This window comes from Aphidius gifuensis, linkage group LG6, assembly GCF_014905175.1.
Source record: "Aphidius gifuensis isolate YNYX2018 linkage group LG6, ASM1490517v1, whole genome shotgun sequence".
Classification (NCBI taxonomy): Eukaryota; Metazoa; Arthropoda; class Insecta; order Hymenoptera; family Braconidae; genus Aphidius; species Aphidius gifuensis.
In genome coordinates, this window is record NC_057793.1 from 12,849,656 (window position 1) to 12,993,834 (window position 144,179).

At 30.1% G+C, this 144,179-nt stretch overlaps 5 protein-coding genes across 11 annotated transcripts; 3 read left to right on the top strand and 2 right to left on the bottom strand.

Moving 5' to 3' along the window:
• The first annotated feature begins 3,460 nt into the window (after window positions 1–3,460).
• LOC122859525 (ras-related protein Rab-11A) lies at window positions 3,461–6,931 on the top strand. Its single transcript, XM_044163159.1, has 5 exons — window positions 3,461–4,044; window positions 5,327–5,522; window positions 5,870–6,144; window positions 6,224–6,380; window positions 6,477–6,931. The coding sequence occupies exons 1-4, from the start codon at window positions 4,005–4,007 to the stop codon at window positions 6,355–6,357; spliced, it is 645 nt and encodes a 214-aa protein (XP_044019094.1). The 5' UTR covers window positions 3,461–4,004; the 3' UTR covers window positions 6,358–6,380; window positions 6,477–6,931.
• Window positions 6,689–10,166, bottom strand: LOC122859505 (vacuolar protein sorting-associated protein 72 homolog). Its single transcript, XM_044163128.1, has 6 exons — window positions 9,952–10,166; window positions 9,636–9,862; window positions 9,360–9,542; window positions 9,084–9,267; window positions 8,736–8,972; window positions 6,689–8,669 (listed from the first exon to the last, which is right to left on the bottom strand). Exons 1-6 carry the CDS (start codon window positions 10,083–10,085, stop codon window positions 8,441–8,443), a joined length of 1,194 nt encoding a protein of 397 aa, XP_044019063.1. The 5' UTR covers window positions 10,086–10,166; the 3' UTR covers window positions 6,689–8,440.
• A 13,454-nt stretch (window positions 10,167–23,620) lies between these two features.
• Window positions 23,621–26,578, top strand: LOC122859520 (post-GPI attachment to proteins factor 2-like). 4 transcript variants are annotated; one of them, XM_044163151.1, is made up of 5 exons: window positions 23,621–24,001; window positions 24,295–24,614; window positions 24,732–24,999; window positions 25,089–25,286; window positions 25,368–26,578. In XM_044163151.1, the coding sequence occupies exons 2-5, from the start codon at window positions 24,411–24,413 to the stop codon at window positions 25,499–25,501; spliced, it is 804 nt and encodes a 267-aa protein (XP_044019086.1). In that variant the 5' UTR covers window positions 23,621–24,001; window positions 24,295–24,410; the 3' UTR covers window positions 25,502–26,578. The 4 variants fall into 4 exon arrangements, with proteins under 4 accessions (XP_044019086.1, XP_044019085.1, XP_044019087.1 ...); XM_044163150.1 differs by having other exon boundaries at window positions 23,621–23,764; window positions 25,368–26,572; XM_044163152.1 differs by having other exon boundaries at window positions 23,621–24,007; window positions 25,368–26,571.
• Window positions 26,579–48,406: 21,828 nt separating this feature from the next.
• LOC122859504 (protein scalloped) lies at window positions 48,407–112,889 on the top strand. Of its 4 annotated transcripts, none has more exons than XM_044163123.1 (9): window positions 48,407–48,623; window positions 79,925–80,004; window positions 86,828–86,952; window positions 90,032–90,170; window positions 95,367–95,497; window positions 110,054–110,269; window positions 110,438–110,667; window positions 110,762–110,996; window positions 111,096–112,889. In XM_044163123.1, the coding sequence occupies exons 2-9, from the start codon at window positions 79,968–79,970 to the stop codon at window positions 111,207–111,209; spliced, it is 1,227 nt and encodes a 408-aa protein (XP_044019058.1). In that variant the 5' UTR covers window positions 48,407–48,623; window positions 79,925–79,967; the 3' UTR covers window positions 111,210–112,889. The 4 variants fall into 4 exon arrangements, with proteins under 4 accessions (XP_044019058.1, XP_044019060.1, XP_044019061.1 ...); XM_044163125.1 differs by lacking the exon at window positions 48,407–48,623 and adding an exon at window positions 49,528–50,025; XM_044163126.1 differs by lacking the exon at window positions 48,407–48,623 and adding an exon at window positions 50,041–50,735.
• A 15,328-nt stretch (window positions 112,890–128,217) lies between these two features.
• LOC122859507 lies at window positions 128,218–132,942 on the bottom strand. Its single transcript, XM_044163130.1, has 2 exons — window positions 132,084–132,942; window positions 128,218–131,569 (listed from the first exon to the last, which is right to left on the bottom strand). The coding sequence occupies exons 1-2, from the start codon at window positions 132,667–132,669 to the stop codon at window positions 131,079–131,081; spliced, it is 1,077 nt and encodes a 358-aa protein (XP_044019065.1). The 5' UTR covers window positions 132,670–132,942; the 3' UTR covers window positions 128,218–131,078.
• Window positions 132,943–144,179: the final 11,237 nt, after the last annotated feature.

Consider the following 144,179-nt stretch of genomic DNA (forward strand, 5'->3'; position numbering starts at 1 on the left):
TTGAAATTTTTTCAGCTGTACCAACTTGCTTACAAACACATAAAAGATAAATAAAAATATAACCTTTCTTATTTGTTGACAATTTGATATTTTGACAGTCAATCATTATATATATGTACTATACATGTGTAAATATAAACAAATAAATTTATTAACAACGCTAACCATTGTTGTTGTATTTTTTTAATGTTGGCTGTATCCAAAAAAACTAGTGTGAAGTTAGCAGTTCTATGCTGAAAATGCTGCGTGCAGCATTTTTTCAACATAGTCTTCGGCGGCCATTTTCTAGTAAATTTCTAGTGAGATATAGTGACACAAGTGCTATGGCATAGAACTTGGTCGAAAAACTATGCTAGTGGCCACATGCCTTAAAATCTATATAAAACAAAATTTATAAGCGTCATCAGTGGCAAAAAAAGCCCTAAATTGTATAAAATTTGCCCTGTGAGTACGGGTGCGGTTGAGAAGAGGTACCTTTTTTATTGGCTCAAAAGGCTGCGCAAACCGTGACGAAAACTTGATGGACTACTGCTATACCAGCACCCGTATTCAGAGGATGTTCTCATTAGGGCGTTTTTTTTCCGATGGTGGCGTTTGTGAAGCCTTTCTATATGAAATCAATATAAAAAAAATTTTGTCAAGCGCCATCAGCGGAAAAAAAAGCCCTAATGAGAACAATTTTGCCCCGTGAATACGGGTGCTGTAGTTCTTCTGCCATGAGGTATCAGGCGCTTTCTTTTGGATGTTTATTTTTACGCATGCGCAGTTGAATGCGCAGTTAGCAAAAAGTCAGTTTGCAACAGCGTAGGACATGAGGGGCTGGATCAGCCATGTTTCAATTTTTGCTTTTTAAGAATTATTTGTTCGACGCCACCGTTCTTTTCTCATGTTTGTATAATATGCGCATGTGCATGATCATGCGCATTGAAGTAAAAAAATATAAATACACAAAAGAAAGCACCTAATAGGTTGACGTTTTTTTTTTTTTTTTTTCAAAAAATGAATTGACGCATAGAAGGACGTCGGAGTTAACTTGATGAAACTTAGAAAAAATAAGAAGCCCTGTGGTCTAGTGGTCAAGGCGATTGCCCGGTAGTCCAATTCACAGGTCAAATTTTTTACAATTTAGGGCTTTTTTTACCGCTGATGGCGCTTGTAAAAATTTTTTTTATATAGATTTTACATACAAAAGCTTCACAAACGCCGTGAGTGGTGAAAAAAAGCCCTAAATTGTAATGCCCTGTGAATTGGACTGCGAAAAGCAAGAGACCCGGGTTCGATTCCCGGCGGGGGAACTTCGTTATTTTTTCTAAGTTTCTGGTTTTTTTCAATGTATTCATTTTTTTTCCTGTTTATTTTCGCGCATGCGCAATGAAATGCGCAGTTAGCAAAAAGTCAGTTCGCAACAGCGTAGGACATGAGGGACTGGATCAGCCATGTTTTAATTTTTATTTTAGAAAAATTATTTGCTCGACGCCACTGTTCTCTCAACAAGTTTGCATGACAGGCGCATGTGCATGATCATGCACATGCGCATATTATACAAACATGAGGAAAAAACAGTGGGGTCAAACAAATAATTCTTACAAAATAAGAATTAAAGCGGTGTCTCCACGCTATAGAAATGCTTGCAAGATCTTGCACCATCACTAGATAATTACTAGAATTTTGGTGGAAATCAGCCTTAAAAAGCCTTGCAAGACAAGACTATAGGCGTGTGGCCACTATCATAGTTTTTCGAACAAGTTCTATGCCATAGTCCATTTATTACCAGAAACATCTAGATTATTTCCAGTTATCACTGAAAAAGTCAGTTGTTTCTGGTAATGTCTATAACTGTTCAAAACTATCAGAAAATATGGGACATGTTCCATTTTTTCGTGCAAGATCTTGCTGCAAGAACTTGCATGAGATTTCTATAGCTTGGAGACACCGCTATAAAAGAAAGCACCTATGGTCTCTAGTCTTCACTTTTGGAACGCACCCTTCAGTCCAATTCACAGGGCATTACAATTTAGGGCTTTTTTCCTCTACAGCACCCGTATTCAGAGGATGTTCTCATTAGGGCTTTTTTTTTCCGATGGTGGCGCTTGTGAAGCTTTTCTATGTAAAATCTATATAAAAAGTTCACAAGCGCCGCCATCAAAAATTCCCTAATACCTAACTGGCTTTGTAGAGCTTTTGTATGTGAAATCTATATAAAAAAAATTTGACAAGCGCCATCACCGGCAAAAAAAAGCCCTAAATTGTAAAAAATTTGCCTTGTGAATTGGACTGCTGCACCCGTATTCAGAGGATGTTCTCATTAGGGCGTTTTTTTTCCGATGGTGGCGCTTGTGAAGCTTTTCTATGTAAAATCTAAATAAAAAGTTCACAAGCGCCGCCATCGGAAAAAAAAGCCCTAATGAGAACATCCTCTGAATACGGGTGCAGGCAGTGATGGGTAAATGGTCGATTTTTGAGGTTTCATACACTTACAGTAAGATATTGTAAGATACTGTAAGAAACTGTAAGATACCTCTGACGCCATTTTGAACATTCTTATTGACTGTCGACTGCTGTCGACTCGACAATTAGTTCTTATTGCTCGATATATATTGGTACATGTAATTTATTTGTTATATAAATATTTATAATATCAAGGAAAACCAGTTTGAAGGAATCAATGTTGCTTGAAACATAATTTTTTGGCAACATTAATTTCTTAGCTCCATCCTTTCCTTAGCTACTGCTTTTCCTCGGACATTTTCTATTTATTAAATAAATAATATACATGTCATTTTATTTTTAAAAGCTGGAAATGTCCAAGAAAAAGCAGTAGCTAAGGGAAAGATGTAGCTAAGGAATTAATGTTGATTAAAAAAGAATTTCTTTGGCAACTGTAATTCCTTAGCTCCATCTTTTCCTTAGCTACTATTTTTCCTTGGGATTTTTATTTATTTAAAAAATAAAATGCATGTAAATTTTATTTATTAAATAAATTAAAATGTCCAAGGAAAAGCAGTAGTAATGTAGCTAAGAAATTAATGTTGCCAAAAATAAATTAATGTTGATTTAATTTTAAATAACTAATTTTTTAAATAAATAAAAATCCCAAGGAAAAGCAGTAGCTAAGGAAAAGATGGAGCTAACGAATTACAGTTGCCAAAAATTCTTTTAAGCAACATTAATTAGCTACATCTTTCCTATGCTATTTTGGAATTTTTATTTATTTAATAAATAAATTACATGTATTTATCGAATAAAAAAAAAATTGTAGCACGAAGGTTCCACGTTTATTCGTAGAAGGCGCTGGGAACGCAATGTAAGATACCTCGATGTATGAAACCGATGATGTAAGATACGGTATCTTACATGGTATCTTACACATGTAAGATACCGAGGTATCTTACCTACCCAACACTGGGTGCAGGTATATAAATTAAATGGAGCTTTGGCACATGCGCATTTTCTTTGTTTGGAGGGGCGTAGAAAAGAGGCCATATTGTACAGTTCAGTACAGTTAAATTGTACAAGAAAAAAACGCAAATAAAAAAAAAAAGGAATATAGGTATTGCGAGCAGTGAAACATCAGTTCCATATATGTTCGTCAATTAATTTGTCTGTAATAATAATATATTATTTTAGACTACTGATAGATATTAATAAAATTTATAAACTTGAAGTAATAATAATAATAATGATAATAGATGGTTGGGTTGGCTGTTTTTTATAGAGAATCAGACAGAGAAAAAGATCGAAAAATAAAAAGGAAAAAAGAGTGAATTGACATACGTTAAAAAAAGAAAGAAAAAAAAAAAAAAACAATACTATAAAAAAAAGTTGAAGCAAAAGACAGAAGAGACCAAAGTTCTTGTATTCTGTGTGTCTTGACGAGTGAGACCATTAAACTATTTCTCGATTATTCAACATATTCACATCGAGCTTAAAGTTACAGTAGATAAATACAATCTTAGATTTTTTCTTTACATTTTCTACAAGAGCGGAGCAAGTGACAGGACGAGATGGGCACTAGAGACGATGAATACGATTATTTATTTAAAGGTACATATATACATGCAAATCCATCTGTTCTACATAGCGTCTAACACAAAGATATAATATACCTATATACATATATTTTTAATTAACATACTATTCATTAGTTTCAATTTTATTAACGTGGCATTTCTTTCCTTTCTCTTGGAACTCACAGTGCAGTCAACATATTCATACAAGATATTAATTTTTATCTCAGCTGTTGATTGCCTGTTTTTCTCGTTTATTTTTGACTCGTGTACATATTGGAGACTGAGTCATCGACATCGTAGATAATTCGGCAAGTCACGATAACTGACGTGACAAGTCAGAGCTTGGTTTTTTTTTTCATTTTATCAAGCCTCGAATCATTCTTTTAAGTCATTTGTGACGGCTACTTTTGTGTCTCATCAAAACCATGGTCGATTCATGTTTCCTCTCATTTCCCTTCTTTCCACCTTATTCTCTTGCACTAACTGATGGACGATGCGTAATTACCAATCCGACAAGCTCTATAATGTTTTTTTTATTAATAGGTATACTTACACATTTATTTTTTATAAATTAACCTTCTGTAATTTTTTTTTTTTTTTTTCCGTTTTATATAGGTCTATTAATTAAATTTTATAACTTAATTTTTGTATTGAAATACAAAAACTATTTAGCTAACATCAATCATTTTAGTTGGGTTTGATGATATGTCATTTGACTCGTATGAAATTTCTCGAATAATGATACACCGTGTCCTTGAGTTAGCTCAAAAAATTAATTGTTTTTTTTTTCTTTGTCTTTTAAAAATGATTCGAACAGTTATTAGATTATGTTTTCATTTACAATCTCCAGCTATTTATTTGTTAAGGTTTTTTTAATTTTGTTTTTACAGAAAAAAGCATATTTTTTTTATTGATAGTCGATGGATAAAAAATAATCAATAGGCAATTTTTAATATAATACCACTATTATTTTTTTTTCTATTTCCTCTAATTAAAACTCGTATAAAATAATTATTTTAATTTAAATAAAAATATAATCTTTTATCATACTGTCTCTTTACAGTACATTTATTACTTTTTATAAACAAGATAAAATATTAAACTGTTCTCAAGTATTGATACAATCGTCGTACTTCGAAAAAAGATATAATAGATTCATTTAAAAGTCCCAGATGTGAAGTGAACATTGCTTATAAATTTGAAATAAAAAATTATGTTAGATTCATAAACGTCATTTTAATTATGTATAAATAAAACTTTTGAGTGTCGACTTTTATATATTTATTCTTCTATTTTTTATTGTAATGTATTTTTAGTTGTTCTCATTGGAGATTCTGGAGTTGGAAAGAGTAATTTACTATCACGATTTACTCGTAATGAATTCAATCTTGAATCCAAGTCAACAATTGGTGTTGAATTTGCAACGCGAAGCATACAGGTTGATGGAAAAACAATAAAAGCTCAAATTTGGGACACTGCTGGTCAAGAACGCTATCGTGCAATTACATCTGCGTAAGTTTCATGATATTTATTTGCTTTATATTTATTCATAAGTAACAAAATTATGAAACATTCTCTACACATTTTAAAAATGTTTCAGAGTCATGTTTGAAGCTCAGGTATAATTAATTTTGTTTTTTTTTTCTCTTTCCATGAGGCTTTTATTATTAGATAATTGTCTTTTACATTTTATCAACTAATTATTTCCACAAATCATTTAATTTAATTGTAGATATATCATGATATACTTGAGCTTCATTTAAAGTTTTGGAAAAATTATTTTTGAAAAAAAAAAAAAATATTGTTCTATCAAGTTACTGTTGTTGTTAATTAATTAATTAATTTTATTAATTTTGAAGATATTATCGTGGAGCGGTTGGTGCACTGTTGGTCTATGACATAGCAAAACACTTGACCTATGAGAATGTTGAGAGATGGTTGAGAGAATTACGAGATCATGCAGATCAAAATATTGTCATTATGTTGGTGGGTAATAAATCAGACTTGAGGCATCTTCGTGCTGTGCCTACTGATGAGGCCAAAGCATTTGCTGAAAAAAATGGTCTATCTTTTATTGAAACATCAGCACTTGATTCAACTAACGTCGAAACTGCTTTTCAAAATATCTTGACAGGTAAAAAAAAAAAATATCCAAATATACTTATTTAAATTTGTACGTTATTTTTTAATTTTAATTTTTTTTTTCTCTTCAGAGATTTACAGAATTGTTTCACAGAAACAGATAAGAGATCCACCTGAAGGTGATACAATCAAAGCTCAAAATGTTGAAACCATTGATGTTAAGCCAACAGTAAATTCTGATGGCATGCGAAAACAATGCTGCTAGTAACTGGCTGCATTTCTTTCAACGTAAGTTTCTTTTTCTACACATTAAATATGAGTTAATAAATATTTATTTATATATATATCTATATAGATATAAATTTATTTTATTTTTTCCAATAGTAAATTGAAAGACAACCAGACGAAATTGGTAACTGGTGATAGAAATTGCAGGTGCGTAATGGTACGAGAACTAAGACTGTGTGCGGGCCTGTGCTCTCGTATACTAAATGGATTTCGTCTTTTTTTTTTTTTTTTTTTTTTTTTTTAGTTTCTCTCTTTTTTTGCTTTATCGATATTATGATATGATGCCTATGATGCCGTGAACCTATTAACACATAACAAAAAAAAAAAAAAAATACACACAAGCACACATTTGCATCACCCAGAAAAATAAACCAATATGGAAGATTAATAGTTCAAGTCATTTAAAAAAAAAACAATAAACTGAAAATCCTCAAGATTTAGGGTGATCTAAAGTATAATAATAATAATTTTAACAAATGTTTTTAAAATAAATAGTGCTTGTTGAATTCATTGTACCATATAAATTTCATTAAAAATTAAATTTTTGTTAATGGTTTTTTGATAAAAAAAAAAAAAAAAATTCACACCGAAAAATATTCGTACACAAAAATAAAAAATAAATAATATTAATAAATAAATAAATAAAAATATTAAAATCTACACGATACATAAAATATATTATGTTATTACTATAGTTAAATGTTGTATTACTGCTTCTTTGTAATACATATATACATTAGTCTCTACGCATAGTGTGACCGTGACTTATGTAAGCAAATTTGTAATTGAAATATAATAATCAAGAAAATAAAATAAATTAAAAAAAAATTATATCGGTGCAGATTTTAAAAACTTAAATAAACATAGAAAAAAAATTTAACTGGATCTTTGATGTTACGAAAACGCATGACACTGCAAGCTGCAAATAATGAAAAAATATATACAGTGAAGGAGAATTATATCAAAAAAATAATTAATAATTACTCACAGGTAAATAATTTTTAGTAAATTTGAAATAATTCATCAAAATAGAATATAACGGCTACTGATTTAAAAAAAATTAAAAGTAAATAATTAGAGAAAATTTACAAAAAAAAAAATGTCGCGTACTCATGCAAGTTTGTTATATGATGAAAATTCCTATATGTTACAAGCATTGATTCTATTATGATTTTGAATTACATTGTTTTTATTACAAGAAGCTTTTCATGTAAAAGCTCTGCAAATAAAAAATATATAAATAAGATAGATATATTTTAAAAAAATATATATTATAATCTATATTGAATAATTCTTTAACATTTTATTCGACGCAAAAAGAAAAAAAAACAAAGAAAACTGCAGTTCCTTTCAGAAGTTTTCAAATAAAGAAAAAAAAAACTCAAAAAGTGAATATTTAATTCACTTTTGGCAGTGCACGTAAGATAACTAACTTATAATACTTGAAAAATTGTTTTTTACCTCGAAGTAAAAAATAATACATTTGAAAATAAATTGCATTATCTTGGTTCAATCATTGAAAAGAATATTATGAAAATAGAAGGTAAAAAAATAAAACATTATGCGTAAGTTTAATAGTTCAGCTTAATGGAATAACTTTAGTTTTTAATTTATTTTTTGATGAGTATAAGTACACCAATATGACAATGGAAAAATCATAGAATTTCTACGTCTTTAAAACAAGTGAAAGTAAATATAAATATAAAAAACGATATTAGGAAAAGAAGATGATATTAAGAAATTGACTAAGTCAATTATCAGCTCTTTAAACCATTTTATTTCTTGATTTTGTTTTAAAAAAATATAATATTATTAACAAAAAAAAATAAAAATATGAATGGTTATTGAAATTTTATTGATACGAGGAAAACATCATTAAAAAAATTATCCAAATTCAACTTCTTGTTTCTATTCCTCTATATTATTGTAAAGCATTGGCGTATCAATAATATATAATAATTTATTAATTTTTAATTAAGTAGAACAAGGTAGCACGATAATGGATGATCAGATGGTTTTTGTGGTTCTGATGAGCCTGATTTTTTCAAAATATCCTCAAGCTAGGAGATCGAATATGCTGATGCTGGTTCAAGACGAATAGTATTTCTCAACGTAGTACTTTGTTGATTTTTTAATCTCCATTCGATCCATCTTGTCAACTCTGGGTTATTATCAGTATTTTCAGCACGTGACTCAAGCTGACGATAATATGCTTCACGAAGTAATCGGAAAGTTTGTATATTTCGGTATGGCAAATTAGTCACGGGATCAAGATACTTTGCCGGCAGTCTAAAAAACATTAACCAGTAAAAATCAGTTTATTTATACAAAATTATAAATATATAATATATTCACCTTGTGATTGCACAAAGAGCCATTAATGTTGGCCTTGGTTGAGGCTTTGTTTTGAATGCTCTTGAAAATAATTTAGCATTTTCGAATGTTATAAAAGTTCTTTCATAAAATTCACCAGTTTTTTCACCAGTAATTGTTTTTTTTTTTGTTTTTTTGTGCTCAGAATTTGTATTTTGTACAGATAACGCATCAATATCCTCTGGTGTAGAACACATTCTATATGTGTCATTTGAATTACTTTGAAAGTTTAAAAAAAAAAATAGTACATGTTAAGAAAATTTTATTTAAAAATAATAATAATAATAATAATGATAATGATAAAAACGTATATTTAATAAATTGTCTTACTGTGTTGATTCTTCAGTAACATTATTTAATTTTTCATCAATATTTGATTCTTCATCAATGCGTTTTTCTTCTGATAAAATCATGACAGGCATAGCCAAAGACTGATAACGAATCATTGGTTGTAAGTTTGTTTTTCTCACAGCTCTTGTATTTTTCTTTTCACTTTCCAACTTTTGATATTTTTCTAAAAATAATTACAATAATTAATTTACATGTCAAATATAAAAACTAATAAATTATTCCTTATAGTATAGAAATATAATAAAATAATTTTACCCAATGATTTCAGATTAATTTTTTCAGTTTCTAATGCTTCTTCTAACAGTTCTTCTTGTGTTGGTTTCCAATCATTGGTTCTAATAATTTTCGGTTTTTTTCTTTGATCTTCATTTCGCTCCTGCATTCGTTTTAAAGTTTCCGCTGATTTAGCTGCTGTTGATCTTCGAATTGACTTTCGTTCTGCAATAAATGAATTTAATCAATGACTTAAAAAAATTATTCAAGTTTTCTTTTCTTTAATGCACACAATAAGGAAGATTTTTTTTTTTATACCTGTACTATCATTGAAAATTCTATTTTGCCTTGGTAAATTGTGTTTGGGCTTTCTTTCTTTAGGCGTTAATACTAGTTTAGCAGTTATTTGTTTTGGTTCTTTGTACGCCTTTGTCATGACTTGTCGTTTTTTTTTTGGACCATCTTGTTCTTGATCCGAAACTGGTTCGTCATTCTCATCAATACTGAAGTCAGAATCTACTTCATCTTCACCTTCATCTTCTTCCCTGAAAATAGAAATTGATTGAATCAACATTTTCAAACAAGTATAAAGAAATTGATATATGTTTTTGAATATCCTTTTTAATTTAATTACATGTAATCATTGTCTTGTTCAGTTTCTTCGAAACCACCGTATGTTGTTTTATAAAAGTCATCCTCTTCTTCTTCATTTAATAGTTTTGCCATTTTATTGCCAGCATTGGCACGTCTTTCTCTCATTGCTGACATTTTTTACTTATTTTATTTCGGATCTGCTTGATTTTAAAACTAAAATGTAATAAAATAAAATTGAGTAAGATTTATGTTTTTTCCTTAGAACTTTGTCCAATAGTTTTAATATATTCAATAAATTTATTACTACTGACAAAAGTCTGAGAAAAGGATGAAGATTATTACTATTATGCTATAATTAAAGGAATGATATTCTTAAATTTAAATTATGAGCAATTCAAAATGGTGTGTGACGTAATATACGAAAAATTCCTACAGATGGCGCTACTAACGTGGTATGAAAGTATGAAAGTATGAAACCTCCGCGGTATAATACCGGTATTATACCGAGGTTTACGACCGGTATGATACCGCGGTATTATACAAACCCAACACTGGGTTTCATACACTTACAGTAAGATACTGTAAGATACTGTAAGAAACTGTAAGATACCTCTGACGCCATTTTGAACATTCTTATTGACTGTCGACTCGACAATTAGTTCTTATTGCTCGATATATATTGGTACATGTAATTTATTTGTTATATAAATATATATAATATCAAGGAAAACCAGTTTTAAGGAATTAATGTTGCTTGAAACATAATTTTTTGGCAACGTTAATTCCTTAGCTCCATCTTTTCCTTAGCCACTGCTTTTCCTCGGACATTTTCTATTTATATTGAATAAATAATATACATGTCATTTTATTTTTTGAAAATAAAAATGTCCAAAAAATACATGTAAATTTATTTTTAAATAATACAAATGTCCAAGAAAAAGCAGTAGCTAAGAAAAGGATGTAGCTAAGGAATTAAGGTTGCCGAAAAATTATGTTTCAAGGAAATAATGTTGCTTAAAATATAAATCTTTGGCAACCTTAATTCCTTAGCTACATCTTTTCCTTAGCTACTGCTTTTCCTTGGACTTTTTTAATTTTTTTCATAAATAAAATACATGTAAATTTATTTTTCAATAATACAAATATCAAAGGAAAAGCAGTAGCTAAGAAAAGGATGTAGCTAAGGAATTGAGGTTGCCAAAAAATTATGTTTCAAGGAAATAATGTTGCTTAAAATATAAATCTTTGGCAACATTAATTCCTTAGCTACATCTTTTTCTTATCTACATCTTTTTCTTAGCTACTGCTTGTTTTTGGAATTTTTATTTATTTAATATTTATCGGATAAAAAAAAATTGTAGCACGAAGGTTCCACTTTTATTCGTAGGAGGCGCTGGGAACGCAATGTAAGATACCTCGATGTATGAAACCAATGATGTAAGATACGGTATCTTACATGGTATCTTACACATGTAAGATACCAAGGTATCTTACCTACCTAACACTGCTTGCAAGATCTACCATCACTAAATAGATAATTACTAAAATTTTGGTGGAAATCAGCCTTTAAAAGCCTTGCAAGACGATCGCAGCCAGTGTTGGGTAGGTATGATACCGGTGTATCATACAGCAGTATCATACACTGTATCATACAGTATGATACATCTCTATTATCATACGCCGTCAAGAAGACTAAAAATACAGCACCCGCACCCGTATTCAGAGGATGTTCTCATTAGGGCTTTTTTTTTCCGATGGCGGCGCTTGTGAAGCTTTTCTATGTAAAATCTATATAAAAAGTTCACAAGCGCCGCCATCGGAAAAACCTATCTCTAGGCTCTGAATACCGATCACAGGGCATTACAATTTAGGGCTTTTTTCCTCCACTGATGGCGCCTGTGAAGCTTTTGTATATAAAATCTATATAAAAAAAATTTGACAAGCGCCATCAGCGACAAAAAATAGCCTTGAATTGTAAAAAATTTGCCCTGTGAATTGGACTGCCGTATTCACGAGGCAAAATTGTTCTCATTAGGGCTTTTTTTTTCCGCTGATGGCGCTTGACGAAATTTTTTTTATATAGATTTCACATAGAAAAGCTCCACAAACGTCACCATTGAAAAAAAACGCCCTAATGAGAACATCCTCTGAATACGGCAGTGTTGGGTAGGTAAGATCACTGAAATATAATAAAACTGGAAGCCGAACTTCGTGTCGCCGAGAGAGAAACTCAATGGTTGGCCTGTTGCCCTTGTCGGTACAGTCACGTCAACTATAATTGGTTGAGACTACTGAAATATAATGTAACCTTTATACCGTGTAGTACTTGTTTGTTTTGACGTTGTACAAGATTTAATGTGCGCATGCGTGAGTGAGAGGGAAAGCCAACCAATATATTGCTATCTCTGGCGACACTCCGTGCATTGGCTAAGCATAGGAGTTCACCTTCCAGTTTTATTATATTTCAGTGGGTAAGATACCTTGGTATCTTACATCATTGGTTTCATACATTGAGGTATCTTACACTGCGTTCCCAGCGCCTCCTATGATTTTTTAGTGGAACCTTTATGCCACAATTTTTTTTTTATTCTATAAATACATGTCATTTATTTATTAAATAAATAAAAATCCCAAGAACAAGCAGTAGCTAAGGAAAAGATGGAGTTAAGGAATTACAGTTGCTGCAGTGAGTATAAGGAATTATTTTTTGAGCAACTGTAATTCCTTAGCCACGCATCTTTTCCTTAGCTACTGCTTTTCCTTGGACATTTTTATTTATTTTATGAATAAAATACATGTAAATTTATTTTTTAAAAATGCAAATGTCCAAGGAAAAGCAGTAGCTAAGGAAAAGATGTAGCTAAGGAATTAAGGTTGCCAAAGAATTATATTTTAAACCACATAATTTTTTTTTAACATAATTCTTTGGCAACCTCAATTTCTTAGCTACATCTTTTCCTTAGCTACTGCTTTTCCTTGGACATTTTTATTTATTTTATGAATAAAATACATGTAAATTTATTTCTTAAAAATACAAATGTCCAAGGAAAGCAGTAGCTAAGGAAAAGATGTAGCTAAGGAATTAAGGTTGCCAAAGAATTATATTTTAAACCACATTATTTTTTTTTAAAATAATTCTTTGGCAACTTCAATTCCTTAGCTACATTTTTTCCTTAGCTACTGCTTTTCCTTGGACATTTTTATTTATTTTATGAATAAAATACATGTAAATTTATTTTTTAAAAATACAAATGTCGAAGGAAAAGCAGTAGCTAAGGAAAAGATGTAGCTAAGGAATTAAGGTTGCCAAAGAATTATGTTTCAAGGAAATAATGTTGCTTAAAATATAATTCTTTGGCAACCTTAATTCCTTAGCTACTGCTTTTCCTTGAACATTTTCATTTATTTCAAATAAAATTACATGTATATTATTCATTTGAGAAATAAAACTGTCTAAGGAAAAAGCAGTAGCTAAGGAAAAGATGTAGCTAAGGAATTACAGTTGCCAAAAAAATTCTGTTTCAAGCAACATTAATTCCTTAAAACATAATTGTTTAGCAACATTAATTTCTGAGCTACATCTTTTCTTAGCCACTGCTTCTCCTTGGTATCTTATATATTTATTTAACAAATAAAATACATGTACCAACATATATCGAGCAATGACAGCTAATTGTCGAGTCGACAGTCGGTAAGAATGTTCAAAAATGGCGTCTCAGGTATCTTACAGTATCTTACTGTAAGTGTATGAAACCTCAAAAATCGACCATTTACCCATCACTGGAATACGGGTGCTGGAGGACGAACTTGCCTCAAAAAACCGTTCCGCTATGTGATCGCCGCATAATTGAGGGGCGCTAGTAGTACCACGGTAACGTGCGCGACTTGTATCGCTTTTTCTTCACAATGCGCACAATACAAACATACTCTGACAAACATCATGTGTATAATGCTCTATTAGTGTTTGTCAGAGTATGTTTGTATTACGCATTGTAAAGCGATACAAGTCGCACTGCACAAACACTAGCGCCCTTCACGGCGATCAAATTTACAGAGATAGGGAGTAAGTCCTCCTGTATTTCTAGTCTTCTTGTATTAACCAAAAAAAAACAATGAAATTTTTAATTGGAGAAAAAATTAATTTATAAATAATATTTGACGATGCCTAATAGAATGCTTGAGCCCAGCCCGCGGATACGAAATCCATTAAGAGCCTTATTTGATTTGTACTAATTTTTAATAATGTCAACAATTATTTTATTTACACGTTGATGATAGGTGGAGGACAGGTTAATTTTTTTTCAAATTGACTCGGAATCATAAAAAAGTTGCTAAATGATCAGAATTATTTTGTATTAATTTGTGCTATTAACATCGGAATTATTCATCTGAAGAATAACGATAAAAAAAAAAAAAAAAAGTTACTCCAAAAAATGTTTACACAATATACAGAGGCATGGTGCTTTAAATGATGTATCCTTTCTTTATTTATTTCCTATCTATTTCAAAGAAAAGAGCAATTCTGGTGGAAATATTTCTCCGGCATTACTCCGTTTTTGGTCCATTTTTTGAGAAATTACTCTGGCCTGAGATCAATGCTGGATTTTCATCTCCATCATTGATCTCATGCCGAAATAATTTTGCCGGTACTAATTTCATGCCGACGAAATAACTCCAGCATCAATCTCATGTCGGAGTAATGCAGGAGTAATATTTCCATCAGGGAAAAGCTACAACTTGTATCAATAAAAAAAAAAGTTACACCTCAATAACAATAACATAGATTGTAAATTAAAATTTTTTAGCTCACGTCTTTCTCATCAAAAATAATAAAAAATTATTTAAAATTTTAAAAATATTTTTTATTGACGGCACTATGCAACTGTTAATAAATAATTGTCGTTCAACAATTTTTTTTTCATCTATCGTCGAGTAAACTATTTTTTTTTTAATATTATTAAAGTACGAATCCTGCTTTCATTGATTCAAATAAGCTCATGACTTTTTTTTCGAGAATAAAGAAAAAAATTATCTATCATTATTTATTATCCGAGGAACAATTTTTTTCTATTCTTTTCCATTGAAGGACAAATTCTGTTATTATTAATACAAATTAACCCATGACTTTTCCTTTAAGCGTAAAACAAATCATTTAATAACATTTATTTTTTGAGGCACCATAGAATTGTTAATAAAAAATTACATGACACTTAAAATAATAGAATAATCCTTTAGAATAATTCCGTTTTTATCTTTGGAGAAAAAAACGTTGGCTGATAATAGCAGAAATCGTACTTCAGTGGAAAATGATATGAAAAATTGTTAATTAACGATTGCATGTCACCTCGAACAATATTGTTAACATTTATTTACAAATATTGTTGAATAATTTTTTTTTTCTTCTTGAAGAGAATATCGTGAGTTTATTGAAACCAATGAATGCACGTTTCGTACTTCAATAATGATTGAATAAAAAAATCTGATTACTCCAAAATTTTAATTAACAATACTTTGTTATTGTTAATTATGTACAAATCTTGATTTCATTCTTACAGGTTCGCGTGTCCTATTTAAAAATGAATCTATCTTTTTTTTTTTGTGTTTGGATGTAGTTTCTTCGTTATTTTTTTATTTATAACACATTAACTATTCTTTTATATATAACAATTCAATTAAATATTGGTAAATCATTTGAAGGTTATGGGCATTAATATTTTTTGACAGATATAAAATGTTGTTAGAGTGAAACAGTCAGAAGAAGTTCACGAGGTGACGTACACAGAGACAAATTGTATGTCTGTGTGTACAAGAATCGTGAGTGGGGGGATGAAGCTGTTCACACAGATATACAATTTGCCTTTGTGTGCTTCCATATTCGCGCATGTGCATATGGTTTCTCATGATCTTCTTCTGCCGGTTTCACTCTATAATCACATATGTCAACACACACATACATATATGTATATGCAATTAGCGCCACCTATATCAATTTATACGACATGCACGTGACCTTCTAATACCCCAATCAGATTCCAGTAAATTCAAAAATAGGTGCTTTCTTTTGGGTGTTTATTTTTTTTCCTGTTTATTTTCGCGCATGCGCAATTGAATGCGCAGTCAGTAAAAAGTCAGTTTGCAACAGCGTAGGACATGAGGGGCTAGATCAGCCATATTTTAATTCTTATTTTTGAAAAATTATTTGTTCGACGCCACTGTTCTCTCAACAAGTTTGCATGACAGGCGCATGTGCATGATCATGCGCATGAAAGTAAAAAAAAATAAATACACAAAAGAAAGCACCTAATGAGGCGCTAAGTTAGAAAAATGAAGCGTTAAGTTCAAATTTGGATGCGCACGCAAAATGCGACGCCATGACATGACTGCTTTTTTTTATTAAGGATTGGGTGCATTTCTTTAATAAAAAATTTTTTTTCGTTTTGCAATTTCGCCCTGTAATACCGACTAAAAACTAGAAAAAGAAACAACGACAAAAGTGATAAATTTCTCTATGCAATATTCAACAGTAAAAAATAAACTATGCAATATATGCATATGCTAGATTCAGTGCTATTACGATAATAATGTGTGGTACGGCCTATGTGACAATAACAAACAATCACAACAAGTCAATTTTCTATTTATTTCAGTTTGATATAAACATTGAACAGCACCCGTATTCAGAGGATGTTCTCATTAGGGCGTTTTTTTTTCGATGGTGGCGTTTGTGAAGCTTTTCTATACGAAATCTATATAAAAAAAATTTTGTCAAACGCCATCAGCGGAAAAAAACAGCCCTAATGAGAACAATTTTGCCCCGTGAATACGGGTGCAGTTATCCATCTAATAATTGGAAGCCAAAAAAAATAATGTCATGTGCCAGTACTGCCACTACACGAAACAGCTTTTTCCTATAAAATTTTGGCCGGTATTACAGGGCGAAATTGCAAAACGAAAAAAAATTTTTTATTAAAGGAATGCATCCATTGATTTTTTTGAATTCATACAACTGATTAAGAGACATCAAGTCGTCATCGAATTATTAGTATGTTATAATTCATTCTTTTATAGCTCATTTATCATTATTTTACGTTAGTTGTTATTCAACGATTCTCACATGTGCTCACGTCAGAGTTAATTCACATATATATAGAAACTGAGATTATGATACTTATAAAAATTTAAAAAACATATTCAAGTTTAAAAAAAAAAATGCAACGCTTCGAGATTCAAGTTTCTTGATACCTCACCTGGATGTTTATAATAACTACAATAATTCGTCCAGAGATTTTTTTTTTTTTTTAGAATTTTTTGGTAAAAATAGTCTGGCAGATTCTTACCGCTATTTGTTTATTTATAATTAAGACTAAGGAAAAGATGTAGCTAAGTAAAAAATATAGCTAAGTGAAAAATATAGCTAAGTAAAAAATATAGCTAAGTAAAATATTTAGCTAAGTAAAAAATATAGCTAAGTAAAATATTTAGCTAAGTAAAAAATATAGCTAAGTAAAATTATGTAGATATTGTGTGTTTGGCTATAATTGTGACTAAGGAAAAGATGTAGCTAAGGAAAAGATGTAGCTAGTGAAAAGATGTAGCTTTGAAATTTGGACTTTTTTTTCGTAAAAAAAAAATAGTATACATGTTTCGAAAAATATCGATGGCTCGAAAACTTTTCGAGATATCGAAGTTTGTATATAGGCTTTTTTTTTCTCCTCGACGAGTTCTATCGAATTCCATTATTGAAATTTAAAAAAATCATAAAAATCGATATATCGAAGTTTTTAAATTATTGCGGCTCGAAAACTTTCCGCGATATCGAAATTTTTTTATTTGGACTTTTTTCTTTAACTCGACGAGTTTTATTAAATGCCGTTACTAGATTCTAGAAATAATAATTATTTTACAAAGTATATTTACATAATCGATAAATAGCCGTATTTTTCATATTAATCTCAATTTTTAACCACTTTGCGCATTCGTAGGAATTTTTTCCGTATTTTTCCCGTAATCCTGAGAAAATTTCCAATAAGAAACCAACAAAAAAAAGGGGTGTCTCGGATATCGTAATATCCCCGGTTTGTGCACTGATCTCATACAAAAACGACACAAAACGACATATTTAGCATAAGCAGTAGCTAAGAAAGAAATCTAGCTAAGAGAAGGATATAGCTAAGGAATTGATGTTGCTCAAAACATAATTTTTCTGGCCACATTAATTCCTCAACTCCATCTTTATCTTAGCTAGTTCTTGTCCTTAGTCATTTATTTATTTAATAAATAAAATACATGTTATTTTACTTTTAAAAAATAAAAATGTCCAAGGAAAAGCAGTAGCTAAAGAAAGGATGTAGCTAAGGAATTAATGTTGCTTAAAGCATAATTTTTTCGGCAACCGTAATTCCTTAGCTATATCTTTTTCTTAGCCACTGCTTGTCTTTGGGATTTTTATTGATTCACTAAATAAAATTCATGTTATTTTATTTTCAAAAAAATAAAAATGTCCAAGGAAAAGGAGTAGCTAAGGAAAAGATGTGGCTAAGGAATTAATGTTGTTCAAAACATAATTTTTCTGGCCACATTAATTCCTTAGCTACATCTTTTCTTTGGCTACTCTTTTTCCTTGGACATTTTTATGTAATTTACATGTAATTTATGTAATTTAGTCCGCCGCCATTTTTAAAGCCTCTTCTTTACCGGCCGTCAACAAAAAGCAAGCTGTCAATTGATATTTACATGTTATATTAATAAACAATAAACAATAAAATTATTAAACAACAATCATTTAACAATTATAACGTTTGAAAAAAATATTTTTGCATAACGACATAACAAAATGACATCCAAGAACATTAAAAATACATCTGTGAGTATAGCAAATAAGTAATTAAATTATATTTTTACTTATGGAGTATGTACAGTTTTATTTTGATAATTATATAGGTATAATTTTTTTCACACACGTTTATTAAGTTCATATTCGGCATATTTTTCTTTAATTCCAGTTGGGTTCTCAACGAAGAAAATTAAATTCAAGTTCAAAGATGCCTAATTTATCTCAGAAATCGCAAAATTTAACATATCGTTGTAAAATAAGAATTAGATGTGAACAATAAATTATAAACATTAATGATTAACCTGCATTAATTTAACATATACAATTTAATTTAACATATACAAATTTAACACATACCGAGAAAGCAAAAAATTTCAAATTACCAACTGTAGACTCAAGGTTTCGAGGTTGCTGTAAGATGGTGCAATGAAATTTATGTAAATTACCCCATGTATGAAAGTCAGCCATGTAAATTACTGTAATTTACATAGTAAATTACACGTGTAAATTACAATGTAAATTACAAGCCCATCACTGCCCACTCTAGTCCAAGCTCTGAAGCAGAGCAATCTACCAGCCGAAATAAAACTAATTTACCTTCTTTGTTTTTGTAGCGTTTTTGGCTCGATACCACTAGAGTGGGTATAATCAGAGTGACGCCAATAGCAAAAAGGTGCCCAGAAGTGACGTATATTATACGGAAACATTTAGTGCCCTCTGTACCAAACATGGCGACTGGCGGTTTGTTTATGAATATTATTAATGTTTGTGGATAATGAACAAAGTGACACAGAGAAAAAAAAAGTACAAAATAATGAATAAACTGTTTTAATTGAAAAAAAGTGATAGATTACAGTAAGTATATGATAAATTTTATGAATAGATACCCTGGTGGAAATTGGGTACATAATATGATTATGCAGACAACATAACTAGGTTTTTTTTTTTTTTTTCAATTCAAATAATTTTAGCAAAATTTGACAAAATTAGATTGTCCATAAATTGAGGAGTCCCAATTTCCTCTCAAAATTTGACAAAATTATTTTCACCAGGGTATATTTCAAACAAATTACGAGACGTGTAGTAAAATTGTATCTGTTGTTATTTTTTAATTATAATTATACAATTGGAATTGAGTTTTTTTTATATTCCAAAATGTGTCAATATTCGTTATTTATTGATAAGTTTATTATTAAGTTAGAACTAATTGATTCATTTTTAATATATGTAACAGGTATTTAGTAAGATGGGATCCCTGGTGAAAATATTTCTCCGAATTTTTCCGAATTTCTCCGTGATTACTCCGAATTTCTCCGCGGTTACTCCGAATTTCTCCGCGATTACTCCGAATTTCTCCCAAATTGACCCATGCGGAGAAATGAGTGGAAAAATTTTCTCCTCGTCGTTGATTTCGGAAGAATTTCTCCACGGTAAAATTGTTTTTTTCACATGTTTCTCCGCGTGTTTTTTTTGATTCGGAGAAACGACGAAAAATTTTTCCTCGTCATTGATTTTAGAAAAAATTTCTCAGCAGTCAAATTATTTTTTCACACGGTTGGAGAAATGGCGGACAAATCTCTCCAACCTTTCTCCACCGTTAGTTCAATTTTTCAATTTTTAATTTTTCCAAAAAAAAAAATGACTAATTATTAATTGTTACATAACGCAAAGCACAATGATGTTTAGTTTTTTTTGAAAAAAATGAAAATTCGAAAAGACTTTTTTTTAAAAAAGTTGATATTATACCTGGGGTACTTGGTCTACAAAACTCCTGTGATCGTTTCGTCAAATTGATGAATGTGTCATGAGGGGAAACGAGTGGAAAAATTTCCCCTCGTCGTTGATTGCGGAAGAATTTCTCTTCGGTAAAATTTTTTTTTTACACGTTTCTCCGCGTATTTCTATCGCGGAGAAATATTTCCGAACGTTTCTCCGCACCCAAGTCAATTCGGAGAAAATTCGTAAAAAATTTCTCCGCGGTAAATTTTCTTTTTCACATGTTTCTCCGCGTATTCTCATCGTGGAAAAATATTTCCGAACGTTTCTCTACCCAAATCGATTCGGAGAAAATTCGGAAAAAAATTTTGATACCTTTCTCCACTCATTTCTCCGCATGGGTCAATTCGGGAGAAATTCGGAGTAATCACGGACAAATTCGGAGTAACTGAGGAGAAATTCGGAGTAATCGCGGAGAAATTCAGGAGAAATCGCGGAGAAATATTTTCACCAGGGATATTGTGATGTACCAGGATGTAAAAATAGCACAAGGTATCATGTAAAAATGAACGTGGTTCCAAAGGATAAAAGCGTAGACAAGCACAATGGGTAAAAAATGCTGGTCTGGATATTACACAGGTCAATAAAAAATGCTTGTTTGTGAGGTAAGAACATTAACATTAATTATTTGAGTGAATAATTTTTCTAAGCTAATTATATTTGATATTAATTACTGTCTAATACCAAGAACCACCTTCAGAACTTAATGTATTATTGTTGGATTAAAGTATGACATATTTGAAGAGTAATAAACAAAAAGGACAGCAAAAAAAACTTCTAGCTTCAAGTAAATTTGCTGGAATAAAACAATTGTATATTATTGCACAACTTTCAATTGTACATATATAAATTTTGAGTATTAAATACCAACGCTTAATTTTTTGAATTATGTAAAATGGTTGGAATTGACAATAATAAAATCTTTTAATAAAAATAAAAATATTATTTGTCACTTTGTCTGTGCCTTTTTAATAATCTATATTTCTATCATATTTATAAATATAATTTTAATATGAATAAATCAAAGTTATTAATATAGCTGTGTTTATTTAAATTATTTATTGAAGTATTAAATAAATAATTCAATAATTAATTTAATAATTAAAAATAAAAATTATTATTTATTTAAAATATATATTTACTCAATTTATATATTAAATTAATTTCTTTTCTTTTAAACTGTTCAAAACTCCCTCTTCTCTCCACTCCATACAAAAAGCACGATATGGCGGACCAATCAAAAACTAGACGGCTATTGGCGTCACTCTGATTATACCCACTCTAGATACCACTCGATACCCCCTTTTAAGTTCGTCCTCAAGAAGACTAGAGACCAGGAGAGTCAACTCCCTGTAGTGGGGGATAGGCTGGATGGGACCAAAAATGTCGTAAATTTTTACACAGGGGCAGGCTTTATAAAAACGCCGTTTCAGCGCTGTTGTCGACCCACGAACCACGCACACATGTATTGAATATAATACATATAATACATATACTTAATAAATTAACAGTCTATTTAAATTAATTCCTTAATCACTTGCCACCAATATTTTTATTTATCATAAAAAATATGATATAGACTACAAATTAAATTATTTGGCTAAATCAATTATTATATATGATAAATCAAAATATTGGTTCAAATAATTGAAGAATTAATTTAGACTGTTAATTTATTTATTTGGTTCCATCCTTTTCTTAGAAAATATTTTCCATAATTAATCGATTAAATAGCTATTAGAAAATGTATCTAAGGGAAAGATGTGGCCAAATAAATTTATATGTTGTCTAGAATCATTTCTTGGCAACATTTTCTATAATAAATTAAAATATTTGTGGCGAATAGTTGAGCAATTTTTTTAGACTACGAAATAATTTATTTAGCTACATCCTTCTTTTAGCAAAAATTATTACATACAATCAATTAATTGTATAAATTTAGATAACAAACTTGTGGCGTATTTTGATATCAAATTGATATACGTATAATAGTACAAATCAGCATTAAAATATCAACAACAATTGTGAACAATTTTGGTTCGAGAGACGCCGAAAGCGCCTCTCTGTGGCCAAATGTACAAGCCTTATTTCACGACATATTTTGTCCCATTCCCAATGTACATAGTTGACTCTCCTGGTTTCTAGTCTTCTTGTTCGTCCTCCAGCACCCGTATTCAGAGAATGTGTTCATTAGGGCGTTTTTTTTCCGATGGTGGCGTTTGTGAAGCTTTTCTATATGAAATCTATATAAAAAAAATTTTGTCAAGCGCCATCAGCGGAAAAAAAAAGCCCTAATGAGAACAATTTTGCCCCGAGAATACGGGGTGCATTCCTTTAATAAAAAATTTTTTTTCGTTTTGCAATTTCGCCCTGTAATACCGGCCAAAATTTTATAGGAAAAAGCTGTTTCTTGTAGTGGCAGTACTGGCACATGACATTATTTTTTTGGCTTCCAATTATTAAATGGATAACTGATGTTTATATCAAACTGAAATAAATAGAAAATTGACTTGTTGTGATTGTTTGTTATTGTCACATAGCTCGTACCACACATTATCGTAAACTGTAAAGCCTGGAATATTGCATAGAGAAATTTATCACTTTTGTCGTTGTTTCTGTTTCTAGTTTTTAGTCGGTATTACAGGGCGAAATTGCAAAACGAAAAAAAATTTTTTATTAAAGGAATGCACCCATGGATAACTGTTCAATGTTTATATCAAACTGAAATAAATAAAAAACTGACTTGTTGTGATTGTTTGTTATTGTCACATAGGTCGTACTACACACTATCGTAAACTGTAAAGCCTGGAATATTGCATAGAGAATTTTATCACTTTTGTCGTTGTTTCTGTTTCTAGTTTTCAGTCGGTATTAGAGAGCGAAATTGCAAAACGAAAAAAAATTTTTTATTAAAGGAATGCACCCATTGGTGCTGTTCTCTATTCTGCATGATCGTAATATTGCCACTCCGCAGTCCAATTCACAGGGCAAATTTTTTACAATTTAGGGCTTTTTTTTGCCGGTGATGGCACTTGTCAAATTTTTTTTATATAGATTTCACATACAAAAGCTCTACAAGCGCCGCCAGTAGAGGAAAAAAGCCCTAAATTGTAATGCCCTGTGAATTGGACTGTTGCCTTGCTCTGCCTCACGATATCGAAGTATCGAACTTGGGTCTTGGCACATCAGTGCCTATGTTTGAGTTGCAGCTAATTTAGTAATTTAATTTAATCTTGTAGTTACGGTACGTTTTTCAGGTACTCAGTGGTTGAAAAAATCAATTGTACAACTTTCTTAATTTTTACGAAGTCGCTAAATTCTAGTTCTTAATTAATTTTTGTTTCAATATACCTAAAGCGATTATTGTTGAGTGCATGTTATATTCAACTTGTTCGTGGTTCCATTCAAACCGTGGACAGTGTTATCGTTGAAGCCTTTTTTGTGAAAAAAAATTTTAGAGCAGTCATTTTGCTGTGCCTGTGTAATGGTTCCACGATTAAACTAATTTTTTTTTATATTTAAAATAAAAAAGAAATATGAATTTTTTATTTATCAATTTTATCGCTAAAATTTTCTTTTTTGCATTGGTATTTTGCCACATGAAAATTCTTATTTTTCTATTCATAGAAAAAAAATTATACCTACTGTGAAATGAATATAATTTGAATAAACTGAATTTTATGATTTTTTTAAAAACATTTGAATATAAAAGACTCATATCTTACATTTGAAATTAATTATTCTCTAATTAAGTATAAAAATAACTATTTTTAGATACTATGTGCCTGGAATCAACATGATGAGTAAAAACTTTTTAGAATATAAAAAAAAAACTAGATGATTATTCTGATTTAAAAGCTAGAGATGTTGGATCAATATAAACTTGCTTAATGTCAAACGTTGATGAATCTGAAAACATTAAAAAGATGGAGAGTATTAATAATGGTCATACCGAGAAAAGTTCTGTTCATTTGGCTATATCATTCAGAAAATTGTGCATTGCCACAGCCACATTGCCACTAATCACTTTATTGATTTGTTTCGTAACTGCATATATCTTCCAACAAGATGAAATTCATGAAACTCATTGTCGAGTAAGTTGACTTATAAATCGACAAAAAAATCTAAATGAAGTAGAAATTAATAAGTAGTATATATATATATATATGTTAAGTAATACTACTTACGCTTTATATTGTAATTTTTCGAAGGTTTACAATGTTCTTCCATCGATATCAGCCATAACTGGTGTATCACCGCAAAGATATTTATGGCGTGTGAGTATTGCTTTACATATTGGGCCACGACTGATCATAACAACAGTTTACTACTCCTATTATCGTAAAATTTTACACACACTTGAGCATCTTCAAACAAAAATTATTGGTTCGAGATTATTAAATCTTTGTCTTTGGCTAAATATTACTGAAATAACAGCATTGTGTGGTGTAACATACATTTCCAACAAAGAAAATTACTGTAAGTTATTATCTCGTAGTGGAATATACAATGTTCTTGATAAAAAAACTACTTGACTCGGTTAATGATAATGTTATTTTTATTTTTAGATGCACATGAGAAGATTTTTATTATGTTTATGGTCAGTTCATTGACATATATGCTTGCAGCAGTTAAATTGAGTCGATTATTAACTCCAAGCGCACAAAGTCTTCATTACAAAGAAAAACTTTTCGCAACAAGTTTAGTTAGTACAATTGGTCTAATTATTTTCTTTTTAAAGCATAGATTGCTTTGCCATGATTTAGGTAAAATGATTGTATCTATTTAATGTTTTCTCAATTACTTTTTAATATTATACTTAAAATTTTTTTATTTTATATTTACAGCATTTAGTTGGTTTTCATTATGTGAATATGTAATTGCATCAGCAAACATGGGATTCCATGTGACAGTTATACTCGATTTTCCAAAAGAACTACTTGTTGTCGGACATGGTATACCTGCAGTAAAAGTAGATTAATATTTATTGATAATAGCTAAAAAAAAAAATATTTATTTCGTTATCTTCTTGAAGTGCCTATGATTTTGTGTCGTTTGTCAATGATATATTGATTTAAATTGTAAAATTCAAATTTAGATTCTTTTAAATTCGTAAAAAAAAAACAGTTCATAAAAATTACAGAAAAATTTTTATGTAACCGGTTTATGCATTTGTCAAATAATGTAAAACATAATAAAATATTTTAGTGATTGCATTTATTATTATACTGTAACAAATGGGAACTTTGTTTTTTATCATCAGTTTAAGAATCAAGAAATATATGTATAGCTTGCTTCTAGCCAGTTTTCTTTTCGTATAGTGGTAAAGATCTAGTCGAATCACTTATTCAGTCTAGTCAAAAATTACTAAAGTTCCAGTAAATTTGTCTTCTTGTTACATGATGTTGATACAATATTATCATATCTTAAAATTATTAGGCAAAAGTAATAATAATAACCATAATAAGATACAATTAGTTATAAAATAGAAAGGTTAAATAATGTAAGTTTTTGTGAAAAAAAATTGAATAGCGTACTCTTGTTTATATTCTAATGAAGATTGATTCGAGCGATAATCATGGATTAAGCAAAAGTGTTATTTCATGCCAACAACAGTTTTTCTGAGAAAATAGATATGCAATCAAAGTTTTTTCAAAATTATTCAGAAAACATTTGACTTAAAAAATGGCTCAAAAAGTTTACGTATAGGTCTGTGTTTTCTTATGAAATGAATTTGAACTTTATTAAAATATAAATCGTAATTTCACAGTGTTTGATTTCTCTTGAAGAGAATTTGAATTCTATCTTTTTCAAACTCACATATTTGAGAAAGTAAGACAGCATTGGTTAATTTATCGCACTTCACTCATTTTTACCGACAGAACCGGAAATTTCTTCGGATTTTTCTCATAAAAAGGAAAAACTTTGCAATATTTTTTTCTTGGTTAATAAAAAAAAATTATAACCAATTATAAAACATAAAAAAATGTAATCCATGAAAAATTATAAATGTATTGACCTTGCCAAAAAATAAAAAAAATAAAAATATAGCTCTCTTGTGCTTTTTTCTTTATCTTTAAGGTTGATTCTGGAAAACTGAAATCGCAACAGATTTTTTTTTTTTATATCTTATGTTTAAATGAAATAATTATCTACATTGTCAATGTTTTTCAATTTTTTTTTGTGTGGTTTTTTTGAGATATTTACTGTCAAAGTTGACAACTTTAACACGCAAGGTATAGGCGGTACCTCATATTTTTATTAATAACTTTTTCAAAACGCAACAGAAAACGTTAAATTTCTATTATATAGTTTGTAGTGCTAGCAAAGACAAATTTTTTGATATAAATTTTTAGTTTATCGTCTGTTGCGTTTAAAAAATAAATAACTGTGTTTCCCCTCCAAATGAGTTGTGAGCGGGCTCTCTGATTGGGCACATGTATCGACCTATATTTTTCGTTAGTTAGTAACTATATTCTATGTTGCTAGGGACAGTAGGAATAATGTGTGAGTTTCTAAAGCGTAGTAGGGGTAGTGCGTTTTTTAGTTCCCCTCCAAATTCGTTGTGAGCACACTCTCTGCCTGGGCACTTGTAACGAAATATACTATTTTAATATTACTATTGCCATCGCTAGCCTATGATAAATGTACATACTATTATATGAATAATAATTTTTAAGGGATTACCTCGGCCAGTCACTAAATATTAGAATGCTTTGAAATTTTTACAGTAGATTCTTGAAATACTGATACATTTTATGCAATTTTTTGGTAACTGTATGGAAGCTCGTTATTTTTTTATTAATTTTCAAAGTTGACAACTTTTAACATGGGCTCTTATGGAGAATACGATTTTTGTCAAAAAAAAAGTCCATTAAAATACCGATATATATACCTTTATTCGACAATGTTACACTGTCAGTAGACGTCATATATACTGCTCGATTAGATGAATTTTTTCATACTTTAATTATTAATTATAAAAAAACTAAGCTCCAAACCTCTTTAATTTTTTTTCCATACGTTTTGTTTTGTCTCATTTTATAACCCAATACTTTTTTTTTCTCAGTGTAACATTGTCGAATAGATGGCAGTAAATGATATTTTTGTTATGAAAAATTAAAATTGTGACTTTAATCAATCAAAACGTTAATTATAATCAATATTATCTAATTATTACAATTATTTTTTTTTATTTGATGAACACTAGGGACAAAGCCCTATAATGGTTCATTATCTAATTAATATACATCAAGAAATTTTGTTGCCATCTATTGGTAGGGCTATTGATAAAACAGGCTGGTGTACAACTTTGCGTTTATTTAAAGCTGTGTAGAAATAAGTGTGTATAATTATTCGCGTCAAACTTAGACATTTATAATTATTTGTGTAGAAATTAAATGTGTATAGAACTTTGCGTTCTTAAATTAAAATGTGGATAAAGACCGGCTCCGATTCGGATCAAGAAAAAGTAAAAAAAAACGGATCCAGCTTATCTTAGTCAAACCTGACTGAACCCGGAGATAACTTTGAAAAAAAAAATAAACTTCAATCAAAGTCCGGCGTCCCGGATCAGGTTCAGATTAGGACAGAGTGAAGAAAGCCGGATCTGATTCAAGTCTGGTTACCCATTCAGATCCGAAAAGAGTCAAGGAACCCGGATCCGGCTTACCTTAGCCAAACCTGACTGAATATGACTGAATCCGGTTAGCTTTAGCCATATCGGATCCGAAAAGAGTCAGGAAACCCAGATCCGGAGTACCTTAGTCATACTGGATCCGATTCGGATCTGGTTGCCCGGATCTCATTTTCCACTCGGGTATATATATGAATATTACTTACGGATTCTCTCGGGATTTTTTCAGAAAAAATTTCTTTTTTATTCTTCGTATGTCTCTTATTTCTACTTTTTCTTATTAATTTTTCCATTTTTTTGTGTTTGTTTTTTTAAGTCAAAATTCCGGAAAAAATCCGGAGATATTATAGAAATAGTCTGGAGATTACTCCGTAAATATCTCCGGAAGTCTCAATTACGTAGAAAATCCGGAGAAATCCGGAGTAAGTCCCGAGAAATCCGGAGTAAGCCCGGAGAGATTATTTCTACCAGGGGTATCATGAGAAGAATAAAATCATTTCCATATATTTACAATCACCAATAGGTAAATATAGATAGCGTTTAATATGAACCCTGGTGGAAATATTTTTGCCAAATAGTCCATAGTAGAAATATTTCTACGAGATTCAACAAACTTTCTACGAATTTCAACGTAGTTCAACGAACTTGCTACGAATTTCAACGACTTTTCTAATAACTTCAACGAACTTTTTACGAATTTCTGAGAATAGTTCTTCTAAAGCCCGCAAACAATCGAAGAAGTTTCTTTGAAGAGCTAAATGAATTCAGAAAAATGTTCAAAGAAAACCGATAAATTATTTTTACTAATAGTACAACTTCTCTGAAGCTCAAAAAAACTCGAAGAAACATTCAGAGAAAATTTTGGAACTATTCTTACTCACAGTCAACTTTCATAGAAGTTCCCGAGCAATCAGAAAAGTTTCTCCAAAGGCCAAAAACCTCGAAAAAAAATGAAGAGATTACTCCGAAACTATTTTCTCGAATGGGTCAATTTCATGATAATTCGTAGAGATTCGTAGGAATTCGTAATAATTCGTCAAAATTCGTAGGAAATTCGGAGAAATATTTCCACCAGGGAAGGGTTCAAGTCTTTTTTTGGGTAAAAGTTTTCTGACAAAAAAAAAAAAAAAAAAACAGAATATATAATTAATTGAGTGTCTGGATGCAATAAAGGCACGAGCATTCGAAGATCCATGAAACGCGACGTTGTTCATGTTGAATTTACGAAAACTTTAAAATGATTGAATTCAACTTTGAGATTGAATTTTTTTTTTTTTTTTCCTAAAACTAAACTACCTAAATGGGGATCGAACCGAGATCCTTTGGGGCAGGAGGCGAGCGCGTTATCCGATTGATAAAGTTAATAAAAATATAAATAATTCAATATAAACACATTTTCACATTTCCAACAGAATATTTAGTTTGATTAAAAGAAAAAACCGTTTGTATCAAACCAATCCCTTCAAAAACCTTTTTCTTTATAACAAAATTTAATATTTCTGAATTCTCATTACTATAATTGTTTTTATTGAGTCATCTGTCATTTGAAACAAACTGTATATCGTTTTAAACAAATGACAATTGTCTTTTTACAAACAGCCAACGTTTACATCAAACGTACGTCATGTGGCATAACTTTAGAAGTTTTCTTCTTGAAAAAATCCCCCAGCTGTTTGAAACGAGAAACTTATGGAATATAATAATCATAATAGTGCTTCTGTCAAGAAGTAATGGGGATTACGTTTAGAAGTTTTCCTTCTTGACGCGAACCACTTATCGTTTTTAACAAGACTCTATCTGAATAAACAATTCATTAGTTAAAACAAGAATTTTTTGTATCTCTAAACAAACCATTTTTTATTTAAAATGAATAATTTTTTTTTTATTTTAAACCATTTTTTGCCAAGAAGTTTTCTTCTAAAGTTAAGAACAATTCCATTTATTTTTAACCAAAAATTTTCACAGTGAATATATAGGATACACTTATAAAAATGATATGGAATACTGTTTTCTATATATCTCAAGATATTATGTTACAAATTCATTTGCATGGTTTTTTATTCATTTTATATAATTTCAAAAATTTAAACCTCTTTAGAATTAAAAATAAAAACAAAAATATAACTATACAGATAGAATTCATGAAGTGTAGATAAAAGACTTAAAAAAAATTCCGGGAATTGTTTCAGACAAAGATTTACCTCGCGTGCTAGATATATTAAAATATCGTCTCATCGCCTTCGCAAATATAAAGGGGTATACTCAAAAATTCCATTTGTATCTACATAGAACATGAATAATGCGAGGTGAAACCTGGGATAGAGGTTTCAAGATAAGGGTGAATCGAGTGGAATCGTGGGAGTATTTTACCTGGAATATATCGTCAGGATTGTAGGATATGCATTCCCATCAAATTCTTTACCATTTGGAATTTTGGTATATATATACATACAAGAAAGGCGGTATATCACCGATAGTCTGATTATATTGGATTATATAACACTGTTAAAAATTTTATCATGAAAAAATAGCATGAATTAATATACTCATAGGGCATATATCTTTGCTGTAACTATAGTAAATTGATATTTTGAAAAATTCTTATGAGTATACTCATATAATGATCGATAAAATATAAAAAGTATATTGAATTTGATAAATATGCTCCATAAGAATTATGATAATTTGAAGAGAATTTTTTATAAAAATTTTACGTATAACGAAACAAATGTTGTCCGGGAACCACATACTACTTTAGAAAAAAAGAACTCACCCCTCGACAAGGAGAAAAATAATTAGTAGTTTTTACATTTTTGCTGTGCGACTGAGGGACACCTAAGGATGAAAGGTAAATTTTACCTATAATAAAAAGTGTTAAACAAAAAATACTATCTGATAGGGTAAAATTTACAGTATTAACACTTTTTTGAAGTAAAATTTACTCGTTGACCAGAAGAAAAAATCAAGCACATTACAAATTAATTAGGTAAAGTTTACACACAGAAAATGTAAACCAAGTACTCCACGTGGAGCACTTTTATCGAGTTAAATCTACATTTTTGAGGGTAAACTTTACCTGAATAATGTGTTATAAATTATTGGAATTTTTTTTAAACAAAAGAGAGGTAATTACAAAAGAAGGTAAAAATTACTCACAGAAAATGTGAATTTAACCTGCTGATGTAGTTTATATTCGGTTCACATTTTTTGTTAGTAAAATTTACCACACAAGCTCGTAACGAAAATTGATAAAGATAAATGAATTGCATGTATTTTATTTGTTGAATAAATAAAAGTCTGAGGACCTTGGACTTTAACTTGGACATTTATTTATTTAACAAATAAAATTAATGCGATTAATTTTAATAAATAAAAATACCAAGGAAAAGCAGTAGCTAAGGAAAAGATGAAGCTAAGGAATTAATGTAACAAATAATTTCTTTGCGGCTACATTAATTCCTCAGCTCCATCTTTTCCTAAGCTACTGCTTTTCCTCGGTAATCTATTCATTCAACAAATAGAGTACCTGTTATTTATTTGTTAAACAAATAAATGTCCGAATAAATCAGCTAGTGATTTCAATTTATTTTATAGATCTATTCGCCAAAATAAATTAACATAATTGTGGTAAGTGACTGAGGAATCAATTTAGTTAACAACACAATAATTGATTTGGTTTTATCTTTTCTTTACTTACACTTGCCATAATAAATTAAAATACTATTGGCAAATGTGTAAAAAAATTAAAAATAATTATACTAAATAAATTGTATTGTCATTTCATTAACTAGTAACTATATACTAAGCCATTTGACACAATTATTTTTTGTTTATGACAATAAAAATTTTATACGTAAGCTTTTAGCATAGAGTCAATTCAAGTTGAATAAAAATCTTCTTCTGTTTACTCGTGTTCGTGGTTAAGTCGGTTAGAGCATGGTTTTCGAATTAGGTAGCGTTTAGGGTATAGGGGATCAAGTCCTGGTCGTTACGATACATCGAATGTAACAAGAAATAAACTCTTAAACGGGAACACTATTATATATGATTAAAACAAACGAATAAGTCCTTGTTTTAACTGACACACTGAGAAAACAAACTAACATTTTTTACTGTACTAGCAGGGTAAACGTCGGGCAAAAATTGATTTTTAGGTTTTTAATGTTCTGATAAATAAAAAATATTGTGTCGATAATATGAATTACTGTACACTGAAAAAAAAAATTCCTATTGCCAAAAAAAAAAAGCTTCTTGAAAATAGGAATTTTGTTCTTGCCCGAGATGAAAAAATTTTGTATTCGAGACGTAATTTTACTCTTTCTCTTATTTGAAAAAAAGGCGAGGGCTAAATTGTACCACTAAAATCAGAATTTGATCCTAAATAACAATAATAAATTGTAAATTTTAATTCTGGAGTAAACTATTTTCTTTTAAATAATCTTAAAGTACGAATCCTGCTTTTATTGATTCAAATGAGCTCACGACTTTCTTTTCGAGAATAAATAAAAAAACTATTCACCATTATTTATTATCCAAGGTGCTAAGCAATTGTTAATAAACATTTTCGTCAAACAAATTTTTTTATTATTTTCCATTGAAGGACAAAATCTGTTATTATTAATACAAATTAACCTACGACTTTTCTTCTAAGAATAAAAACAAATCGTTTAATAATATTTTTTTTCGAGGTGCCATGTAATTATTAATAAACAATTGCATGACACCTCCAAAAAATAATCCTTTACAAATAATTATTTTTTTATATTTGAAGAAAAAAACGTGCGCTGATAATAGCAGAGTTCGTTCTTCAGTTGGAAAAAAATATAAAAAATTGTTTATTAATGATTGCATGTCACCTCGAACAGCTGTTAATATTTATTAATAAATATTGTTGAATAATTTTATTTTTCATTTTTGAAAAGAAAGTCGTGAGCTTAATCTAAACCAATAAATGCAGATTGCAAGATTCATACTTCAATAATAATTTGAAAAAAAAAATTGGTTACTTCAAAATTTTAGTTGACAAATAAACAAATTAACAAAACTTTGTTATTGTTAATTATGTACAAATTTCGATTTTATTAATACAGTAAAAATATAAAAATAAAAAAATAAATAATTGAAACTGATTTTCTTTTTTTTTTTTATTTAGAATAAATTTATTACTTTTTATTACAAAGAAAAAAAAAATATAATAAAAGATAATTCAGTGACGTCAGGCCACGTCAGGCGAGAATGCATAGTGAGCGCTGTTTTTTTTTTTAAGAAAGAGAAAGAGTGAGTTGTGTGAGTGTGTGAGTATGTAAATGACGACCAATCAAATGACTGAGAGCAGCGTTATTCATCAACTTTTTATAAAGGGATGGTTATATATGAATAACATTATTATAAATAATAATTCTAATAATATTATGATTAACAATAATATCAATATAATATTATTAATGATAACAATGGGACCAATTACATCGTCGCATTAAAGGATGAAGGGCGTAAGTGCCAAAAACGACAATGTTAAAGGAAAAAGGGCGTAAGTGCAAATTTATAAATTTTCGGGTTTTTCATCTAATTTTAATATACTTCAAAAAAAAAAAAGAAAAAAGGGCGTAACAACCTTTGATAAAGGATAAAAGGCGTATGTCCAAGGATTTACGCATTTTTTCCGTTATCAAAATAATTTTTGATAAAAGATGAAGGGCGTATTTCAAATTTTATTTGAATTTCATTTAGTGGCAGGATTTTTTAAATTATTGATTGTTTACTGATAATTATAAATAATTTATTATTAATAAGAAAAACATAAAAATAATTACAACTCTTCATCTTTTATTAAAAATCATTTTGATAAAGGAAAAAAAAGCTTAAGTCCTTAAACATACGCCCTTTATCCTTTATCAAAGGTTGTTACGCCCTTCTTCCTTTTTTTTTTAAGCCTTGAAATTAGATGCAAAGTCCGAAAATTTATAAATTTGCACTTACGCCCTTTTTCTTTTAGAAAAAAAAAAAAAATTCCTAAAAATAGTGGTGCCGCGATAGACGAGAGAACTCGAGACGAAACGAGAGAGAGAGGTGACGAGAGACGATAAAATTCGAGACGAGAGACGAATTTTCTCTCGTCGCGAAAGACGAGACGAGACGAGACACCGATGTCGATATGTGAGAGAAAAGTCGAGAGATAAATATTTTAGTTTATGTTTTTATCTTTTTTAATTTTTATATATTTTCAATCTACTTATAATACATTTTTGACCCGTTTTATATTACTTGTTTTCAATAAATTTTTTTTTGGTTCAGTGATTATACTTTAGACGCTTTCATAATTTTTTAAAATCTATTATAATAAATTTTCGATTTTTTTTCATCAATGTTGATTATAAGATTATTTATATTGCTTCTTGTTTTATGTATAGAACAATAGATAACATATATCTATTCTACATATTATATTTGTTTTTCGCAGAAAAATTACCGGAATAATCAAATAATATCTAAGCATAAATAATTCGTACCAAAAAATTAAAAAAAAAATTATAATAAAATCAAAGTAATGAATCTATTATTTATATTGTAAATAAAACTACTAAAGCTAAATTATTGACCGAGAAAAGTCGAGAGGAGAGATAGCTGACGGGAGACGAGACGAGAGAGACTTGCCTCTCGTCTCGTCTCGTCTCGCGGCATCACTACCCAAAAATGACACTTACGCCCTTTTTCCATTAATGTGACGATATTAATAATAAAATTTATAATAATAATATTCGAAATATAAATACTAATAATTATTATTAACTAATAATATTTATATTTGAATATTATTGTCAGTATTATTATTATTATTATTATTATTATTCAGCGAGATATTCAGCGTGACATGCAACTACTTCGAAAGAAGTTTCACTTCCCCCATGCGTACTCGCAACACGCTAATTTTTTTTTTTTTTTTATTGTATGCCTAACCAAGTTTTCGAACTCATGCCCCTAAACTCTAACCGATTCTAAACCTATGCCTTAACCCACGTAGATCTATATTTTTCTAAAATAAAAGACCTCGTTTCTTCAAGTAGATTAGAAAACTTAGCTGATTCATATCGTGTTCGTGGCTATTTTTCGTCTGAAATTCATCCAAATACAGTCCGAGGTTTCCATCTGCGAAGACTTGATCAAGTTAAAAATATAAAATTTGCTTGGTCATGATAGCATCAGGTTAACCTTATCACATCCTAAATAAGGTTAGCTTGATACGATCCTGAACAAGATTTGATCAATATTAACAACAATAAAGATGGAAATATTTTAAAATTGAGTAGATTTGATATTTCTATTTTGATTAAGTCTTGATCCAGATTGGATCAGGCTACTCGTATTAAGGTGTTACCCGCGCATATCTAGAGACCTCTTGCGGATGGCATTTAGAAACATAATATTTCTATGAGTGCTAACGAGATAAAAAAAAAAAGATAGTCAAGTTCCCCAAGGTGCACCCTGAGTGTTCCGTAGGATTTTTTATTTTTTTTCTTGCTGTTTACAAAAATATTGTAAAAAAACAGTTTGTGACACTACATATCGTTAAATAAAAAAAAAAATAAACGACCGAAAAATTTGAAAAAAATATCGTAGAGTCTACAGACGAAGCGTCGTCGATTAAAACATTGCCGGAATTGATCGGTCAATATTTGGAATTGGGCCATGTCCAAAAATGGGCATATTAAATCTAATAAGGCCCAAAAAGTAAAAAAAAATATCATGTCTGTTTTTGGAAAAAAAAAAAAACTTAAATTTGTTTTAACATTAACTAATTCGGTTCAGCGGTTCAAAAAATATTGTAAAAAAACAGTTTGTGACACTACATATCGTTGAATAAAAAAAAAAATAAACTACCGAAAAATTTGAAAAAAATATCGTAGAGTCTACAGATGAAGCGTCGTCGATTAAAACATTGCCGGAATTAATCGGTCAATATTTGGAATTGGGCAATGTCCAAAAATGGGCATATTAAATCTAATGAGGCCCCGAAATTGGAAATAAATATGATGTCTGTTTTTGGAAAAAAAAAAAAACCTAAATTTGTTTTAACATGGACTAATTCGGTTCAGCGGTTCAAAAAATATCGCGAAAAAACAATTTGTGACACTACATATCGTTGAATAAAAAAAAAAATAAACGACCGAAAAATTAAAAAAAATTTCGTAGAGTCTACAGATGAAGCGTCGTCGATTAAAACATCACCGGAATTGATCCGTCAATATTTGGAATTGGGCCATGTCCAAAAATAGGCATATTAAATCCAATAAGGCCCCGAAATTGGAAATAAATATGACCATTGCTTTTGGCCAAAAAAAATAAAGAAAATGAGCACCTCACAAGCCAATTCGATTCAGGACTTCTCGTTTTATCTCAAAATAACAAAAAGTCACAGAAAAGCGAAAACATAAGTGTCCTACGGAACACTAAAAAGGAGAAAATCTTGTTTCTCACTTCCACTTAAGTATTTAGACAAAGACAAAAATTTATTTTTATTTCTTGTAAAATAAAAAGGTCTCAAAGCCCTATTAATTTTTATATCAAAAGTTTCCTTATTGTTTCCTCTATCTATACTTAGTTTTTGATAAAGCTAGCCGTATTTCTCGTGAAATGGCTAACCAGGTTTCTTATAAAAAGTTAAAGTGAAAAAAACCAGAAACTTAGAAAAAATAACGAAGTTCCCCCGCCGGGAATCGAACCCGGGTCTTTTGCTTTCCGGGCAAACGCCTTGACCACTAGACCACAGGGCTTCTTACTTTTTCTAAGTTTCATCAAATTAACTCCGACGTCCTTCTATGCGTCAATTCCTTTTTTGAAAAAAACCAGAAACTTAGAAAAAATAACGAAGTTCCCCCACCGGGAATCGAACCCGGGTCTTTTGCTTTCCGGGCAAACGCCTTGACCACTAGACCACAGGGCTTCTTACTTTTTCTAAGTTTCATCAAATTAACTCCGACGTCCTTCTATGTGTCAATTCATTTTTCTAACTTTTAACTATTACTAAGTATTTAGCTACAAGAAAATTATCATAAAATTTAAGCGTGTGTATTACTATTTCATTAAGCTACTTGAAAAATTTCAAGACTCTATCCGTATTTTTTATTTGTGCTGGATATCCCTTAAACGCGTGATAGGGCAATTCTGATGCTACATACAATTATATTCATTGCATCGATCGTCCGGTAGCTGAGCGGGCTAAAGCGTGCATTTAGAATAGTAATCCATTGTTTGTAGGCTCGATCCCGTCTAGTTTCGCAAATTTACTTAATTATATTCTTTGTCTTTCATTCCAGCACATCTATCTCTAACTCTATCCCAAAAATAATAAGCTGATTTAAAAAAAAAAAAAGAAAAAAAAAGTGATTTGTTAAATATTTTTTTTTGATCATTTTTTGATAATGTTTCTAGATCCATTTTTGCGTTACGTTTTGATCAATTCTTGAACAGGTAGCTTGATCAAGACTTGACCAGGTACCTTGATCAAGTCTTGATCCATTTTTGCGTTACGTTTTGATCAATTCTTGAACAGGTAGCTTGATCAAGACTTGATCAGGTACCTTGATCAAGTCTTGATCTATTTTTGCGTTACGTTTTAATCAATTCTTGATCAACCCGAGTGGAAATTTCAGTCCGATTCGGATCCAGGACGGATCCGGTTTACCTGATTACATATCCGAATCGGATCAGGCTGGCCGGATCCGATTTGGACTGAAAATGTAACGCCGGCTAGGCTCCGAATCGGATCCGGTTACAATAAGGACACCGTGGCTAAATCGGATACTAAATTATGTATCCGAAATTACATTTAAATCGGATCCGATTTTACATCCAGAACGGATCCGATTTTACATCCAAAACGGATCCGATTTTACATTCAAATCGGATTCGATTTTACATCCAAATCGGATCCGATTTTATGCTTAAACTGGATCCGAATTTTGTTTTAAAAAAATTTTGATTTAAAAAAAAAAAAATATTTGCTTTTTTCAATTATTTCTTTTAACAATCATTATCAACACTATTTTGATCTTAGAAAATTCAACCTAAACTAAACTAAAATTCCGGATTTTGCGGGGATCGTTCTCTGGGCTATTCTGTTCAAAGTCGGCAACTCTATCCTATTGACCACGGCGGCGTACGTGGAATCGATAAAATCAAAAGTCCTTTACAAGTGTAGAAAGTTATTTCAAAATTACAATAGAAAAACTTGATATGATTAATACTATATATATGCAACAATGTATTTATTATTATCAAAAAATAAAATGACATTCTGAAATTAATTTTTTTTTTTTTTTTTCTCAAATACAAAGTTGGATCCGTTTCGAATCAGGGAAACCGGATCCGGCTTACCTTAGCTAAGCCTTACCGAATCCGGAAGTTAACTTTGACAAAAAAAACAAACTTCAATTAAAGTCCCGCATTCCAGATCCGATTCGGATCAGGATAGAGTAAGGAAAACCGGATCCGGTTAGCCATAGCCAAACCTGACTAAACCCGGAGATAACTTTAAAAAATATGGTCCTTAGCCAAGCCTTACCGAATCCGGAAGTTAACTTTGACAAAAAAAACAAACTTCAATTAAAGTCCGGCATTCCAGATCCGATTTGGATCAGGATAGAGTAAGGAAAACCGGATCCGGTTAGCCATAGCCAAACCTGACTAAACCCGGAGATAACTTTAAAAAAAAAAATAAGGTCCGATTAAAGTCCGGCATTCCGGATCTGATTCGGATCAGGATAGAGTAAGGAAAACCAGATCCGGTTAGCCTTAGCCAAACCTGACCGAACCCGGAGATAACTTTGAAAAAAAAAATAAAGTCCGATTAAAGTCCGGCAATCTAGATCCGATTCGGATCAGGAAAGAGTAAGGAAAGCCGGATCCGGTTAGCCTTAGCCAAACCTGACTGAACCCGAAGATAACTTTGAAAAAAAAAATAAAGTCCGATTAAAGTCCGGCAATCTGGATCCGATTCGGATCAGGAAAGAGTGAGGAAAGCCGGATCCGGTTAGCCTTAGCCAAACCTGACTGAACCCGGAGATAACTTTGAAAAAAAAAATAAGGTCCGATTAAAGTCCGGCAATCTGGATCCGATTCGGATCCGAAAAGGGTCAGGAAACCCGGATCCGGATTACCTTAACCATACTGGATCCGATTCGGATCAGGATCCGGCCAAGTCTGATTCAATTTCCACTCGGGAAGTTGTCTGATCAAAACTTGATCTGAATTCAAGTTGCCTGATCAAGTTTTGATCATATCATGAACTGAATTTCTACTCGGGGTAGTACTAGTTAACATCATCATACATATTCTCATCAACACATATACATTTCTTCCTCATACTTGACTCGAGACACTACCGTGCCTCTTGATACATATATAAAATAATTAATTTTTTTTTGTTTTTAAGGTGATTTCCATTGTATTTTTAGTGACAATCATAAAAGCCAACATATAATAATATTTTTGATAATAAATTATAAAAAATTCAACCAATGAACATGGAACACAAAATTGGAACCATTGTATTCAGGTTTAAAAGACCTTACTGTGTATAGACGCCATGATAATCGACATTCCCAGTTAAAAAAATCTCATAGAAACCGCGAAAAAGGGTCAAATACACATCAAATGCTCATAGATATTATTATTATTCTATGAGCATTTCATGTGTATTTGACGCTTTTTCGTGGTTTCTATGAGATTTTTTAAACTGGGTTATCGTGACAACATGATACGATAATGACGACAACGTTACGATGCAATATATTTAACTGACGATAATATTTCAATTTTTTGTGTAAAAGTCATGATATATTGTGTCATAATTAAAAAATAAATAAATTATCGTTGATAATATCTATAATACACGATACGATACGATACGATACGACAACGCCTATGACAGTACGATAGTCAGACGACGTAATAATCTACCCGAGTAGAAATTCAGTTCAGGATATGATCAAAACTTGATCAGGCAACTTTATCTCAGATCAAGTTTTGATCAGACAACTTGATCAAGAATTGATCAAAACGTAACGCAAAAATAGATCAAGACTTGATCAAGGTACCTGGTCAAGTCTTGATCAAGCTACCTGGTCAAGTCTTGATCAAGCTACCTGTTCAAGAGTTGATCAAAACGTAACGCAAAAATGGATCAAGGCTTGATCAAGATTTTTGATCGAAAAGTGATCAAGAAACATTATCAAAAAATGATAAAAAAAAATTATTTAACAAATCACTTTTTTTTTCTTTTTTTTTTTTTGAATCAGCTAATTACTTATTATTCCTGGGATATAGCCAGAGATAGATGTGCTGAAATGAAAAACAAAGAACATAATTAAGTAAATTTGCGAAACTAGACGGGATCGAACCTATAAACAACGGATTACTATTTTAAACACACGCTTTAGCCCGCTCGGCTACCGGACGATCCTTGCAATGAATAGTTTTATAATCCTCATATTTTACATTCACTCACAAGAGGCAAAAAGAAAATGATAGATTCAGAGGAAGATTAATAATTGGAAAAAAAATAATTGTGCAATATAATAATTATTCCTAAATAATTATTTTTGAATATACATTTTAATTAATAAAATACGAAATAATTTTTTTGTATTTATTTGTTAATTCGTAAAATAAAATTATGGATAGATATTGGAATAAATTATTTAATAGAAGAAATATTATACAGAGCTGTCATCAGCTATCTACATTTTAAATATGATAAAACTAAGAAAATGTTGATCATAATTTGACCAGGTTTACTTGTTCAAAATGTGATCAGGATATTTGATGTTGTCTTGAACAGGAAAAATTGTTGTAAAAAAATATTTATCTTAAATCATCCAACTTGATGTTTTCATGATCAAGATTTGACCAGGTTCACTTGATCAGGATGTGATCAAGATACTTGATGCTATCTTGAAATTGAACGCAAAAAAATATCTTGTTCAAATCCTGATCAGGATTCAATCAAGCTTCCTGAAGGTAACTTGATCAATTTTTGATCAGGATCGAATATCAAATCCGTCGAGCCTGACCAGATTTCCACTCGGGTAATTTTTTATCGAATTTTCAGTCGACTCGATACGATAACGACAATCATGTTTCACGACCCAATACAATAATCGCCCAATTATCGTATATCGTATAAGCAGTTTCAGAACATTCTTATCATATTTTGAAATAACATAGGACTGGTACACAACTTCCTTAAAACGCGCTTCGATAGTTTTTCGTAATCTTCTGACTTGATTTGGAAGGCTTTAGAAGCTTTCAGGTTTTTTAAAAATGGGAAACGGTGAATTTAGTTCCACCATATGTGACCAGGTACACATTCGAATGTATATAAACGGTTGGAAAACAATGGCCCAGGGGGGTAACCATGGGGTACCACGAAACTGAATTCACCTGGGTCCTTAAAAATTTTTAGCACTACACCCAGGTTCATTTTTGACTCTATACCTCGTATTCGTATATTGATAGATAATTTTTACACTAAAGTTATGTAAAAAATCTGGCCATTGACTATATACAATACTAAGCCATAAAATTTACACAATTTTATTGTAATTTCTGTTTAAAAAAATGACTAAATTCACGACACTCACAAGTAAATTTTAGCAGGCTGAGAATTTACCCACTACCGGTTTTAGAATTTACTAAATTTTATCAAGAGACTCGGTAGAGTCTCGCCTCAGTTTTTAAAAAGCGAGACTCTTTACCGGGTATAAGTATTTTAAGTCAGTGGTCCGTGACGTCGTCGTTTTTAATTTATCAAATGGCGTTCTAATTATTTGTTAAAAAAAAAAAATAAAAATAGTTTCATTATGTATATCGATGCCTCTCTTTCCAATAAGCCTACTCTCGATTTTTTCCAACAAATAATAAAAAAGATTTAAGAGTCTGTAAAAGCCAAGTATTAAATCTTACTAAAAAATAAATTTTCAAGCTGAAATGTCTAATTTCTTCGGATACGTTGCGCATACCCCGCGCCTATCCCTACTCCTAAATTTTTTTTATATATGTGTGTATGCAGCCGCATGTGTTAGTTATTTATCATTGATGGTATAGCAGAATTTGTTTCTTTTTCCTTTTATTCAAAGCGTACATATACATACGTTTTATCCAGCAAATTATTCAACTTTATACTTCAAAATTTTGACATTCTTTTAGATATTTTACGTCTTTTGATTATTAAAGGTATGATGAATAGACAGATATTTAAAAATTGAGGCTTTTTGGCGACATTAAAAATGTAAATTTATGTTTTGTTTTTATTATAAATTTTATTTAAAAGTTGGACATTTTTTGTGTTAAGTTGGGCAGTTTGTGCTAGAGTCACGGAGAATAGCAACCCTAGGGGATGCGTCGACACCTATTCGATCGGGATTTGACTCTCAAATGTAGCACTCAGTCGACAGCGATTTGACAGCCATTCGACAGCATATATAAAAAGTAATTCACGAGCACCGGATACTCAAAATGAGTTGGATAAATATGAAATAAATATAAAATTATAATGAGAATAACTTGAACTGACTGAAACCTTGACTATAGTACATGTATTTAATATTAAATAAGAGTGTGAATTATACAAGGTAGAAAGGTTAGATTGACATGATTCGCATATCTACTGATAAGTCGGAAAGCTTTCGAGCCTCAGACCATTCATCGGTAATCGACTCGGTCATTATTACCGAGATATTTTGTCACTAAATCGACAGGCTTTCGACACCGAATTGAGAGCTGTCTAATTTATTCATTTTTCATTGTTTTAAATTGTTTAAACATTATAATGGACTTTATTAATGATAGATTAGTATTTTTCTATAAAAAAAAAATTAATAAAAAATATAAAAAAACTTGTAAAAATTTAAAAAAAAAAATTTTTTTTTTGTTTATAATTTTTAAATTAATTGTTAATAACAATTGCATGTAAAAAACATAATAAAACAGTATAATTAAGCATTTAAGGTGTAAACAATCGCCAAAATAATTTTTTTTCAATTTTATATCACTATATGCCATTTGACTCTGTCTCGACACCGTTTCGATAGCGTTTCGACAGCATTTCGACCGCCTTCGAAGTTATAACCTAGCAATTTTTTGACATTTTAGACATTTTAAATAATTTTATTGTAGAATTCCGACTCTCGCGGCCAGTCTCAGAAATAAAACAAAAATTACAAAGTACTATAGTTATTTCTATTTATTCATGATTTTAATTTTTAGTTAAAATTTCTCTCAGTGTACATTTGATCTCGCGGTCAATCGGATAACGCGCTCGCCTCCCGCCCCATAGGATCTTGGTTCGATCCTCGTTTAGGTAGTTTAGTTTGGGAGAAAAAAAAAAAAATTCAATCTTAAAGTTGGATAAAGTTAATAACAATATAAATAATTCAATTTAAAAAAAATTAAATTTTTAATTTTTTTTATTTCACATTTCCAACAGAATATTAGTTTGATTAAAAGAAAAAACCGTTTGTATCAAACCAAACATTGATTCCTTCAAAACCCTTTTTGTTTATAACAAAATTTAATTTTTCTTAATTCATTACTTTTATTGTTTTTATTGAGTCATCTGTCATTTGAAACAAACCGTATATCGTTCTCAACAAATGACAATTGGCTTTTTACAAACAGCCAACGTTTACGTCAAACGTCATTGTCTTCGATTTTAATGTAGTCTACTGGAAACCGAGAAGTTGCGTGGGGAGGCCACCAGGATCGACTAGAATTTCACTGTAAAAAATTTCAGTCCCGAATTTAGAATACATGTACAAGCACCTAAAGTACTCATACAAATATTTTAAATGTAATTTATAAACACGGTATTCTAAACCGTATTAGAATACTGTATTATAATTTTGAAAACTAATTTTCGAAAATTATATTACGGATGTTCTAAACTTGAGGCCACCGATGTTGTAATTTTAGAATACGGTATACGAAATTTAAAATATGGTATGAAAAAATGAATTGTTTAACGTGCTATATTTCTTATTAGGAAGTTTCTTGCACGGTGCCTCTCCTTCTTTAAACATTTTCCAACCGTCAATTCCTACAACTCATTTTTGCGACAGACATGGATGTCGACTTTGTAATGCGTTCAAACTGTACCCGATTCCTATTATAGCCCAGGGAAACCATGAAAAACCTGGGCAGTACAGCCGGCTTGCGCCTACCACTCGATACATGGCGTCGGTGGTCGGGATCGAACTCGAGACCTCCTGTCTCAAAGCCCGAACCGTTACCGCAGTGCCATATCGTTGGTCAATTTAAAATATGGTATTTTAAACGATTTTAGAATTCCGTATTGTAATTTTAAAAACCGATGTTCTAAAATTCTATAATACACATATTCTAAACTTGAGGGTGTTACAGTTAGGGCTTCATGCGGTACGAGACGAGACGAGATTCGACGAGTCTCGGTATCGGTCTCGCTCGTTCGCACCAGGTCTCGGTCTCGGTCTCGGTCTCGCAATTTTAAGATTTTAGGTCTCGGTCTCGGTCTCGGTCTCGGTCTCGGTCTCGTCTCGCAAGTATCGCCGGGTCTCGCTTTTATACTAATATTTATTCGTCCAAGTAAAGTAAAAAAAGTGATTGAATAATACCATGTATATCAAATTCGTGTAAAATAAAAACAATTAATATTTTATATTTTTTTAAAATTATAAAATATAAAATAATGCAATAAATATTGAATTATTTTAATTAATAAATTGATTATTAATTTTAATATTAATAAAATTGATTAATCATACCAAATTATGACGAGAATTATTTTTATATACGACGTTTGTTTTTTATCGAGTATCCTATTTTTTCCATCTCATTTTCTAGTTCTTCAACAAATGTCATATTTGAAGAGGCGTTATCAGTTGTAATACCTTGAACTTCTGATTCTAAACCGAAGTTTTTTAAATTAGTCTGAGAAAAGTCTTTAGAAATGCCATAAACAAATAGTATATTTTCTTTTTTTTTTTTTTCTTTTACTTCATCGATATGTATTTTTTTTCCAAGAAGTAAATCATTGCTTTTGAAACATCAAATACAAAAAATATCAGTTGAGGAAAATATAATTGGCGTAACTTAAGTCTTTACAATTTTCATTGATACATAAGGCTTGTAAATATCTTGTGACTCTGGCGTCAGTGCCCTACTGTGCAGTGTCTTACTGTGCAGGAATATAACAGTTCTTTTTTTTCAATATGATTCGATACGGTAAGAGGGAAAAAAAAAAAAAAAAAAAAATATTATTTAAAATTTTCAGAGTCTCGCGAGACTAGCGAGACTTTCAGACGATAGTCTCGGTCTCGGTCTCGGTATCGTTTTATTGATTCAAGGCGGTCTCGGTCTCGGTCTCGGTCTCGCGTCTCGCGAGACGACGCATGCGAGACCGAGACTAGTCTCGGTACCGCATGAAGCCCTAGTTACAGTAAAAATATCTGGAAAAAAAAAAAGATTCAATAAGTATTCATGATTTGAAAAACCTCATTGAACCAACTTAGATATAAAATATTTTATACGTATTGCGAAGAGTTACTGCTCTAATTTTTCCTAATACCTATCGCGGGAATCGAACCTATCGCACTCGGAGATTGGGATGCGGACACGGTATCCACTGCACCACGATGCGCTCGTGAAATACGGCCTTTTTTTTGCCAACATAAAGAACTTTCGTATCCAGTATAGTGTTAGAAAATTAGAATACGGTATACGAATTTTATAATACAGATCTACCAAATTTAAAACATTGGTATTGTAATTTTAAAACTTGTATTCTAAAACTCCAACTTTTTTAAAAATTTAGTGTGGATATTATAAATTTACAATACGGTATATGATTTTTATAATACTATCTCTTAATATTAGAAATGTGTATACGAATATTAGAAACGAGTATACTGAATTGGAATTACAATACGAGAGTTTGTAATTTCAGTATACCCGATTGTAATTTTATAAGTCGACACTTCTACAAAATTTAGAACATCGGTATTGTAATTTTAAATACGGTATTCTGAAACTCCGATTTTTTTGTTAATTTAATGTAGATATTATAAATTTACTATACCGTATACCTATTTTATGATACTTTTTTGTAATATTAGAAATTCTCAGAGAATATTATAAAACAAGTATACTGAATTGGAATTACAATACACAAATTTTTGATTTTAGAACAAAATGTATTCTAAAAATGTTCTAAACTTAGTATTTTTTTTTACAGTGTTCCTACTACACTACAGTGATTTCAATCAAAACAAAACAAAAAAACAACACAAAAAATTAAATAAAACCTTATTGTTTAAAGATCAAAATAAAAATGTAACGTGTTTATTAATTTTAAAAAAATAAACCATTTTATAATTTTCATGTGTTTCACCGCATTTTTATTTAGATTCATGAATAAAATAAAAACAATAAACTTTTTTAGAAGAGGTTAGGAAAACACTTGATTTCCAATAAATATTCGTGTCATCTGGCGGAAAACTTGCTGTACACCTCAGTAATTTCTGGCATGAAGTATACCATTAACTCGAGATTTCCGAAAATTCCGGTAGACTACAGTAAAAAATTTAGATGAAATATAATAATAATCATTATAATAGGTGGGAATTAGTCGCTTTAATGACGTCGGCTATGATTTTTACGACACCACTACAATAATATATGCTGCGGATTTCTCTCCCTGTAATAATTATTCTTAAATATATATTTTAATTAATAAAATACGAAATAATTTTTGTGTATTTATTTGTTAATTCGTAATAAAAAATTATGGATAGATATTGGAATGAATTATTTAATAATAGAAATATTATATAGAGCTGCCATCAGCTCTACATTTTAAGTATGATAAGACTTAGAAAATGTTGATGATAATTTGACCAGGTTTACTTGTTCAGGATGTAATCAAGATACTTGATGCTATCTTGAACAGGAAAAATTGTTTAAAAAAATATTTATTTTAGAATATTTAACTTGATAATTTTTTGATCAAGATTTGATCAGGTTGTTTTTCTTCAGGATGTGTTAAGGTTACTTGATGCTATATTGATCAAGCTAGCTTGAAAATGAATGTAAAAAAGTAACTTGATCAAATCCTGATCAGGATTCAATCAAGTTTCCTGAAATCAGGTAACTTGATCAATTTTTGATCAGGATCGAATATCAAATCCGTCGAGCCTGACTAGATTTCCACTCGGGATATTTCACACTTTTAAAATAAAAAAAAAGGCTTCAGGAGACAGGTCATTTATAGAAAAGCTAGCTGTTTTCTATCGGAAGTCCTCTGAAGACTTCCTAGTTAGAAAACCCGTGTAGAAATCGCCAAGATTTAATTTAAAATTTGAATTGCAAAATTTGTTAAATTATAGATAGGTATTTTAATTACGAATCATATTTTTTTTTCTCCATCTGTTACTTTACAAATTATAATTTAACCATATGTATTAATAAAAAGTAAAATATAGAATTGACGGAAACCAAAATTTTACATCCAATAATATGAAAGATATAATATTTAAGTACATTCATATATATATATATCTACCGAACAAATGAAAATCAACAAGTGCTTTCGTACCATTAAAAATCCGATACATAAATGAGACGAAAAACGACGCTCTATTGAATGTCTACATGCATATGTTGGCAAGAAAATACAACTGAACTAGAACTGAGTTTTCATAAACAATTTTAAATACAGACACATAAGTATACAACTGACTCATATTATCAAATGTATTCACGTTCGGCCGTCTGCTGACCGTTGAAATGTTAAATAAGAGGGGACCACTGAAATATAATAAAACTGGAAGGTGATCTCCTATGCTTAGCCAATGCACGGAGTGTCGCCAGAGATAGCAATATATTTGTTGGCTTTCCCTCTCACTCACGCATGCGCACATTAAATCTTGTACAGTCAACGTCAAAACAAACAAGTACTACACGGTATAAAAGTTACATTATATTTCAGTAGTCTCAACCAATTATAGTTGACGTGACTGTACCGACAAGGACAACAGGCCAACCATTGAGTTTCTCTCTCGGCGACACGAAGTTATTATATTTCAGTGGAGGGGACAAAGTTGATCACATGGTACAAGTGTAAGCACTGGTTTAACGTAATAAAAAATGACGAGAATCGGGTTGTTTCGTTGGTACTCGGTAAAATTCGCCAGTTTCTGGTTTCTCCCGCGGCCGCTCGGTGTCAGCGTGTGCGCAGACCAGCTGCGCACCAGGCATGTGCGTTGTCTAGATTCTTTGTGCCATTCCTCGCATACCAAAAACAGAGAGTAACTCTTCATATTTACAGCCAACTGTATAACGTTCACTTTATTATTGTGATAATGTTGTTTTTTTTTGTTTATTAACGTTTAAACAATTGTTGTATCAGTGATTAACATTATTTATTTATCAGTTTGTGGTAAGTACAAACCTATTATTGTTATTATTATTATTATTATTATTATTATTAGTGTAAACATACATATATAAATTAGGTTTCAAGTAAATAGCCTTTTCGTTGAATAATCCAATCTATGCGTTTTGAGAAATATTTCAAGAAACAAAATGCCTTGTGCACTTGTTTTCTATTAAAAAGTGCTATACTGTCGTAATATATATATAAAGCCTTTGTATGTATATATGGAAATATATAATAGTGTGTGATTGCGCGTGTGCGTGTGTGTGTGTGTGTGTGTCAAGTTGTGTAAAAAATATAATCCGTGCAATATGATCGTTGATATCACCAACAGTGAGCATACATGTCAACTTTTATTTTGAATTTATTCTTTATCCACAAGTACACCCTCAATGTCTTGATTTTTTATTAGAAAAAAAATTTTGTTTGGTTGTTTGTTGGCATCCTGCATAATTTTATACCTACCTATAAAAAAAAATAAAATAAATAGCAATGTAAAGAAAAAAAAATACTATGAATTTTTTTTTTAATTTCTGTTGAATGATTGTTTTTAATGAATTGTCAATTTTTTTCCGATCAAAATAATAAAAAGGCTTAAATAAAATAAAAGTAACTAAAGAAAAAATACTGGGTATTATTGTTTTTTTTCGCGTATGAAAAAAACAAAAAAAATTAAAAAAAAGAATAACATAATAATTATTCATATAAAAAACAACTTAAAAATTTTCTTTTTTTTCTACACAATTTTGTTTTAAATAATAAATTTATATTGTGTATTACGAATTGATAATTCAATGAAAAAATAAGTGTATTATGTGACACACAAGACTCGTGGGTCTGGATCGCTGCGGTATAGATTAGTTTGGTTGGTGATAATATATTATATGGTGAATTATTGATCCAAGCGGCGTGGTTGAAAACGACAGCGGCAGCAACGGTGGCAGGAAGCCCAATGCCCGCGAGGCAACGTGAGACAGAGAACGAATGTTGCTTTTGGCAGCGACTCGCTGCGAGCGAGTAATGGTGGCAGTAAGGTAGAGAGAAAGAGCGATTCGCAGCACACGGTGGGTTACATAGGTAAAAGGAACAAGCGAATGACGTAGGGATGATGGAGCAGAGAAAGAAAAGGACTTGGTCGGAGAGATAAAGGAGCGTATTACGCATACACCTATAGTTTGTGCTCGTGTTTGCCTGTGTAGCTAAAGTGAGAGAATCAGAAATAATCGGCTAAATAGAATAGGAGAGAAATGCAATTGGTGCAAATAGCAGCGATGAACGTTACATTGGGTGTTAAGGATGAAGCGTGCACTCTTATATACCTACTTGACTCGGCCAACAAAGAAAGAGCATGTGTGGACATATGCACATATCATAATACCTGTAGTATAGTCATAAACATGCATTGGTGAGTTTCAAACGTGAAACAAAGATATTAAGAAAAACTATAGATAATTTGTGAATTAAAAGATGACTGACGTTTGAATTGTTTTATCTTTTTTTTTCTTTATATATGTTATTAATATACCAATCATTTTTTTTATTGAGTTTGGGAGTAAATAGAAATAGAGAGGCGGAAAGATTAAAGTGACTATGCTGGAGTACGATCTCTAAACTGTACTGACTGACGATTAATTGACTTGATTTTACTTGTGTTGAGTCAGTCAAGTTTTAACATTTAGGTATATTCAAGTACCGGTTGATGGTGTTCTATGCTTTGATAACCGTTGGGGTACCAGCACTCGGATGTTGACTTTTTTTTTCTTAATATCTTGTCACATAAAAATGTGCGTGATTTTTTTTATTTTTATTATGTTTGTTTGTTTGTATGTTACCTATTGTTGTACTTTGATTCATTTTGTAGATTTTGTGATTTCTCGTGACAAAATCCGTGTCCGTTTTTATTCAATTCTAATAGGCATAAAACCTATATTCAAAATAAAGAGATTGAAAGAATAGAGAAATGTAAACTTTACAATTTATTGCCGAAGGATAAAGATTTTGATTTACCAATCTCTTCGTTGGAGTTACTGTTTTAATCGCAACATACTACCGTGAGATTCACCGAAAAGCCCGCCTTGCTCGCGATTTGGATGGATACTGTGCATTATTTTTCGAGTGAGTTTCCTTTAATTATCAATTTTGTTGGTGTTATTGAATGTTTCAGCCATTAGTTGCTTGACTCAAATTACCATTATCAAAATAATGATTGTCATTTTTCTTTGTTTTTTTTCGGGGGACTTGACTGATACCCGAAATCTACTTTCGCAATCGATACTATGATCATATCAACCTATTTTTCATGGAATTATATATAGGTATAATAAATTTGAATTAAAAAAGTACCAAACAGAACGACTAATTAGAGAAAAATTATTAATATTTTAATTGTAATAAAACTCCGATTTTATTTCTTTTATATTGACTTGGGTGGATTTCCCGAGTAAAAAAATGTTTAGTTTTCCCTATTTGACGTCTAATCTTGATCCAAAACGAATCAGATTGCCCTATTTCAGGAATGAACTTATCTTTAACTCATCCTGAATAGAGTTGCCTGATCCAATCCCGACCAGAATCCTATCAAGATAAATTATTTGAAAACTTATATTACGTAGGCGTAAGCCTACTAGTATTGTTTTTTGTACGACCAAATGAAAAAACGTTCATATCTCCTAAAGTAAAGTAGATAGAAAGTTCGTACTAGGACCAAATTAAACCTTAGAAAAAATACTATAATCAAGGATTAAAGTTCGACGTCCCGGATCCGATTCAGATTTCAGATCAGGACAGAGTAAGGAAAGCCGAATCCGATTCAAGTCCTGTTACCCGGATCCGAAAAAATTTTTTTGTATTTATATGTTAGAGTTATTGTATTAAAAAATTATGGATAGATATTGGAATTAATTATTTAATAAAAGAAATATTATATAGAGCTGTCATCAGCTGTATATTTTAAATATGAGATCCGGGCGGAAAATCGGATCCGATATGCCTAAGGTAATCCAGATCCGGGTTTCCAGACCTCTTTCGAATCCGTTATAGCTCAGGCTAACCGGATCCGGCTTTCCTTACTCTTTCCTGATCCAAATCGGATCCGGATCGCCAGACTTGAATTGAAGTGTGATTTTTTTTCAAAGTCAACATCCGGGTTCAGTCAGGTTGGGCTAAGGTAAGCCAGATCCGGGTTTCTTAACTCTTCGGATCCGAATCGGATCTGGGTAACCGGACTTGAATTGGATCTGATTCAGATCCGAAAAGAGTCAGGAAACCCGGATCCGGTTTACCTTAGCCAAACCTGACTGAACCCGGAGATAACTTTGAAAAAAAAATAAACTCTGATTAAAGTCCGGCGTCCCGGATCCGGATCTGAATTCAAGTTGCATGATCAAGTTTTGATCATATCCTGAACTGAATTTCTGCTCGGGTTTGTCTGCACTTGTATATCTAAACGCTGTTTCAAATCGTTTTGGGCATATCTTTTTCAATGAATTTACCAACTCCATGAAATGTGGCTCAAATTGTTGCTAATTACATATACTGAATATACAAACTAAAAACATACTCGGGAAGGGAGGGTAAGTAATTTAAAACAAGTCGAGCTAGTCAGATGATACAAAAAATTAGAAATATATAAACTAAAATAAAGTAAATAAAAATGGTGCGTTTGCTCCCACTAGAAATAACTTCGTATGTATACTTAGAACTTAACTTTATTCACATACAAACGATCTGCTGTACTGGTCTTTCTTGCTTTTTTTTTGTCACTTTTTTCGTTTTCTTCTCATTCTTCTTCTCGCTCTATAAAAAAATATATACGAAGGCAAGAGATGTATCTCTATGTAATACAACTCAGGGACGAACCTAGTTTCCAGTCAAAAATAAAAACAAATCTAGTGAAGTAATAATGAAGTTTTTATTCAGAAATTATTAGTGCAGTAACAAAATTTAAAAACACTGAAGTAATTTCTTTTAAATAATTGGAAGTAATTAAAGTTAGGTTGAATTGCTTGTATGCGTTCATGGACGGAGAAAATAATTGAATTCGATAATAAAATCAATTCGATCATTCGTGATACTTGTTATAACTATATTTTTCAAAGCTTTGAACAACCAACTTCATCAAATGAGTAATTTATTATGAGTAGCTATACAGAAATTCGATGTGTCCGAAAAATTTGATACTTGATACATTGCTTTTTTCCGTCGTGATTCTATAGTATGGTATTTACATAAAAATATCATATATACATAAATATATATGTAATATTAAGTTTGGTCTGCATAGCATTGGTGACAAAGTCTAAAAATATTGTTACGGCACTGTACGAAATTGCGGCATAACCAGCTATCGTGCTCATGGAACAAAATGAATGAGAAGACAAGAAAAAAAGCAAAAAAGATAGTCATAATTTGTATGTTCAGTATTAAATAGTAATGGAACAAAAAGCAAGTATGTAATAAAGAAGAAAGTGAAGGAGGGATATGCTTATAGTAAATCTCAAAATAATAGAAATGAAATTATGATAAATGAGAATAATATTAATTCCGTGGCGGCAATGATATTATTACACGACTGTATTATAATTGTAATGATAGTACACTACTGGGTTTATCTAATCTATTTGACTGGAGTACTAACCGAAAAACTTTTATTGTAAATTTAACATCAATTATAGAAAAATTTACCATGTTTTTTGTAATCTGAGACAAAGAGTAATTTGGTAGAAATAGATATATGAACGACGTAAAATTTACGATATAATATAGTTCATTCAACTGATTTTATGTTATTAATTTTTTTTCGTTGAACATGGTTTTTATTAAGTATATGTGGCGTTCTTAGCCAAACCACGGGGTTTGCGGCCTGACCGTCTGCGATTTCGCTCATTTTTTGATATGATGTAGATTTTGGCCCAAAAAAAAACCCATATATTTTTTTTTTCTTTAATTTTTGGGGGCGCCACCGTCGAATTTCATGATATCTCAAAAAGCGCCATTTTTTTTTGCTGAATTTTTTATCACAGATTCGAGGACGCAAAACAAGTATTTTAAGCCCTTCAATAGAGTGGGCACCAGTGTTGGGTAGGTATGATACATCTCCATTATCATACGCCATGTATCATACATTAAGAGCGCCTCTACATTTCACTTTTTAAACTATTTTACTGACGCCATTCTGCTGATGCGCCATTATACACATATTTGGCGCCCAAAAACAATATGTCAACATCCAACATAATATGTAATCTCAAGAATTTATTAATATTCATTAATAAATCAACTAACAAAAAATGATTGTGTGTATTTTATTTGAATAATCTCAAAAATTACAATAAAAAAATGAGATAATAGACATGATATGTGGGCAAGGAGGGTTTTGACAAGTTCTAAGGAACATCATGAAATGCCAGGAAAGATAGTTTCATTAGCTTGCAAAAAAAAAAAATAAATAAATACAGTAATTATCAGATGATAATCACACAGATAATTTATCATCACTCAATATCACAAATATATTTTTCCTGTCGTTCTTATGAGGAACGTATTATATTAATCTGGGAGACCTATTTGCCAAGTTGACCTCTTTCATCGTATTAGCATACTTGAATATATTCCAGGCGAACTCATGAGCCAATTTTTTAAAGAAGTCATAATATTAACTGATAAATTATTTTCTCGTATAATGTTTTAATTCTAATAAAATTTTTTATACACGTTGATGAATTTATTTATTATTTATCGTGTAATAAAAAAAGAACAGTTTGACAGCTGTGTACAGTGGTGTGAGTGAGAGTTTAATAAATCATTTAGTTCATTTTATAAAAAAAGAGGGCACTTTCAACTATCATACACTTTATTTAGTATGATACGTATGATTGTATGATACCCCGAAAATCGTCGAATTACCCATTACTGGTGGGCACTTAATGAGAACTACTTTTTTTCGATTTTTGAAATTTTTATTTTCGAAAAAAAAAAATTTTTTTTTTCCAAAATTTTTTTTATTTTGAACATTATTTTGGTTATAAAAAAAAAAAAAAAAACGAAACTTACTCTTATGAAATTTTCAATTTCTCTTTAGTTTTTCAGAAAAACCGTATAAGAGATCAATAGTAAAAACAAAAAATCAAAAATACTCATTTAAGGGATTTCGTCGATTTTTTTCCGAATATGAGAATGCTTTGAAATTTATACAGTAGATTCTTGAAATACTAATACATTTTATGTAATTTTTTGGTAATTGTTTGGAAGCTCGTTATTTTTTTATTAATTTTCAAAGTTGACAACTTTTAACATGGGCTCTTATGAAGAATGCGATTTTTGTCAAAAAACAGTCCTTTAAAATACCAATATCTCTAATCGACAATATGACATCGTGAAAAAAAAACTATCGGGTTATAAAATGAGACAAAACAAAACGTATAGAAAAAAAATAAAAGAGGTTTGGAGCTTAGTTTTTTTACAATTAATAATTAAAGTATGAAAAAATTGATTTTTATGAGGAATTATTGAAAATTTACTAGAGACCTCTTGCGGATGACTTTGAGAAACACAATATTTCTATGAGTGCGAAAAAGACAAAAATCAGAGGAAAAATGTTGTCTCACTCTTCGTTTTAAAAAATCGACGAAATCCCTTAAAGTCACCTTTAACTTAGACAGTCAATATTTTTCAATGTAATATTTATTTATAATCGAGAAAAATATATGTTCGCTGTAATGGAATTGATTATTTGTAGTGGTCAGTAGGATAGAGTTGCCGACTTTAAACAGAATAGCCCAGAGATCGATCCCGCAAATCCGGATTTTTAGTTTACTTTAGGTTGAATTGTCTAAGATAGAATTATATTTACTAAAACTAAACGTTTTCTGTTGCGTTTTGAAAAAGTTATTAATAAAAATATGAGGTACCGCCTATACTTTGCGTGTTAAAGTTGTCAACTTTGACAGTAAATATCTCAAAAAAACCACACAAAAAAAAATTGAAAAAAATTAACAATGTAGATAATTATTTCATTTAAACATAAGATAAAAAAAAAAAATCTATTGCGATTTCAGATTTCCAGAATCAACCTTAAATATAAATTCGGATCCAGTTTAAGTATCCATTCGGATTTAGTTTATGCATAAAATCGGATCCGGTTTGGGTGGAAAATCGGATCCGATTTAAAGGTAATTTCAGATACATAATTTGGTATTCGATTTAGCCACGGTGTCCTTATTGTAACCGGTAAACCGGATCCGATCCGGAGCCTAGCTGGCGTTACATTTTCAGTCCGAATCGGATCCGGCCAGCCTGATTCGATTCGGATATGTAATCAGGTAAACCGGATCTGACTTATATCCGAATCGGACTGAAATTTCCACTCGGGCTATTCTCATGTTCTCAGGCTGTGTTACAAGGCTCGTGTGAGGCCGGGGAAATCAAAAAGCATAGGCTTGAAACAGGCTTGAAATTTTTACCCTTGTGCAGTATTAAATATTTAAATTTATCACGAGAAAAGTAGAACATGTACACTGAGAGAAATTTTAACCAAAAATTAAAATCATGGTTGAATAGAAATTACTATACTGCTTTGTAATTTTTGTTTTATTTCTAGGACTGGCCGCGAGAGATGATATTCTACAATAAAATTATGTGAAATGTCAAAAAATTGTTATGTTACTTTAAACCTCTCTGCATCGTTATCTATTGCAGATAGACATGGGGTTGAGTGAAGTTTATTATTGAAAATTCAATTTTAAATAATTTATAAAAAATTACTTTTTTTGATTAATCTTTTAGATTATGAGTAATGAGTTAATTAAAATAAAGAACATAAATGTTTTGTGGAAACAATGAAAAATATTATATGTTCAAATGAAAAATACTGCACAATTTAATAAAAATTCTAATATATATAATAAAAATTATCATGTATACATATAAAAGTTATCATAGACTTAAGTAATTTTTACTATATATAGCTTTATAAAAATTCTGGTTGTTGGGCGAAATAACACAAAGATGGCCGACTGATTGAACAAATGATTGAATTGTCATGTGATTTCAAGCATTTCTACAGCCTTATCTGTTGAAGCTAGGTATGGGGTTGAGCGAGGTTTATTATTAGCAATTTATTTCTAAACAATTTATCAAGGATGAATTTTTTCTATTTATCGATTGGTTTTCGAGTTTTAAGCGTGTAAACAGAAAAGAAAAAATGTTGCCGGAAATTGATTGCTATTCTCCGTGAATCTAGCACAAACTGCCGAACTTAGCACAAAAAAATAATTATAATCATTTTGAAAATTTGTTGTAACAAATTCGTTCTATTGAAAATTGAAAATTTTCAAAACTCCGGTGAAAGCCCGTGTGGTTTATCTCGATTATTCCAAATTCATTGCAGTTTAATTTTTTTTACAATCTTAAATTATATGATTGAATTTTTTTTTTTTTTTTATTTACCCTGACGTGCGCTGTCAAATTATGTACACAAATCAAAATACAGATATATAAAACAAATTTAAGGTTATACTTCATGTAGGTATTGATATCAATGAGTCTATTAGATTTGTTCAAGAAATAAATCAATACAAATATTAAAAAAAATAAATCGTTCAATTTACTTTTTTTTTAACTGAATAATTTTTTTTTTTCAAATCATTTTGTTTAATACTTTTATTTATAAAAATTTTTCCGTGGTAATTTTTTCTAGACCACAGGGCTTCTTACTTTTTTTAAGTTTCATCAAGTAAACACCGACGTCCATCTATTCGTCATTCTTTTTTTTGAAAAAAACCAGAAACTTAGGAAAAATAAAAAGTTTAAAGTAAATTACATGTATTTTCTTTATAAAATAAATAAATATACCAAAGACAAGCAGTAGCTATAAGAAAAAGATCGAGCTAAGGAATTAATTTTGCTCACCACATAATTTTTTTGGCTACATTAATTCCTTAGCTTTATCTTTCCTTCAGCTACTGATTTTCCTTGGTATTTTAATTTATTTAAATAAATTGTATTAATCTTATTTGTCAGATTAATAATTAAAAGGAATGTGACCAAAGAAATGATGTGGTTAGCAACATTAATTCCTTAGCTTCATCTTTTTCTTAGCAACTGCTTTTCCTTAGTATTTATTGTGTTTAAAAAAAAAAAAAATTACATGTATTTTATTTTTTTTAAATAAATAAAAATGTCCATGGACAAGCAATAGCTGAGGGAAAGATGAAGCTAAGGAATTAATGTTGGTTACCACATAATTTTTTAAAAAAAATATACAACAAAAAATTCAACAGCATAGAATAAAAACTCAAAAAAATGAGCCCAACTTTTATTAGTTTGAACAAAAATTGACAAAGTTGTGCTAGCTTTAGCTTAGGGTAGCACAACAATAGACTTAAAAAAACATATAATATTAAAAAAAAATTTCACTAGCCTAGAATAAAAACCCACAAAAAGCCCAAAAAAATGAGCGTATCTTTTTTTAGTTCAAACAAATATCGATGAAGTTGTGCTAGCTTTGGCTTAAGGCACAACAATAGACTAAAAAAAAAATATGATATTAAAAAAAAAAATTCACTAGCATAGAATGAAAACCCAAAAAAATGACCCTTTTTTTTTTGGTTAAATCAAAAATTGACAAAGTTGTGCTAGCTTAAACTTTAGAGCTTAATTCAACAACCCGAGTGGAAATTGAGATTAAGTCTTGATCAAGACTTGATCAGGCAACATTGATTTCAAATCCATTCTTGATCAAGAGGCTTGATCGAGACTTGATGAAGAGGCTTGACCAAGCCTTAATCAAGATATTTCATCAAAGCTTGATCGAAAAAATTAAAAAAAAAAATTATTTACAAATTATTAATTTTTTTATTATTGTATTATGAAGTGTGATGTCATAGAGAAGAGTTAGATAATTATCGAGCGCGGAAGTTTTTTTTTTTTTTTTCTAATACACGGTAACCGGGAATCGAACCGACGAAGTATAGATTGACGTAGTATAACGGGTACGCTTTAAACCGCTCGACCACGGAGGGAAACGATGTATCGTGTGATTTTTTGAAGCTTATATATTTAGACCAGTCTTGAGACATTATTAGGCCACGTTTGGCGTTTTTTTTCTCAGTAAAAAAACTTTTATCAATATTTAAAAAAAAAACTGTAATAATGAACATAATATATAATAAATTAAAAAGTTAATGTTTTCTTGATCCTATCTTGATCAAGATATATTTAACAAAAGAATAAGTAACAAGATAAATATTTATTGATCAATTCGTGATCAAATTTGGATCAAGACGGCCTTATTACAGACAAGTTAAAATTTTCATGATCCTATCTTGATCAAGAAATATTTAAAAAAAGAACAAGTAACGAGATAAATATTTATTGATCAATTCTTGATCAAGTTTGGATCAAGACGGCCGTATCACGGACGTGTTAAAGTTTTCTTGATCCTATCTTGATCAAGACGGCCTTAGTCAAGAAGAGTTAAAGTTTTCTTGATCAAGTTTGGATCAAGACGGCCGTATCACGGACGTGTTAAAGTTTTCTTGATCCTATCTTGATCAAGCCGGCCTTAGTCAAGAAGAGTTAAAGTTTTCTTGATCAAGTTTGGATCAAGACGGCCGTATCACGGACAAGTTAAAGTTTTCTTGATCCTATCTTGATCAAGATGGCCTTAGTCAAGAAGAGTTAAAGTTTTCTTGATCAAGTTTGGATCAAGACGGCCTTATCACAGACGAGTTTTCTTGATCCTATCTTGAGCAGGTTATCCTTAATCAAGCATCTTGATCAAATCTTGATCAAAACTTGATCAGGTTTCCTGAGTTAAGGCAACCTTGATCAAGTATTGATCAAGATTGGGAGCAAATCAAGCTAGCCTGAACAGATTTCCACTCGGGAATGCATATAGAAAAAAACCTATGACAGCCCAAAAATTGATAATACCACCCAAAAAAAAGTCCAAAAAGAGCCCAAAATTCCCAATATAGCCTTTTTCATTTGTGTCCATGTTAGGATAGGATGTAGCTAAGAAAAAGATGTAGCTAAGGAAAAAATCTAGCTAAGTAATAACGAAGGAACGAACATAGGTCTCCTGGGCGAAAGTCAGATAGGCTAACCACTCAGCCATTTGTTCAATTAATATTAGTAGAAATTATTTACGTTATAAACTTTTGACTTTTAATTTTACGTAGACGGAAGCCTACTAGTATTGTTTTCACTATATAAATTTAGAAAAAAGTTCATATCTTCTGAAATAATATAGATAGGATGTTCGTATTAGAACGAAATTAAAGCCTAGAAGAAATACTACAACCGAGAATAGAAAAAAAAATATTCTCATTGTTAATAAATTAGTTATCAACAACAAATGTTTTTGCAAAAATTTTAAAATCAAAATATAAAGAAAACTAAAAACAAATCGTGGATGCAATTTTTTGCCTAGACATTTAAAATTGCAAAATCTATATAATTAAGAGGTCGTTTTTTTTTTTTTGCTATTGTTAGAAATTTGTTAATTAACAAAAAAAAAAAATTTGCGTTTTTTTATACCTCGCATAACTTTTTAAAAAATTAACTCATATACTTCCATTTGGTCTCAAATTGTTGGCCTTTTAAATACCGAGAGCTACACTGTCTTGATAAAAAACGCTCCAAACTCGCGTTAATTAGTTATCAACAATTGTTTATAATAATAAGTAGTGTCTGGTATGTTCTAATAAAAAAATAGACATGAAGGATTGCTTTTAACGATTTTTTAGAAGAGAGTGTGGCTCTCAAAAATTTAATCAGGAATTTTTTGGGCTTTACAAATTTTTTTTATGTTTATTTGTTCAAAAGTTATTGAAGGTATAAACAACTAACAATTTAAATTTTAACACTGTTTTTTGACAAAAAAGGGATGCGCGCATGCGTAAAAGTTTCTTTGCTGTGGTTAGGTTATTGAACGGTTTACTTTTTAATATTTGTATTGATTTATTTCTTGAACAAATCTAATAGAATCATTGATATCAATACCTACATGAAGTATAACCTTAAATTTGTTTTATATATCTGTATTTTGATTTGTGTACATACTTTGACAACGCACGTCAGGGTAAAAAAAAAAAAAAAAAAAAAATTCAATCATATAATTTAAAATTGTAAAAAAAATTAAACTGTAATGAATTTGGAATAATCGAGATAAACCACACGGGCTTTCACCGGAGTTTTGAAAATTTTCAATTTTTAATAGAACGAATTCGTTACTAAAAATTTTTTTTTTTTCAACTTGTATCTTAATCATTATATTTTTGTTATTTGAATCAATTTCATATTATAAATAATTGAATAAATATTTAAAGTAGAATTTAATATGGAAGACCTCGCACTGTAAAAATTTTTAGTTGAAATTAAGACAAAAATTTCTGCAAAATAGAAATTTTTGTCTAGGAAAAAAAAACGTTTGAAAGAAATAAAAAGCGGTTTGATTAAAGAAAAAAATATGTCTTCTTGAAAACAAAAAAAATCTTCGACTATATATTTTTTAGGTTCAATTCGAGTATTAGAAACCTCAAATACAGTAAAAATAAATTTATTTCAAACGACTAATACCCTCCATTTGAAACAATTGCAGGAATTAAATTAATTTTTTTTTTTCTTATTTAATAAATATATTTGTCTTGAAAAGAAACAAAAGTGTCTAAATTTTAGGCAATGTCGTCTTGCTTTATAACATACTTGGTTTTATTAAAAACAGTATTGTCTAAATTTTAGACAATGTCGTCTTGCTTTATAACAGATTTAGTTTGTAGTATAACAAAATTGTCTAAATTTTAGACAATATTACGTCTTGCCTTGTTTAAGAGTAATTAACAATAAAAAAATTAATTTTTTTTTTTTTTTTATTATTATACTTTTAAAATATCTTTTTACGTCTTGAGTTATTCTATTATTGCTTTTAATTTAGAAAATGAAGTCTTGAAAAAAAAAAATTAAGTATTGATTCAAGGCAATATGTGTCCATGAAAAAAGAATGTTATTATTTTTATTCAAAGAATATTATTGCATGTAAGAAGACAAATTGAATATAAAATTGAGGGACTTTATTCATGAATCAAGGCGTACAAGTATTTACATCAAGACAAAAAGTGTCTAAAATTTACACAATTTTGTTTTGAATTAAACCAAATCATTTATGAAGCAAGACGACATTGTCTAAAATTCAGACAATTTTGTCGACAATGAAACCAAACATGTTATAAAGCAAGACGCAATAGTGTCTAAAATTTAGACAATTTCGTTTTAATAAAAATCAAATTTGTTATAAAGCAAGACGTAATATTGTCTAAAGTTGAGACACTTTTGTTGAAAACGAAGTCTATTATGGTATGAAGCAAGACGCAATATTGTCTAAAATTTAGACAATTTTGTTTTGAATAGAACCAAATCATTTATGGAGCAAGACGACATTGTCTAAAATTTAGACAATTTTGTCGACAATGAAACCAAACATGTTATAAAGCAAGACGCAATAGTGTCTAAAATTTAGACGATTTCGTTTTAATAAAAATCAAATTTGTTATAAAGCAAGACGTAATATTGTCTAAAATTTAGACAATTTCGTTTTAATAAAAATCAAATTTGTTATAAAGCAAGACGTAATATTGTCTAAAATTTAGACAATATTTTGTTCTACTACAAACTAAATCTGTTATAAAGCAAGACGACATTGTCTAAAATTTAGACAATACTGTTTTTAATAAAACCAAGTATGTTATAAAGCAAGACGACATTGCCTAAAATTTAGACACTTTTGTTTCTTTTCAAGACAAATATATTTATTAAATAAGAAAAAAGATCTGGTAACGTTTGTTGGGGCATGTGGCCCGCGTTACCCGTTGAAAATTAAAAATTTTCAATACTCCGGCTAGGGCCATGGGTGTCTTAATTCCTCAGATATAATGAAATTATGGTTTTTTACGAAATTTTACGGTTTATTAATAATAACATTATTCAAAAGAAAATTTTCATGTTTATTGTTTTTTTTTCTCAAAAAATATTGGAGATAGCAAAAAAAAACCGATTATGCCGGCGATAGAGTTTTTTGCGACGCAAAATAAGATCCCGTTACGAATTCTTGGTTACATGTCAAAAAAAATTTTCCAAAAAAAACAAAAAAAACCACGACAAGAAAAATCATGACAGAACAAATTTAAAAAAAAAATTACGTCATAATAAATTTTTTTTTTTCTAAATAATAAATTTAATATTTCATATAAATTATTTTTCTCATATGTGTAGCCGTTAGATTTTTTACTCAGCTAGTAGATTTTTACTTAAGGCGAAGCAATACCTTTGGTTTCAAGTGAACCCTAACCTATATTTATCGATAGAGCGAATTCTCGCCCCATCTATGAGTCCCAAAGTACATTGGGCCCATACTTCGGCATAGCCGGGATACTTTTTACCCTAAATCTATATAACCATGCTTTACAACAAATGAGGTTTCGTATACTTTAACTTGTTAAACAATATAATATTGTCATATTGAAACCTTGTCCTAAAATAATTATTAATATATTATAATTATCTTTTACGTATATTGAAATAAGTATTCATAATTTTCTCAATACATAAATACAAAAATATATTACTAATATTGACAAGACGGCATGCAAAAAAAAATAATGATCTCAATATTATAAAATGTACTTTACATATTTATTTTGAATCCAATCAAAACATTATTTTTTCAATCATGCAATAAAGCGTAGTTCTATTTCAAAAACAAAAGAGATTATACGTGCATACAATAATGAATTCTGGTGACGTCTAAAACTTGAAAAATATTGAGACTTATTACGTGTCAAAATTATATTATAATAATTATTCAGTACCATGCACTTTGATTTGACATATATATTAAATCATATATCAATCATGAAATAACTGGTCACCAGAATTTTACATTATTTATAATCTTTGCTTTAAGATTTTAGGTTCATGCTAAATATAAAAAACCATGCAAAATTCATAACATATCTGTTTTTGATAATACGGTTCTGGCATTGCTGGTATTATTATAATATTGTCATTATTATAATTACAGCAATGTTGAAGAATACTTGCAAGCAAATCTATTATGAACTACTAGAATATAAAAAACCTTGCTAAATATAAAACACCATGCAAAATTCATAACAAATATGTAATTGTTGTAATTTTTTTTTTTTGACAACTTGATGTTACAAAATGTAAACAAACTAGTATTTTCTTCAAACTACTTACATACAAAGCAAAACCAAAATCCGATTTTTTACTGTTTGGCACAACACAGACTCTTAAAATTGTTTTTTAAAACTTTTTTCTTAATAATAATCGATTCTTTACTGTAATTGATTTTTATAATTATAATCTCTACAATTAACATCATGGGCATTGGGCCCCCAACCTAAATTTCATCCCCCAAGTTGCAGAAGCGTTCTCAGTGCCATCTAGTTTTTACAAATTTTGAAGAATGACGTAGTGATTGATGATAAAAAAGGTCATAATTATTAAAAAAAACAATAAAAATTTTTTTTATAATTTACAATTTTTAAGATAATCAGCCCATCGGCCATATTATTCTAAGTTCTCCTGCAAATTTTGGAAACTGAGAATGCATTTTTGAATGAAAACGGGTCAATCGCGTTTTTATAGAAAACTGTAATTTATTAATAATTTTTTTTTGTTATTAACAATTTTTGAGACAATCAGCCCATCGGCCATGCAATTTTATATTGACCTTTAAAATTTCATGCCTCTAAGTTCAATATTAAAAGAGTTTGGGCGATTCTTGTGAAACGCTTTTTTCAAAGGTATTGCTTCGCCTTAACCTTAATAATAGCCAAACAATCAATATCTACATCATTTTACTTAGCTAGATTTTGCACTTAGCTATATTTTTATAAAGCTAGATTTTCAACTTAGCTGTGATTGTAGCCAAACAATCAATATCTCCATTATTTTCCTTAGCTAGATTTTTTACTCAGCTGTAATTGTAGCCAAACAATTACTATCAATTTTATTCAACCATTCAAATCTTTGACTCAGTCACTAGATATTTTTTGTCTAAATTTTTTCTTTTTAACTTTTTGTTGTGATTTTTTTTATCGTGATTTTTTTTGTCGAAATTTGTTTTGTCGTGATTTTTTCTGTCAATTTTTTTTTTTTAAATTTTTTTTGTCGGGGAATCTAATTCTCTATTTCAATTTTACGTTGAGTTATTCATTGCCTAATTTTTCTGAATTGTTGAAAAATTGATTAAAAATAATATAACTCTCAGGATACTGAAGATAGAAACATTGTATTAGGCTCAAGTGAAAGTTCTTAAAAAGCTCTGTTGTAGGAAATGTGGGTTATTTTTTGGCCTGAAATGGTTTTTGAGAAAAGAAATCAAATATTTGATTTTTTTCAATTATTTTGAAGTTTTTTTTTTTTTCTTCAAAAACTATTGGAGATGTAAGGAAAAACCTACAATGCAGGCGATAGAGTTTTTTGAGACGAAAATATGAGCCTAATACGAAGTCTTTACTCTAATTTTTGGTCAAGTTATTTAATATCTAATTTTTTTTAATTTGTTGAAATCCGTTATAACTTTCGGGATAATGAAGATGGATACATCATACTAGGCTTAAATGAAAGGCCTCACGAAGCTTCATTATGGGATAGTTGGCTTTTTTTCCGGCCTTAAATAGTTTCTGAGAAAAAAAATTAAATATGTGATTATTTTTTTTTTTGTTCAAAAACTATTGAAGATAGAGGAAAAAACCGAAAATGCGGGCGATAGTTTGAATAGTTTCTGAGAAAAAAAATTAAATATATGATTATTTTTTTTTTTATTTCATAGTTTTTTTTTTTTTTGTTCAAAAACTATCGAAGATAGAGGAAAAAACCGACAATGCGGGCGATAGAGTTTTTTGAGACGCAAAAAATAAGCCTAATACGAAGTCTTTATTTTCTTTTTTGGTCAAGTTATTCGATTTCTAATTTTTTTAAATTTGTTTAAAACCGTTATAACTTTCGGGATAATGAAGATAGAGACATCAAACTAAGCCTAAATGAAAGGCCTCATGAAGCTTTATTATGAAATATTTGGCTTTTTTTTAGGCCTTGAATAGTTTCTGAGAAATAAAATTAAATATGTGATTATTTTTTTTTTTTTTTCATAGTTTTTTTTTTTTTGTTCAAAAACTATTGAAGATGGATGAAAAAACCTATTATGCGGGCGATAGAGTTTTCGAAGACGCATCATTTAAGCCTAATACGATGATTTTCCTTCAATTAGTTCGTAAGTTATGAACGTTTTTTTTTTTTCGTTATAAAATACAATACTCCGGCTGAGCCTATGGCTCCTAGCCTCCGTAAAAAAAAAATTAATTCAATTCCTGCAATTGTTTCAAATGAAGGATATTAGTCGTTTGAAATAAATTTATTTTTACTGTATTTGAGGTTTCTAATACTCGAATTGAACCTAAAAAATATATAGTCGAGGATTTTTTTTGTTTTCAAGAAGACATATTTTTTTCTTCAATCAAACCGCTTTTTAGTGTTCCGTAGGACACTTATGTTTTCACTTTTCGTGTGACTTTTTGTTATTTCGCGATAAAAATAAAAGTTATGAATCGAATTGGCTTCTATGAAGCCCATTTGGTTCCATTTTTTTTCCCAAAAGCAGTCATCGTATTCATTTTCAATTTTTGGCCCTTATCAGTTGTGATAGTGCCATTTTTCTACAGGGCCCAATTCCAAATATTGACGGATCGATTCCGGCAATGTTTCAATCGACGACGCTTCATCTGTAGACTCTCCGATATTTTTTTGAAATTTTTTGGTCGTTTATTTTTTTTTTTATTAAACAAAATGTAGTGTCAGAATTTGTTTTTGCAAGATATTTTTTGAACAGCCGAACCGAATTAGTTGATGTTAAATGAAATTTATGTTTTTTTTTTTCCCAAAAGCAATCATCGTATTTATTTTCAATTTTTGGCCCTTATCAGTTGTGATAGTGCCATTTTTCTACAGGGCCCAATTTCAACTATTGACGGATCGGATTCGGCAATGATTCAATCGACGACGCTTCATCTGTAGACTCTCGGATATTTTTTTGAAATTTTTTGGTCGTTTATTTTTTTTTTTTATTAAACAAAAAGTAGTGTCAGAATTTGTTTTTGCAAGATATTTTTTGAACCGCCGAACCGAATTAGTTGATGTTAAATGAAATTTATGTTTTTTTTTTTTCCCAAAAGCAATTATCATATTTATTTTGAATTTTTGGGCCTCATTAAAATTAATATCCGCATTTTTCGATAGGGCCTAATTCCAAATATTGACGGATCGATTCCGACAATGTTTCAATCGACGACGCTTCATCTGTAGACTTTACGATATTTTTTTGAAATTCTTCGGTCGTTTATTTTTTTTTTTATTAAACAAAATGTAGTGTCAGAATTTGTTTTTGCAAGATATTTTTTGAACCGCCGAACCGAATTAGTTGATGTTAAATGAAATTTATGTTTTTTTTTTTTCCCAAAAGCAATTATCATATTTTTTTTAATTTTTGGGCCTTATTAGATTTAATATTTCTATTTTTCGATAGGGCCCAATTTCAAATATTGACAGATCGATTCCGGCAATGTTCCAATCGATGACGCTTCCTCTGTAGACTTTACGTTATTTTTTTGAAATTTTTCGGTCGTTTATTTTTTTTTTTATTAAACAACAGAAATAAACAGCATTAGAAAATAAAACAAAACAAAAAAAATAGTCATTTATTTTACAACAAAATGAAAAAACAAATCAAACAACAAAAAAAAAAAATAAAAAATCCTACGGAACACTTAGGGTGCACCTTGGGGGACTTGACTAAATTTTTATTTCTTTCAAACGTTTTTTTTTCCTAGACAAAAATTTCTATTTTGCAGAAATTTTTTTTTACAGTGCGCGGAAGACTGAGATTTTTTAGTTCAGGTTATCATTAGTTAATATCAAATAAAAAGTCAAAATTATTCTAAATTTCTCGTTTTACTTTTATTTGACTTGGCAAAACTAGTCAAATCTATTTTAATTTTACCATGATGAAATAATATAATTATTAATTATATATAAGAAGTTGCAAATCTTCTTGCATATAAACGAATCGAAAATTAAAACATATATATATATTTATTTGTATAACTAAGGGCAAATTTTGCCATTTTTTTTATATTTCACTTCTTTTGATTATTAAAGTTACGATAAAAAAATAAACAGCTCATGTAAAATTGAGGGGACATCAATTGTAAATTTATGTTTTGTTTTTATTTCACTCATTTTGTTTAACTAATAATAATTTATGAAAATTATATTTGTACAATTCTTCTATTTTAATTTAACCGTGATTACCATGATGAAATAATATAACTATTAATTATATAAAAGAAATAATAAATCTTCTTGCATATAAATGAATCGAAAATTAAAGCACATATATATATATTATATGTATAGCTATAAGAAAAAATAAAAAAAAAACAAATTCTGCTGTACCATCAATGGTAAAATAACCAATACATGCCTCTGCATAAACACACGTATATGCATGAAGAGAAAAATTCAGGAAAAGGGATAGGCGCGGGGTATGACGTGACGTATCCGAAGAAATGTGGACATTTCAACTTGAAAATTTATTTTTTAGTAAGATTCGTTACCTGGCTTTTATTGAGTTGTATATCTTTTTTATTAATTGGTAGAAAAAATCGAGAGTAGGCTTATTGGAAAGAGAGGCATCGATATATATGATGAAACTATTTTTAGGTTTTTTTTTCTAACAATAATTAAGGAGATAAAACAGAAATTAAAAATCGTGACGTCACAGACCGCTGACTTAAAACTATTATATACGGTAAACTCTCGCGCTGGGGTAAAATTGAGGCGAGACTTTACCGAGTCTCCTGATAAATTTTTTAAAATTGCGAATAAAAAGAAGAAATTTTTATAAATTTCGAATAAACTTTTTAAAATTAAAAAACAAAATTCTTTTTTTTACTGAAGTTTTGTAAAGTTTTGTACAAATTTTCATATAATTTTTATACATATTTTTAAAATCAATTGTTCATGTTTATAATATCAATTTTTTGTAATTCGCATGAGTTATTATGAAAAAGCTCAGTAAAAAAGTATGACTACAGAAAAAATAAAAACATGAAAAAATTTCTTTATTATAACACCTTTTAAATTAAAAAAAAATTGATAGCTAGGTGAATCAAATAAGAAGAAAAGTTTTTTTTTTGTCAAAAGAATGAACGTTACAAGCATCTTCCGTAAGCCATTGCTTCACCTTAAGCATTCAAGTTGGTATTTTTCTTTGTGCTTCACGAATAGCTGGGATTGTTTTACGAGAAAGAGGAGCGTTGATATATCGTTACGTGGGTTCTTTGAGAACCTTCGATTTATTGTTTGCCCTGAGACACACGCTTACTTTTTGTACTGGTCAATTTACTCAAGAGAATCAGAACTTCTTCCATACTGACCTCCGTCTTTCTTTTGTCCGTCCATGGTAGAAATATACAGGTAGGTCCATGCGCATACGTTTTTTTAAGCCAATAAGAAGTGCTGACCACCGGTTGCCATATTGGCTAAAGTGGCGCGATTTTATTTAAATCATAAATTAAAATACATATTAAAGATGATTTCAATAGAAGATTAAAATAATAAAAATACATAAACACATGATTAATTATATAAAAAATAAAAAATAAAATACATATTAAGTTTTGTTACATATTTTTTTTAACTTATTTTGCTTTTTTTTTTTTTTTTTTATCTTCTATAATTTGCTTATTAAAAACTCTGAGTCAAATGTACGTACAAGTATGTACCAAACATTGTATTGTATCCAGTGCAATATTTATATTGTTCTTTTTATCCAAACTTCTAGTTTGTTAACTAAATATGTAAAAATTTCTTTTATTTTTTCAAATTGTTTTTTTGTGAAAAGGTAAAAGTTCAATTTCTAATTGTTTTGCAACATCTATAAATACGTAGAATTATCAAATAATATTTTTAAAGTTTTTATTTATGATTAATGTAAATTTTAAGCATGCCATACATAAATAATTAATAGTACAACAATAATAATATGACGGACACACAGATTTACACACATGCAAACAAGATGGCCGCCAATGGTCTGCGCAGTAGATTTTTATTTTCGTCCGAGGCATGGACATACCTGTATATTTCTACCATGTGTCCGTCTTATTTTTTTAACTCTTATCTTAAAATTAGTATCTGTAGTTTTAGTAGGATATAAAGTTTTGATAAAACTCTAATTGCATCGTTACAGTAATAATTTTTTAAGGTTGTTTTTAAATGAAATTCCCGTAATTTTATTTTCGATTCTTTTTTTTAATGTTTCAATGAAATAATTATTTATTTGGTGGAATTTTTTCGTAATTTTCCTCTGCGTCAAAATCCAGATGGATAGTGTCAAAGTTGACAACTTTAACACGCAAGCATAGGGAGTATAGGTACGTTTACGCTTGTATTTTTAAAACTGTTAATTTAGATTTTGATTTTTTTTCAAAGATTTGTATCCTTTACAAATACGAAATTAATGAAAAAAAATCATCCATTCGGCCATTCCCTCAGTGCCGTTTAAAAGATATTGGCTAATTACTTTTGAAATTTACGGGTTTCAGTACCTCTATAAAGCTATAGCTTACCAACATAGGCACAATTAAAAAAAGCTATAATGGGAATTTTGGGTTTTTTTGGACTTTTTTTGGGTGGTAATATCGATTTTTGGGCTTTTGTAGATTTTTTTATATGCAGTGTTGTGCTAGCTTAAGTTTACTTTGTCAATAATTGTTTGAATTAAAAAAAGGTGGGCTCACTTTTATGGGCTTTTTTGGGTTTTCATTCTATCATAGTGAATTTTTTTTTTTAATATTATTTTTTTTTCTTAAGTCTATTGTTGTGCTACCTTAAGCCTAAGCTAGCACAACTTTGTCAATAGTTGTTTGAATTAAAAAAAAATAGGCTCATTTTTATGGGCTTTTTTTGGGTTTTCATTCTGTCATAGTGAATTTTTTTTTTTTAATATTATATTATTTCTCCCTATTATTTGTGAATTCAATATGGTGTATTTATTTACTAATTGTATATATATTTTTTTTTGATGTCCTATATATATATTACTTTTTATATATTACTCACACATATAAAAAAAATAAACAGCAATATTATAGAACAGTTAGATTTTGCAAATAGATTGATGCAAAAGTTTTTCTTTTCTTAAGATATTTTAATAGAGGGAAATAATATAATATTAAAAAAAAAAATTCACTATGATAGAATAAAAACCCATAAAAATGAGCCCACCTTTTTTCAATTCAAACAACTATTGACAAAGTTGTGCTAGCTTAGGCTTAAGGTAGCATAACAATAGACTTAAGTTTAAGCTAGCACAACACTGCATATAAAAAAATCTACAAAAGCCCAAAAATCGATATTACCACCCAAAAAAAGCCCGAAAAAAGCCAAAAATTCCCATTATAGCCTTTTTTATTTGTGCCCATGTTGGTGAGCTAGCTTTATAGAGGTGGTTTCAGTCGGCTGAATTACATTGAAAATTTGGGGTAAGTTCCAATACCGTCGTTCGGTTTAATTCTTCTAGCTCTGTCCTTCTCTCTATCTTTGATTTGATAATTTGAAAAAAAATTACTTTAGTAATAACGTGGTTACAAGTTATATATTAATTGAAAATCAATTAAAATACAACAAATATGTCTGACAAAAGCCGATCATTTTATTTGTATTCTAATTTCTATGTAAATTTTTTTTTTTTTTTAAATGTCTAAAAAAAAAAAATTAATAAATAAAACAAACAAGTGATGAATAAATACTTCATATAACTAAAAATAGTTTTTTTTTTTTTATTCACAGTAATATTGTTATTGCATATTTTCCAGGCATTATTAATGAACAGACGAAATCGAAAAAAAACCGAGACGAAACGAAACCGAAACGAAATTAAGATTTTTGACGTCGAAACGAAACGAAATTTTACTTGACGAAACCGAAATCGCAACGAGACGAAAGTCAAATTTTTTGCATTTAACGAAAACGAAACGAAACGATACGAAATTTTCGTAAGTTACGAAAATTTCGTATCGTTTCGTTTCGTATCCAGCCCTAGACGCCACAAATCTTATGATAAATCTTTGCAAAAATATAAATAAGAATATGACTTCTCTCAATTTTTTTACTTTGCGGTTTTAATACTGATTTTATCTTTTTTTTCATAAAAATATGAACAAAGAGATGTTAAAATTAAAATTTTATATATTTGAATAAAAGTCGGTAATAGAATTATGATTAAAACAGCAAAGTAAAAAAATTGAGAAAAGTCATATTCTTATTTATATCTTTACATAAATCTAACATAAGATTTGTGGCTTTGAGGTAAAGTACTTGCCTCCCAACCAGAAAGGCCCGAGTTCGAACCCTGATGGAAGATTTGTTTTTGATTTTTTTAAATTAAAATTTGAGAAAATTTTTTAAATAAAAACAATTCATGGGAGGGGAAGAAGGGGGGCGGGAAATGTGATAAAATTTATATAAAAAATATATATAATTTTATTTAAACTTTTATATATAAATTATATATTTTTTTTCCGTGTGGGATATATACAACAGTGTTTCAAATGAAGCGAAATATGTAAACGCAATTTTAAAATTCGATAACTTTATATATACTAAACTAAATTTTCGGTACAGATGAGTGTTTGAACTCCGGACTTTTCCGTTCAAAGTTGATGATGCTATCTGGTCGGCCACGGTGACTTACATGGAATGAATGAATCAAAAACCTTGTCCATTCATTAACTATTTTAAAAATACAAAACAAATCTTCATGTGAATGATAATAGATGATGTCCACAATGAATTATCAAAAAAATTAAGGTTTTTTCTAAATCTCATAACCGAGCAACGTTTTGAGTTCACAAAGGTGCCTATAAACTTATGTTAAAAAAAATATTATAGTGCCCTCTCATGCCTAAAATCTTTTTACTTCACTGATGCGTCATAAGTAGTGTGAGTGTTACCAGCTTATATTTACAAACACTAATACTACTCCAGCAATTCAGGGGAAGTTCCAAAACCGTAGATTTCTTCTAAAACAAAGACATGTAGGTGTCCGCTGCGCCACGACAACGTACACGTAAATACTATTTTATTTCTTTTGAATCAACAATTGAAAAATAAGCAAAGTCACACCTGCGCAGTACACGGAGAGAAATATTCAACAAAAATTGTTAAAAAATTACTTAAAAATTGTTGAACAGAACCACAAAAAGGTGGCAAGATGTCAATCCAATAAAATTTGTTGTGGTCAACATCAAAATTTGTTTTACCGACCCACAAATTTTATGGTTCCCGGGGACACAAAAATTATGGTTCTGTACAATAGAATCTATTGGACACATATTAAAATCTATATAACTTTCAATAAAAATTATATACTACAAATTTTGTTCTTTCTCAAATAAAAATTTGATAAAGTGAACAAAATTTGTTCTATTTCTGTATAAAATTGTTGCATGTTAATAAATAACATTTATTTGATTTCAAATAAAAATGAATTTTAAACAAAATTTCTTGTTTTTTAATAAAATTTATTGTACAATAACAATTGAATTTATTCAACTTAACAAAAATTCTTACCAAATGAATAAATATGTCTTCCACCTAAATAAATATTAATAAACTCTTTTAAATAAAAAATTATTAATAATTAGTAATTAATTGATAATTGCAATTTTATATATGGCAAGTCTTTTTATTACTGTTACATGAAGCTTACATTTTAGAATCTTATTTTAACTTACTTCTATTTAAATTACGTTTTACCACCAGTTTTCATTATAAATCTATGCCCTCCAAATGCACGTACAATGTAGCTAATATTACAACTATATAAATCATTTTATGTTAGAATTTTCCATTGATAACGATAAGTTAATAATTTATACGCTTGGGTATGTAAATCATAAAAACATCGGGTAAACAATTTAACGATTAATATAAAATTATTATTCTCTCCAAGAATAATATGATTGACTTCAAAGAATACTGGTCCTTCTTCTGATTGCAGTCACAACAACACATTGGTCTTTTATTAGCATACCATCCCAAGTTAACTTTTAACTTTTGATATCAATTTAGTGATTGGATCACTTAATGGATACAAATATTTGAATTTTCAAGCAACTACTAATTTCATCAATGAGAAATGTCCTAACTAAATTTTTATTATAAATTAACATTTACAAGATTCATTCATTAAAATCTATAGTTTAATTGAAGTTGATGCTTTATTGCAATCGTCTTACATACATTTAATCTACTGATAGCGACAGCTGAGGTTCTTTTACCATCACGATGTTTTGCCTCAAATCTCATCGTAGATATTCTAGATAAAGATCCAGTTAGAAACAATACCTGGGATAATGCAATAAGAAGTGATGTTTTGGTTTCATACTATTAGAAAAAAATTATTACGAAGCGTTAAATAGTCGGTTATTATTTCACTTAATGTTAAATGTGTCACAATCAAGATAATAGCTTGTACAAATATCAATTATATCTTTAACAGTAAAAATATTTCCCAAAGTTTATCATTTTGTTTATATAATGGCCACATTAAACTAAAATGTAAGTCGAATCAAAGTCAACATTTCTTAGCAGACATAATAATTGATTTTTTTTATTTGTTTTAACAATATTTCGGATGGTTTATTTTTATAAGTCCGTAATAGAAGCCTTTAATTCGACTATTAAGTTCATCTAGTGTAAATAATTTTTCTACAATGATATAATGATTTAAAATTAATGCCATGTCATATCGACATACACCTTCTAACAAATCGTGTGCATAATCAACGGAGGCATTTGTTATTGATGGAAACCATGAACCCCGAATAAAATACTTTTTTGAACTCTTGTTAACTTAGGTTTTTAATATCTAATTCATAACTATTTTTGTTCTTAAAATACATTTTTTTCTGAAAACTGAATTTATTTGTTTTTATTAATCTGACAAAACGACAAAATTTATGTTGACTAAAACTTTCGGTAAAACCAAGCATATAATGCATGCCTAAATTATTCCAAGAATTAATGATAATTTAAAAATATAGTGATAGGTCCAGACGTGTGATTAATTGTAATACCTGTGCTTCCAAGAAATTCAAGTTCATCTTTTATCCTCGAAAAAATAATTTCATTTTCAAAATATTTCCGGTCAACAGTATTAAAAAGTACAAATAAAAATATGTTTTCAAGTTTTTGTTTGGTATCGTGAGGCAAACATGGTAATGATAACGTAAATAGCCCCACACTTAGATACACCACGATGATACCTAAAGGGTTATCATTTTCGTAATCATCGTAATAAAAAAAAAGGGGAAGTATAAGTTTATTTTCATCATGAGAAACTATTTTTTGCCATAAATTACCTTGTATAAAATTACTATTAATTGTCGGGCTATCTTTTAAAACTTGAATGTAATTAATCATATCATTATATACGTGGTAGCTCGAAAATTTTTAAAAACATCTCTGAGAGGAATAAATTCAACTGTAACTTGAATCATTTTTTAAAATTTGATTACTTTGTTTTTGATAGTATTCTTGTCTATTACCTATTAAATATGAACTGGTGGTATATAAGTCCTGAGTTCTTAAAACGTTAAAAGCCTTATGCTCTGTTTTAAACTCATTAAATTCATTAGTACAATTTTCAAATATTTTAGAAATAGCTGACTTTTCACTGTCAATACTTTAATTTATCAATAATATTTTTTTATTTTTGCAAAGACGTTTGGCATAATCAGACGTGAAATTAATTATTTCATTTGTTTTAGTTCTTGGAATATCTACGTAACTATATAGTTTTGCAGCTAAAAGTAATGTTTCATTATTATTTGTTGTTGGTATTTGTTCATGGCTTTCAATATGACATGGTGCATCAATAATATCCAGAGTATTGTTCCTATTATCAGCTGTCATAGTACTATCAGCTACTACAGCATCAATATCATCAATTTTAATTTTATTTATCTGTTGAACTGTGCTATTACTAATAGCTTTTTATGTATCTTATAAATGTGAGATTTTAAAATATTAAATGAATTAAAAACCCTGTTACACAGCTGAAACCCACATGGAAATGTACATTTATCTGAATGACAATTTTTTAAATGAGTGAGAAATTTTTTTGGTTCTGACAATGACTCGTTACAAAATGGACAAGTGTACATAATGATAACAATTTTTAATAACTACGATACGAATGATAATAATACTAATATCACCTAAATACTAATTGAATTTAAAACTAATATTTCTTGATAACAAATATAGTTTCTCCGAAATTATATTTTGAAAAATTGTATAACAAATACGTTTGTTAATGCTTTCATGTCGAAAAATTTTTCATCAAAAAATAAAATAAATTATGTTTCACGACTATAATTTAAAAAATTGTTATTTATCATTTACTTTAAACTTGAGATTAAATTATTCTTAAGATTTCCAACGAAATCAAATAACAAACAAATAAATTTAACAGTTAACACAATACTCAAAAATAATAATAATAAATTACGTATCAGTCTAGTTATATATTAATTGGTTGATGGTTTTCTTTTATTTGAAAGTGTTATTGCATGTTCAACTTGGCCAAGCAACTCTAATGTTTGTCTACTACATTTACTTCCTATTGGTAAAATTATTTATAAAGCCCCTTTTGAATAAAATTCCATAAATGATCAGCTTTTTCCGGAAATTTGCATTGCAACGAGAAAATAACTTGAATGTTAAATCAATTGTATGAAGAACAGAATTGACGACGTAAATACTTTGAATTAACTGTCTCGTTAACATATACATAAAACCGATTGAATATCATTTATTGGCCCTACTAACACTGGGATGGGTTGAAAAGTTAAATTATGATTTGAAAGTATGTTTCTTGACGATTAATAGCTGGCTGAATATCTGCAGCAGTTTCTACGTGAATCTAAAAAGCTGTCGTTCAACTATAGAAAGTTTATTGTTTTTCACCTTTTAAGTCTCAATGATGGTGCTTGAATGATATATGGTAAGTAAAAAATATAGCGTCTTGGTTGTGATGGGGTAGTGTTGGCAATGTGTGTACCAGACCGCTGTCAGCTTGAGTAATATCTTTACAACTATTTAAATAATTTATTAAAACAGGACGAACGATTTCCATCTATCAAATATTTATCAGCAGCATCAGGGTAAATTTTGTTAAAATCTGATGACAGTAATTTGCACCAATTATACTTCCAAGCAAGGAAAATCTTTGTAATACTCGTGCAATTGATAATTACCACTTTTCAGTTTTTGCTGTCTATTCCAAAAGATTGATCCCACTTTATTTTCACTTGATCATCGGATCCAATGATGAGACAACCAGTCTACAGCTGTTTTTGTTCTTCTTCTGTTGAAAAGAAAAAAATTAATATTTTAAACATTAATAAAAAAATCATGTACAAAATTTTGGCTATAAATAACTAATTTACCATTAGCATCTCACAACAGTGACAATGGGAATCTTTAATTATTTGTCCATCTGGATTGGATTCTTGTAATTTGGCGAGGAGCGATATGGGAGTATATATGCTGTCTCTTTGATGTGCCAGGTAAATAACTGCTTCATCTGACCACGTATTGAATTGTTCTTTGAAATACTGTAAAAATTATTAATTAATCATGATCTACATTTTAAATGAATTAAAAAAGTAACAGAGAAAAGACAATTAAGTGGTACAAAAATAAAACATCTAGCATGCTTAAATAAATTTACTACTGTGAAAAATGAAAATACATTTTTTTTTTTAATAATAAATATTAATAAATCTATATGCATCTAAGAAAAGAAGCATTCTCAAGTGCATATATCTACCAACAATCTTATTAATGAAAAAAATGTGAAATTAGTTTAAAAAAAAAACTCATTGTAATTGATGTTGTTTATGTCAAACATGTCCTCCAACAGGCTTTATACATATATACAATACATACAATAACTGGTCATGCTGAATGGTTAATTAAGTGATAATAAAATTTAAAAATGTGGAAATGAAAATATGATTTAACTTATTTATAAACTTATTTAAAAACAAAATATTATTTTTTGATAAATAATTGAAATTAGTCTGCTATGAAAATTTACTTTTTTAAATGAATTGATAAATTATTTTGATAAAAAAGACAAGTATTGTTTCAACATTTAGCATGCTTACCTAAATGATTTTAGACGCCTTGTTGTCCTTGTTGATAAATTGATCAAACTGACGATTTTTTCATTATCAATGATAAGTCGAACCATTAGATTCTTTTGTATTTTTATCAAGAGACCCATTACGAATGTAAAATTTAAAAACACTTTTACCATCAGACGTTTTCATCAACGTTTCATAAACAGACTAAAATACATATATTTTATTAATTAAAAATTATTAAATATACAATGAAACGTGAAATCAATTAACATGGATTTATAAACTTACATTATTTTGAATTTCAGGACGTGCAAAAAATTGATTCTCGTCCTACCACAAAAAAAAATAACGATTATTATTATCTTGATATTTGACTTATCCTTTCTTTTCAGGATTTATTTTAAATTATCTTCATATGTTATCAAGCAAGAATTTTTCGAAGTTAAATAAAAAAAATCATACCATAATTGACACTGGAAAAAAAAAAAAAAAAATTGTTAATTTAAAAAAGAAAGGTTATGTAATGAATAAACATCCAATAAATTAAAATAATAATCTACTTACCAATATAAGATTAATGAAATAATTTATACAAATTATCACACTGTCAAATTAAAATTCACAATTGTACATAAATATAAATAAGTAAATGATAATTGTTAAAGATTTCACCGACAATTTCTATTTTTTTTTGTTTTCGATCATTGACAAGTCTCAACTAGTTTGAACAGCCAACAGAAATAACTCACACAACGAAACATCCCTCCAAACGTATTTGTGTGTTGTCATCTGCTAGTTGCCACATGTGGTTCCAGAACCATAAAAATTGTTGTGATTTAAACAAAATATTCTTACACAGTTTACAAATTTTGTTGAACCACAAAATTGTTGTACCGTTTAACAAAAATTATTATCCTTGAAACAAAAAATATTAGATTGGAAATAAAAATTATAAAACAAGAAAATGAAAATTATAAAACAGATAATAAAATTTGTAATACGGTTAATTGAAAAATGTAGTCCAATAAAAATTGTTGTACCGTTCAATAAAAATTATAAACCTACAAAATAAAAAATATAAAACATTTAACAAGTTTTATAAGAAAAACAAATAAATAAAAAGAAGCTTGCATCTTGCCACCAAATTGTTGTACCAGAACCACAATTTTTGTTGAATATTTCTCTCCGTGTAGACTAAAAAGTGGGGGCAGTTGACATTTCTGAGTCCGTCATCAATTTTGCTATGGCCCATTGTAATTTTAAATATGTTGCTTTGTATTTATTAGTGACACCTATAGGATTTCTAAGAGAGTCAAATTTTTACTATGGCACATCGTAAATTTTCAGAGGATCATTTTAATTTTGTCCACAACAACAGAGTGAAATTTTATAAATATACAAAAAAAAAAAAAAAAAATATTCTCTGCTACGGTGCAATGTAATTTTTAGGCTCGATTATTTTAAATTTTAAATTTGGTTACTGTAAAAATTTCTTCATGCTTTGTATTTTTTTCATCGGGAACCAGCAAAAAAAAAAAAAACATGACAAAATCGCTTTGGTACATTTTAATATTTCAACACTGCAATTGTTTTCTTTCGTTAAAATGATAGTAAATATTTCAATAGTCAAAAAATAGTTTTTTAGTAATGTGGCACCATAGTAAAATTTGGTGGAAATTTTTCTCCGTTCATAGTGGCATTCTCCAGAAATTTTTTTCCGTGCGTATATAACTCGTCATAATTTTTTTTTAAATTCATAAATCAACTTGAAACTCAAAGTGTATAACTTCATTATAATCATGCCAACAGTGTTATTAAAGAAATTCATCTATTTATATCGTTTAATCTTATTTATTTATTACCTTATGACGATGAGTAATTCAGTTTATCTAACTTTAAAAGAGTTGGAGAAGATTCAAAATTGAAAAACTTGTCACTGGCAATAAACATATACATATATCTGCATAAATAAACATAAACGATCACAATTTTTATGCATTATAGGTACATCCACTAAGCCGTCACTTGACCTGCTCGAGAAATCCTCATGAAAGACTGGGAACTCACTACTCAAAATAGCATCGGTATTGTTGACATTTATTTTTTTATTTCTTCTCTATAATTCATCATATTCTCTTAAATAACTAATTATTTAATTCAAGTTTTATAACACTTGTGTTAATTGTTAATTTCAAAAAATAAAAGTCATTTAAGGGTAAAACAAGGTTTGTTGATGATAGAGGGCATTTCCAGGGTTGAGACTTTTCTCTAAATTCATCTTTTAAGAGTAAAAAAAGTTCTATTCGTTCATGCAAATTTTATTCTCAACGAATTCCTAGGAATTACTTTTTATATTTTTGATTGATTTTCAAGTTATGAGGGTGTAAAGAAAAAATAATAAAAGTTCTTGGTTTGTTGTAACTTATTTTCAATTTTCAAATAATAATATTATTATTATTTATTATTTATAATAATATTATCATTAACACTATTAAATTATTTGAATAAACATCGGTAATTCCATTTTTTTTTTTTTTTTTTTTTTTTGTATATTGTCAATATTTTTAAATTACAAAATAAACTTCTTGGCAATAAGTTGTTCGTAATAATTAAAATAATTTCTTTCAAATGATAAACGGTTTGTTTTAAAAAAAAAATTCTAGACTTTTAGAACAAGCTTGTGGAAAAAATATTTTACTTATTTTGTTCAAATAAAGTTTTGTGATAAACGATAAATAGTTCATGTCTACATGATTGTTTTTTATTTATGAAGTAAGAAAACAAAAAATTTTTCTTAAAGAAATATGCATCTAATATCAAGACCTTTTTATATTATTTTATGTTACAAGGGCAGTGGGAATAATGTGTGAATTTCCAAAGCGTAAGAGGGGTAGTGCGCTTTTTAGAAATTCACTCATTATTACCACTGTCCCTAGTAACATAAAATATAGTTCGTTACATGTGCCCAATCAGAGAGCCCGCTCACAACTCATTTGGAGGGGAAACACTCGCCAAGGCTCGTGCTTGCCCCTCCAAATTCGTTGAGAGCACACTCTCTGAGTGGGCACTTGTAACGAAATATACTATTCAAGAACTCTTTTGTTCTGAACTTATAAACAATCGTTCATAAAATGAAAAAAAAAAGATTTCTCGGAAAAATATGCGGTACCCAAGTAGGAAGTGACGACGGGCACAAGCCTGGGACAAGCCTGATTACCCGGTTCTCGGGCCTGTGTCAGGCCTGAGACACAAGCCTGTGTCAAGTCTGGAATGTTCACGATGTATTTGCTGGTGTCTGACTAGTGTATCGGGCTCGGCACAGGTTTGTGTTCCCAGGCTTGACACTGGCTTGCAAGAAAAATTATAAAAAAATATAAATAAATAATTGATATTAATTTATTAAGTTGACATTATTATTTTTTACGCGATACAATTTGAATTAACGATAATTATATGAACGAAAATAAACGGCGTAACGGGGGATCGATCCTAGGTCTCTCACGTGGAACTCCAATGCTCTATCAATAGTCCAGTCAAAAGTTGTCTGAGTTTGCTCACTTGTGGGTAAACTTTAGAAAAAAATCATAGATATAGATTAGAGGGTGGGAAATCAATTAGGATAGAGGAAAAATCATAGAAAAAATTTTAAAAGGGGGAAAAAAAATAGAAAGTTTTTCTATTTTGAATAGTAGGTAGGATATAGGGTTTACGGAAAAATTGTGAAAAGAAAAGTTGTAGAAAAAAAAATTAGCTAAATTTCATTATAGGTCATTTTTGAGGTTTATGGAAGGGTTAAGGATATATAGGGGTTTTTAAATTATTTGAGTGCGTTCGATTAGAAATCGAAGGGAAATAGATGACGTAGTAAAGAGGGACGCGGTTTCCGTTTTGTTCTGTCATTCGTCGCAGTTCGTCGTACTAGTTTGCGGGCTCGAATAAAATAATAATGACTAAAATATAAAATAAAATAAAATAAAAATGAGAGATATTTTAATTTCGAGATTTTTTAATTTACAACATATTTTATTGTTTAAATAATATATTGTTTAGGAAATATCACAATTCAGGCCTGTGGCACTCCTGTGGCGAGGGACGTGACTTAGTGTCCATTCTGGCTTCCATGACCGTCCGTAGTCATTTTTTTTTTTTGACTAGTTTCGTCTATTTTTGCCAAGTTCAAAATAATGGATTTATTTAATTAGTTTTTTTTTGTAAAACTTGATTTTTTTTTAAGTCCTTTGAAAAAAAAAAAAAAAAACTTAGATATTTACATTATTCTACTTAGCTGTAATTGTAGCCACACTATCAATATCTACATTATTTTACCAGAAAAATTTTTTACTTAGCTATATTTTTTACTTAGCTGTATTTGTAGCCAAACAATCAATATCTACATTATTTTACTCAGCTAAATTTTCCACTCAGCTAGATTTTTTACATAGCCGTAATTGTAGCCACACGCCAATAGCGCATTATTTTACTTAGCTAAATTTTATACTTAGCTTTAATTATAGCCAAACAATCAATATCTACATAATTTTACCAGCTTAACTTTTCCCTTAGCTACAATTTTTACTTAGCTAGATTTTTAACTCAGCTTTAATTATAGCCAAACAAACAATATCTACATAATTTTAACAGCTTAATTTTTCCTTTAGCTAGATTTTTTACTTAGTTTTAATTATAGCCAAACAAACAATATCTCCATAATTTTACCAGCTTCGATTTTCCTTAGCTACATCTTTTTCTTAGCTAGATTTTGGACTTAGCTCGATTTTTTACTTAGCTTTAATTATAGCCAAACACACAATATCTACATAATTTTACCAGCTTAATTTTTCCCTTAGCTATATTTTTTACTTAGCTGTAATTGTAGCCAAACAATCAATATTTACATTCTTTTACAAGTAAAATTTTTTGCTTAGCTCGATTTTATTATACATTTCAATTTTACGAAATACGAAACGAGGCAGAAAAAAAATAACTACGGACGGTCATGATGGCCATAATCCGCAACAAGCTGCTACGGGGGGCACTATGGGGTGCCACGGGCCTGAATTGCGGGACGTCCATTGTTTATAGTATCATTAATTGTAACTAAAAAAATTAAAAAATGAAAATTATTTGAAAAAGAAATTGACAATGAAATAAAAAAAAAAATTTTTTTTAATTTTTTTTTTTGTTTAAACAATTAAATTATAAATAAATAAATTGATAAAATAATAAAAGGATAAGATTTTTTTTTTTTAATTTAACAACAATTTAATTTAATAGCCAAAATATTAAATATAATACGGTTTTCTTATTTTCTCCGAGTTTAAGTGACTGTACGCGGAAAAATAAGGATTAAATCGCGAAAATGACCTGAAAGTAAATAATCCAAATAAAAAAAGGAATTGACAGCCTATCATAAATTTTTTTTACAACAATTATTTTAAAAGTTATTAATTTTTTAATTTATGAAATCGTATTTTTTTTTTTTACTTTCTCCGAGTTCGAGTCATTGTACGGGGAAAAAAAGTGTTGAATCGCAAAAAAGACCTAAAGTAAATGATCCAAAGAAAAAAAAAATACAATTATATAAATTTAAAAATTAATAACTTTTGGGCTGTTGAATGAAATTGTTGTTAAATTAAAAAAAAAAAATCTTATCTTTTTATTATTTTAACAATTTATTTATTTATAATTCAATTGTTTAAACAAAAAAAAAAAAAAAAAAAAAAATTTTTTTTTAATTTCATTGTCAATTTTTTTTTTAAATAGTTTTAATTTTTTTTTTTTTCATGTTTTTAGTTTTAATTAATGATACTATAAACAATATATATGTATTATTTAAACAATAAAACATGTTGTAAATAAAAAAATCTCGAAATTAAAATATCTCTCATTTTACGTAGGTGGGACACTTCGCGTCACCTACGTATTGAATTTGTCTAAAAAAAAAAAGAAAAGTGTCGTAGCTCCTTAGCCAATAGACCTAGAGACTTCATATTATGATCAAAAGAAGCGTATTTTTAATACCTACAATTCGTATATTTTCGTTTTTTTAAAAAGTAATTATTAAAGCCGTAAATGCTAAAAATATTAAATTTGTCATTTTGTCTTTTTTTTTTTAAAATTAATAACTCTTAAACTATCCATCCGATTAACTTTCACCGACTAATTTAAAGTTTCATTTTATTTTTATCTACAATTTGCCGCAAATATGAACGCGATATCTTAAAAATTGACAAAATATCGATGATTAATTACAAAATTTTATTTTCGCAGTCACGGAACTGATTAACATTGGAATCTGTCAAAATTATATGGAGGCAGATTAGTCGCACGAAGTTGGCAGCCCTGCTCAGTAAAACGCACTCACACAGATGAACATATGTTTATAATAATATTCCGTAGTAAACAAAACGACATAACCTATGAGCAATATGACATTTATTTAAAAAAAAAAAAAAAATGAACCAATTAATAATTGCACATGACCCACCGGAGTATTGAAAATTTCAATTTTCGTCACAAGTGATTTTTTATTCTATTTTATTTTATATTTTAGTTATTATTATTTTATTCGAACCCGCAAACTAGTACGACGAACTACGACGAATGACAGAACAAAACGGAGACCGCGTCCCTCTTTACTACGTCATCTATTTCCCTTCGATTTCTAATCGAACGCACCCAAATAATTTTAAGACCCTTATATATCCTTAACCTTTCGATAAACCTCAAACATGACCTATAATAAAATCAAGCTAATTTTTTTTCCTACAACTTTTCTCTTCACAATTTTCCCGTAACCCCTATATCCTACCCGCTATTCAAAATAGAAAAATTTTTTATTTTTTTTCCCTGCTTTAAAAATTTTTCTATGATTTTTCTTCTATCCTAATTGATTTCCCACCCTCTAATCTATATCTATGATTTTTTTTTAAAGTTTACCCACAAGTGAGCAAACTCAGACAACTTTCGACTGGACTTCAAGTCAACCACCACAGGTATTCATGAAAGAATCAGTCAAAATTTTTTATATGAATGAATTTATTTGAGAGTCAATTCACAGTCCTTGTAAAAGCCTGGCACGATAGTCAAAACCTAATAATTGTTATTTAAAATTTCTATTTACAATTTATAGATCTAATTAATATAATTTTTTTTTTTTAATTGAATATATGCACGAGTCAAGTCCCCTGTCAGGCTTGGTAAAACGGGCTTGACACAAGGCTCGTGTGAGGCCAGTTGAAAACAACGAGGTCAGTCTTGTGTCAAGCCTGTGTTAACAAGGCTCGTGTGAGGCCGGGAAAAACAATGGGCACAAGCTTGTGTCAAACCTGTGCTTCCAAGGCTTGATACACGACCGTCGCACAAGCCTGGCACAGTTGTTCAAGCCCGAGAACTCCTACCTGGGTAATAATCAAGACCCTTTTAGCATTTGGTTCTAATAGTTGTATTTTAGATATTACAAGAATAAAAAAGACATGGTAACGTTTGTTGGGGCGTGTGGCCCGCGTTACCCGTTGAAAATTAAAAATTTGCGATACTCCGGCTAGGGCCATGGTTATTTTAAATCATTACTTAAATATAATTTAATGGTTCGTTAACAATAATATAGTTCAATTCAAGGCTTTTTTGAAGCCTTATAAACATTTTATTCCAACTCTATGATGACATTCTTCGGTCCGTTTTTTTGATTTTTTTTCGGCGAGCCATAAGTTATTTGACGTTGAGTTATTCATTGCGCCGTTTTTCAGATTTTTTTCGGCGAGCTATAACTTTTGTAATAATGAAAATAAAGAGTTCGTATTAGGCTCATATTATGCGCCTCAAAAAAATCTAGTGACATCGGTTGGGGTTTTTTTTCTATCAATAATGGTTTTCGAGAAAAAAAATTAAGTATCAGAATTTTTTTTTTTTAATTTTATAGTTTTTTTTTTTCCCAAAAACTATTAGAGATAGAAGAAAAAACCTCAATGCGGGCGATAGAGTTTTTCAAGGCGCATATTATGAGCTTATAATACGAAGTCTCTATCTTTATTTGACGTTGAGTTATTCATTGCGCCGTTTTTATCCGTAAAATTTCCACGTAAAAACATATGCAACATTTTAAGTTACATAAATAATAATTTAAAAATAATGAAATATTAAACAGAGAAGATTTACGAACAAAAAACTTCTGGTATTAATACTTTCTAATAGATAGTGTAGACTCCCTAATTTTTCGAGTAAGAAAAAAAATTTTTTCAAAATTTACATTTTTTCTTTACAACTCAAAACTATTATCAATAGAAAAAAAACCCATTATGCGGGCGATAGAGTTTTTCAATGCGCTTCTTTTATAAGCCTAGTACGAAGTCTATATGTTACTTATAGTTACTATAGTTCGTAAGTTATGAGCTTTTTTTTTTTTTCGCCGATGAATTCAATACTGTGGCTGAGCCTATGGCTCCTAGCCTCCGTAATTTTTTTTTTTTTTAACACTAATTTAGTCTTGATTCAAATCAAAATGTGTAATGGTTAGAATTGTTATGTCTTTTAACAAGAAGTTTTTCATTTCTAATAAAATTTATTTTATTCTTCAAAATCTAAAAATTTCTCAGGACGAAAATTCTATTTTTAAGAAGTTTCGAATTTGAATGTAGAATTTTTTTTTGCAGTGCATATTTGGTTAAAAATTGATTTTTATCTTCTAATAAAAAATAATAACTATTGAACGGAGTAGTTTATAATAGAATTGGTACGTATATCCAATCCATCAATCACTCACTATCCATTTTTATGACCTCCATTTGACTTCTGAAAGCGTAACATTTTGGTATCACTTTGATGTCTAGACTGATGTCTTAGAACTCCTGAATTAAATGTTCAATCTGTTGGTTACAATTACAAATGAGTTGATTGTGATGATTGCAGGCAGTGCGGTGGCTGCAGCCGACACCATTTCTTCACCGTGGACACCTGCGAGTTCCGGGCCGCCGCCCGATGCCAATGGCTCCGGCTCGGATACGAAAAATCTCGACGTTGGCGACATCAGCGATGTAAGTATAATTCATAAAATAATACATTCTATCTTAACACACACACACACACACACACATATATATATATATATATATATTTGCTGTATTTCTAGCTACACTCAGTGCCATTTTTAAATCTTAACATTCTTGCTCTCGTCCTATTTACATTCACTCCGTCTCCCTAACTCCCTAAGTCCTAGGAATTTTCGTGATCAAAAAGTCAAGTTCAAATTTCTAAGAAACTTCTATTTAGCCTATATTCAACAAAAATCATAAGAACTAATTTTTTTTTAATTTTTGCATTAACCTGATTGCCGAAACAAATATATTTTTCAATTGTTTTTTAATTGCAGTAACAGACGTCAAAGAAAAAATTAAACGTGTTATTTATTTAAAATAAGATAAATTTTACGTGGAAATTATCCACTAGAGACCCAATCGGTTAGTTATTCTAGCAAGGATATTTATATTCAGCTCGTCAGATTCGCATATATAATCTGCATTTTTAGTGATCATAATCTCTTTTCACTTTCGTTGGATACAGGAGTCCATTAAGAAACCTCCAATTTGAATAAGTTAACAAAGTCAATCATAGATTTTTTTTCTTTACGACATAGATATATAGATTCAACTTATTTCAATTAGAGTCTGTATTTTATAATAAATTAAATTACATCACCACTTAACTTTTTTTTGTTATTTGTCTAAAAAAAAAAAATAAAATAAACTTTATTCAAACAAATGTATTATAAGACGTCAAGTTTATTATATATTCAATAAATAATATATGTGAAAGAAGGTCATTCTTAATGAGGATGAAAATTTTCTGTCTTTTAAGTTAACGTGCGATGGCTTAGGGGATAACACACTGGCGTTTGGAATATAGGTTTAGATAGGTTTTTAGGGAGATAGGTTCGAATCGCGCTCGGGACCAAAAATTAATTTACAAAAAAAAAAAAACTATGATACAAATAAAAAACGAAATGAAGTTCTCAGTGAGCGAAAAATAATAATTTTTTTTTTTTTTTAATTAAAAAATGTATTTTTTCAACTTTTGATCATTTATTAATTTAACTTGAGACAAAAATCATTCAAGTTGAGAAAAAAACATATTTAAGTTGAGTGAATAATGATATAAATAGAGCAAATTTTGATTTTATTTGAGCAAATTTTCTCTCAACTTGATCGCTCGTTGCTTTAAATTGAATGACTCTTCTTTCAAATCGAGGGTTATGTCATTTCATTTTAGCAAATTTTCTCTCAACTTGAACGCTTGTTGCCTTAAATCGAATGACTTGTCTTTCAAATTGAGGTATATGTCATTTTTTTTTTGCAAATTTTTCCTCCCCAGGTAGGAATCGACGATTGGGACAAGCTTGTGTCAAGCTTGGATTCCAGGCTTCGAAGCTTGTGTCAAGCTTGGATTCCAAGCGTGTGTCAAGCTTGGTAAGAGCCTGGAATGATAACCATGTATTTGCTTGTGTCAAGCTTCGAATCCAAGCTTGAGACAGTCTTGCAAAAAAAATTATAAATAAATATAAATAACTATTATTATTAATTTATTATTTTTGACATTATTATTATTTACACGATCCAAGTTGAATTAACGATAATAATTTGAGCGAAAATAAACGGCGTACTGGGGGATCGATCCTAGGTCTCTCACGTGGAATTCCGATGCTCTATCACGTCAACCACCGGGGTATTCATAACAGACTCACAAAAAATTTTGATATGAATTAAAGATATATTCGAGACTTAATACACAGTCCTTGTAACAGATTGGCACGATACTCAAAACCTAATAATTGCTATTTGAAATTTCTATTTACACTCTATATGTAGATTTAAATATTATAATTTTTTTTTTTTTTAATTGAATATATGCACAAGTCAACTCTCGTGTCAAGCTTGATAAAACGAGCTTGACACAAGGCTCGTGTGAAGCCGGGTAAAACAAAAAAGTACAGGCTTGACACAATTATAATAATATAATGCCTGATGAATCGAAATAAATGTCATGTTTACGCTTGGTATACCAAGCTTGTGTCAAACTTAAAATCCAATGTTGACACAAACTTGTAATCCAAGCTTGTGTCAAACTTAAAATCCAATCTTGACACAAACTTGTAATCCAAGCTTGTGTCAAACTTAAAATCCAATCTTGACACAAGACTGATTTCCAAGGCTTTGTGTGAGCCTAGAGTCAGACCATCGTAACAGGCTCGACACAAACTTGGGACACAAGGTTTGGAAATCAAGCTTGTGCCAAGCCTGTTACAATCGTTACGGCTGGGCGATTCATACCTGGGTCAAATCAAAAGACAAAATATCCTTAAGTTTATCACAAGTTTTCTTAAATTAATTCTATATTTTAAAAAAAAAAAAATAATTTGTCTCAAATTGAAAAAAAATATTTTCTCAAAACAAGACATTTTTTCTCGAATTAATTATTTTTTTTTTCAACTTAAGACAAAAAAGTTCCTAGAAAAAATTTGCTAATATGAAGAAAATTTTTTTTCAATAACAGCAATTTTTTTTCTCAGTGCAATAAGATATTATTATCTTCAAAAAAACTGTTTTTAACTTCTTTCAAATTTTTTTTTTTCTTAGACAGAAAGTTCTATTTGAAAGAATTTTTTGTCTCAAATTGAACAAAAAATTATTTAACAAACAATAATCATTATTCATTGTAATTTCATAATAGTAGAATAATATGAATTCAAACTGATAAATATGCAACTTTGGATTAAACGTAAAATTTTAGTCTACTCATTAGGGTCATAAAAATTTCAGATCGCAGTGACATATGATTTCAAAAAGTTCCTTTTGACTGAATCCAAATGCAACTTTTTCTGAATCCAAAGAAATATTTTTTCCAAGAAGAAAATCATTGCTATGTTTTGACAGGATAATTGAAATATAAGAATCTATCAGAATGTTGATTCAAAAATTTTTTGTTTTTACTAGAAATTTGTTTATTAACAAAAAATCAGAATTACAGTTTCTTAATAAACCACATAACTCTTTAAAAAATCTTACATATTTCTTTTTAGTCTGTTTAATACCAAAAGCATCAAATATTTTAACTTTTTAGGACGAGAAAGATCTCTCGGCTGCAGACGCAGAAGGTGTGTGGTCACCGGATATTGAACAAAGTTTTCAGGAAGCTCTTACCATATATCCACCATGTGGTCGACGAAAAATCATTCTTTCTGATGAAGGAAAGATGTACGGTAAGTCATTGCAGCTCACAATCATCTTTCAATTATTTTAGAACGAAAAACTTAAATTTGTTAACACATCCCGAGATGAAAAAATTACAGTATTTTAGCAAGAGACAATTGTATTCGATATTCCATATTATCTTTCTCAGTGCCATTAAAAATACTATCCGAATACAATTTTTAGTCCTTCCAAGATATTCGTGAGGAAACAATTGTATTTGAAAAGTAATGATAGAAAGATAATAGTATTCGGTGAAAGAACCGAAAAAATACGATCGTATTCGCGATCACAAGACTTGAAAAATACGATTGTATTTTCTACATTTTTAGATGCCGTATTATTTTTTTTAATTCTCTATCCGAACCGAGTTTGATCCTGCAATATCCTAGTTACTAAACCTATGCCCGACGCGCGATACCAACTTTACAAGCTGCAAATTGAAGAATTTTCGTTTACATAAGTTACGAGGCAATGTACACGAATTTAATTGATTTGAAAAATGAAAAAAGACCTGTAAATCAGGTGAAAGTTACTAATTAATTTATTTAGGTCATCCTATCCTTAGCAACATCTGCGATAAGTAATTAATAAAAAAGCTATTAGCAAATGTCGCTGAGGAAAGGATGTAACCAAATAAATTAATTCGTAGTCTAGATAGATTCCTCAGCAATATTTTCTATAATAAATTAAAATAATTGTGTCAAATGGCTGAAGAATTAATTTGTTAGAAAGTAATCTGTTGTCAAGCAAAAAGCTGTTAATTAGTTCAGAAAATATCTTGAAATAACAAGACGTGATACTACATCTTTATAAGACCGAAAAATTTGAAAAAAATATCAGGCAAAAAATTGTTGCCTTTGTTTTTTTTTCGTTTTTTAATGATTTCGAGAGTTTCCATGAAGATCTTGCTGACATAAGATTTATAAATGTTAAAATTTTTTCAGCTCTTCAAAATTGCTATGGCCATATTGAATTTTGAATATTGAAAAATGGCTAGCCCATATTGAATTTCAATACAATTCCCCCACGTTTCCGAGTTGCTGTGGGCCATAGTAAAAATCGCGGTGTTTTTTCACCAAAAAAAAAAGAAAAAATCTATTCGTGCATATAAAATACCCCGAGTGGAAATCTGGTCAGGCCTGATTCAACTTCAAGTCTTGATCAAGACTTGATCAATGTTCCCTTAACACGGGAACCCTGATCAAAATTTGATCAAGATTTGATTAAGATGCTTCATTAAGGATAACTTGATCAAGATTGGATCAAAGAATTAAGAAACCTTAACTCATCATTATTAAGCCCAGCCTGATCAAGAATTGATCGATTATCATACATTTCGGTACTTGTATTTTTTCAAGATCATCTTGATCAAAATTGGATCAAAGAAACCCTAACTCATCCTTATTAAGGCCAGTCTGATCGAAACTTGATCAATTAATATATATTTCGGTACTTGTAATTTTTTAAAGATCTCGATCAAGACTGGATCAATGAAACCTTAACTTATCCTTAATAAGGCCGGCTTGATCCAAACTTGATCAAGCATTGATCAGTTATTATCAGAGCCGGGAAGTTCGTCTGTTATTTCAGCTTGCCGTAAATACCATGGCAACACGGTGTAATATAGTTTAAAAAAAAGACGATCTGAACCTCGTACATGGAAAAAATGGCCTCAAAAAATGGCCTTTTTTTTTTGGCCTCTTAAAAATGGTCTTATTTTTTTTGGCCTCTTAAAAATGACCTCAAAAAATGGCCAAAAGAGGCCAAAAACATAAGGCCATTTTTTAAAGCCATTTTTAAGAAGCCAAAAAAAAAAATAAGGCCATTTTTAAGAGGCCAAAAATATAAGGCCATTTTAAAGGGCCATTTTTAAGAGGCCAAAAAAAAAGGCCATTTTTTGAGGCCATTTTTTCCATGTACGAGGTTCAGATCGTCTTTTTTTCCTGATCAAAACTTGATCAAAAACGTAACGCCAAACGTGATCAAGTATTGATCAAGTAAACATTATTAGTTAGGGAGCCCATCGTGCTGTTTCTTACGTCATCGCATAACGATTTGAAATACCTTTATTCGACGTGTCTTGACGAGTACAATAAGCAGCTTCAGTGGCCGACCGTTTTGGTGGAACGACAGGGGGTGGCTGACGGTCAAAGTAGGTGGATGAGGTAAGTTAACTTACCTCATCGCATAACCATTGGAAATAGGCCCAATCGATTGGTAATGATGCCCTGAACACGAAAATAATAATGGCCGACCATTGACAGGGCACTTTTTTAATGGCCAACCAAAAAACTGCAAGTTTTAACAAAAAAAGAGCTAAAATGAGGTAAATTAACTTACCTCATCGCATAACGATTGGAAATAGGTCCAATCGATTAGTAATGATGCCCTGAACACGAAAATAATAGTGGCCGACCATTTAGAGGGCACTTTTTTAATGGCCGACCAAAAAACTACAAAATTGAGAAAAAAAAATGAGGTAAATAAACTTACCTCATTCCATAACGATTGAAAATAGGCCCAATTGATTGGTAATGATGCCCTGAATACGAAAATAAAAATGGCCGACCATTTAGAGGGAAATTTTTTGGTGGCCGACCAAAAAACTCCAAGTTTTTATAAAGCCGTTCTTTCAGATTTGTGATTTTCATCTATCGTTCATTTACTTCATTCCTATGTAATTTTTTGGTCGGTCATCAAAAAAGTTAACTTACCTCATTTTAGCTCTTTTTTTGTTAAAACTTGCAGTTTTTTGGTTGGCCATTAAAAAAGTGCCCTCTAAATGGTCGGCCATTATTATTTTCGTGTTCAGGGCATCATTACCAATCGATTGAGCCTATTTCCAATGGTTATGCGATGAGGTAAGTTAACTTACTTCATCCACCTACTTTGACCGTCAGCCACCCCCTGTCGTTCCATTAAAACGGTCGGCCACTAAAGGTGCTTATTGTACTCGTCAAGACACGTCGAATAAACGTATTTCAAATCGTTATGCGATGAGGTACGAAAAGGCACGATGGGCTCCCTAACTATATTTGGCGTTACGATCTTGATCAAGTTTGGATCAAGCATCTCGATCAAGAATGGATACGAAATCAATGTTGCCTGATCAAGTTTTGATTTCAATTTCCACTCGGGACATCAAGTGATTCAAAGTAGTGACGCACTTTTTCTTTTAGGGGACGTCGATATATACAGCTTTTATTATATTTTATTATATTTCATTTATTTATGATCATTGAATATGGTTATTCAATTTTTGTTCGCTACTTAAATTTTATTCTTTAATTTCATGTCCCCACGGAGAGTAATTAAAAAAAAAATTTAACTATAAAAATTTAACTGAGAGAATTTTTTTGTTATTTCTAAGTTAAAATTTTTTTATAATTACGGGGTAGCCACTCAAAACTAAGCCAAGACGACAACACCGTAATTTGTACGAGATAGTTTGTTTTTTTTCGTGGGTTACAAAGATAAGTTTACGCACGAATATTGAAATTCGGATTTTATAAATACGTACGAGACACAATAATTTTTACGGGGTACACCGATTAAAAAAATGTGCTCGCTTTTATTTTTTCAGGAAGAACTTTCTACTTCTACGGGGTGGTCTGTAGAAAAATAATATGATGTCAAGTACAAATAAATTCAACTTTTATCGATCCCTACGAAATATGAAATTTTTACGGGGTACATCGTTAAAATAAAAATGCATTTCAGTTATTAAAAAAAAAAGTTTTTTACATTTAACGGGATGATTTGTTTTGACAGAACTTATATATATATATAATTGTTTCCCTGTTTTTTTTTTTTTTTGTTTTTTACTGTCCCGACCGGGATTCGAACCTACGACCATACCTAAACCTATTGAACCTAAAATCTAAAACCTAGTGCGTTATCCCCTAAGCCATCGCGCGTTATTGTGGAAAAAAAAAATTTTCGTCCTTATTAATAATGACCTTCGAAAATTAAAAGAAAAAAGATTTGTTAATTATTGAAATGAATAAATCGAGACAAGAATGAATGTGAAGAGAATTAAAGTGATACTTATATGAAATAAAATATTTATTTCATAAATATTATGTATGTAATTTAAATAAAATAAATAAAAATGTCCAAGAAAATGTCCAACTAATGAATTATTTCCTTGAAACATAATTCTTTGGCAACCTTAATTCCTTAGCTACATCTTTTCCTTAGCTACTGCTTTTTCTTGGACATTTGTATTTTTAAAAAATAAATTTACATGTATTTTATTTATAAAATAAATAAAAAATGTCCAAGAAAAAGCAGTAGCTAAGGAAAAGATGTAGCTAAGGAATTGAGGTTGCCAAAAAATTATGTTTCAAGGAAATAATTCCTTAGTCACATTAATTCCTTAGCTACATCTTTTCCTTAGCTACTGCTTTTCCTTGGACATTTTTTATTTATTTTTTAAATAAAATTACATGTTTGTTACTAATTAAAATTATTTGCATCGTGTCAATTATGACTGTCGTGTAAATCAATTTTTTTTTTTTTGTTCTTCTTTTAGATAAAACTACGGGGTATATTGTAATTATACCTTTGTTGACGTTATATGTTTTTTATAAGTACGGGGTGCCCCGTAAAAATAAATTCTTAATTTTTAAAAGCCTTCAAAATTTGTTTGTTGTCATAAAAAAATAAAAGAAGCCGTAAAAGTACGGGGTCCCCTGTAAATATAAATCGGTAACTTAAAAATTCGTCAATGTTTTGCTAACTTTTTTAGAGTATTTTTCCGTATTTATGAATTCCTTGGTAAACGTTCTATATCTACGGTGTCATACCGGAATATTTGATGATACATTCACAAATAATTTATATACCCTACATAGAATATAAAATAACTCGTGAATACACCGTAAAATATTCAATGCGCAATGAAATCATTCCGTGATAATTTGATATTTTTTACATCATATTCCCGTAATTATAAATTCCTGAATTTGTACGGTATTCTTTCGTAAATAGTATAGTAACCACATGCAGAATACTTAGTGTAAATAAATAGTTAAATACAGAAATGTCAACTTGGCCCACTTCGTAGTGGTTGCCCCGTAGAATTAACAAAAAAATTCTCTCAGTATACTAACTAACTACTCAGAAAAATTTGGTTACTTTACCAATTGTTTAACAGCTAATTCCATATACTTATTAAATTGATTGATTGGTTATTTTTTCAGGTCGAAATGAGTTAATAGCTCGGTACATAAAGCTGCGTACTGGCAAAACCAGAACGCGAAAGCAAGTCTCTTCTCATATACAAGTACTTGCAAGACGAAAATTGCGAGAAATCCAGGCAAAGCTGAAAGTGGTAAGTGGACAGGCAAAAATATTGATATGTATACATACATAATTTTTCATACTTAAATTTTTCTGTACACGGAGAGAAATCCGCAGCATATATTACTGTAGTGGTATCGTAAAAATCATAGCTGCCGTCATTTCAGCGACTAATTCCCACTTATTATAATGATTATTATTATATTTCATCTAAATTTTTTACTGTAGTCTACCGGAATTTTTGGAAGTCTTGAGTTAATGGTATACTTTACGCCAGAAATTACTGTAGTGTACAGCAGTTTTTCCCGCCAGATGACACGAATATTTATTGGAAATCAAGTGTGTTTCTAACCTCTTCTAAAAAAGTTTATTGTTTTTATTTTATTCATGAATAAAATAAATATGCGGTGAAACACATGAAAATTATAAAATGGTTTATTTTTCAAAAATTAATAAACACGTTACATTTTTATTTTGATGTTTAAACAATAAGGTTTTATTTAATTTTTTGTGTTGTTTTTTTGTTTTGTTTTGATTGAAATTACTGTAGTGTAGTAGGAAATTCTAGTCGATCCTAATGGCCTCCCTACGCAACTTCTCAATTTCTAGTAGACTACAGTAAAATTTGTTTGATACTCTTAGTGATGTAAATGACGCTCATTTTTTTTTTTGTGTCACGTCACAAAAAAAAATACCGTTTGTGACCGTCATTTTTTTTTCGTCATTTTTTTCGTCACATTTTCTCCGTCACACTTGGTATTTTTTTTAAATTTTCAAAATAGTTGTAAAAAAGACCGTCACAAAATATTTCGTCATTTTTTCGTCACAAAATTTGTTATTTAAAAAAGCTAGATAAAAAAATTCCTAAAATAAATGCATATTATCGAATATATATATTTTTCGTTAAATGTCCAAAATTTAATATCGTTTTTATTTTTCTATATTAATTGCAAATTTATTAAATTGATATTTAATTGTTGAATGCTAGTCAATTATTAAATGGTTAAATTTAATATTTTATGTTAAATGTTTAGCATTTATTATTGTTTTTTTTTTTTTTTTATATTAAATATAAATTTATTCAATTGAACAATAAATATTTGTTACCAATATGGTGATTATTGGTTAGACAGCTGTGTGTGATAAATAATTAGAAATTTAGTTAATAATATTAAATATTTATAAATTTTTATTGATAATTATCAATTACAGATAATTGTTTATCAATAATTTATAAGATTTTCAACTCTGTCTGTGTGTGTGCGTCTGTCTCTTTTTTTGATAAAAAAAAAAATACGAAAAAATTCAATGGATGGCATAGATGTAAAACTGACGGTCAGCCGATAAGTCGTCATAAATTTGGTCACAAAAGTTGGGTCATGAAAATGGTCACGATTTTTGCCTGCGTCACAGACGGCGTCATAGACGGCGTCACAAAACGGTCATGTGACGGTCACAAAATTTTTTCACATCCCTAGATACTGTACAGCATTGTTTGCTGCGGATTTCTCTCCGTGTACGGAGATCGGATAAACGCGTAGCGTCTTCACACGAAGAGAAGTTTCAAATAAAAATTATTGAGCTAGCACAGCGGTCCAATTAACAGGGCAAAATGAATTTTACACTTTAGGGCCTTTTTTTTTCGATGGCGGCGCTTGAAAAACTTCTTGTCAAACCTCTATGCTAAATGTTATTCATGACTAGAGAGCTCATTTTTTCTGTGTTACGTTGGAGTTCACATCGATCATCTACACCATTTATAAACAGCGGTGTGCTTAATCTGTCATTGTACTTGCACTGAAAAAACGTTCCCGCTATTAGACCGGTAATGGTAGACCGCTACAGTAGCAGGATGTCCATGCAAATCCACAGTAAGCACGAAGCACTGCTGTGGCAACTGAATGCGCGCATCTGTATGCGCGGTCATATACGGTTCACGACTTTGACATCACTTATAGGTTAGGATTGAAATTTAGCATTTTATTAAATGTTCAATTAAAAATTTCTTTCAATGTTAAATTAAAAAATTTTTTTTTATGTTAAAAATTAAATTTTTTACATTTTTAATTTACTGTGTAATATTATTTTTATGTTATCATCATAGTTAATGCAATTTCTTCGTTTATTCGATAAGTAAACTTATTATTATTAAATTAAAAATGTAAATTTTTTTTTTTCAATTCTATATTCAAATAAAATCAATTTTTTTCAAATTCTTTATACATATTTTTTTACAATATACAAGATTTTAAAATCAATTCATATTCAATAATAATATTAAATATATATAATTATATTTATTAATAATTAATATTAATAATATACATATATACATCATTTAATTTATCGAATGAGTCTTTACGTGTCATACAGCTATTCTTTGTACTGCTAATACGCCTGAACTCATCGACAGTAAAATGTTCGGCTGCAGCAGCAGTGCTGTACTGCTGTTGGGTGTACTGCTCTTACAGCAGTACAGCGCTTCGCAGTCTACTTTACTGCTACGGCAGCAGGAACGTACCGTGCCTGCAGCGGGAACGTTTTTTCAGTGTGGTTTATCATGTGTTTGCTATTGTTGGAGCCCACTTGAATAATGTAGAAGAACAAGAAGAAGAAGATAAACATAGAATATTACGTATTTATAATATGAGAAGGAATAATATTATTAGTAAAGTATCCAATCCATTTGATACGTTAGATGACAGAACTTTATTTCAATTATGTTAGGGAACTTACAATTTTCAAAATAATGCAATGAAACAAATTATAATTTGTTTTTCTACAAAAGAAAAAAAATTAATAAATATATTGATAATGATAGGTTACCAAAACAAGTTTTTTTTCGAAGCTCATATTAATATTGCTTTCTCTTATACTATTTTATTATTTTTTTCAAACTTTATTTCCGAGCTTGAGTCAGTATTGCTCTAATCGCTCCATTTATTCACAATAGATATATACATATGTCATATTTCATAATCATATACATATGATCGATGTGAACTCCAACGTAACACAAAAAAAATGAGCTCTCTAGTCATGAATTACATTCAGCATAGAGGTTTGACAAGAAGTTTTTCAAGCGCCGCCATCGGAAAAAAAAGCCCTAAAGTGTAAAATTTATTTTGCCCTGTGAATTGAACTGCAGTAAAAAGGTGGCCAAACTGAGTTCTCGTAGAAATTGTTATATTTATGATAATATATGTTTTCTTTTTAACATATTTTATTATGTTAAACTAACGCCAAGATGTACAAATTTTTGATACCGTATTTTTACATCTATATAGGTGTATTTTAGTATCAAATGGCAGATACCGTATTTTTACATGAGAACATCGGTATTTCGGTTTCTGTATCGTATTTAGCGCTCGGTATTAATACGGTTTAAGGAGGTTATGCACAAATTACTCTTTTTTTAAAAAATATAATGAGAATCTTCTGAAATTTTGTACACAAGTAGATCTTTTCATTCTGAATACAACGGTATAATTATTTTTTTATGTTGATCGGTTAAATTTTTTGTAATTAATTATTGAAAATAATATTTAACATTGGCTCTTATGGAGATTTCAACCATTTTTTTCGGATAGAAAAAATGATGAAAAAGTCTTGAAAAAAATCACACATATACTAGAAACCGAGTTCTATTAATTGCGCGAAAAATTTTCATATGTTGATCGGTCAATTAATGAGTAATTAATTATAAACTTTACAAAAATTAGATGTGGCAACGTATGGCATGTTCAAACACACACACATACCCGCAATCCCATATATTGTATATGGGGCGCAGGCGCTTTTCACTTTACTTTTTTACAGTGTAGTCGGATTTCAGTTTTGTCTGTGACGTCAGAAGCGCCCCGCAACACCCGCAATGAATTTGTGCATAACCTCCTTAAATACGGTACCGTATCGACTTACATCACAATGTGTGTGGAATTGTCCCAGATAAGATTAGCTTTTGCGTGATTGACATTCAAAAATAAATTAATTAATGCTAGGTTTTAATGATATTTTAATAAATGAATCATAGGCTATAAAATATTATTATAGTCTATATTAAAAATATTAAAATTCAGAGAAAATTTCTGAAATATCTAATGATGCGTCAAACTGGTATTTATTCCCCGCGTGGTACTTGTGTCGTGTTACTTACAGATAATTATAATATTGTGCCACTTCATATTAGGAGGTGTGTCTCAATTGTATCTTTATTTATTAAAATATCAAGAGATAGCTTCGACTGTCCTCAGTTACTGGAAAATGTTCTTATTACACGGAGAGGAATCCGCAGCAAAAACTGTTGTAGAAGCTCAAGCAAATCTTACTGTAGTGTGCAGTAAAATTTAGTAGGTGCGTAGAGATGCAACCAGCATTGACTAAAATTTCCTACTACACTACAGTAATAATTAATCGAAATAAAAAAAAAAAAACTAAATAAGAACTCATTGTTTTAGACATCAAAATAAAAATATAACGTGTTTATTAATTTTGAAAAAAAAAACCATTATGTAATTATCATGTGTTTTACCGCATTTTTATTTAGATTCATGATCAAAATGAAAATGATAAACTTTTTTAGAAGAGGTTTTTTTTTTTTTTTTCTTTTTCAAACCAGAAACTTAGGAAAAATAACGAAGTTCCCCCGCCGGAAATCGAACCCGGGTCTTTTCCTTACCGGGCAAACGCCTTGACCTCCAGACCAAAGGGCTTCTTATTTTTTCTAAGTTTCATCAAGTTAACTCCAGCGTCCTTCTATTCGTCAATTTATTTTTTGAAAAAAAAAAAAAAAATACTTGAAAGCATACTTGAATTACCCTAAATATTCGTACCATCTGGCTGGAAAAATTACTATAAACTCCAGTAATATTTAATATTACGTATACCATTAATTCAAGGCTTAGAATACTCCTGTAAATACAGTAAAAAATATATTAATATTTATAATAAATGGGAATTAGTAGCCGATAGAAAATTCGTCTCTCGACACCTCTTTCTCGTCTCGAGTTCTTTTGTCTATCGCGGCATCACTACTATGATCCAGGCAAGTTTTGTTTTAAATAAGCATTTTAAAAAATTTAACCCGATTTTAATAAAAAAATTATTCTAAGGGTATTTCGACCTCCCGATTTCAATAAAAATATTATGAAAGTTCTATCCCTCCGGTAAAGGGTTAAAAAAAATTGATTAAAATAAAAATAATCAATTTCGCGATTCCTGTCGAAAAACGACAAGGCTATCCATCCAACTGAGCACTTGAAAAACTTAAAAAACTTAAAAATCTAGGGATTTGTGGTGTGGAAAAATATTGTGTAAATTAGATTTAAGTGTTTTAAGCCTTTATATAAAGAAATTTTATATTAACAAGATTTTTAGTTTTTCAATTTTTTTACCTAAAAAAAAATAGACCAAAATAGACCCTGAAAATTGACAATATCTACATAATTTTACCAGCTTAATCTTTGCCTTATGTACATCTTTTACTTAGCTATATTTTTTACTTAGCTATATTTTTTACTTAGCTATAGATATTTACTTAGCTACATCTTTATCACTTAGTCTCAATTATAGCAAAAAAAAAAAATATCTATCTATGTTTAACAGCTAAATTTTTCACTTAGCCACTCAATTTTCAGAATTTATTTTTTTTCGGTAAAAAAATTGAAAAACTAAAAATCTAATTCATATAAAATTTTTTCATATAAAGGCTTAAAAAGCTTAAAAAACTTAAAAAGCTTAAAAAACAAATCTAATTTACACCACAAATCCCTAGATTTTCAAGTTTTTTAAGTGCTCAGTTGGCTGGATAGCCTTGCACAGTGTTGGGTTTGTATAATACCGCGGTATCATACCGGTCGTAAACCTCGGTATAATACCGGTATTATACCGCGGAGGTTTCATACTTTCATACTTTCATACCACGTTAGTAGCGCCATCTGTAGGAATTTTTCGTATATTACGTCACACACCATTTTGAATTGCTCATAATTTAAATTTAAGAATATCATTCCTTTAATTATAGCATAATAGTAATAATCTTCATCCTTTTCTCAGACTTTTGTCAGTAGTAATAAATTTATTGAATATATTAAAAACTATTGACAAATGTCTAAGGAAAGGATGAGGCTTACCTGTTAATTTCTTTGGCTCAATTAATTCTTTATAAATCAATATGTGGCAACACCCTTCCTTAGTTATTTTTTCCATAGTTTTTTATTTTTTTATTTATGTAAAAACCTATTGGAAAAATGTCTATGGACAGGATGTTGTTTACATGTTAATTCATAAAATATTAATTTAGCCAAAGAAATTAATACGCAGGCAACATCCTTTCCGTAGCTAATACTTTTCCCATAGCTTTTTATTAATTTAAACAAATAAAAAGCTATAAGGAAAATGGTAGCTAAGGAAAGGAAGTTGTCACATGTTAATTTATACGAAATTAATTTTGACAGAGAAATTAACATGCAGGCAACATCCTTTCCTTGGATAATATTTTTCCCATAGCTCTTTATTTATTTAAATAAAAAAATGGTCATAGGAAAAATGGTAGCTGAGGAAAGGATGTTGCCTGCATGTTAATTTCTTTGGCAAAATTAATTTCGTATGAATTAACATGTGACAACTTCCTTTCCTTAGCTACCATTTTCCCTATAGCTTTTTATTTATTTAAATAAATAAATGGTCATAGAAAAAAACGGTAGCTAAGGAAAGGATGTTGCCTGCATGTTAATTTCTTTGGCAAAATTAATTTCGTATGAATTAACATGTGACAACTTCCTTTCCTTAGCTACCATTTTTCCTATGACCATTTATTTATTTAAATTATAATAAAAAGCTATGGGAAAAATGGTAGCTAAGGAAAGGATGTTAATTACTTTGGCTGAATTAATTCTTTAGAAATTAACAGGGAAGCTACATCCGTTTCTTAGCCATTTGTCAATAGCTTATTATCTGTTCAAATAAATTAAAATACATTACTGTTGTTGTTTTTATAATCAAATATTGTTCATATCATTTGTTTATTCTGTAATACATCTATTAATATATCAACAAAAAATTTGACATTCGAGAGTTTTATGCTGGTATGGTAGACAATTTTGATGCCATAGGGGGCGTTCCTGAGTTTCATACTTTCATACTTTCATACCGGTATTATACCGGTTTAATACTTTCATACCGGTATGAAAGTATTAAACCCAAAAATCGACCATTTACCCAACACTGGCCTTGCATGTTGTATAAAAAAGAGAGATAGTTTTATTTCGACCCAATGCTACCCGACGCTACTCGACTGTACCCGACTCGATGCACACACACACACACACACACACACACACACACACACACACAGCTGTTGTATTTAACAACTTTGAAAATTTTTTTTGTCGTATTATAAATTAAATAAACTATCGAATGCTCATAATAATATTGCTATTTTTATTTACTCGCGGCTCGTAATTATTTTTGGGGGAAAAGGGGTGGTTTTTTTGCGAAAATTCCATACATCGAAATTAATGTACTACAATTAAAGAAAATTTTTCCGTTTTAATTTTTTTTTTCTGTCGATTATTAAAAAAGTTATTCGTGATTTCTTCGGCAAAAAAATTGTTTTTTTTTATTCTTTTCGCGACGAGTAGGTAATTAATTTTGGGGAAAAAGAGGTGGTTTTTTCGCAAAAATGCCATACATCGAAATTATTGTACTACAATTAAAGAAAATTTCCCGTTTTTATTTTTTTTTCCGTCGGTTATTCAAAAAGTTATTCGTGATTTCTTTTTTTTCAACCCTTTTCGAGGGGGATAGAATTTTTTAAATATTTTTATTGAAATCGGGAGGTCGAAATACCCTGAGAATAATTTTTTTTATTAGAATCGAGTAAAGTTTCTTAAAATGCCCATGTAAAACAGAACTTGCCTGGATCACTAGCCGAAATGATCCCCGAGTAGAAACTTGTTCAGGATAGCCTGAACACTGATCCAGGCCTGATCAGGATATCGTAAGGCTATCCCTATTCAAGTAACTCTATCACATCCTGATCAAGCCTGGATCAGGCTACCCCTATTAAAGATAGAGTAGGAATGGCCTGATCAGGATAGCATCAGGCTATCTGTATTTTATCCTTAATAGAGTAGCCTGATCCATTCTGGATCAAATCTTGATCAAGAAAAAATTATTGAATTTATTTTTTTTTCAAATAATTTTTTCTTGATCAAGATTTGATCCAGAATGGATCAGGCTACTCTATTAAGGATAGAGTAAGGCTAGCTGGATCCAAAATGGATATAGAAAAAAGTATCAAATTTTGCGTCTTTGAATTTATAATTCAGCCTGATAGGATAGCATCAGGTTATCTGTATTTTATCCTTATAGTAGTTTCGATCCATTCTGGATCAAATCTTGATCAAGAAAAAATTATTGAATTTATTTTTTTTTCAAATAATTTTTTCTTGATCCAGTCTTGTTCCAGAATGGATCAGGCTATCCCTATTAAGGATAAAATAGAGATGGCCTGATGCTATCCTGACCAGGCAATTTGTAGAACCTATGAGGTCAAAAAGTTAGTACGAATTATCGAATGTCTCAATGGCCGAGCGTGTCAAGTACTAGCGTTGTAATCCCGTGTCGAAGGGTTCGAACCCCGGTCGTAGCAATAATTAGTTAGGTAAATTATTAATTAGGTCAGTTTGTAATAATAAAGTTTATCTGTATTCTGTTAAGCGTTAGATTTCAAATTAAAAAAAAAAAATAAATTCGAAATTATTAATTTTTTTTTTTGAATAAATCATGTATCCTGATCCAGTTTTGAACCGGAATCTGGATCCATTATGGATCATGTATCTTTACCACAGCCTGATCAGGTATCCTGATCCATTCTGGATCCGAACCTTACGAAAAAGCGTTACATCCTGATCAGGTTCGGATTCAGTATCTGGATCCAGATTGGATTTGAAATCAGGCAAGCCTGATCAGGGCTTGATCCGAACCTGACCTGAATTTCTACTCGGGGAAGTCAGCCATGATTTTGACTATACCACTACAGCAGTATTTGCTGTAGGTTTCTCTCTGATATTGAAAAAACAATAAACTTAGAAATTCAGCAACATTTACATATAAATTGTAACAAGATTTGGCAGATCTCGCACTCCCGAAAATAATTAGAGGTTTACTTAATGTGTACTATCCATATTTCAATCGAAAAATAATTTTTTCATTACACAAAGATTTTTACGATCACTGTTATTATAATATGTTGATTAAGAAGATTTTGTATACATAATCATAAACTGATGATTACTTTTCAATATGGAATACTAAATTATAATCATTTTAATACACTGTAATCATTTAATACACTGTAATCAGTACTGTATAATTGGAATTTTCCTGTTGGGACTATTTTATCAAATAAAATAAAAATAAAAATGAATTTCCACATCAAAAAATGATTTTTTGACAAAATAGTGAATCCATCAAACTACAATTCTCTTTGACACGGTCTCCCTCAGCCTCAGGGTATTAGAAAAATTTAATTTTTGTTCGTTATCTTTTATTTAATTTTTTAAAATGAATCATTGAAACACAAAAACGATTGGAATTTCTATATTAATTTAGAATTAGTGTGATTTCGGGAATGTTTATGAACACAATTCGTGGTCACTGCAATTCTTCGCTCCCATCATTATGTAATATGTAGAAATCTATTCAGTCCTTTTCCATGTATTCAAAATAACTTAATACTGTCATTATCGATTAAGTTTTTCAAAATAAATATGCTGTTTTTTAACATATATGCATGCAACTAAACTTTACTAAATTTTTATTGAATTTCCTCGTGTAGTGTTACCGTTTTTTCAGATAGATAAAATTGAAAAATAATTGAAATCATGTACGTGCACGGAGTCAAACAATTTATGTGTGTTTTGCTCTGCTACTATAGAATGGCGAGACGTTCACTTATTTCTGACAATCAAATGACTCTATTCAATTTTCTTTTAAGAATAAACTTCCGGCATAAAAAAAATGTATTTTAAAGTTTATCCGATTTTTTTTTTTTTGTATTTTGAAAAATTATAAAATACTTTTTTATTATTTTTATATTATTTGTTTCATTTTTATTTCAATTAGACCAAAGAGCACATTCAAGGCATTTGAATTGGTCACTACATTCATGATGTAGATAGTATATAATTGATATTTGTTTTACAGTGAATATAATCCCAGGTAGAAAACTTCCGTCGGCCCGACTGTCGGCCGACTGAGTGTCCCGACTTATTAAGTCGGAGGAAAGTCGGGATTTCAGTCGGGCCGACGTCGGATATTCTGTTAAATTCCCTGAAAGTAAAAAATTTAGAATATCGATTGCATTTTCCAAAAGAAACTAAATTGTTGATAGATAGGCTATTTATGTTTGTAATTTGTTTTTAATCATTCTAATCATAAATATTTTTCAATAGATTAAGCATAATTTTTTGTTTTACTCGAATTAACATTAAAATGACAGCTTGAGGTTATAGTCGAGATTTTAGACGACATTTATGAAAAAACGGTTCTCATCCAATTACTGTATATCGAAAATACTAAGCCTGCTGTTTTACCGGCAGGCTAGCGACGAGTAATTTTAAATATGCAACTTTAACAATCATGTTCATGTTTGGATCGGTTTGGATTAAAAACAACAAGTTTAATAAATAAAAAAATCGTCTTGAATATTGTATTAGAATATAATTACCGATTGTTTTAACATCTGTATATTGTATTGTTGACTCAGGTATATTACTATTATGATTATTATCATTATCATGTAGGAAATAAGGTAGCTAACCATACTGCTTTTCCTTGAACATTTTTATTCATTTAATAAATAAAGTACATGTAAATTTATTTAACAAAAATAGAAAAGTCCAAGGAAAAGCAGTAGCTAAGGAATTAATGTGACTAAGGAATTATTTCCTTAAAACATAATTCTTTGGCAACCTCAATTCCTGAGCTACATCTTTTCCTTAGCTACTGCTTTTTCTTAGTCATTTGTATCTTTAAAAAATAAATTTACATGTATTTTATTAAGTCGGGCGCGACACATATTTTTCTACCTGGGATATAATTGTAATTAATAATGCTTAACATAGGTTTATATCGTAGTTTAGGTTTAACAGAGTGTTAGGATTTATCATTTCAAAAGACTCAAGAAATTTTTAATTGATATATTATTTGATAAACTAAATATGTCAATATTTTTGTTTTCAAGTATTAAATTTAAATTATAAATAAGCTGGTTAACTCGAGAATTTAAAGTGATGTTATTAGTACAATTATTTGGATAAAGAAGACTATTAGATCTGCTATTGATTGTGTGATGGACCCATAGGGGTAGTTCACACAATATTTTAGGACAGTAAATGTATCCATTCAGTATCTTAATTGCAAGTAATGCAATAATAATAGTTCTTCTATATTCAATAGTAATAAAGTCATTGTCTGTACAGACTTGATTGTAATCATAATTTCTGTCAGAATATTTGCCTGTATTTTTCATAGTTAATAATTTTATAAATGTTTTTCGAATCCTTTCATACTTCATGATGTACTTTAAATGACAACATCAATATGAGAGTCTTTTTGTGTACCGATGTCACACTAAAATTATTAGAATATTATTTAAAAATTTTTGAACATAATATTATAAGTTTTGAATGCTTTCTACTATTCTAAATTATAAGAGCACTTCACTGTCGTACGCGTGTCAGGTTTGTGTGATAATCGCAATTATCACTGATGAATAAATAACATAATCCTTCTTTGTATATACTACAAAAATTGAGATTTTTCAATAGAACAATTAACTTAAAAAATATTCTACTGTGTCTAAAACAATCAGAATATTGTCTTTTATTTTTTGAACATAATGTTAATAATACAATTAATAACTCAGTAAATAATTGATAAAAATACCTGAAAATTTGTATAAAACTTCTTGATATACTGCTACACAATATTGTCGCTGACAAGTTACTCAATTCTTAAATTTCTCCGACTCTTGTTTCGTTTAAAGTTAGACAAATAGAATTTTTTCGTCGACATGAAACAATAAATAAAAATAATTAAGCAATATCAATAAATAATTTTTTCAATAATGCTGTTTGCATCGCTAGATTATTATAAAGCTACTGTCAAATTTTCAAGTTGATTTATCTATTTTTAAAAAAGTTATCTCGAGTTATATATTGAAAAAAAAGTATTTTTTTCAAAAAAAATAATTTTGTTTTTAATTTTTAACTCGTCAACTAATTAAAAAAAAATTTATTTAAAGGAAAATATGTATTTTTTAATTCTACAAATGATGGTATTTTTTTTTTTTCAAATTTGTAATGTTTGATTTTTCACCCAGAGCAACGTCGTGTTTTCTTGCCCAGGTAGGAGTTCTCCGGCTTAAACAACTGTGCCAGGCTTGTGTGAGGGTCGTGTATCAAGCCTTGAGAGCCTTTTACAAGGACTGTGTATTGATTCTCGAATAAATTCATTCATATAAAAAAATTTTGACTGACTCTTTCATGAGTCCCCCGTGGTCGACTTGATAGAGCATTGGAGTTCCACGTGAGAGACCTAGGATCGATCCCCCGTTACGCCGTTTATTTTCGTTCATATAATCATCGTTAATTCAAATTGTATCGCGTAAAAAATAATAATGTCAAATTAATAAATTAATAATAATTGTTTATTTATATTTTTTTATAATTTTTTTTGCAAGCCGGTGTCAAGCCTGGGAACACAAGCCTGTGTCAAGCCCGATACACTAGTCCGTCACCAGCAAATACATCGTGATTCGTGAACATTCCAGACTTGACACAGGCTTGTGTCTCAGGCCCGACACTGGACACAGGCCCGAGAGCCGGGTAATCAGGCTTGTCCCAGGCTTGTGCCCGTCGTCACTTCCTACCTGGGTGGGCTTCGAGCGTGCGGCCGGTTATTGCATCCGGACCCTCAATTATTACCGCATGCACAGCGTGATCTTTTGTTCTTTCGATTACTCCCGACGGGTCTTAATACGCTTGGCCATTTCGACCACGTCATTCTTCAACATTTGTAAAAACTAGATGGCACTAAGAACGTTTTTGCAATTTGGGGGATGAAATTTAGTGAAATTTAGGTTGGGGGGCCCATGATGTGAGTTTTGAGTGCTTGTAGAGATTATAATTATAAAAATCAATTACAGTAAAAAACCGATTATTATTAAGAAAAAAGTTTTAAAAAACGATTTTAAGAGTCTGTGTTGTGCCAAATAGTAAAAAATTGGATTTTGGTTTTGCTTTGTATGTAAGTAGTTTGAAGAAAATACTGGTTTGTTTACATCTTGTAACATCAAGTTGTCAAAAAAAAAATATTACGGAGCTTTCTCTGCCTAAAATTTATTCTGACTATGTTCCACCTAAAGTTTATACAAACCTTTTTCTATCATGAAATGATCACGGGAGTTTTGTAAACCAAGTACCTTAAGTATATCAACTTTTTGAAAAAAAAAACTATCATTAAATTTTTATTTTTTCCAAAAGAAATAAACATCATCATGCTTTGCGTTATGTAACAATTGATAATAAGTATAATTTTTTTTTGGAAAAATTGAAAATTGAAAAAGTTGAAAAAAAGTCAGACAAATGGTGGAGAAAAGTTAAAAAAAAGATGGAGAAATGATGGAGAAGAGTCGGAAAAAGGGTGGAGAAAAGTTGGAAAAAAGTTAGAGAAATGGTGGAGAAGAGTTGGAGAAGTTTTTGGCTGGAGAATGGTGGAGAAATTTCTCCGCCATTTCTCCAACCATGGGTCAGATTCGTAAAAAGTTGGAGAAAGTTGGACAAAAGGTGGAAAAAGTTGGAAAAAAGGCGGAGAAAGTTTGAAAAGTTGGAGAAATATTTCTACCAGGGATGGTTTAAAATATCGGAAATAGCTTTTACGGCTTAGAATTTGATTTCGATACTCAATCTGATACTTTAAATATTTTATCCCAGGATGACGTCACAATTTTCAATTTATTCAATAATTTCTCCATTATTAATCTTATATTAAAACTGAAAATAGCTTTTTTCGTAATATTGATGTTTCCCTACGCTCAAATATTTCTAATGAATAATAAAATAGATACAGTATACCCCGTAAATGCCAGGTCACAGTTTTCACCAAAAAAGAATCTCAAGCTTAAAAATACGCCAATGCGTTCTCTTTCCTTCCTTCACATTGTCGATCTCTTTTCTTCGTTTTGTCGGTTCATGCGTCGGTTCTATCTTCATGTTACTTCAATAAGTACGCATACTTACATACGGATAACTACTTGGATTGGTTCACTGTATATATAGGGATGGCTCGGCGCACGTTTCATTCTTTTGTTTTTCAAACAAATTAAGCGGTTTTCTTACGACATTACGTAATTCTGAAAAACTGCCTCATTTTTTTTATTTATATTATTTATTCCACATTTTTTGTTTATTAAAAAGGGTGTACACAAAAATTGAAATATTTTATTTTGATGTTATTTTATAATATTACTCATCGAAAATCATCTATTCAAATGAATAAAATATTTAATTTGTTTAAATAGAATTTTTGGCAGCCAGGATTACAGCCAGGTTCGTCACAAGATGTCAAGCCATATGCACAATCAACGTACTCTGGGAAGCCTGCAACTGCGGTGTCAAGTGGTGATATGGTACAAGCACCACCACCACCACCTTGGGAAGGACGTGCAATTGCTACTCATAAACTCCGACTTGTTGAATTTTCTGCTTACATGGAGCAACATAGAGATAATGATATTGTAAGTTATTACTGTTGGTATAGTAACATGATTGTTATATTAATCTATTAACCTGATAAGGAATTTCAATAACAAATTCGTTTGTCTTATTAAGAAGTGTTTGTATCAGTTTCAGAATTTTTTTTTTCAGTTTTCCTATAGGTATAATATTATTCTTATTTTTTACAGTACCACAAACATCTGTTTGTACATATAGGAGGAACAGTGACTTACGCTGATCCACTCTTAGAAGCAGTAGAGGTGAGACAAATCTATGACAAATTTCCAGAAAAAAAAGGTGGCCTCAAAGAATTACATGCAAAAGGACCTCAGACAGCATTTTTCCTTGTTAAATTTTGGGCTGATCTTAATACAAATATTCAAGATGAAGCAGGCGCTTTCTATGGTGTTACAAGCCAGTAAGATTTACTTTTTTTTTGTGACAATCAATACTATTATTACTTTGTATTTATATTTTGATTATTTTTCTTTAATTTATTGAATTTCAAATAGATATGAAAGCAATGAGAATATGACAATAACATGCTCGACGAAAGTATGCTCTTTTGGAAAACAAGTGGTAGAAAAAGTGGAGACTGAGTATGCAAGATTTGAAAATGGGAGATTTGTCTATCGTATCAGTCGCTCACCAATGTGTGAATACATGATTAATTTTATACATAAATTGAAGCATCTACCTGAAAAATATATGATGAACAGCGTACTTGAAAATTTTACAATACTTCAGGTAAACCATTTCAATATTTTCTTTCATAAAACATTATTGAAAATATAGTAGAAATGATCTATAATTATAAACTGGTATTTATACAATTTGTATTTTTAGGTGGTTACAAATAGAGACACCCAAGAAACGTTGCTTTGTACAGCGTATGTCTTTGAAGTATCTACGTCGGAACACGGTGCTCAGCACCATATATACAGATTGATTCAGGAATGAACTGTATTTTTTTTATCTGCTTGCCATGCAGCCATCCACCCCGATCAGTGCCTACCATCACATGAAAAAATAAGCAAATAATTAATAATCATTCATTTATTAATAAAAACTTTTTAAAAATTGAAAATCACGCTTACTGTAAGTATCATCGCACATTTCCATACTTCGAAATGCAAACAAAAAAACGTTAGAAAAGTTACAAAGTATTTACGAAATAATAATAATAATAATAATAATAATAATAATAATAATAATAATAATATCAATAATACTAATAATAATATTATAATAATTATAATAATATAGTTATAGTGATATTAATAATAATAAACGAAAAAATCGAAGTTTGCTTACTCAAATATTATCGATGCCTTTCTTGATGTTATATAGTAAATCAATACTTGACCTTTTTTTTGTAAGCTGTGATCTAGGATGATTTACTTTTAGTCGTCAGTTGGCATAAAATATTATTTTAAACTTTTTTTTTTTACTTAAACTATACAATCAATTACGGTCAGCCTGAGTTTCATTTTTTTTTCTCTCAATAACTGACTCGCAGCTATTCGTTAATGGTGAAAAAAAATATTTCTTCTTCAATTTTTATGTAGATACTTAATTGAAAAATCGTAAAAAAAATTTTTTATTGTTATTTTTGAGGACTGGATTTCCATCGAAATTAGAAAAAAATAAATATTCATCGCAATGACAATAAAAATTTAAATGGGAAATAAGAGTAAATGAGTCAGTAAAATATTGTGATCTTGAGTTGGATCGCCAGTACCAACACATTTTAGTATTATAATTTTACTCTACATGGAACAGAAAAAAAAAATTAGGCAATAGTAGAATAAAAACTTATTCTACAATATAAAAGTAATTGAGAAAGATAATCAATTGACAAGGTGGATAAATAAATATAATACACAAAGACATTCACATGCATAAAAAATTTACATATATTACAATTTAGAGTATATATCTTGAAGATTATTGACTCAATGATTACAATTTACATTGTTATAAATGATCGTGTATAAAGTTAATTAGATTCGAAATTTTAACTAAGATAAAAGCTAAAAGAATGAAGTAGAAATGATAAGAAATTAAATGAAAATAAAATAAATATAAGGATGCTATCGCGAATTCACAACTCCCCAGTTTATATTTTTTTATATTAGGGAAAAATAACAAAAATAATTTAAAAAAAAATAACAAAAATCAAAAACTAACCTCCAATGCATACTCAATTAAAACTTGGGGAATATGTAAACTTGAATCTTTTTATATTTTTTTTAAAAAACATTTCAGTCAGTTTGAATAGCAACTTGAGAATATATTAAGTCTTCGAGTGCTTTGATCATGCAAAAAAAATATATATAAGCTCCATCATTCTATTAATGTTTCGTTTCTTTTTTTTTATGATACTGTTTTTAGCTTATAAAAAAAAAAACTGTTGACTGCATATTATGTTTTGTGTGAGTTTCACCACTCAGTTAAAAACAGTAATATTTATCTCTGAGAAATGTTTTCGTATTTCTTTGAATGATTTTCATTCTCTACTGTAAAATTATTGGTCTTTACGGATTTTAAGTTTATCTATAATTCACGAGATGAATTAATTTTTTTTATTTTGCTTACCGTCTTTGATTGCAAAATTTTTTTCAATGTCGCTAAGAACATGGTGCAATCCGCTTTATATGTTTTTTAGGTCAATACAATCTCTGATTGTATTCCCGAATTCTTAAACAAAGTAGAAAAAACATAATCAACAAAATAGAATTAATCAATAACGATTAAATTTCGTACTTAATTGATTTTGTTTCAAATATATATATAATAAATATGTAGGCCAAAATAGTTAAAAGAAAAATAAAATAAATAAATAAATAAAAAAAAGGAGGGACCACAAATCATAATCATGGAAAAAATGGAGAAGCTGATCTTCGTTTAAGTTTATTTTTGATTTGACCGTTTGTTTATCCCCTCCAATGGAAGTTCATGTTAATAATTTCAATTTATTTGATGACTCCGTCTAAAGATTAGACAAAGTCATATAATTCATATAATTTAATTCTTACCAAACAGAAAATATAACAAAAATGAAAACATAAAAAAGAAAAAAAAAATTATACGTAGGACTGTATTAATATTAAGAACTTTTATAGAACATGTGGCAATATATTTTCAATTTTTTTTAATTAAAAATATATTTTTTTTAATTCTAAATAAAATGAAAACAATCAATCTTTTATGTTGCATTTTGATTTCATTTGATAACTTGCTTGTATGAAAAAAAAAGTTTTCATCTATAACTGGTATAATATGACTGACGAATTATATTTCAAGGAAAACTTGCCTTGATGTATCGTTAGTAAGTTTTACTTTATATAGGTACATTAAGTTTAATTATTCAATAGAAATTAAGAAATAATTTGGCAGCTCTTGTACTAATGAATTGTTATTATTCTTTCACGTCTACACAGTGCAGCTAACTAATTTTAATGATTGTAATCATTTCAATTATAATGATAAAAAATGTGTGAATTTAACCAAGAAAAAGCAGAAAAATATTAATTATGTTACTAGGGACAGTGGGAAGAATGTGTGAATTTCCAAAAAACGCACTACCCCTACTACGCTTTGGAAATTCGCACATTATTCCCACTGCCCTTGTGACATAAAAACTGATTAGTTATGTGCAAAAAGTTATAAAATAAGTTAATTATTTCGATTGTTTTTTTTTTGCTTATTTGAATTTCGGTTAAAGAAAAAAAAGTATATAAAATTGTAAATCAACACAAACATGGTTAACATTAATAAATAATGACTTATTAATAAGTGAATTAAATTTATAAGAAATGATTATAAAAATATATTTATCTATGTCTTCTGTGAAGATTGAAAATAGTACTCTCTCCTTCAATATTGATGATATTAAAACAATTAAAAGGGAGAATAAAAAAAGGAACATTTTTTGATGATACATACATGGATAAATTGTGACTAGAAAATTATTGCTAAATTAGAAAAATGTGTACATACTATCAGAATCATCCATCCGATATTTTTTCAGTAGCAAACGTTGAGTAGGTTTGAATTTTTTATTTTGGCCAATATATATCTAATTTGTTGAACATGTAAAAGCGCACATTTACTACATTTCTATCTATAAAACTTGTAAATGCATGTTTCGCGCGCTTCTACATTGGCGTTGTTATCAGCATTGTTCATAAAGTCCGATCATACAAATAATACTCATGTAATGAAATTACTTCTAAGTATCCACGTTATAATGTATGTTGTTTCTTAAAGCGTTATGTGACAACGCAAAACTTGACTCAATAAAGTTAAAAAATTTTTTCAAAAAAATAAAAACGAAGTTGTATAATGACTATTTTTAGTTGTAACCTGAATTACTTTCTTTGCAGAAGTATCAGTTTTAAAAAGTTCGACGTCGTCAACTTGAAATACGAAAAAAAAAAAAAAAAATTACAATAATTTAATATACTATTACATAAACTTTTATTTTAACAAAAGTTTTACATGTTTTATTGTATTTATCAGTGAAGAGATAACATTCACTTTCACGATCATTCAATTTTGTGAGAATGTAAAATGCGATTTTCGATGCAATGAAAGGTATATTTCTTTTTAGGAGTAAATTGCATATTGGCTTGAAAGCAATGCCTACAATCAGTTAAAGAAATAGTGACTGTTAATTTACAAAGAAAAAAAAAATAATGAAACATAATATAACAAAAAACCCATATGTTAATTGAAAAGACCTTTGTCTTATCCTGGAACTGCCATATCGAAATTTAACTTGATTATGCAGGTAAATTAAACGAAACTAAAAATTACGAAATAGATAAAAATAATGTTAACGAGCTGAAAAAAATTACGAAAAAACCTTTATGTAAATTATATTATATTATAATTAAAAGAAAAAGAAGATCGCTTAATTGATTTTTTAATGAATAAGTAATACATAAAAGAATAAGAGAAAGAAGCAGACATGACAATATGACATGACATGACATGACAGGCAGATAAAAAAATAAAGAATAAAATATGAAATGAGATATATCATTAAATTAGTGTTTTTAAAGGATTGATAGAATTCATTTTATGTACAGTATTTGAAAAAAAACATGTTTATAATTTGTATGGAAAAATAAAAAATTGATATAAAATATTTCTTTGATATTCTTTTTGTCATACAGTATTTACTTATTGAATCACGCCATAACTAAGTACAACAAGGAAAAGGGAAAAAAGTTATAACAATGTTTCTCAATTCCTTACAGATATCAGCGGTTATACAAAAAAAGGCCGCATTCTGATTCCAATCGGATTCGGTATGACTAAAATAAGCCGGATCCAATTTTCCAGACTATCTCCGAATCTGGTTTTACTAAGGCCAACCAGATCCCGTTTCCTGATACTTTCCTTTTATAGCCGAATATTGTTAAAATTCGGCTGTAAAAAGTGTGATGTAATTGTCTTATGCATTTCTTGCTTTTGCTGAATTACATAGTGTCTTGTTGATACACAGTAAAAAAAAAAAATGTAAAATTTAACATTTTTTGGATGTTAAAATCAGTCTACACTTTTTTAAGTGTTAAAAAATTAACATTTAAAAAAATGATAAAAATTGCAAATTGTCTGGAAAAAATATGCATGTGTTATATGTATATGATTATGTTTCAAATTTTTTTTTTCAATATTTTCTTAATTATAAAATTACAAATAATCACAAAAAATATTAATAAAAAAAATTTATTTGTAATAAAATGGATAATATTGATATATCGTAACCGGATTAATTACGGAATCATATATAATTTATTACCCTATAATTTAATCCAACTAGAGCCCGAGTGGAAAAATTTTCAGGATGCCCTATTTGACCTCAAACCCTGATCAGAAACGGATCAGGATTCCTTATTCAGGGAACCTGACTCATTCCTGACCCAAACCTGGTCAGGACACCTTACGATTTCCTTAAGTCAGGTAACCTTATCCAATCCTGTTCAGGAAAGGAACAGGAAACCTGAACGTATCCTGAATAAGGTTTCCTGAACAGATTCTGACCAGGATATTATCAGGAAAAATTTATCAAATAATTTAATTTTTTTTATTCAGTTTTCCTGTTCAGGAAAAGAACAGGAAACCTGAACGTATCCTGAATAAGGTTTCCTGAACAGATTCTGACCAGGATATTATCAGGAAAAATTTATCAAATAATTTAATTTTTTTTATTTAGTTTTCCTGTTCAGGAAAGGAACAGGAAACCTGAACGTATCCTGAATAAGGTTTCCTGAACAGATTCTGACCAGGATACTATCAGGAAAAATTTATCAAATAAATTAATTTTTTTTATTCAGTTTTCCTGTTCAGGAAAGGAACAGTAAACCTGAACGTTACCTGAATAAGGTTTCCTGAACAGATTCTGACCAGGATACTATCAGGAAAAATTTATCAAATAAATTAATTTTTTTTATTCAGTTTTCCTGTTCAGGAAAGGAACAGGAAACCTGAACGTTACCTGAATAAGGTTTCCTGAACAGATTCTGACCAGGATATTATCAGGAAAAATTTATCAAATAATTTAATTTTTTTTATTCAGTTTTCCTGTTCAGGAAAGGAACAGGAAACCTGAATGTATCCTGAATAAGGTTTCCTGAACAGATTCTGACCAGAATATTATCAGGAAAAATATTTATTATTATAATAAATATTTATTTATTATTATAATTTTAATTCTAAAACAAAATGACAAGGGACAATTTAACAAATTGTTATATTTTATTTTTACGTTAAATTAACGTCGCAAATTCTAATTTAAGTTTTTTTTAGCTGATGTAATTTATGAAAGCAAAAAATCACATCAGATCATCGATAGACGGCATGGCCGCGCGTGTTAAGGCCCGTAGTTGTAATCTGAAAGTTCCGAGTTCGCGTCCCGCTAGTGGTTAGGTAATTTAAGTTATGTTAGGTATATACAATCTTATCGTTCAATCTGTTTCATCAATAACATTGCTATAGTAAATTAGTTACAAAACATCAATTAATAAAAAACAATTTTTTTTTAAAAATTACTTGATCCGTTTCAGATCAGGAATCCTGTTCCATTCCTGATCAGGTATCCTGGTCAGGTTTCCTGATCCGATTCTGATCAGAATCCTAAAAAAAAGCGTTACATTCTGATCCGTTCCTGAACAGGATTCCTGGTTATATTCTAGTCAGGAATCCTGATCCATTCCTGTTCAGGTATCCTGGCTCTAACCCTACAATCTGGCCAGGTTTCCTGATCCGGTTCTGATCAGAATCCTAAAAAAGAGCGTTACATTCTGATCCGTTCCTGAACAGGATTTCTGATCCGGTTCTGATTTGAAATCAGGTTCCCTGATCCGGTTCTGATCAGAACCTTAACTAAATTTCCACTCGGGAGATATTTATTTGTTAACCCTTTTTACTCAGCGCACTTAAGAAACTATTGGAGAGTATATTATTATTATTATATCTTAACCGATGATGATGATGATAATGATGGTATATATCGTTATGCCAAAGCAAATAATCTAGACATGAGAAGTGAGTATGATCCAAATAATAAAGAGTCATATTGAATGTACTTTAATCTAAACAATATGTTCGAGGAACACTCATTTCTTACTTGCACAAGTTCATGGAATACGACCTAATCCAACGGGTAAAATTGCAAAATTATCATCAAGTAGAAAAAAAAGTTCAAATAAAATTTTTTGATATCTCGAATAGTTTTCGAGTTATCGATATTTTTCTGGTGTTGGTGGTAATTCGTTTCGTAATTGATAATATAATGGAGCTAAGGAAAAGATGCACGGAGAAAAATTTTCAGCAAATTTTCCTATGGTTGCCAAATCATTAAGGGTCTATCTTCTGACTATTAAAATATTCACGATCATGTTAACAAAAAAAAAAAAATTAGCGTGTTGCGAGTACGCGCGGGGGAAGTGAAACTTCTTTCAGAGTAGTTTCATGTCACGCTGAATATTAATAATAATAATAATAATAATATTAATACTGACAATAATATTCAAATATAAATATTATTAGTTAATAATAATTATTAGTATTTATATTTCGAATATTATTATTATAAATTTTATTATTTATATCGTCACATTAATGGAAGAAGGGCGTAAGTGCCATTTTTAGGAATTTTTTTTTTTCTAAAAGAAAAAGGGCGTGAGTGCGAATTTATAAATTTTCGGGCTTTGCATCTAATTTTAAGGCTTAGAGAAAAAAAAAAGTGCGTATGTTCAGGGACTTACGCCTTTTTTCCATTCTCAAAATCATTTTTAATAAAAGATGAAGATTTGTAATTATTTTTATGTTTTTCTTATTGATAATAATTAATAAATTATGTATAATTATCAGTAAACAATCAATAATTTAAAAAATCCTGCCATTAAATAAATTTCAAATAAAATTGAAAATATGCCCTTCATCTTTTATCAAAAATTATTTTGATAACGGGAAAAAAGGCGTAAATCCTTGGACATACGCTCTTTATCCTTTATCGAAGGTTGTTACGCCCATTTTCGCTTTTTTTTAAGTATTAAAACTAGATGAAAAACCCGAAAATTTATAAATTTGCACTTACGCTCTTTTTCCTTTAAAATTGACGTTTTTGGCACTTACGCCCTTCATTCTTTAATGCGACGATATAATTGATACCATCGATATTATTACTAATATTATATTGATATTATTAAATAATAATTTCAAAAATATCATCGATAATAATAATAACAATAATATTATCGATTTATAATAATATCAGTGATATTAATAATATGAATAATAATATTGACAATAACATTCATATATAAATATTGATAATTATTAGTATTGATATTCAAAATATTATTATTATAGATATTATTATTAATATCAATACTATTGTGAATAATTGGTAATAATATCAAAATTATTGTTGTTATAATTATCATCATTTATATATATTTATAATAATTTTATTGTTATTATAATAATGATTCTTTAAACCCGCGAGATAACTATTGCTTAATACGTTTAAATGAATTTAAAAAAAAAATCAATTATTTAAGTATTAAACTTAGTTAAACTGTTTAATAATATTTAAATAAATAAACAAAAAAAAAGTCGCACACGCATACACACATAGCAGCTGACGCTCCGAGTTTATACGCTATATATAGTGCATGTATAATGCTTGCCGGCTTCCCTTCTCTCTATGTAATTCTCCTCTCTTTATCCGCTTGCGACCGAGCGTATAGCAGAGAGTATAGCAGAGAGTATAGCAGAAAGTATACGAGAGAACGTCCACAAGGGAGTATACGGGAGAATGTCTACAAGAGAGTATACGAGAGAGTAAACGCGAGCAGGACCTCGAATTTTTTTGCTACCCTCCGTAAAGAAGTTTCACTTCAAAAACAATTTTTACTTTGAACAATTAAGGTTGCTTATAAATAATTAAATCGTCACTCAATTTTTTTTTTTTTTGGCTCATTTTTCAAATGAAATAAATATCTATACTTTCAATTTTTTTCAATTTTTTCTGACGTCGTTTTTTTGAGATAATTAATGTCAAAGTTGACAACTTTTATACGCGAGGATAGGACTATAAGTTGATAAACCGTACATTTTGATTTTTAACGAGTTCGTTTTTCACTAAAAAGTTTTCAAATTACTATCAAATTGTAGTGCTTGACAAGACGAATACGATAAAAAAATTTGAATTTTTTTTGACGTTGATTTTTAAAGATATTTAATGTTAAATTTTGAAATTTTCGTCTTTCTCGCAACGAGAGGACATGAGAGAATTGCGATCCGGCAACACTGCTCTCTTCTCTTTGTTTACTTTTCACTTGCCGAGCGGGATGTTATACACCAACGTGACATACACAATGATGCACTGTAGTAGTGGTAGTATATAAAAAAATACAGTGTCTCACGATTTCCATTTTGCTTGCTGCACCCGTATTCACGGGGCAAAATTGTTCTCATTATAGGGCTTTTTTTTTCCGCTGATGGCGCTTGACAAAATTTTTTTCATATAGATTTCATCAGATTTCATTGGATTTCATATAGAAAAGCTTCACAAACGCCACCATCGGAAAAAAAACGCCCTAATGAGAACATCCTCTGAATACGGGTGCTGGAATAGTGTTGGTGCCTATCTGTTTACACACACACTACGATTTTTAAGGCAAAAGCGTAACAAAATTTTTAAAGAGGGGCCACAAAATAAACGTAGTGGTATACGAGTCCTCCATGCCTAAATAATAGTACGACTATGTCCCTTGTAAGCAACCTTAAAATGTACCATAGCAATTTATATGTTTTTTTTTCGCTAAGTTCAGATAAAAAATTACAACGCATAAAGAAATTTTTACCGAGGCCAAATTTATAAGTTAAAATAATCCAGCCTAAAAATTACATTGCACCATAGAAAAATTTACATATTTTCTTTTTGCTTTGTATTCATAAAACTTTACGTCGTTGTTGTGGACAAAATTGAAATGATCCTCTGAAAATTTACGATGTGCCATAGTAAAAATTTAATTCTCTTAGAAATCCTATAGGTGTCACTGATAAATACAAAGCAACATGGTTAAAATTACAATGGGCCATAGCAAAATTGATGACGGACTCAGAAATGTCAACTGCCCCCACTTTTTAGTCGACTGCGCAGGCGTGACTTTGCTTATTTTTCAATTGTTAATTTAAAAGAAATAAAATAGTATTTACGTATACGTTGTCGTGGCGCAGCGGATACCTACATGTCTTTGTTTTAGAAATCTACGGTTTTGGAACTTCCCCTGAATTGCTGGAGTAGTATTAGTGTTTGTAAATGTAAGCTTGTAAAACTCACACTACTTATGACGCATCAGTGAAGTGAAAAGATTTTAGGCATGAGAGGGCACTATAATATTTTTTTTTAAGCGGTATGTCAAAATATTGAAAAAAAAATCCCTCTCACAGATGTCGATCAAGGTAGGCCCATTTTTTTATTGAAATAAAGATCTATTTGAACAAATTTTTTTCGTAATTTTCTACCACGATTTGACCGAGATAATTAGGGTCAAAGTTGACAACAATTTAACACTTTAACACACAAGCATAGGAAGCGTCGGCACGTTTTCACTTCTATTGAAAAAACGCTCTCACAAAAAACCTTTATTTTACTACAGCTTGTACTTCTTTAAATTACAAAAATAATAAAAAAAAAATCATTGATTTCTAAAACGAATTTTAAAAGTTATTAATTATTTAAGACGAAAATTTAGGGTCAAAAACAGTCAAAAAGTACCAGGCGAAGCATTGAAAATCTGCTGAAGTAGTATTAGTGTGTGTAAATACGAGGCGCCCTCACTCATATTTCTAAAGACTCGTCAGTAAAGTATACAAATTTTAGACATTAGAGGGCACTTATTATTTATTTAAGCTATCCTTTTTGAACCCAAAAAATTATCCTACCTTGGGATTTACATACCGCCTTAACATAATAAGTTTATAGGCACCCTTGTGAACTCAAAACGTTGCTCGGTTATGAGATTTAGAAACAACCTTAATTTTTTTGATAATTCATTGTGGACATCATCTTGGGTCCGTTCGAAAAGTCACTCGGAAGCCCGGAAGTTCAAGATGACTGCTACACAGACATAAATACCATCATAACTTTTGATAGTATTTCATATCCGTGTGCAGCCATCTTGAACTTCCGGGCTTCCGAGTGACTTTTGAACGACCCCTATTATCATTCACATGAAATTTTGTTTTGTATTTTTAAAATAGTTAATGAGTGGACAATATTTTTGATTCATTCATTGACCAGATAGCATCATCAACTTTGAACGGAAAAGTCCGGAGTTCAAACACTCATCTGTACCGAAAATTTAGTTTAGTATATATAAAGTGATCGAATTTTAAAATTGCGTTCAAATGCTCCCACTTTTTAGCCGACTGCACAGGCTTGACTTTGCTTATTTTCAAATTGTTGATGTAAAATAAACGAATATCATTTTTCGTAATCGTTGTTGAGGCGCAGCGGATAACACGTACGGTTTCCATTCGGAAGGTTCAATCCCTGGTTCAGTCCAAATTTTGATGTTAAACTATTCATCGTAGGGAATAAGAAAAAAAAAAAAAAAATAAATTATAAATAATGACATTAAAAAAAAAAATTTTTTTATAATAAACAAAATAAATTTTGCGTTTGACCATAACAAAAATTACTATGGTACACAAAAAAAAAATAGCTGCGCCCACACGATATTTTGCTATGACCCATATGATAATATCATAAAATAAATAGATGGCGCAGCTCAGCTATGGGCCATTGTAAAATTTGCTATGTTTTTTTCGTAAAAAAAATAAAAAATTCTCTCCGTGTGTACTTAAGTAAAATATTTTATACCACTCATGCATTGTAAACTTGATTTTACACGCGCCCTAACAGTGAGGAGAATTGACGATTATAGACGCGAAAGCGAAACACTTCAGGAGTAAGCGAAACACTCGAGTAGTAAACGGCAGTTGCCTCTGTTTCCCGCTTATACCCACTCTAAGTTGCCTCTGTTTTTTGCGCCCCCCCCCCTCTGGTGAAAATATTTCTCCGAATTTTTCCAAATTTCTCCGTGATTACTCCGAATTTCTCCGCGACTACTCCAAATTTCTTCCAAATTGACCCATGCGGCGAAATGAGTGGAAAAATTTTCTCCTCGTTGTTGATTTCGGAAGAATTTCTCCACGGTAAAATTATTTTTTTCACATGTTTCTCCGCGTGTGTTTTTTTTCATATTTCCGAACGTTTTTTCACCCAAGTCGAATTGAAGAAAATTCGGAAAAAAATTTTGATACCTTTCTCCACTCATTTCTCCGCATAGGTCGATTTGGAAGAAATTCGGAGTCATCGCGGAAAATACAGAAGAAATCGCGGAGTAATATTTCCATCAGGGCCAGCCGGTGTTTTTTTGTCTCTAGTTTAGTGTTAAGTTTTGTTTCTAATGACGTAGTATCACACACATACACATATGATATAAAAAAAAACACACATACACTTAATTTTAGTCATCCAAGATTGTCCAAGATGACAGAATCAGATTTATCTACGTCAATTGAAAATTGTATTCTAAATAATGCACCTAATAATGTATATTTGTGTGTCAAGATATGTAAAACGATATTTGTTAATAATAGTATTTAATATTACAATATTTTTTTAATTTTTTTCCAATTTTCTTTTATTGTTTAATATATTTAACCTGACAATGTAGAATATTTGTGACTGGTTGTTTGTATTCTTAAATTTTTTTTTTTTTTAATGATACTTTTCATTACTTGTTATTGATTTTTAATTTTATTAGCAACTTAAGTTTATTTTATAATTTGATTATTAATTAATTAATTTTTTTATTCTAAACGAGTTAAATTTCACTGTTGTATTTTTTATTATATCAAGTCAGATAATTATTTTTATTTTTAGTAAATATTTTTAACTTTAAATACTTTTTATTTTAATCATATTAAATGTATTTTTTCTTATGCTGGGGGTTACCCCCTCCTTTAAGAACTCCGTGACGTGTTTTTCGATGGTCATTTATCTATTGTTCTTTAATATTTAATAACTTTATTATTATTATTTTTTTTTTTTTTGAAAAATAACGAATTACGATTATGACAACTAACATTTACAACATCTGAAATATTCAATCTTGTCTCAATAATGGTGTTTAAGGAGGTTATGCACAAATTCATTGCGGGTGTGGCGGGGCGCTTCTGACGTCACAGACAAAACTGAAATCCGACTACACTGTAAAAAAATAAAGTGAAAAGCGCCTGCGCCCCATATACAATATATGGGATTGCGGGTATGTGTGTGTGTTTGAACATGCCAATATGCCATACGTTGCCACATCTAATTTTTGTAAAATTTATAATTAATTACTCATTAATTGACCGATCAACATATGAAAATTTTTCGCGCAATTAATAAAACTCGGTTTCTAGTATTACGCCTTTTTTCCCGTTATCAAAATAATTTTTGATAAAAGATGAAAGGCATATTTTCAATTTTATTTGAAATTTATTTAATGGCAGGATTTTCTAAATTATTGATTGTATACTGATAATTATACATAATTTATTATCAATACGAAAAACATAAAAATAATTACAAATTTTCATCTTTTATTATCATTTTATTATCATTATCATTTTATCATTATCATTATCATTATTATCATTATCATTTTATTATCATATTATCATCATTTTTTCTATCCGAAAAAAATGGTTGAAATCTCCATAAGAGCCAATGTTAAATATTATTTTCAATAATTAATTACAAAAAATTTAACCGATCAACATAAGAAAATAATTATACCGTTGTATTCAGAATGAAAAGATTTACTTGTGTACAAAATTTCAGAAGATTCTCATTATATTTTTTAAAAAAAGAGTAATTTGTGCATAACCTCCTTAATGCTTGGCAGCTGATTGTGCGCCATTAAAGGGCTAAGGCTTGGCTGACTCACGGTTGGTTCTTTGCTTACCAACGTTCTTTTACCAACGCTCGTGCCGACCATAGGTTGATGAAGAACTGGCCAGCTCTTTTCAAGCCATTCATCGGCCAAGTCTTGGTAAACGATTGGGTGACCGAGACTGGATACAAATGATTAAGCCAAGGCGTGGCTCATTAAAGGCCAGCCAGCAATTGATCAACATCGGCCTAGCCTCGGTTAATTATTGGGAGGCCAGGACTCGGAATATTCAATTAAGCAAAGAGTTGGCACATTAAAGACTGGGCAAACGGTGACTTGCCATTTGTCGGCCGAGTGTCGATCGTTCTTAGGGTCACCAAGACTGATTATTTTTTATTCTTTCGACATATATAAATATTTTAAAAGCCGCTGTTATGTATTTATTATTGAAAATTTTTTTGTTCAATTATATACTGTAAAACAGCTACTCATTTTTTTGTTTTTACATAACGAAAATTTCAAAAAAAAATTTTTTTTTTTTATTAATTATGAAAATACATTCCGGGGTATTTGAAACAAATAAAATTTATATATCAGCAAAGTGTCGGTTGATTCTTGGATTGCCATGATTATAATGCATATTTAAGTAGAACAAATTTTCGTCATCTTTAATTAGTGCTGCCATGGTTAAGTAAGTAAGGCTCTGGAGTTCCAATTAGAAGATACCGTGTTCAAGTCCCAGTGATGTCAAATATTTATGGTGTAATTATTTCGGACAATAATAATCAAATAAATCATCAAATATATAAATAATAAAATTAAATTGTTTTAAAAAATTAAAAAGTATTTTTTTTTTATTAAATTTATCTAAATATATTATGATACATCTAAATATATTATGACATTTTCTTTGATATAAAAAGATAGTGCCATAATTGATATATTTGGTTATCTCTCGATATGTTTTGATATCAAGATATTCTGAGATCTTCGGATATATTATTATATCTAAGAAGATCTTTTCATTTTTTCCAGAGTAGTTAAATCTTAATAATATCGATATTGAAACTTTCATTTTTTCACTGTGTTTTTTAATAAGTAATATACTATATACACGTATTGAAAAAGGTACTTTTCAGTTTGAATCAAAAATTATTTTTTAAACTAAGAAGTATCTTTTTTATTACACCATAACAAACTTAATAATAATAAATATATATATTTTTCGAGTATACCATTCTTCTTTTACTTTGATTAAAAAAGTATAAATATATTATATTGTAAAATTATTGTACAATTACAATAATAATTTTCTTTTTCAAACTAACACATCAATGTCTATTTCTCTTTTTTTAAAACATGAAATTCGTCAATATTATAAATAAATTATTATTGTATAATAATTCAATGTTTTGTTTTAAGTTTAGGAAATATTATTTTATATAAACAATGGTAATAGGTATATTAATTTTGTAAACAAATTATATTGTAAAATTTTTGTACAATTACAATAATAATTTTTTTTTTTCTCTTAACATGTTATCAATTTTATAATTGTATAATGCAGATTCCGGGAATTGGTGAATTCAGTTCCAGGCACTCCAGGGGTGCTGGACGTGACTTATCGTCCATTCTGGCTTCCATGACCATCCGTAGTCATTTTTATTTTTTGACTAGTTTCGTCTAGTTTTGCCAAGTTCAAAATAATGGACTTAGAAAAAAAAATTTAATTTCGCAAAAAAAAAAAAAAACTAAGATATCTAGATCATTTTACTTAGACAAAAGACATCCAGTGAAAAAAATCCTTTATGGATTTTTAAAAAAATGCACTAATGCCATTAATCATCAGGGATTTATTCAAAAAATGTTACGTAAGTATTTGAATAATATATTATGTAACCGATTTTCTGACCTGCACGGCGAGAACTATCGGCCAAAGTCTACAACGAGGATTTCTCACACTCCTCGAAATCACCGGGAGGAGCCAGGTTGGTTATCTCAGAACGAAACGGCCGTGGTAGTAACGAGAACAAAACCCGCATAGAAAAAAATATAACTGGGAAATATATCAATTTGGCCCTCAAAATATATCTTGTGAAAATATATCCAGAAACTATAATATGAATACATTTTGCTAGTTACAACCTTTTGATGACCCGAGTGGAAATTGAATCCGACTTGGCCGGATCCTGATCCGAATCGGATCCAGTATGGCTAAGGTAATCCAGATCCAGCTTTCCTTACTCTTTCTTGATCCGAATCGGATCCAGATTGCCAGACTTTAATTGGACTTTATTTTTTATTTCAAAGTTATCTCCGGGTTCAGTCAGGTTTGGCTAAGGCTAACCGGATCCGGCTTTCCTTACTCTTTCTTGATCCAAATCGGAACCGGATTGCCGGACTTTAATTGGACTTTATTTTTTTATTCAAAGTTATCTCCGGGTTTAGTCAGGTTTGGCTAAGGCTATCCGGATCTGGTTTTCCTTACTCTATTCTGATCCAAATCTGATCCAGATTGCCGGACTTTAATTGAAGTTTGTTTTTTTTTCAAAGTTAACCTCCGGATTCGGTCGGGCTTGGCTAAGGTAAGCCGGATCCGGTTTCCCTGATTTGAAACGGATCCAACTTAGAAGTTTTTTAAAAAAAAATTAATTTCAGAATGTCATTTTATTTTTTGATAATATTAAATACATTGTTGCATATGTGGCTTTCTTTCCAATCCAAGTCACGGGGTTTGCGGCTTGACCCTCTCCGATTTCGCTCATTTTTTGATATGTTGTAGATTTTGGCCTTAAAAAAAACCCGAATTTTTTTTTTTTTTTTTTTCTTCGATTTTTGAGGGTGCCACCATCGAATTTCAAGATATCGAAAATAGTACCATTTTTTTTTTGCTGAATTTTTTATCACAGATTTGAGGACGCAAAACAAGTGTTTTAAGCCCTTTACTAGAGTGGGCACTCAATAGGAAGTATTTTTTTTTGATTTTTGAAATTTCAATTTTTGAAAAAAAAAAAATTTTTTTCTTAATTTTATTTTTTTTTTAGATGGAAAAAAAAAAGAAAACGAAATTTACTTTTATGAAATTTCAAATTTCTTTTTAGTTTCTGAGAAAAACCATATAGTTTGTTTTTTTACTCTCGATTTGTTATGTGGTTTTTCGGAAAAACTAAAAAGAAATTGAAAATTTTATAAGAGTAAATTTCGTTTTCTATTTTTTTTTTACATCTAAAAAAAAAAATAAAATTAAGAAAAAAAAATTTTTTTTTTCAAAAATCAAAAAAAAATACTTTTCATTGAGTGCCCACTCTAGTGAAGGGCTTAAAATACTTGTTTTGCGTCCTCAACTCTGTGATAAAAAATTCAGCAAAAAAAAAATGGTGCTATTTTAGATATCTTGAAATTCGATGGTGGAGCCCTCAAAAATCGAATAAAAAAAAAAAAATGATCATACAGTTGCTGAAGCAACTGTGCCTTCCTTGCGGGGGGAATTTTAATTTCTTCTTTAATATATATTAAAATTCGTGACTACAAATTTATTTCATTCTCTATTGTTACAATGATTATTGTTACAGCTGAAATTTATTTAATTTCCATTCATTTTGCTTGTTCCTTCTAATGGGTCATCTCCATGTCCAGAATCGCTTTCTTCTAACCTTTTAAACTCTCTGTCTTTATTCATTTTGTTGTACTATGATTTTAGCCTGTCACTTTATTTATTTATTTATTTATTTCAATCCCAGCGACCTAGGTCATTATAGGGATTAAGGTAGAATTACAAATTTACATTTGGAATTAAGCTAAGTGTTGATTACATTATTAAGTATAAAAATTACAATGAATAAAGAAAGAAAAAATACATAAGTAAAGTATATCAAAAGATTTAAGTTATGATTGTGATCTTTGCGAAGCCTTGACACAATTCATTACAAAATCAATAGTAACATGTTCGAATGATAAGATGTGTTCCAGCAATGTTGAATTCAAACAGACTCTGTTAGTCATGTCAACCATGACATTTACAGGTGAAAAGTAAGATATATTGGTGGTGGAGGACTCTACGTAGAATGGTTTAGAGTTACGCAGCTTGGTACTCGGTACCTTAAGCTTTACACCAGTCAGCAACTCTGGACAGTCAATCTTACCATGTAACAAGTTTATGAAAAACATGACCATTAGAGCTTCACGTCGTATGGACATGGGTAACATTTTGGCAAGATCATTCAACACAGCATCATCATGTCCACGTGGCATGATAATTCCATTGGTTTTTTTGATCATGTGCTTGTTGAATCTACGTTGAATACTGTTTATTTTTTTAAATTGTTTTAAGCAACGCAGTGGATAAGTAGGTAAACAGTATTCAAGTTTGGATCCAACAAACGCATGATATAGACATTTTATAGCCTTAGGACAACTAAATGACTGTGTTAGCCTGATTACAAGCCCAAGTGCCACCATGCCAGCTCTAGCCACATGCTCAATTTGATGGTTAAACATAAGTTTACTATCAAATTTCACCCCAAGGTCAATTACATTGTCAGTTTGTGATATGATTCTACCATTAATGGTGTAATTATAAGGCACCAAGTTCCTAGCACGACTGTATGTTACAACGTAACACTTATCAATGTTAATTGACATATAATTTCGAGCAAACCAGCCTACAAACTTATTTAGATTAGATTGCAAGAATGAGCAATCATGTCTAGTTACAATTGGTAGATAAAGTTTAACATCATCTGCGTATAACAACGAGTAACATGATAGTGTGTGTGTAAGGTCATTAATATATATATTGAACAATAATGGCCCAAGGATGGATCCTTGGGGAACACCAGATGTTGGTGAAAAAGGTGACGATAATATGCCATCCACAGAGACATGGCATCGGCGATTCGACAGGTAAGACCAGATTAGATTTATAATGCATAATGGAAGATTGATAAATATTAATTTGTTGATAAGTGTGAGCCAGTCTATCCTGTCGAATGCCTTTGACATGTCTGTGTAGATGACATCAACCTGACCACCACTACAAATACGATTCATAACATATTCAGTGAAGACAGTCAAGTTAGTACACGTACTACGACCTTTAATGAAGCCATGTTGGTTTTTTGTGATGTAAATTTTAAAATAATCTAGTATAATTTTATATAACACTTTCTCAAAAACTTTATAGAAAGTCGATAGTAGAGATATTTGGCGATAATTTTTTACGTCTAGCTTGTTACCTGACTTGAATAATGGTCTAATCACCGAGATTTTCCAGCGAGTTGGGAATACACCAGCACGTAACGACTCATCAAAAATAATTTTAAGTGGTACAATAAGAGCATCAGCACACAGTTTAATAATTGATGATGGTATCCTGTCATATCCAGCTGAATTGGAGTTCTTTAGTTCAAGCAAAACACGCGATATATCAAGTTTATCAATTGTAATAGGGTAATTATCAATATAACTAGTTGTAGTTATGAGCTGATATTTAGACAAGTAGTCATGCTGTAATGGAGCAAATATGCTTGAAAAATGAGAAGCAAACAAGTTTACTATTTTGGATGAATCGTAGTGCAGTGTGTCCCCAACTAGTATACAGGAGATGTTACTGTTATTCTTAAGTTTATCGTTAACAAATGACCAAAACATCTTTGGGCAGGTAGTGACACTGGACTCGATTGTATTATTAAAATTATTATAATCTCTGACTGTTAAACTTTTGATATCAGCATCTAGTGCTTTTACACGTAAGATATTCGTTTTGTTCTTATTGTTTTTAACTATTGCTCTATATTTGAGTTTACATTTGATTAAATCAATAAGATTTTTTGTGTACCAACGAGGAAAATTGCTTCTACACCTGGCCACAGCAGGCACTATGTAGTGTTTATTAATAATATTATATAGATTGAGATAAAAGGCATCACATAAACTATCAACTGACACAGCATGATCAAGTTGAGTGTTCCAGTTGACAAGTCTCAGCCCCCTTTTAAATGAGTCGATATCAATAAACTTTAGATTAAATTTATTGACTTGGTTATTTGCCATATCAGCAAGACCAGTATTGGATTGAGAGTCTAGATTTTTAGTGAGAAGCTGAATTAAAATAGGTGGGTGGAACTTGTCAATTGTTACAATTGGTTCAGCTGGTTTGATGCTATATTCAAGGTCATTTAAGAATGCCAGGTCAAGTACATTACCAGCCTGGTTAGCAATATTATTGATTTGTTGTAAATTAACTGCATGTGCCAAAGTGGCAAGAGCAGAAACAATTTTCCAGTTTGACCTATTACACAAATTATTTTTACAAAACGAAGGTAAGTTAAAATCACCAATTATTAAGACTTTCGATTTAAGTGATAATATGTAGGTTTGAAGAGCCTCGAGGTACTCTAAAATCTGGTGGTATATAAAGAATAATAATACGGTAGTTACAACGACGATGTTCTAAAAAAATACCCAAGGTATCAATATCGTAAATATAATTAATAACAGCTGGTAATTTTAGCTGGTGACATCTAACTATACTATCATTATTAAGAGCACATAACACTCCACCACCTCTGCATTTCGAAATACAGTTTCTATCTTTTCTGAACACAGTGTATTGACTACAATCAAAGAAATGATACGATGAAATGTCAGCTGCAAGCCATGTTTCAGTAAGTAGTAATACGTCAAGTTGTGTGCTCAGTGAGTTGACAAATAACTCGTTCATCTTATTTTTGATGCTCCTACAGTTTTGATAATAAATGTCTAATGTGGCAGGATTAACAGTAACTGTGTCATGGTTGGCAACATTGCTGGATACATCTGGATGCAGTGCAATATTGAGTTTGTAATCTGTAATATTTAGAAAGGAAGAAAATTAGAAAGACAATGGTATAAAATAATTGGTGAAGTAATGAGTGAAGAATAAATAAGTGTTATAGTTGTTGTTGTTCCTGTTGTTGTTGTTGTTGTTGTTGTGGCTGAGGTTGAGGTTGATGTTGAATGGCACGAGGATTTTGCTTGATAATTTTAAAAATGCCATCAACAAATCTGATTTTATCTTGAGTATTGCCAGTAGAGGCTAGTTGAGCTGATAAAGTACGACGTTGTTGAAGTTGAGATGGAGTGTAGTCAGAGGTAATGTAAACATTCTTTAGCCAGTCAGTAAGACGATGATTTTTTTTTAGTATTATCAATTGTTGTACAAATAGATCTTTGTACAAGACATTTTTGAAACGGACTTTTGTCATGCGTGGTTTAGTTACAGTATTGGTGAATGGATGGATACGTGATGATGTATACTTCATGGTGCCTGGTAAGTTAAGAGTATTTGCAAGAACAGTGTTAATTAAAGTATCAACTTTACCTCTATCTATATCAGTTCGTTGTTTTGGTGTCAAAGTTATTGAATTTTCTTCTGGAATATTATAGACAATGATGTTATTCATTCTCTTAATTAATTCTGAGTTATTGTTGATGCCATCTTGCAACACAGCAACTCTGGTTATATTTTCATCAGAGATTTTTTTGACAGTTTCACCAAGACTGCGCTTAGTTTGAATTAAATCTTGTTCAATTTGAGTACACTTATTTATAACAAAGCCATTTATCTCATCAAGCTTTTTGCACATATTATTATTGTTAGAAATTAAATTGTCAATTTTATCATTATTCAATATATTTTGATTGAGTAATGTTGTTTGTTGCTCAACGAGTGTTTTTAATAGGTCAGTGAGACCAGAGACACTAGGTATGTCTTCCTTGTTACTGTCTTTGCGAGGACGACCAAGTTTAGTTGTTTTTAATTGAGTAAGACAAGTAAGGTCAATGTTATTGAGGTCAGAAACCATTTTGTTGTGGTCAAAATTGACAGATGATGAGGCTAAGGTGTTATTATCATTGTTTACACTAGTTAGTGACAAACTACGCCGTGGAGATCGAGCCACCGCCATGATCCAGCAGCAGTACTGTGCTACCCTCTATTAATTAATTATCCCAACTGAGACTGTGCAGTAGATGTGCGTGTAAAATCACTGAATGTCACCACGTCCAGAAGACGACGTATATAAATGAGTAGCGATTCACAATGCACCAGGATATCCAGAGATTATGGCCACACACACAGGACTTTTAAATAATGCACTGAATATAGAATTAATAGTCTAAAGCTGAAATACAGCCAAGTAGATGATGCACTGATTATAAACTTGAAACTCGAAAAGCCAAAAGCCTCACCCTTTTTTCCCTAGATATTTTCTGCTTTTTCATTCTATATAGTTAGTTCAATCTAAAATATATTTTCTTTGGTAAATTTATTATCTTTATTTAGTTTAATCAAACTTTTTTTCATTTAAATTTTATTTTACTTCATAATCACTGTCGTCTGCTAATGTTATTGTTCTTTATTTTAATAACCGTCCTGACATTGCATATATAAATTCTACTTTGTTTATTGCTATTATGATTGCGATGATATCTAAATAATGTTATTGAATAGTTTTCTTTTTTTTTTTTTTTTTTTTGCTAAAATTATTTTGCCTGCCAATGAATTAATTGGTAGATGTACAATTTCTTGTATTTTTTTAAACTCGAAATTAATGTTTGGTATATTTTCATTTTCCTCATCGTCATCGAATTTTATATTAGCTTTTACTGGTATCATTATTTCTTTATTATTTATTGATAGGTATTGTTCATTAATTTTTCTCAATAATCCTCCAGTGATCGTATATATTTTGTTTAAATTGAATATTTAATAATTTATCATGTTAATAATTTTTTTTTAAATCTTTTTGTTGAAAAATATGATTTTTCCATGATATTTTGCTATACTTTTCTTTTTTGTTTACTGATATTTTCCTAATATTTTCCTATAATTATCGTATTTTTCTTTATATTCAGAGATTTTTCTATATTTTCCTTCATATTTAATAATGTTCCCCATATTTATCGTATTTAGATTAAGGGACTTAGAAAATTTTCGGGTAGGGGGGGGGGTCTACCATGGTTGGGGGGGGGTCCAGATGAAAAGCGAAAACAATAGGAAATTAAAATTCCCTAAAAAAAATACGGGTTTTTTTTTAGGCCAAAATCTACAATATATCAAAAAATGAGCAAAATCGCAGAGGGTCAGGCCGCAAACCCCATGACTTGGCTAAGAATGCCACATATACATATAGTATTAATATGTATATAGTATTAATCATATCAAGTTTTTCTATTGTAATTTTTAAATAACTTTCTACGCTTGTAAAGGACTATTGATTTCATCGATTCCATGTACGCCGCCGTGGTTAATAGGATAGAGTTGCCGACTTTGAACAGAATAGCCCAGAGATCGATCCCCGCAAAATCCGGAATTTTAGTTTAGTTTAGGTTGAATTGTCTAAGATAGAATTATTTTTGATAATGATTGTTAAAAAAAATAATTAAAAAAAGCATATATTTTTTTTTCAAATCAACATTTTTTTAAAACAAAATGCGGATCCGGTATAGGGTTGATTCCTAGTCGCATCACCGAACCAATATTTATGCCACGAAGGGCCTGTATATCAATAAAGCTATTTATTATTCCCGTGTCCTAAAATTTTTTGTGGCGCCACTGATGAAAAAACCAAGTTCTTTAGTAGTATGTGTGTCGTGGCTACACAATAGCGAGCAAATATGAATCAGGAATCGTTTGTAGTAAGTATCGGAAAGAATGAAACTACACAAGCCACCTAGCGACAGAAAGTGAGTTTTGAAATTATTGATATTTTAAAACATTATTTATTATAGTTAGTTAGTGAGATCACCGCCAGATAGGCTTTTACTCGATTTCTCATAAGTAATTTTATTATCTAAACATATAAAGACCTCGGTAAATAAAGTAATCTCAGTCCAGTGCCACAGACTCAGTCGTAAACTTGGATATCGGTATATAATTACACATTAAACATTCGTTAATAAAATAAAATAATATTTTTTAATATTAAAATTTAAAAATAAAAAAAAAAATTATGTAAAAATATTAATAAATTGATAAAAAATAATTGTACCGATTAAAACATTATTTGCTCATCTAAAAAAATATTTTTCTAAATCGGAAAATTAAATTATTTTAAATCTAAAAATAATAATTTTAACATGGAAAAATAAATTTTTCTCAGACAAAAAATTTAGACTTTCAACCTGAAATAATTTTTTTTTTTCCAATTGAAAAATATTATTTGCAACTTATAAAAAATTTTTTTTTTATCTTAGAAAAAAAAATTTTTATAAACCAAAAAAAATTTTTATCTTTCAAAATTATTTTTGTTTTTGTTTCAAAGAAGGTTTTTTTACCTTAGAAAAATTCATCATTGAGTTAAAACAAAAAAAAGTTTCTAAATCGATTTCGCATTTTTATAAAACGAAATTGTATTTTTTACATTTCAGAAAAAATTTTTTTAATTTATAAAAATATGGGCAATATAAAAATATTTGTCTTTTTCAGAAAAATTTTTTTCCGGAAAAAAAATTTTTTTTTTCAGTGTATATTCTAAATATTTGTGTAATTCAAAAAACATAAAATATAAAACAGCTATATCTCAAAAATATATTATAAGATATATATTGAGAATATATATTTTGTGGATATAGGTGACAGATATAACTTTAAGTCAAATAACTATAACATTTATATAATCTGTAATAATTTTTATATATTTTTGAATATATTCAGCGGATATTATTATTTTTCTATGCGACAATGTGAACCTAACTCAGTCTTAGAAATGGTAAAGAGGTGCGGTCCGCAAACCAAATCTGAAGGGAGCTATCGTGAACCAAGTATAATGTATTACATACGCCTATATTACATTGTGACTACCCTAGCGGATGGCTCGACTCTCCAATGTAGCACTCAGTCGACAGTGATTTGACAGCCATTCGACAGCATATAAGAAACGAAATTCACGAGCACCAGAAACTCAAAATGAGTTGGACAAATATAAAATAAATATAAGATTATAATGACAATAACTTAAACTGAATGAAACCTTGACTAGTGTATGTATTTAATATTAAAATAATTATACAAGGTAAAGAGGTTAGATTGACATGATTCGCATATCTACTGGAGTCGGAAAGCTGTGGAGTCTCAGACCATTCATCGGTAATTGACTCGGTCATTATTACCGAGATATTTTATCACTAAATCGACAGGCTTTCGACACCGAATTGAGAGGTGTCTAATTTATCCATTTTTCATTGTTTTTAATTAATTAAACATCATGAAGGACTGTATTAATGATAAATTTGCATTTTTTTTATAAAAAAATTAATAGAATAGATAAAAAAACTTGTAAAAATTAAATAAAAAAAATTTATTTCTTGTTTATAATTTTTAAATTAATTGTAAATAATAATTGCATGTAAAAAACAAAATAAAACAGTATAATTGAGCGTAGTATATTTGCTGGTGTCGGACTAGTGTATCGGGCTTGACACAGGCTTGTGTTCCCAGGCTCGATACAGTCTTGTGTTACTAGGCTTGACACAGTCTTGTGTTCCCAGGCTTGACACCGGCTTGCAAAAAAAATTATAAAAAAATATAAATAAACAATTATTATTAATTTATTAATTTGACATTATTATTTTTTACGCGATACAATTTAAATTAACGATAATTATATGAACGAAAATAAACGGCGTAACGGAGGATCGATCCAAGGTCTCTCACGTGGAACTCCAATGCTCTATCAAGTCGACCACGGGGGATTCATGAAAGAGTCAGTCAAAATTTTTTATATGAATGAATTTATTCGAGAGTCAACACACAGTCCTTGTAAAAGCCTGGCACGATAGCCATAACCTAAAAATTGTTATTTAAAATTTCTTTTTAGAATTCATAGATCTAATTAATATAATTTTTTTTTTTAATTGAATATATGCACAAGTCAAGTCTCGTGTGAGGCTTGGTAAAACGGGTTTGACACAAGGCTCGTGTGAGGCCGGGGAAAACAAAAAAAACAGGCTTGACACCAGCTTGGACTATTGAGACCTGTGTGAGACGGGGAAAAACAACAGGGACAGTCTTGTGTCAGGCTTGTGTTAACGAGGTTCGTGTGAGGCCGGGGAAAACAAAAAAAACAGGCTTGACACCGGCTTGGACTATTGAAGCCTGTGTGAGGCCGGTTGAAAACAACGGGGTCAGTCTTGTGTCAAGCCTGTGTTAACAAGGCTCGTGTGAGGCCGGGAAAAACAAAAAAAACAGGCTTGACACCGGCTTGGACTATTGAGGCCTGTGTGAGGCCGGTTGAAAACAACGGGGACAGTCTTGTGCCAAGCCTGTGTTAACAAGGCTCGTGTGAGGCCGGGGAAAACAAAAAACACAGGCTCGACACAGGCTTGGATTATTGAGGCCTGTGTGAGGCTGGTTAAAAACAACGGGGACAGTCTTGTGTCAAGCCTGTGTTAACAAGGCTCGTGTGAGGCCGGGGAAAACAATGGGCACAAGCTTGTGTTAAGCCCGTGCTCCCAAGGCTTGATACACGACCCTCGCACAAGCCTGGCACAGTTGTTCAAGCCCGAGAACTCCTACCTGGGTTTCGACAGCATTTCGACCGTTTTTCGACAGGCTTTCGACACCGAATTGAGAGGTGTTTAGTTTATTCATTTTTCATTGTTTTTAATTGTTTAAACATTATAATGAACTTTATTAATGATAGATTTGTATTTTTTTTATAAAAAAATTAATAGAATATATAAAAAAAACTTGTAAAAATTTAAACAACCCACACGGAAATGAAATATATAATTTATATATAAAATTATATATAACAAGAGTCAATAGGTATATAGCGCTATAAAATTGAAAAAAAGTTATTTTCGCGATTGTATCATGTTTAAACGCTTAATTATACTGTTTTATTTTGTTTTTTACATGCAATTGTTATTAACAATTAATTTAAAAATTATAAACAAAAAAAAATTTTTTTTGTTTAATTTTTACAAGTTTTTTTATCTATTCTATTAATTTTTTTATAAAAAAAATGCAAATTTATCATTAATACAGTCCTTCATGATGTTTAAACAATTAAAAACAATGAAAAATGAATAAATTAGACACCTCTCAATTCGGTGTCGAAAGCCTGTCGATTTCGTGACAAAATATCTCGATAATAATGACCGAGTCGATTACCGATGAATGGTCTGAGGCTCGAAAGCTTTCCGACTTCAGTAGATATGCGAATCATGTCAATCTAACCTTTCTGCCTTGTATAATTCACACTCTTATTTAATATTAAATACATGTACTATAGTCAAGGTTTCATTCAGTTTAAGTTATTGTCATAATAATTTTATATTTATTTAATATTTTTCCAACTCATTTTGAGTATCCGGTGTTTAGTTTTTAAAGTTCTTTATTCATCATAGGTTACATTTATGTTTACATAAGTGCCATACTTAATTGTATTCGTTACATATTAAAATTTTTATTTTTGTTGATGGTTTTATCTAGAGACATCAATCATAATAGTACTGAAGGTTTATATTATTTTTGAATTATTGAATTATTTTTTGAGTATCCGGTGCTCGTGAATTACGTTTTATATATACTGTCGAATGGCTGTGAAGGAAAATACTAACGTCACAAGTATGGGAGCGAATATTCTACATATGAAATGAGTATTTTGTATAAGGAACCATACAGCGAGCCATCGTAACCAGGTCTTACACATACGTTGCCATTGTGTTAATTAGCTTAGTTGAATTTAAGGATTCCACAGATAATTAATGATGAAATATATTTATTGTAATAGCAATTTATTTAATACATGTGATCGGTTGAGTTATACAAATGTGTAGAAGGTGAGGTATAAGAACAAGTTAAGACTTGGATCGGTCTAGGATAATAAGTATATAGCCAGGTAGGCTAGTCTAAGGAATAGGATATTGTCTGTAGGTAATGCAGGTATTAACCACTTTCCAACACTCCCACTTTAATATTTGTATTACATTTGATTATCAAGTTACAATTCTTTTTTGTTACAATTAACTACTCCAATTAAATCTCTCAGTAGTTCAAATCTTACTCGTGCCAACCCCTTTGTAAATATGTCAGCTTGTTGATCATCAGTCTTGACATGTGGTAACAAATTTGTTTTGTCTGACTCCATCAAAAATGAATTTAAATTTGATATCTATGTGTTTTGCTTTAGATTCAAATTGTCCATTCTTGATCCAGACAATGGGCTTTGATTATCAATATGTAGTTCTGGCGGAGATAATTTCTTTCTCAACAATTGTTGGATTAATTTCTGTCCCCAAATCAAGTTTGTTGCTGCCAGACATGCAGCTGTAAATTCAGCTTCAGCTGTTGATATTACAACTGTTTTCTGTTTCTTGGAGCCCCATATAATAGGACAGTTATTGAGTTTTAGAATGTAACCAGACGTTGACCTTCTTGTTTTTGCATCACCAGCATAGTCTGCATCAGAAAAACCCTCAAAGACAATTTGTCCACCTCCAGTGAATTTCAGACCAAAACTGACTGTTCCCTTCAGATACTTCAAGATTCGCTTAACTGCATCCCAGTGAGGTTTGCGGTAGTTTGAGCAGTATTGGCTGACAGTATTAACAGCGTAGACTATATCTGGCCTGGTGATCATTGATAGAAACAAAAGACTACCAACTGCCTCTCGATAAGGTACATTCAGCACTGGTGATTGGTCATCAGCTGTTTGCATCATACTTAAATTCTGGCAGTTGTCTACAGGTATACTAACTGGATCGGCATCCTTCATGTTGAACTTGTCCAAAATTCTCATTGCATATAAGGTTTGGTGAGCAATGATGGATCCATCAGGAAGTCTGCTCATCTGGATACCTAGAAACATACTTAAAGAGCTGATTTTTATGTCAAGCTCGATTAATAAATGATTTAATAAGTTTTCAATTTTATTTTCGTTGTTTGACACTACTAAGCCATCATCAACATAGATGGCAAGGGTCAAAGTGTCATCAGATCCATCATTTGATTTGAAGACACAAGGATCTGCTTCAAGTGGTTTCATATCAAGTTTTTGAAGGCACTTGATAAACCTCTTGTTCCAGCACCTGGGTGCTTGCTTTAATCCATACAAGCTACGTTGTAGCTTGCACACCTTGCTCGTACCATCATTGAAGCCTTCTGGCTGCATCATATAGACATTTTCTTCAAGTTCTCCGTATAGAAAAGCAGTTTTCACATCAAACTGCTTGATATGCATTTTCTTGGCTGCAGCAATAGCAAGTATTGAACGTATTGAGTCAAACTTCACTACAGGGCTGAACGTTTCTTCGTAATCAAAACCAGCCTTTTGCTGGCACCTTTTCACCACCAATCTAGCTTTGTATCGTTCAATGGTACCATCAGATTTTTGTTTGACTTTGAACACCCATCTGTTCCTGAGTAGGTTTGCACCTCTTGGTTTATTAACAAGTGTCCAAGTATTGTTCTTTTTTAATGCTTGCAACTCTTCTTCCATGGCTGATGCCCATTCAGCTTTATTTTCACTGTTTTGAGCATCTGAAAGTGTTACTGGTTCATCACACAGTAATGCAAACCTCTCATGGAGCATGCTTGAACCATCACTGTCTATATCATCACATTTGTGACACTGGTACTCTCTTTTCTTGATTGACTCATCAACCCCAACACATTCTGCATGAAACCAGTGTTCACATCCACCATCACATTGAACCCACAATGGATAGTCTCGAGGATGATTACATATTATCGCCATGCACTTGTTCCCATCAGTTGGGTCAATTGTTCTGCTGTCTGCACTATCGTAATCATCGTCAGAGCTTATTATTTGTATTTGATCATCGTCTTCACTTGGTACCAGGTGATCTTGTTGAGCTTGATCATCAGTACTATTTTGATTTGGTTCAACATCTTGGACTTGATCATGAGTACTTTGTCTAAGAGCTTTGATTTCATCAGATACACCAGAAGCTGGAATTTTCATTACTTCAATATGGTGATCGTCATCACCTTGATTTTTAACAAGTAGTTCTGTTGGCTCATTTTGGTTTTCAATGAATTTTACGTCACAGTGAGTTTCAATTACATTTCGTTCGTTTAACCAAACTCTGTAACCTTTGATTTCCTCACTGTAAACCAATCATTATACCTTCTTCTGCCTTTTTGTCCCATTTCTTCCTTTTTTGCTTAGGAACATGGACCATGACAGGTGAAGCAAACATTCTAAGATGATCAATGCTTGCCTCCTTCCGATGCCAAAGTTCAAAAGGAGTCTTGCCTTTAATGGATCTTGTACCTGTTCTGTCCAAGACATAGGTAACAGTGTTGAATGCTTCAGCCCACAACTCAATGGACAAATTTTGGCTATGAATTAGTGTTCGTGCTGCTTCAACCAGCGTACGATTTTCTCTTTCAGCCTTTCCATTTTGTTCAGGTGTATATACAACAGTTCTTTGATGCTTAATACCCAGGTCAAAAGTAATTTGTTGCAATTCATTATTTATAAACTCCAGGCCATTATCAGTTCTTAAACAACTGATTTCTTTGCCTGTTTCCTTTTTTATTCTTATCAAATAATTTTTAAAACATTTGACAACTTCATTTTTGTTTTTCATGAAGTAGACATGTCTATAATGTGAAAAATCATCTTTGAACAGTAGGAAATAGAACGAGTGGTTGAGTGATAGTGCTTCCATTTTACCACACACATCAGAGTGTATTATTTCACCAACATTACTTGTCTGTGTCTTACTTGGTTTGTGTGATTGACGATGCATTTTACCAACAACACAGGACCTGCAATCTTGTCTTGCTCCTGTTGTTGTGATGCCTCGTGACGCAAGAAACCTTTTCACATGATCATAATGTTGATGGGCAAGCCGTTCATGCCATGTTTTTAGACAATGAACTTGTCCAACCAGAGCTGTTGTAGGTGATGGTTTTGATGTTGGTGGGACGACCCTGAACTTCATGGTGAATAAGTTGCTTTCAGGAACTCCCACTGCAACGATAGTCCCCTCTTTTGTGAAAATCCATCTGCTCTTGCTTGCTGATGTTTCGTAACCTTTTTGCAAGATTGCACTCGCAGAAAACAAATTGTATTTTAGTTTTGGAACATATGAAACATTGTCAAGATGTCGCTCAACCCACTTATTGCCATCAAAAGCAAGGATGTTAATGAATCCCTGGGATTGAGCTTCAATGAGTTCACCATCTCCAACTTGAATTAGTATTTGTTTATTTAAGCTTACCAGTTTTGTGAACCATTCTTTTCGGCCTGTCATATGATGTGTTGCACCAGAGTCTAGACACCATCTGTCCCCAGGATTACCAGTTGCTGATGAGGTTAGCACGATTTCTATCTCACAGGCTCCACCCGTTGCAGTTTTAGCAGCAGCTCCACCAGGTTCTTTTCTGTTGGATGCATTACCAGTCTGATTGGATGGTTTCTTTGGCCTTCTTGGTTCTGGACAAATGCTTCTCCAGTGACCACGTTTATGACAGTTGCTACAGACCATTTTATTTGAGCTGGCTTGTTTTTGAACATTATCATATTTTTTATTGACAAAACGTCCAGCTGCAAGAGCTTCATTCATGTCGTTTTGTTCATGAATGTTAAGCCGAGATTCCTCCATGGTGAGGCGAGCAGTGAGGTTCGTTAAAGTTCGTTCAGTAGCAGGCATCGATTCCCAAGCAGTACAGAAAAAACGAAGCTCTGTTGGAAGTGTCAGCAGGATTTTCGACATTATCATGCTGTCTGTCACTGTCTCACCAACAGCTCGTAGCTTGTGTGCCAGGTCTTGAATCTTAGCAATGTGGACTGTCATGTTGTCTTTTCGGTCTCTATTTGATGAGTACCACTGTTGGTTCAACATGTGTATCGTTGTCTCACTTTTACACTGGAAAATACCATTTAGTTTGTCCCACATTTCTTTTGACGTTGAGCATGTTAATACATGTATCACCACTTGTTCAGTGAGGGCTGAGACGATGGCGTGTTGAGCCAGGCCATCCAGCTTCTCCCACTTGGCAACGTCATCTTCGTACGCTCTTTTTGCTTCTGCGGTTTCTTGTGTTGGTGGTTTTGGTGCTTCAATGCGCCCATCAACTACCTGCAGTACTTGCAGACTCATAAATTTAGTTTTCATTTGAAAACTCCAGGTTAACCAATTTTCGGTACCTTTCAATTTTTGAGTTTTTGTAATTTCTAATACGTCTTCCATTTTTTTCACTAATATTTCTTTTAACTTTCAAAATTGACTAACACGTTAAACTTGGACGAGTTAACCTCAAAATTGTCTCGAAATATTTTAACCGGACTAAATAAATTTTTCGCTCAAGAAATTAATTCAATATATTATTGAGAACACTTAATTATTCACACTGGGCCCATAACCTGTTAATTAGCTTAGTTGGATTTAAGGATTCCACAGATAATTAATGATGAAATATATTTAATGTAATAGCAATTCATTTAATACATGTGCTCGGTTGAGTTATACAAATGTGTAGAAGGTTAGGTATAAGAACAAGTTAAGACTTGGATCGGTCTAGGATAATAAGTATATAGCCAGGTAGGCTAGTCTAAGGAATAGGATATTGTCTGTAGGTAATGCACTTTCCAACACATTGCAATAATATTATATCTTAATATTATTATTACTGTTATTATTCACAGCGATCCATCGTGAACTACAATCACATACATTATTATGTAGTGGTAATATAATAATTATAATTTTTTAAATGGCCTTAAAATGGCCTCTTAAAAATAGCTTTTTTATGTTTCTCTTATGTTGTTGGCTTTTTAAAAAATGTCCTTATGTCCTTAAAAACATAAAAAAAAGCTATTTTTAAAGGCGATTTTTAAGAGGCGAACAAAATAAGGCCATTTTTCCATGTACGAGGTTCAGATCGTCTTTTTTTAAAACTATATTTCACCGTGTTGCCATGGTATTTACGGCAAGCTGAAATAACAGACGAACTTCCCGGCTCTGGTTATTAATAATTTAATCGACAACGAATAAATAATCAGAACTCATAACGAGCTCTTATTTATTTCGAGTACCGACGAAATAATGAATTTCGTTACAGTATAGATTGTAACGAAATTTATTATTTCGTGGGTTCTTGAAATAAATATATGACATCAATGGGGCGCCTGTTCAATGTTTATAAGATGACTTAATACACCAAACCTTATCGCGGCGAATGCTCCACTCCTCCATCGAAGAGATGAACTCACCGAAGGCTGCGTACGAAGCCTGATCGTAAACCTATCGAACTGCGGGCTAGGAAAGCGTGCTGCGCATGTCCGGGAGCGATAGGTAGGGGAGTGCTACTGAGTGGGGTGAGAGCTCACAGCAGCTAAGCACTGAACGTCGTCGTTAGACGACACAACTTGTCTGGCTCTCGAACTGATCACTACCTTCTCTCGACTGGCTCTCTTGGTTTACTACTGGTTCTCTC

Coding starts and splice junctions, on each gene's coding strand:
- LOC122859525 (XM_044163159.1), top strand. CDS start 4,005: ATGGGCACTAGAGACGATGAATACGATTATTTATTTAAAG. Junction 5,523..5,869: donor TATCGTGCAATTACATCTGC/GTAAGTTTCATG, acceptor TTAATTTTGAAG/ATATTATCGTGGAGCGGTTG. Junction 6,145..6,223: donor TTTTCAAAATATCTTGACAG/GTAAAAAAAAAA, acceptor TTTTCTCTTCAG/AGATTTACAGAATTGTTTCA.
- LOC122859505 (XM_044163128.1), bottom strand. CDS start 10,085: ATGTCAGCAATGAGAGAAAGACGTGCCAATGCTGGCAATAAAATGGCA. Junction 9,268..9,359: donor AATTAATCTGAAATCATTGG/GTAAAATTATTT, acceptor AATTATTTTTAG/AAAAATATCAAAAGTTGGAA. Junction 8,973..9,083: donor GTTACTGAAGAATCAACACA/GTAAGACAATTT, acceptor AAACTTTCAAAG/TAATTCAAATGACACATATA.
- LOC122859520 (XM_044163151.1), top strand. CDS start 24,411: ATGTCAAACGTTGATGAATCTGAAAACATTAAAAAGATGGAGAGTATT. Junction 25,000..25,088: donor TTCCAACAAAGAAAATTACT/GTAAGTTATTAT, acceptor TTTTATTTTTAG/ATGCACATGAGAAGATTTTT. Junction 25,287..25,367: donor ATTGCTTTGCCATGATTTAG/GTAAAATGATTG, acceptor TTATATTTACAG/CATTTAGTTGGTTTTCATTA.
- LOC122859504 (XM_044163123.1), top strand. CDS start 79,968: ATGAAAGACTGGGAACTCACTACTCAAAATAGCATCG. Junction 110,668..110,761: donor TTCTATGGTGTTACAAGCCA/GTAAGATTTACT, acceptor AATTTCAAATAG/ATATGAAAGCAATGAGAATA. Junction 110,997..111,095: donor AAAATTTTACAATACTTCAG/GTAAACCATTTC, acceptor TTGTATTTTTAG/GTGGTTACAAATAGAGACAC.
- LOC122859507 (XM_044163130.1), bottom strand. CDS start 132,669: ATGGCGGTGGCTCGATCTCCACGGCGTAGTTTGTCACTAACTAGTGTA. Junction 131,570..132,083: donor ACGAACTGATATAGATAGAG/GTAAAGTTGATA, acceptor TAAATATTACAG/ATTACAAACTCAATATTGCA.